Here is a 143,721-nt window from a genome sequence, read left to right on the forward strand (position 1 = left end):
CTTGGTGTCAGCTGATTTGGTGACCCCTCATTCTGGTTGAGACAGATTAATCCGTTTCCAGTATTTCTGTGCCATCTAGACTTTTGTAGGCTTCTTTTCCTTTCCAGGGACTCATTTTCCTTTACCAGTATCTGTAATAGTTGATTCTACTTTTTCTGAGTGCTATTGAACTGATGTTTTTTATGGAGCAGTTATGCAAGGCTGCAATCAACTTCTGGATAATTTCCACAGAAGAAGATTTAGCTAGATGTATAGAGCTTTGATATATAAATATATACATATATATATAAAGCATAAAGGAGGCCATGATTTAAGTCTGCCAGTACAGTTACGTAAAAGCAAAGATCTCGGGTGAAATTGCATCTGTAAAACTGTTCAGCAGTGAGCTGATCTATACTGTAAAATATTCCCTAGTGTGACCTGTTAACACAAGACGGCAAAGTCACAGTGCTCCCTTTTGAATACATCTCTGTATCCGCTAGGGGATGATCAACTCAGACCTTTTTAATTGCAGACAATCACTAAGGGATGCTCAGAAAGGAAAGTAAATCTTTCGCACTGAAGATTCTTATGAGCAATGGAATGGTCCAAAATTACTTTCAAAAGTGAGCAAAAAATACTACTGCATCTCTGCCAGGGAAAAGCTGTGGTTACCTGCACTGTCAAACTGATAAGGAATTCATTGGCTGGCCTAAGTGACTTCCACCTTGAATGCGCCAAGAAGTTGTAACACCTATTTAGGAAGTGCCAAAATCACTATTTAACGTGTGCTATGTGCAAAACTGCCACTTAAGTACGTGTTAAGGACGTAATACAACCTCACTAAATGACACAGGAAACACCTCTGGAAGATGATTGCTGAGGACTGATGGGTACGTCAGAATTTTTGCCTGGGGAGTTTTGAGCTTGTGAGTCTCCCTGAACTCCCTACAGGGCTGTTGATTGTTTTATCTTTAACCAGCCCTTGCTGGGGGGGAATGCAGGGAGAGCAATTTGAGCCGCTGACTCCTTTGAGTGTTTCACTGCGAAAGCTGAAGGGGCAGAGGGTACCAGTCAGTCAACTGCGCTGTCCAGTGTAATGGCCGGAGGAAGAGTTACGTGAAGAAGGAAAATACAGTACAAAAGAAAAGAGCCTACTTAGCCTATTTGCATTTGAAAAGGAAAGTAAGAGGCTAATGAATATAAAGGACAATCTGAGGTGTTGCACAGCAAGGCGTGGCGTATCAGCACCCTGGGATGTCTTGCAGGCTGTGCTCTGCGCGGTGTGGGCACGCCGGTGTTGTGGAACGGAGTTAAATCCATCGACTCTCTCCACCTCCAGTACCAAGGGAAGTGTTGATATGTACCTGCAGCAAGGAGAGCAGCATAACCCACATTCTCCGCGTTCCAGAATCCACAAAACTGGGCGTGGACACGACTCGGAGGTGCCCTCGGGTGCGTGTTAAAGAGAACTCTTTCCAGCTGCTCTTGTGAGGAACAAATGCCTGGGAACCCCTGTCCTCTAAGTCAGCTAAGTTGTCTCCTACAGTAGGAGATAAATACACTTCACAGCTGATAACAGCGTATTGAAGATACCTGTGAAGCCACTTGCTGTTTCAGTGGATTCTTGATTCGGCTTTTTAAGGCGCAGCCTTAAAAAGTAAAGGTAAATTATCTCAGTAAAGTGTAAATGTCGGCGTTATCCCGTCTGCTTACCACCTGCGTCAGCCGAGGGTGTTGTGCTGCCAGGACAGATGTTTTAAGTGATCGCTCAGCATCCTATAAACAAGCGAGTATTTGGAGGGTATTTTGTGATGATCTTCCCTGAGAGGGTGTAAATGATTCTTTAAATGCTTTTACTGCAGGAAATACCCTTCAGCAGAAACCAGGACAGAGCTTCGTCTGCTGCCCAGCAAGGCTTGTTTCAGCCACAGCTCGCTGCGAGGCCTCTCTGTGCCTGCAGCAGCCTGGTGACCGTGGTGCCCGGGGCTGGTTTGCAGGGGGGGCGGCAGCAGGGTGACCCTCTATCCTGCTGCTGAGGGAAGCTCCTGTGGAGAGGCTATCCTCTCACACTTGCTTGGTGGGTTATTTTGCAGGGGCAGTGCAGCTCCTGCTGCTCACATGCGGTCAGAGCGAGTCCTGGCCCTGTCACCACCAGACTCAGCCCCTGCCGCCTTCCCCTTCAGACTGCAGAGCTCCCCTTTGCCCACCTCGGGTGTGAGTGTCCTGTCCCTGTGCCGGCGGAAGGGACGAGCTGCCTGCTTTTCCTGAAAGATACTGGCATTGCTGCTTTCCTCTCGAACGTGAGGCCGTGTGCTCATGGTTACACAACAGGAGAGGAGCTGAGCCACGGGACATGGAGAGGAAGGAATACAGGCCAGGCTGTGGCGGATAATAAAGGTTTTGGGTTTGGTATGTGACACTTTCTAGGTCTGAGGTTCAGCTCGACCTCAGGCCAAATGAATGATGAGTTCCTCCACTGCCAGGGCTGAGGTTATCCTCCCTGCCCAGCAAAGGACTGTTTTGATGATGAGCCTACCAGGTCGTGATGAAGTGTAAGCCACGCTTGTTATCTCCCTCCTCGGGGCACTAAAACCAGAATTGTCCACCTGGGGCTGAAAATCCAGCGGTGCTGACCTAGTGAGGGACAGCCAGCACTAACTGGCCCCTGCAGGAATCTCTCCCGGCCATGAGAGAGTTCGGGGGGCGATGCGGCCTCGTGCGCCGGGTCAGGGATCCAGGGATCCCCGCTGCCTCCCGTGGCCTGGGCCTCTGTTCCGCCGACAGTGCGGAATGCCGGGTGCCAGCCGGGCCCCGGATCCGTTCGGGAGGTGACCCCGTTCAGCGCCAGGGGGCGGGCGGGGCTGCCCGGTGCATTCCCGCGGGAGCGCGCTCGGTTCCCGGCGCTCGCTGTTCCCGGTTCCCGGCACCGCTGCCCACCCGCCTGTGCTGCTGGGTCCCTCTGCCCCGCCGGGAGCCGCGGCCGTGCTGCTCCTTCCCACTGAGCTGCGCAGGATTGAATCCTGGCGTTAAAACACTGGGAAAAGCCGCACGTTATGTTTCTGAATAAGTACCAGAATATTCTCCTAGGCATGTTCCACTCTTTGTTTAAACCGCATTTTTAACAGGAAGATACTTGAAAATGTCGCAAATTTTGGTTTCTTTATTCGAACTCCAAGATTAATGGTATGAATTAATGGCAGAAAATCAGACCTGTGCAGTGGGTGAATCATTATCGAATCCACTCATAGGTGAAGCGTGAGACGTTTTTGTATTTTTCTCTCATTTCCAGCTGACTTGTCTCCATTGATCCACAGACACCTGAGCAGCACGAGAGAGGTGGGAAGAGTCATTCCTGATGAGAATTGGATTTTTTTCCCCCACGCTCATTATTGTAGAGGACTGTCAGTTTCCCTTGGCAGCCTGTACAATGGGCTTGCTCTCTAATAAGTGCAGATAGCATTAAATTAATGTTTCATTCCCACGGTGACAAACAGTGGCATCCAGTTCCAGCGCAGGATAATTCAATCACAATATGGCAGCAGACATGGACCTCACCTGTTATGGGCTAATCAGAGATGCAGTGTTCAAATTGAACTCCAAGCATCCATGTAACGTGGAGTGAGTTTATTAACCTTTATTAGCTGGTGAAAATGAGCTGGGAAGTGGGAAATGAGAGAATATTAATAAAAAAGAAAAAAAAAAAAGAAAAAGATCCAAAATGCATAAGAATAAGCATAAAAGCGTGAATCAAATCTAATAAAAATTTTCCTTCTACTCTTCATCTAAGTGCAGGAGCTGTCAGGGGAGGGGAACTGTATCCACAACTGACTGCAGGTGTGTAAGCATATGTGGAGATGAAGAAAAAGATCCTTGGTTCATATGCTTGGCTGATAAAGCTGGTAGAAGCTATGCTGGCAGCCTGGGAAAGGATGGAGTTTGGCTTTGTCGTTTCTTGGCCAGAGTTTGGGAACCTCAGACAAAGCAAGGCTGGGGAGAAGGAGACCCAGAGATATTTGGAAACTGTTTCACGAAAGAGCTTCAGTAGAGAAGAGCAGATACCCACTGCAGGGAGACTTCAAGGGCCAGTGAAGGGTGAGCAGAGCCCCTCAGCACCCTGCCGTGGTGCTGGGAAGGGAGCTGCTGGCCCTCAGGCAAGACTTCCTCTCTGCTTCTCCTCTGCTGCCTTTGTTCCTTCCTGCTGATGTGCTGATGCATGGCTGGTGGGCCTTCGTTGGACCCGACCGTGAATGCATCTTTCTTTTGGAGTTACAGTACATATGGGAAAACACTCCAGAGGGAAGTGGATACTGAGGTTTTTGAGACAGCTTGCAAAGAAGAAGAGATTTTGCAAGGACAGGAAATTCAGCCTTCACTTTTACAACATGCCCCGGGATTTTGTTCTGCACATCAGCAGTTCTGCAGGAGGGAAAGGACCAGTGGCAGCCTCTGAAAACACAGGGTTCCCCTTTCACTTGTGCTCAGCTTTCTGGGCTGTGTGTTTCTGAAAGGCTATTTTGGTGCATATGTTCTCAGTGAGAGCAATGCTTCAGTTAGTGCTTAGCATAAAATCTTACGGGTGCTAGTTGCTTTTTACTTTTCATCAGATTAGATATTTAAAAGCATCTCATTTGTGTCCCCTAGAATTAGTCTGAAGATTCTCATCACACTTGGTTTTTTATTAATGAAAGCTCTTGGAGACACATCTGGCATATTTTATTGATCATAATCTCATGACTGGAAGCTCATCTTGGTAGCTATAGCAACAGAACTTTTTTTTTTTTTTCAAACGTCAACATAGCTCCACAAAAAGTGGAATAAGGGGGAGTAGAACATTTAAATTACTAGACAGCTAATAACTCCTTCTTCTGTAATAACTCCTTCTTCTGTAACCAGTTCTGAGATTTCTGGTTTGATACAGTAAATAATGGATAGGAACTAAATCTTTTGATGACTACATCTGCTGTGGAAGCTTGTGAAAGCGGAATAGCATGGATGGATGTGGTGTCTAAAGAGTCTTTTTTTGCTGGTTGTCCATTGCTCCCATCCTCTGTTGGGGGGCAGGGATCATGAGCAGGCTGAGGGCACAGACCATGGAGGAGCAGCAGTACAGCGCATGTATTTGCAGCCCTCCCTCTGCTACCCAGTCGGGCAGGGGTCTCAAACACTGCCCACAGCAGCAGGGCTCACTCCTGCTCTCAGGGGAAAGAGGCACTCCCAAAATGTGCCTGGGGGTTAAGATGAAATGATACAGACTGAAATTATAACCTTCTGTAAGTGTGCTCTGATGCCTAAAGACTCCTGCGAGGTTGGCACCACCAAGTTGTTCTATCAGAGATCTTCTCCAGTGTGTCTACTTAGGCACAAGTGGGACCTGCAGGTAACCTGGCCTGCACTGTGGGATGGCTCTTCCCTCTGCTTGCAGCTCCAGTGTTTGGCTCTGAGAGCATTCCTAGCAGTGTTTCTTCATCCTGCCTTACAGCAGCATCCTGCTAGCACTTGAAAATGGTGATGCTGGGACAGCCAAATAAAGCAGTGGGTGGATGCTGTTGCCTCCCTTGCTTTCCCTTAGGGCTTTCCAGTAAGTGCAGAACCACCCTCAGCCTCCAGCCAGAGCAGAAAGTCAGATCCTGCTGTGGCTGCCTGACTTCTTCAGGTCTGCAAGAAGCTACATATGGGTATAACCAGTATTTATAAAAAATTTCTAGACATTCAAACCTCCACATCATCTTTTCAGCAATTGAAAAAAATAGGCCTTTGGAAGTGCTGGAGAGCACAGCCCTGAGAAAATTGCAGAGGGTGAAGGGCAGACTCCTTTCCTGGGGCTGCAAATGCTGCCAGGTAGGGGCTGGAAACTGTTCCCACCAGCTCTGTGGCTGGTGAGCAGGGAAAAACACTTTGGTGTCCTTAACTTGTTTGCCAATTGCTGATTGCATTCCCCAAGTCCCATTCCTGGTGTGGAAATTTTCTGGGCCACACAGCCTCCAGCAGGGCTGAGGGTCTTGGCAGCTCCCTACAGGGTCGAATGATGATGATGGAAATCAAAATCACAGCTGGCAGGCAAGTCATCCAGGGCCTCTGCTGCTCTAAATATGACCTATTTGAATCCCCTTCTGCACAGTCGTCTCCTCAACTCCAGCAGCAACTCAGCATGAGACTGTGCAGACACCCTTTTCACCCAAGAAACTGTATAGATCACCCTCTCCAAACCCAGCGTGGGTTGGGTTTGGGGGGTTTTTTGCATCATCTCTTCTGGGTTATGTTAAACCTCCATGCACCCCAGAGCTGCGGGCGGTGCAGATGTCTGGGGCCAAGGCGGGTGCCACTGCCGCCCCGGCATTTTCCCCGTGCAGCCGATGCAGCCGCTCATGCGTGTGAATCCCAGCGCCAGGTCACTGAGCGGGAACAAGGCGAGGATTGTTCCTCGGGAGCTGGGGAAGAGCAGGAACGCAAGGCACGGGGAGGGGAGAGAAAAGCCGCGCCGCCCCATCGCGGACATGGCAGAGGGTGAGCTGTGTTTCCGTTTTGCCGTGGGGAATGCCAAGGGCTGGTCGCTGCAAGGGATGCTGGAATCGATGCTGAGACCTCGTTGCTGCTGAATGAAAGGGTGACTTGGTGCGGGTTGGCGCTGACTTGGCGAAACACGTTTCCCCTGAGCTGCACCCACGGAGCACCCTGGGAGAGGAGATAACTATCGGGAAAATATGCGGCTACGGTGCTGCCAGGGATTTGACACAGCAAAATACTTGTGCTGTTGTGGGTTTCTGCTGGTTGGAGTGCACCTCCCTGCTGGGACAGGTCCCTCAGTGCTTTAACACTTAGAAATTCGGGGAGGTGATGCCAGGGGGAAGCACCAATCTGCCATGTGGTTAAGTGTCAGGGTTTTGCGTGCTAGCTCAAAGAGAGCCCGGAGGTGTAGCCGCAACCCGACTGCACTACGGCAGCACACACACACACACACACAGAGAGAGAAGCGCAGGCAGACAGGGGTGCGCTCCTCACCCGCGGGAGCCCTCCCTAAACTGGGTGTGAAGGCGCGCAGGCAGAGGCAAAGAAGGGAGAGAGAGGGGACTCTGTGTGAGTTCCACGCAGAAGGTTTATTGAGGTGAAACAATGCTGGGAGGAGACGGAGAGCCAAGGATGTGACAAGGGTCCAGGGATTTTATAGTGGGGATAGGAAAGGCAGGGATAAGGGATACTTGACAGGAGGCAGGGTTGAGGGCAAGGGAACCAATGGAAATAACACAAAGGAGGGATTTAGGGAAGGAACCAATGGGGTGTCGAGTACTACAGAACTTTCTAGAATTAATACATATTAACTTAGGGGAAATGGATATTAACAAACTTATACATAAAACAGGAAGGGGAAAATGTGAAGCTATCACATAAAAATATGTGAACTTTGGAACTGGGGGATTATGGTCTCTCACCCTAACCAGGAGTGAGGCATTAAGCTTCGGTGCCTGACCACCACGGCTTGGTGTCTGTTGGATCTTCAGGGGTCAGGGTGGCTGTGGCCACTTGCATTGCTGCAGTTAAGGGTGGGCCCCGTGAGGTTTTGCTTCCAGTTCAGTCAGTCGTGCACCACTGTGAAGAGTCTGCACTTTTCTATGGTGAGAGCAAATGTGGAAGGATAAGGTATGTCCATAAGAGCAGACAAAACCAGTGTGCCTGAAGAGAATTTCAGAGACAAAATGGCTCATGTGGTTGGGGAAAGTTGAGGGGGCTTCTTCAGAAAATGAGTGTGGTGGTGTACTTCAAAGGAATAAAGGTGTATGGAGTGTTTCTTTCCTCATTTTAATTTCTTCCCCTGCCTTTACATTTCCTGAATGCTATCCTGGGAAAAGTCTTTCACCTTAAGCAAAGGTTTTGTTGCATTAGCATGGCTGAAGGCCTCTGACGGAGCAGAGCTGGAAGAGTTGCCTGGTGCTACTACTAGCAGTGGGTAGCACCACTGACAGGATCATCAACAGAAACCTGAGCATCCACTGGGAAGTTTTGAACTTATACAGACCTCAGATATTTTAGAAGACATTAATGAGGCCACCTTTTGTTTTAATTCCTGTTGTGTCTTTATAGCTGTGCAGATTGCACACCACTCACTCATATCTAAGAGGAGCCTCAGACAAAATCATAACCCAAAATTTAGGTGTATCACAGCAACCTGCCCTGACCCAGTAGGGATCTAGTTCTCTTATCTCCTGCTTTTCCACACTTGCAGGCATCAAAGTCCCTACCTATCTGTCACCTCCCAGGACACCACAGCAGGGGAGAGGGGAGGTGCTGACCCCTCATGCACCCAAATTACGGCTTGGTGGCCGGGAATGTGCTGCAGGCAACATTACAAGTTACAGTACTTGGTATTCAGCATTTTCAGGAGTCAGGATGGGAAAGGACTTTGCAACCTCTGCTGATGAGCTGTGACCTCTAGGCCAGAGACTCACATTTATGGACTCCATGCAAAAGCAGAGAACTTCCACTGGAGGAGCTGAGAGAGCAACAAGAGCTTGCAACTGCCCTTGGGCAGAAGAAGGGCCGGACCAGGGGTTCCCATGCCTTGGTTATTTTAACCACAAAAAAACTACTAAACCAGTGGGCAAATGTAGCAGCAATGAAAACCAAACCCAGAAGCTAAATGAACTGGAACAGAAAGTAATGACTCATGTATGGTCCATGGGTCTACACAGAATTTCCTACACTCACTTCCCATATACCTTCAAAAAGCTGAAAAACCTCCCTTTTGGTTTTGTTTTGTTTTTTTTAAGTTTAGTTTAGAAAGAATATTTGCAAAAAACCTATTGTTTAAGCTCTCATGAGGAGCAGGGCTGGGCTCTACCCTCCTCAGCAGCTATTCCAGCACCTGCCTGGGGCACACTGCACTCCCTGCACTGGCTTTTCATCTTGTGGGTGTTTACCTATCTCCTTTGCATCCCCTGCGTAGTTGGGATATTATGAATGCTAGTCAAAAAGTTAAATATCACAGGGTGGTATTGCAGCTTAAATCATCCCTGTGACTCTGGTCTGTGCTTGCAGCTAGTTGTGTGGTGATTGTTGCAGGATTGTTTTCCAGGCTTGGAGCCTGTAAATGCCAGCTAGAGAAGGAGAGCAGGGAAATAAATTTAGCTGAGGAGTTAGGTTTATCTTCTGTACATGTTACTGATATGATCATTTGTATTTGACTCAGCCAGCATTCATTTAGTACACAGGCATTAACAAACACTCATTAAAGTCAGGCAGAAGCTGACTGCTGCCTAATACACCAAACACCTCAGGCTACTCGTAGCACTCCAAAATGATTGCACTATTTATTCAGGTATATATATATGTATATATATAAACACATATGTATGTACACACAAAGGTGTGTAGATGCATGCATGTGCATGTATGCTTGGATTTCTTATTCCTTGAGACTTATGTTCTGCTGATCCTTCAATACAGAGACATCCCTGTGGATGCTTTCCAGTTGAAATGACCTCACTCAGTTTACACCACGAGTGTGGGGTGAGGCAGGGCTGTTCTCACTGTCAGTGCAGCCCCGGCCCACGCAGCCTGAAGTCAGCAGCAGCCCCACCAGTGCCCGGGTGACCGTGGCTGGAGTTCCTCCCACTCCAGGGAGCAGAGCAGCTGTAGATGAGCATCCCTCTGGAAGGTGGGAAAGGAGCAGCTACTCTGCCCCAGCAGGGCATTAGCTGCATAAACCAACTTGGTGCAGACTGGGCCTGGTACCAAGTGTCAGAAGAGCTCACATTTTATTTAGTGTGTCTGTTTCCAAGGCAGAGCCTGAGCTGGCTGCAGTCCTGCATTGAGAGCTCTTTGCTGCCCACTCCACAGGGCACAGTGAGTGCTCCCCAAGAAGCAAAACTACCCTGAAATTGCAGTGTCTCTCCTAAAACTGTGGTCACACCACCAGTGCTGGCAGCAGCAACCCACCAGCTCCTCCTGCCAGGGCAGACCGAGGGGGCACCTTGCTGTCTGGGACCAGCAATGGCTGCTGTCCTTCTGCACCAGGGCATGGGATAGGCAGCTGCTTTGTGCCACCTCTCTTTCTGCACAAGCACCTCCAGAGGACCAGTAAAGTGGAAGATCTTGTCCAGCACTCTGATTTACTTGGAAAAAGATATGTCACTAACTATTGACTCATTCTGCAATGACACTAATACTTTCCAAACAGCTGCAGGTCTCTCCTACCCTCTGAAATATTCTTGTAGGGAAGTGACGTGGAATATGTTCCCCTCTGAAATGTTATTTTCATTTGATGTGTGTTCTAATGTGTGTGCAATACTGTCAGTGAGATTACCCCAGACTGTCACGTGCTGAAGACTCTGTGCAATTTGTTTCTCTAATGGCACTTTTTACTGCTGAACATTTTAAACTATTTTTTTAAAAGCAGACAAATAAATATTGGGAAAGTATTGCTTGAAACAGAGAAAGCAGCTCCTGTGGGAAAACCGTTTTTATTGGTTTTGGTTTATGGAACACTTCACAGAGGTCAGACTGCTTTTCTGTGTAAAGATTGCACATGGGGGTACAGAATGATTTTTCGAGTCTCACAGTATGTTAGTAGCAGAGGTACAATGTCATTAATTAAGCATTAAATAATTAATGTTAATAACCAAGATGCTGATGGAAGGGATGAGGTGGTAGGGCTGTGTTCAGACTAAAGCTCCTCGCTCCTGGTCTGCCTCTCAAACTGCTCCAAAGCAGATGCACACAACATCTTGCCTCCGCCTGTGCACTTCAGCTGCCCTTTCTGAGCTCCACCCTGACCTTCCCTTGCAAAGAAGAGCAGGCTTTTGCCCACAGGGAAAGGAATGTTAAATGAAAACAAAACAAAACAAAAACAAAGCCAACCCCAAACCTCAGGACAGGGCATTGTGCTTTGAAGGGAAGCAGGTGGCTCAGCCCCTGCCCGGTGACTCACATCCTTGGTGGCTGTGAGGAGCAGCCGTGGCATGACCCGGAACCAGGATGTTGATGGATGCCACGGGCAGGCGCGGACACATTTAGAGGGAAGGGGAAACTGGGGTAGCTCGGCGGTGGCACACATGGCCCTTCCTGTCACAAACAGGCACACCCCAGGCTCGGCACAGGCAGGGGCGCTGCCTGTGCTTTGCAGGCGCTTTTTGGGTGCCTCTGTCTCTTTGCCACAGCATCCAGAGTGTCACCTGTGCTGGAGCCATGGCCTCAATGGCTGATGGCTCAGAAGGTCCAGAGGTGCAGGAGGGGTGGGCGGGAGGTGTCCAGCAGGGAGGCGCAGTGACTCCATGGAGGGTCCTGCAGCTCCCGGGTGCCAAGGAGCTGCCCCAGGCAGGTGTGAGTGCCCCAGCTGCCACAGTCCTGCCTGGAAGGAGCCTCGCTGCTCCTCCTTAAAAATTAGGAAATTAGCTTGTGTGAAGAAGTATTATTTACAGTCATATTTCAGTAGGTACACCTCCAAGGTGGCTGTGATGCCAGGAAAGATGTGAGGTTAACAAGTCAGGGAGTCAAAACCTGCTCTTCCTATTTGATGAAAGAATTTATGAATTTCACCCTCACACTGTGACTTGGGGATGGACCTCCATCTGGCCCTCAGCCTTTTGCTGGCACTACTTGCCTAAGATTCATTGCAACTTTATACTTCTTGAATGACTGGCTTGGGTAGAGCAAATCTCTGGTATGTTCCTACCAACCCTGAGTGTGTGAACCAGACGAAGTACAGAAGCACTCTCCAGGACAACAGTAATTAGGTGCAACTTCTGAACCAAAATGCATAATTAATGCTGTGTCACATACTGAGTATCAGTCATGCAATGAGAGGGTTGTGATGGCAATTAGAAATTCCTGAGTTTTAGGGCCAGTGCTGTGTCAAAAATCCTGCTCAACTTGTACGAATTGTCTGGGCGGTATCAAGCCTTTGTGCAGCATCAGGCTGAGGGACTGCTTGCACCTCAGAGGAACCCTGTTGCAACTCTGTCTCCAAAGAAATGGCAGTTCCTCTGTCCTGAAGCACATTTCTGGGTGATAGAGTAACCCTGAGCCCAGGTGAGAGCCAGCTCTCTCCCTGCAAAAAGGGAATATTGAAGGCCCTCCTGCTTACTTTTCCTTTTTTGAAGTCTCCTCCTACACAACCACAAAGAGCTCCCTCTCTCTCCTAGGAGCTTCTCCCATTCCATGGAGCGTGGGGAATGGTCATGCCACGGCCCAGGGCTTCAATCTGATGTGTGAACAAAACTGCTCTGTGCCTGCCCCAGTGCCCATGGCATGGCAGTGCTGGGCTCTGAAACCACCAGGTGCTGCAGCTTGTCCATGGGTGTCCTACCTCCAGTGTTGCACATCCAAAATGCCTGTCCAGGGTCTGAGGCACCTTTGCAATGACTCAGCTCACGTGTTGCCTGTCAAAAACATTTGCTGTTGCAAAAGACATCCTGGGCTGATGCCACCCTGTTTTGTCCTCTGGTCCTGTCAAATGTTTCCAGCATCACAGAGGCACTGTCAGATGTGTTTGGTTTGTGGACCCAGACTAGTATTTACCAGTATTTGGGTTTTCTCAATGGTGGTTAATGTTGGGGCATTTTCCTGGTCACATCTGAACACAGGGAAAGGATGGACTGCCTGCCAGCAGGGGGACAAAGAAGTGATGTCCCCACTGAGGCTGAAATTTAAAATCACACTGCTTGTAATACCCTAAGGCAATTACTAAAAGAGGGAGGTTGGTGCATGTGCAGACAGCACAGTGTCCCATGCCTGCCAGAGGGAGGAGAGGAATGGTGATCTCCCCAGCTTCCCCATTAGCACCACTCCCACTCTTTCTTAGTGATTTTTAGGAAGAAAACTTCGTTTTGCATCAAATGCCTCTGCCTCTATATCCCACACACTTCATGGCCTGCTACTGTTCTTCCTGCAGCATTTTGAACTAAATGCTGCTTTCAAACATGTCCCCAAGCTCTCCTGGTACTGCTGGATCATCTTTTTCAGCCATCCACCCCTTAATGGTCCTCTTACAATATTAATAGTTCACACTTCTAATAATATGAGATTAATCTAACTCTGCATTTTTTTACATAGTAATTGTTATTGAATGTCTGAATCCTGATGATCAAGGGCCTTCTGCCAGCTGCTACAGTTGTAAGGCCAGACCTACAGACCACTGATTTCTTTTGTTTTGTGGAAGCCGTACAGGACTGAAGAAGAACCACATATTATTTTTACTGTAGACTTTCCACAGGTCACTAAACTGACACCTACACTAATCAGACCACCATTATTATTCCGAACAGGGAGGCAGCCCCATCCCAGCATTATGAACTGGTTTGAGAAAATTACTGATTTTTTTTCAGTTCAGCAGCTGAACCAAAATGTTAATAAAAGAAACAAAGAAGCAATTACCAGAGTGAGCAGTATGTAAAATTTGCAGGTGTTTCTTTTAGCTAAAAAAAGCCTTGTCCACAAAAACCATTCCATCTGACCCACATTAAAACATTTTATTTCCTTTCATTTATTAAAAAAAAAAAAAAAAAGAAGAAGAAATAAAGGAGAGGCTCCATGCACAGATCTGTTCCTACACATTCAAGGTGCCAGCCAGCACCATGCTGAGAAAACCTCCCTCAGAAAGCAGCTGTGCCTCCACTGTCCTGGCTGAATGACAAGGATCTCACACTGACCCAAAATGCTGCTGCTATGTCCAACTGACCAACAAAAAAGGTCTTGTGATCTCCTGAATAGCCAGGCAATCGCTGTTCCTTGGCTAAATGCTCCCTAATTAGGTGGGGATTCGTTTGGAGCAGATGTGAGTCTCTGATGCTTTGTGGGTGAGGGTTTTTCAGTGCAAACTGAAACGGCCTCCAAAGGAGTGGGGCCAGGAGCATCCTGCAGTATCCTCTCTCTGTAGTGGGAGTCACCCACAATTAATCATGTTTTTGTTTGCTTGTTTGTTATTTTTCCCCACAAATTTGGGTCAAATTTATGAACGGTTTTGGGATAACTGAATTACTTTTTAGGGAGAATTTGTAGTTTCCTTCTAAGAAACTGCTGGGATCTACCTCAGCAGATTATTACTATTAGCAGCTCTGAGGATCCTTTGGGCAGCTGGAGACCATGTAGAAGAGACAGAAGTGAGACTAAACATTTTCCAAGCAAAGATATAATTAGGGATTAGAGAGACTGATCCTACTGCATAGTGTAATTAGGAGATTATGGTGTGGCATTGGCTGGGATTAGATTTGACAGAAAAATCTGTGCCCTGCTATATAAAATCTTCCAGGTTTTGAAATGGAAACCTAGTAACAAAAAATCTTCACTGTCTTATACCCGTGTTCTGCAGCAGCCTGGCTGCATGTTGAGGAGTGAAGGGAAACTTGTGTGATCTCCTGGGCAGAAGTCAAGAAACCCCTGACAGGAGGTGACCACAGCTCTGCCTGCTGCTTCCCCTTCCCTGCACAGAAACTGGTCCCAGCTGAGCCTCCTCTGGTGTCCGCAGCACCCCCTCAGCTGAGTCTTTCTTTGGGCACCTCCTGGGCGGCAGCACCATGGGGCAGTGACTTGAGGAGCCCCTGCTTCTCCTCTGGCTTCTGGGCAGGTTCCTGCTGGCATCTCCCCTAGGGTTTGGGAAGAGGCTTGAAGTGCACCTGCAGAACTCAGTAAGTGGGGCCAGTGAAGGCACCCTGTGGGCTAGTGGGCAGGGAGAGAGGGAGAAACTCACCTGAGCACAGCCCTGGTGTTGCAGTGCTCTGCGTCAGCCAAGCCAGCCCCTAAATCAAATGAGCAAAAAGAAAGTTGTGAGAACCAGCTACACGGATCATATTCCCTTATCTCCTACCCTAAAGCAGTTCTAAAATCAATAACTCGAAAAAATCCCTAAATTATACCTCTAAATGAACCACCAGCAGGATAGGCTTGGTGTGCTCTCAGTAAATTAATTCTTGCTAGAAGTCAATAAAACAGCCCAGTGAAGCATCCCCCAACACCAGCAGTAAGACCAATTCAGCCATTCTGCTGTGGTATCTTTTATGCTGCCCAGAGATGTAGATTCCCTGGGGAGAAAAGGGAAATTGGGAACCATAGTGCCCCCCTGCAGCTCCAAGCACTGTGCCATGGGTTTCTTTGTCACACACTACAGCTGCAGCACCAGGGCTGTCCAGTTCCCACAGCATCTTCTATCTTTTATGTAGTATTAATTCTTCAGCACAGGAGCCACCTTTTTAATGTGTTATATCTATTACTAGCTTTTCCTGGCAGTGTGGATTGTAAATGTGAACAACTCTGAGTACTCCACTTCCCTCATTATATTCTCCAGCACAGGAGTTGGATAATAAAATAATAACTTCATTCTATGGTCAATTAAGAGGATGGGGGATGAAATCTGGGGATGAAATACATGTGACAAATCCCCAGTGTGAGAAGGCCCTGCAGCCTCTGCAGATCGATTTTTTTGTTTATCAAAAATCAATGTATTGTAAAGTTTCAATAGCATTCACAAGAAGATCTTGACCAAATCAAAGGCTTTTCTTACTTTGAGGAGCATTGATTTTAGCAAGGTCAGTTGCCTTTCTCTTGCTTTGCAATCACAGAATGAAAAATTGCAGAATTTACAGAACACGGAGAGTCATCAGCACATCATCTTGTCAGAGTATGATTCGTCTGGAGACAAGTGACTGTCAGATTTCCTCAGCCTAGGAAGTTAATCTGAACACTATCTGTCATCTAGTAATTGTGCTAAAATTCACAGCACTCACATCAAGCCAAATATTCAGCATACTAAAATGAAGATTAAACATGTGATTTTAAGTAAAAATTATTCCAGAGCAAGTGCTTGTATTTTCAAGTATTTTAAATTACTATTTTGAATTGGTTTGCAATTTTATCTCTCTTATGAACTAAATCTTTTTGATACACCATAGGCTTGTGTAGTAAATACAGTTGTTTCTCCTCTACATTGTATTTTCCTTGGTCAGGATTATTACCCATTGGAGTACCTTGCTTAGCCTTTTTGCCATCTGACAAGCTAATTGAAAAGTTACTTGATGTTGCAAATAAAGAAGTAAAAGATTTAGAACTATAAAAAGTAATCTGTATGCTTCTATAAAAGCATCTCTCTGGGGAATACAAAATGACTGCAACATACAGTCAGGAATAAATGGTAACACAGCAAATCAGAGCTGCAATTTCATCTCCCATTTAGAGATTAATTAATTTTCCTTTGACAGTGATTGCAGCTGAGCTTCAGCATAGCTGAAGTTGAGCTTCACATCTGAAGGACGGGATGTCATCCAGAGGGACCTGGACAGGCTCAAGAAGTGGGGCCATGGGAACCTCATGAGGTTTAGTAAGAACCAAGCTGGGTTGGGGCAGCCCCAGGTCTCCTGTACAGGCTGGGGGATGGACAGATCGAGAGCAACCCTGCTGAGAGGAGCTTGGGGTGAATGAGAGTCTGGACATGCCCCAGCCATATGCCCTTGGAGCCCAGAAAGCCAACAGTGTCCTGGGCTGCATCCAGAGCACCATGGGCAGCAGGGGAGGGAGGGGATTCTGTCCCTCTGCTCTGTTCTGCTGAGACCTGTCTGGAGTGCTGGATCAGCTCTGGGTTTCCAGCACAGGAAGGACATCGACCTGTTGGAGCAAGTCCAGAGGAGGCCATCAAGATGATTACAGGGATGGAGCACCTTTCATATGACGAAAGGCTGGGAGAATTTGATTTGTTCAGTCTGGAAAAGAGAAGGTTTTGGGGTGACCTAATTTCAGCCTTCCAGTACCTGAAGGGAATGCATGAGAAAGAGGGAGAGGGACTTTTTACAAGAGCATGTAGTGACAGGATAAGGGGGAATGGATTCAAACTGAAATTTAGATTAGATACTAGGAAGAAATTCTTTACCGTGAGGGTTATAAGGCACTGGAGCACGTTTCCCAGAAAAGTTGTGGATGTCCCATCCCTGGAAGTGTTCCAGGCCAGGCTAGATGGAGCTCTGAGCAACCTGGTCCAGTGGAAAGTATTCCTGCCCGTGGCAGGGGGTTGGAACTGGATGATCTTTAAGGTCCCTTATAAGGACATGTAATATAAAAGCATGAAAGCTTGTTCTAAAAGTGTTTGTTGACAGTCATCTGTACAAAGTACAGTAGACTTTCCCCCCCACATTTGGCCCAGCAGGACCATTAGGTCATTTGCCAGAAGCTGCAGAAATGGTCAGGAGCCCCTGAAATGGGAATTTCATTCCTCTTTCTGGAGTAGGGCTTTTTGTCTTTTGTAAGATGTTGAAGATCTTACTGTTCCTAAAATACTTGCTTGCTTAGGGGAATTTTAAATGTGAACCTTCTCACTTGTGTTTATTTATTGAACCATTGGGAGAAAGAAGTCTTCTTTTATATCTAACAAAATGCCCTAAAAAGATCTGTGTTTAAACCAGGCCTACTCACCTGCCTGACAGCCCAGTTCTGTGGAATAATCTTGTTGCTTGGGGTCCACCCAGAGCCCCGGGGGTAACTTGTTCCCCCAACACCCCACAGATGTCACTTGTACTGCAGTGAACCCCAGGTCATCCCCCCAATTTAAGGGGCCTGACCAAACTTCCGGGGACTGGGATGAGTTCCCTGGCAGTGCCCCCTGGCTTTCCAGCAGATGGCAATAACCCATAATGGGTGAGTGGGACGAGCGAGGTCTGTGCAGGGCCGGCGCAGGAGTCCCCCCAGCAACCCTGCAAATCCCTGCGGTGTGGAGAGAGGGAAAAGCAGGGAAGAGAGAGCAAGGCAATGAATAATAGATTACTAAAATCCAGCCAGCGAGAAAGTGCATACACAGGAGAGGGAAAGAGTGCATAATTCATCTATAATTGCTTGGGGGGGGGGGGGGGGGGGGGGCGGATTTTAAATAAAGAAGAGAGCTGGGTTGTACATCCCCTTTGTTTCTCTTTTGAATTTTCCAGCAGTGTAAATGTGTTTTTATTCACCTGCCTTGGCCTTAGGGCTCAAAGGTGACCCAGCTACCATCCTGCCATCTGTCAGGTAATGGGGCTGGTCACACATGAGATACCAAGGTGTGACTGAAGCATGACCTAAAAATGACTGTAGCCTGTAATACTGCAGGCCTAAAGTAGTGAGCGTTAAGGATACACCTTTAAAAGGGCCGGGACAAAATACTGATACCATCTTGTCAATGGCTATTTCACAGCTCCTGAAAATACCCTGAAGGAATTTCTATCTTGTGATTCATGGTTAATCATCCTGCTCACTTTTCAAGCCATAAAATTTAGTGAGGTTGACTTTTGTCACAGCAAATGAAAACCTGTTTAACTTTCTGCAGAATGAACAATGGAGCACAGGTTGGCTAACTTGGAGTCTGTAAAGGATGTTTCCTTGGGAATTGAGTATGTTTGTGTCTCAAAGTGATGATACTATGTGATAACTTACACCCTGCATTTGTCAAGATTAAACACCACAAAATTCTTATTCGTGTTACAGAAAGTTACATAAATATAGGCCCATGGTCTCAACTCAGAGTTCTGTTTGTGCCAATATCCTGCCTCTGAAAGTCAAAAAAATTAAGCTCTTCTGGAGGAATAGCAAATGAGACAACATGCCCTGGTTTCCTAATCACTGGGGGAAGGGATAAAAGGCTGGTCTCTGCACAAATGCCTGAGCATTTGTGACTGCTGCTGTTCCAGGGCTACCTGCCTAAAGTGCCTTTTGTTTTCTCATCTTGCTACACTCTTGGCTTCGGTGAAAGACTTTGGCAATAAGTTCCATGTTCTAGCTTGTGTGAAAACCTTTCTCAGTTTCTGCTTTGTAGCATTTCAGTATCACTGGATGTTCCCTTCTTTTTTCTTTTCTTTTTGTGAAAAAATGCACTTAGAAACTTTTGATCTGAGTTGTCCTTTCCATGATGATATATTTTATTTCAGAGTTTCCTGGTACTGATCTCTTCCAAAGATGAATGTCTTCAATGTGATAAAAAAAAGGGCACAATAAAGTGGGAAGAAAGGGTATTCCTACTCAGAAAACATGCAGGAAAATACAGAGCTACTCATAGAAGAGAAGGCAACACTTCAGTTTTTATGTCTCCCCTGTCCTCTTTCAAGAAGCAAATGCAAAGGACTGAGGAAAGTAATTGTTTTGAGTGGGTATCTGATTGCAGGAGCAATAGCTGAAGACCTATAACTGTTGGAAATTAGTACCTGTTTTCTCCACTGCTGTATCAGCAGGCCTGTTTTAACTTCTGCTGTTGTGGCAGCCTCTCAGCCTCCAAAACAATAACCTGTTCCACACTTATTGCTGAATTATGGTGTGTCCAGCACCTAACAAAACACTCAATTTGTGGCATGAACAGAGTACCTGGTCCAGATTACCAGCTCTGCGTTTCTGTTACTATCCTGCTAAGATGGAGCTGATACAGTGAGTGCCAGAGATCACTTAGTGCCAGATGGACTGGCACAGAAAACTGCACTTCGAGAGACTTGCTCAGAAGTAATTGTCCTGCCCTTTATTTTCTGACCAAGAGATGACTGTAGATACTGTGGTTCTTTTAAGGATAACTTGTGATTATTAATGCCCAAAACAATTTCCATTAAACAGAAGTGGAAATGGGTGATATATTTCCCAGTGAATAGTAAATTAACAACAAATTTGGCTTCAGTCATTCAAAAAATTCAGATTTGATCTGAATTCATTTGAACGATGCTGCCTAGGGAGAGCAAAGGAAAAGCGGTGTCATTTATTCCCATCACAGAGCTGGGGGAGGGGGATGCTTCTCTTTGAACCTTCACACTTGCCATGAAAAACACGGGTTCAGTATCTGCTTGAGGGGATTTAAGCCCCCTCTACCACCTCTTTCTCAGTCCTTCATCACCAATAGCCGCGCCATTTAGTATTCTGGGGTGCCTGCAATCCTGTTGCTGCTGTTCCACTTAGCATTAATAATTAAATCTTCACTGCAGAGGGACTGAGCTTCAGATATCTTCCATCCTCGAGGAGTGCTCCAGGTTGAGAAGCATTCACGCCCTTTGTTTAAATGACTGCTCATATATTTTCCATACACCAAAACAGTGGCAGTCAGAGGGACCAAAGGTGGCCCATTTAGAGTGACTCTTGTGGTTAGGAGGCTAATCTGCAAGAGATTATAAACATTATTTTAAACCCAGTTTCTGCTTCATTTGAACTAAACTACAAGGTCTTTGTTTTGCTATAAAAACTTTCACATTTAAATTTGTTTTGACCCTGGTCAGGGCCTGGATTTAATTTTGTTCTCCCTCCCCCCCACCTTGCTTTTTTTGTCTTGGCAGGAAGCCCGAGAACTCTCCCTCCCTTTTCATTAATTGCAAACATAATGCTAACAAAACTCTGAGCCAGTGAACACCTCTCACTTGGCTTTGGAGTTTATTCATCCCTAAGGTAGAGCTATTATTGCATAATTGGAAGCACCTTCTAGGGACTCTTTTATCAGTAGTTTAATAGATACTTACAGCTCTGCCACTACTTCCCTGTGCTTCTGCCTTGGTGTTAACAGCTTTTATCTTGGCTCAGCTGTTTGCACTTGCTCTGGGGCTCCTCCCTTCCAGGACATAGTTTCATCCTGACCGAAACCAGGCCAGCATCCTACACAGCATCACTGTCACTGGGGCAGACAGGTGCTCACCATATTTCTTCCCACTCTGCAGGAAGAGATCATGACCTCAGTTATGTAAAACAGCGGATGGAGTGAACATATTATGTACTGGTAAAGTCATGACCTAGTATGCACAAGGCTTCTAGACTTTCTAATTAGGGACTGAGCTAATTAGAATTGGCTAAAATGCCCATATAGTGCACAGGTTTTTATTTCATGGGGTTCAAAAGAGATATAAGCCTCTAAAAGGTTTAGCATTTATTAAACTGTAACCTGACTTTTCAAATGAAGTCTGTGATTACAGGAATCAGCAATTTTTATGAGAGTTTGGGGGTTGCCTTAATGACTTTGATAAGGGTAAGATATTTTCATGAACATTTTAGGGCGTGCCAGCTCAGTGGATGTCTAAGGCTGGGGGAAAAGGCATTAGACCATAGCTGTGGCAGAGAGGTACAATGCAGTGTCACAGCCAACACAGCCTTTGATTTCTCCCTTTCTTTATCACAGAGCAACTGTAATGGTTAAACCATGATCTACCTGAAATATTGCAGGGGATCCTTCACACCAGCTTGGGATGTAAAACTACTCTAGCTGAGCCAAAATACAAAAAAATTCCATTCTTTCTAATGAAACTTCTATTTTACTATTTGAAAACCACATGAGAACAACAAAGACCCAGCCAATCCCCTTTTATCACTTTCTCCCATGGTTTCCTCTCTAGTGAAAAGCTGGAATGACTCATTTCTGGCTAGAAGCAGGTGAGACAGCAGAACTAACAGCAGCGTTGACTGTGACTGTGTCACCTATGGCATTATTGCTAGGCCAGCCTTTGAGCAATGAAATACTTTATAAGGGTTTCTGTTCACATTTCGATGGAAAGAGGAAGGAAAACCAGCAGGGAAACTTGCAGGAAAGCAAACATAAGAGAAAAAGTGGACTTGGATTCCTTAAGATATTTCTATTTGAAGGAGTGACGGGATTGGAAAGGGTTTGGGCCCTGAACTCCAGTGACTCCTTGGGAATGGCTATGGTATACTGAAATTACTAAGAACTCTGAGCCAGCACATAGTTTCCTTCATACCAACCCACTCAGGGACTTGAAATAACTTTTTTTTTGTCAGAAACAAAATACAGAAATGAAAGATAGAAACACAGCTTGTCATGGAAATGTTGTGACCTTCTACCTGACTCTTTCTGCAGTAGCTATTGGCACAGGAGGATGGTTTTTTCTTTTATGAAGCAGAATGCAATACAGAAGAGTTGGTGCAGGGGCTACGATGGAACAGAAGAACTGGAGAAGGAAGAATAAAAGGTGGCATATGTGCTAGTCAATTTAACATAGTCACAGGTGTTGGAACTTGATCATCCATACTGTGAAATTGTGAAAGCAGTCCTCCCCATGGCTTTGGTGAAAGGCTAGCTTGCCATCTCCCATTGCAATGGGACCATTCCCAGCCAAGCTTTAGACTGTGATTTGCAAGAATGTTTACTCAGTTGAATACCACAGTTACCAGATTAAGTATTTTTCTGAGTCACTGGGATCCATAGAGTGAAACCTCTTCCACCAGGATTGCTCTCTAGTTCAGTTTTCTTCAAGACCACCCCCATGGTGACCAGGCAATACCTTTATGAGAAAAGATCATGCTTACATAACAAAATAATTCAGAGAAAATCTGAAATAAAACATGTGTGTCTATTTTTTGTATGACTGATTTCAGGCAGCTGAAAATTAAAATCTAGGTCACTCATTTTTTTCTCATGAATTTGTCGAATTCTTTATGAACATGAAAACTTTTGGCATTCACCATTTCCAGGATCAGTGATTTCCACTAAGTACACGAACAGACTCTAGAGGGCAATTGATCTGATCACATATGGGCACCTGCTTTACGATGAGATGCATTAATTTCCAGACTCCTTTGATTGCAATAAATAGACATCTATCTTTGATGTAGATACACACTAATAGACACCCCAAAAAAACTTGGGTAGGATGAACCTCTCCCCTGACTTTTAGCTATGCTTGTTAAGCAGAGATGAAACCCATCCAGTCTATCAGTTTCTACTGTTCCTCAGAAAAAACACCCAGTATTAACCAGACAACCTCACATAACTTCACTTCGGCCGTCCACTGGGAACTGTGCTGGACCTTGAGGAGCCTTTGTGGTTGCATGAGACTAGCAATGGGCAGTTTGAGTTGGAGCTTCCAGTTTCAGAACACCCACCAGTGACTGGGTTGTTTACCAAGTCACGCCAGGCCCTTGCACTGAAGTAAATTCTGAACTTGTGTGGTTTGAGGAACCAGAAACTCCCTTGAGAATCTTTCCTAAGCCTGAATTTGATGCAATATAATAAAATGAACTTCCACATAAGTAAAACATTTAACACACTAAGTTTTATTTAATTCTTTTTGCAAAGCTATGTAGTATCTTTATTTCAATACTGTTTATCAGTGGTTGATAAACAACCCTTCCTTTTCATTAGGCAACACATAAGGTACTTAGAAATTAAAGACACTGATGAAGTGCTATCCTTAATTCTCCAAGGTATAAGTGGACATTTACATTGTGCCTTTGAATATGAGCATTTTTCATTATAGATTCATAAAAACATGTATTACTATTTAAAGGATCAATTGCCTGTTAGCTCAAACCATGGTGAGATCAAGACATGACTAGCTGTGCAGAGATGACTAAGATTTGCTTAGGCAAAGTTCTTCGGTCAAGGTAGCACAAAGAAATGTCCGCCTTCACCCACTGTAAGCTTTAGCTATTCAGTCAGAAAATTATTCATTATTTTTCTCCACTTTTAATTCTGTGCTGTGACTCAGAGGTATATTTTCGTGCTGCAAACAGAAGTGATACAGTTTGGAATACTGTGCTCGAGAAGAGAAAAGCGATAAACAGTTTAACTTCACAGGTAAGTGGGAGCCGGGTCTTGGCAAGAGCAGAATCAAAGGATCAGTTTGACCAAAACAAATCTCACTTTGTTCTTTAGTAAGGCTGACAATTATAGTTGCAAAAAAATGTCCTTTACTTGCAGACTGAGACTGCAAATACAACTGTAAATACAAACAATAGTATGTTTGAATTTTTGTTACAGCTTCCACTGGTTGCTCTGAGAGAGATGTGAATACTGAAGATAACAAGGATGATGTGGCTAACAAACAGAGCAAAGTAAAAAAGCATGTGTTGGCCACTGTCCACTCTGCCTAATACGATTTGCAAAAATAATCTGCTGGCAAAATGGAAAAACTTTACAAATTCCTTGCTGATTTTTCACAGTAAATCAAATAATCTTCTCTGAACTGTGGATAAAAGTTCCTCCTTAAGGCAGAAAATTCCTTTGTAGTGTCATGGTGAAAAAAGTTCTTTACTGAACTCGTGAGAAATCTGGGTTCCTTTTTCTATATTCTTTACTTTAGTTGTTCCCTTTTAAATTGATTTTACTTATAACGCGCAGTTATATAAATAAAAATGGTTCATCTATTAGTTGAGTCAGGAGATGGGGAATAAATTGACAAGTCCGTGCAAAAAGCCCACAGCATCTGCACTTTGTGAAAAAGTGCTTTTGTAGTACAGAGAAAGAACAGACAGAAGGAATTGATTCTATGTCTATGTGTAGGTGGTAAGAGTATTTTTAGATAGAGGTGAGAGGCTGGAAGCTGTCAAAAACCTAAGAGTAGGAGCAGAGTACACAGAAGATGCCCCAGGTAATGTGTTCTATATCAGGCAAGTTGAACCATTTTATAAAATACATTTTTAAGTAGTATTAGAAGTAAAATAAAAATATATTCTATTTATATAAAAATTATTTGCTGAAATAAGTGCATTTGTCTAAATTCAGAACAGTTTCTCTAGAGCATATCACTGCTGAGGTTATAAGACCAAAAACAGAAAAGGTCTCTAAAAAGGAGTGAAAACTCGAGGAAAGAGCAAAATGAGCAAGGTGGATGTTTGCAGTATCTGCCTGTTAGATGTGACAAAGCTTTTTGTATTTGCCTTCTTGGTCATTTCCGAAAGAAAGAATCAACACAGTTCATAATGAGATTATGTTTGGTAAGGAGGGGTGGCAAACAATGAATAAACAACCCAGATTTAATACCAATCACGTTTTCAGCAGCACATTTCTGCTGGTTACCTAACACCAGTTCTGGCACTATGAGTAACAGGATGGCAGCAGCCACTCTCAGATACGCATTTATAATTAATTAAAACATGACACATATCTAGAATTACTGTGACTGAGGCATAAAATAATGGACAGCTGAACTTGCAGAGATTTGAAATAGACTCAGAAGAAAAAAAATAGAAAAGAAGTAAAATGGGAATTTGTCCTTCAAAATTAATAGGCTCTGCTTTCTATACATACAATGCTAGTACTTGAGACCTTTGAATCTGAGGAGAGAAAGCAACATTTCTATGTCTAATTCAAACACCCAAAATGGATTTTTCCAAGACTGGATTTTCAGAACTATGAAGCTTGTTTCCTATGGATTTGTGTTTTATCACGGATAGTAACTATCTTTTCTCCACAATTGCAGCATTTATAATGTCACTTTCTTATGTGGATGTTTCTCCACCTCTACATGGCTGACTGCTTCCACAGACCTTGTGGGAGGTTAACTACCTTTAGGGAACTCCCTTTTGGCAAACACAGTTAAATTTGGACAAAGGTTTTGAAGGTTTGGCGTAATAGTTCAAACACTGACGTTTCATAAGGAATCAGTTTACAAAGAGAGAGATTGATGTCATGTGCAAGGAATGATACAGAACAGTCAGAACACAATAGGTACATTAATTGAATCCTGTACTTTCTACCATAGCTTGCATGTACTACATAAAGCGATTGTAGTTGGCAGTTCTTTCAATCTGAGATTTGTGAGGTCAGTACATGGACTGGATGTTGCCAAATAATATATACATGTAGTCCCATCTGAGGTATGAGTATGGCAGCATTCCTACATCTCTGGGAAAAGCAAGTCACGGTGACTAAAGGTTGTGAACTTCAGCTCGTTCTGTTCCAGTGAAATGACAGAGAAATCCTTCATAGGCAGAATATGCAACAGATACTAAAATTGGAACTTGGGCTGGACAGTTTATTTGTAATGTGGAATCTTTCACGACTGCACTTGGGCAGGGACTCCAAATTACATATCTTCTGGCACCTTCAGCTCTATTATGCCTGTTGATCTTATGTGGGACCATTGGTTCAACACTGACTCAGAGGGAAGAGTGCCTCAGACTGAATCACTAATGCCATATCCTGCAGCACTCTAGTGAAGCCTTGGCAGTAAGGAAGGATAATTACAATGTGGTTACTATGACTGATTTTTAAGATGCTTTTATATATACCTCAGGCATGTCAGCAGGTAAAATGCAGTCAGCTTGTTCAGAAATACCCTAGTGTCCCAAGTATATTATTTTTTACCACAAAACTGGGCATACAGATAGAATCCTTCTAGACACAAACATACAAGAATTATTCTATATCTTTTTCATGAATGTGTAATTTACAAAAGAGTAAGTGTGAATAAAAAACTACTGTCCTTTCACACATTTCTTTTGCCTTTTAATGATAAATAATGGACGTCTATACATAACATGTTATTTCCCTTACAATAGAAATGCTGGTGTCTAGTCTGTTTTTCCAGACTCTCTGAATAACTGCTGAACGAGTGGGTGTGACAGTGTTATCAGCCTTACAACACCAACAGAATTTTAATAATTATTTTTTGTGAACAGACAGCCCAAAGTCAAATGGTCCTTGGTGTCAAGGGGACATTCTCACAAGTATTCGGGCAAGAGAAGAAAAATCTTTAAGGTATATGCAGTGTTTTCTCCTTGTCTTGCATGTTTGTTGCATAACACATATGAGATTTCAAGGAAATATCAATATTGGAAGTTCAAGATGGATTGCAATTCCATATGAAAATATGTCCCCATGTTCAATTATGCCTATTGATGTTGTTCTTATCTTTTCCTCAGTTAAAGTCTGTTTCCCTCTCTCTCTTGCTGGCACTTCTCAGGTCTTTTCCCATTGCTTTTCCTTCCCTCAGTTAACCTGTTCTTTCCACCTTTTGATGGTTTTACTGTCTCCTTCCTTCTTCCATGTGTTAAAATAGTGAAAGAAGAAGTTAGACCAGCATTACCCTTCATTAGATTAATAGAGTGCAGACAGTTTACACATCTCCGTGCCATTGTTTCAGGTTTGCAGATTCATTCAGATACTGCTCTATCAGTTACAGTCGGTTCATGCTTTCAAGGTTATCTTTGCAACCAAGAGAACTAGATACCAGTTTTTCAAAGAGAACGATAAGATTACTTACAATTTGAAAACGTTATGAAGGCCACCTAAATATTTTCAAACAATGTTTGAAAACTTTTTTTAATATAGTAAGAGATACCAAGCAATTTAACTCGAAATAAATGTCAAGGACTAATTCTTATTATTTCTCTTTGGGTAACTATTTAAAAAACGTGGTTTCTTCAGGTATCATCTATTAAACGGTCAGACGGATCCCTGTTTGCAGCGAGGAGGGTGTGTGGTTTTTGTTTTCCCTCTGTTCGTTTCATCAGGGGCAGAAAGGTCTGGGTATTTCACACGACCACGTCAGTTAGAAGTTGATGGGATCGCTCCAGCAGCCGCAGCGGAGCACTGTAGCAGCCCACGGTGAGACGGACAGCAGCACGGACGGACCGGCCGGTGCGATCACCAATTCCTCACCGGGGGCCGGGCGGTCCCGGGCACCGCCCCCGCCCCGCCCCCGCCCGGGCCCGCCCCGGCACGTGACCCGCGGTGACGCCGCCGTGCCCCGGAGCCGACACTCGCCGGGGCCGCGGCGGGAGCGGAGCGGGAGCCGCCGCAGCCGGAGCGGGGCCCGGGCGGCAGGTGGGTGGCCGCGCCGCGCCCCTCGGCCCGCCGGAGAGAGGAGGGCGCGGGCGGGGAGGAGCGCGGCGCTGCCGCCGGGACAATCGGGCAGGGCTGGGTGGCCCTGTGGGGGCACGTCCGCGCCCGGACTGGCGCACGGGGCCGCAGCCCCCCGGCGCCGCCCTCCCTCCTCCCGCTCCCCGGGCGCCTCACGGAGCGCTCCCCGCGCCCGCTGGGGGCCCGGGCGGCGCCGCCCCGCGCTGCCCCCGGCGGTGGCGGTGGCTCCGTTCCGCGGGCGGCGCCGGGAGCGCCGAGTTGGCGGCGCCGGGAGGCAGCTCCGCACCTGGGCGCTGCCGCGGGCCTCGCTGCCGGGGGCGGTGGGGCAGGGCCGCCCGCGCTGCCGTGTGCGAGCGGCGCCCGCTCACCTGCGGGAAACAAAGGGAGGCAGCGGCGGCCCCGCCGCCCTTCCCGGGCGCCCCCGCCGGGCCGGCGGGGTCTGGCGCCCTTGTGTGAACTTGAGCGCGGCAACTCGGGGTGGCTGGGTCGGGTGGGTCGGGGTGGCCGTGCCGCGCTATTTATAGGCGGCCCTCGCAGTCAACAGCTCAACAAAAGCCCGCGCCGAGGAGCGAGCGGGGCTGGGAGCTCGCTCGCCGAGGTGCGGGGCGGGGGGGGGCTGCAGCGCCGCTGAAAAGTTGTCCTGACACTTGTTTAAAATGCATCGCTTATTCAGTGCACTGAGTCATGGGCAATTATTAAATGGTTGCTTATTATGCCTCTAGCGTTTAAAGGTGTTTGAGCTCCGGGTAGGTAGTTTACTTGAAAGTAGTGCTCGATTTCTAACTGTGTTAGTAATCTTTGAGGAAAGAGTGAAGGGCTAAGCTTGTTTTCATACAGGTTCTGAGTTGTCTGTGTTTCGGTTATATATGTTATTTCTATTTGCCTCTATCTGTATGCAACTTTTGCGTGCTCTAGATGCAGACTTTGCAGAGGGTGGCTCTTACAGGCGTCGGTGAGGACTGGTCTGCAGGAAAATACTGGCTGCAGAGTCAGGTGTGCTGGACAAGCAGTGGTGCCCCTTGGGAAGAAAGGTATGAATAGGGTTGAAGTCTTACAAGGGACCAGTCTCCCAGGCAGTGGTCATGCACATACAGCCTGAACTTCTAAGAAAACTGCCCAGGGAGAAGCAGAATCATGGAATCTATTGAGGTGTAGCCAGGCTATCTCATCTGGCCTGAACTGTTAAGAATTTATCTTAATTTAGCCTTCATAATTGAGTTTATTTCTGTATCAGCACTGCAGAAGGGCTCGTTTCAGTAGTAGGTGAAGTTTGATGCTGAAAATGGAAAAAGATTACACAAGTCAGCTCCTGCTGCTTTGTAGGACACTGTGAACAAGGTGACACAAAGAAATTTAAGGCAATCCATTAATACTCAGTGGCATTTTTAACAACTTATCATCTGCTTGTATTAGAAAGTAAGTAACAATCCCCTATCCCCAGTAAGGGTTTTTTCTTTTTTCCTAGAGGAAAATAAACAGCAAAAAGTGTTTTAGGTGATTTCCCAAGTCTCAGTTACCTGGTTCTGGAAGATGAGAAGTAAATGGTCTGTGCCTGATAATTTCAAAAGAGAAGATGGGAGGGGATCTTGACTTCTAGGATAATGCTGAAGGGAGGGGTGATCATATCTCATACAATACATGAGCATACTGTATGTGTATCATATATGATCATATTTATGATTCTGTGTCTTAGGACCATGCATCTCAAGCATTTGCATGTGCTTGAGAATGAATCGAGAGAGCATCATTCTGTAGTTAAGACTGGATGCTGTAAGGAGGTGAGGGTGCAGCTGCAGGGTTTAGGTTGCTGTAGGAAAGGCTTAGCTCTGAGCAGACCTACAGCTCTCCGATCCCTGCCTGTCTGAGGGTGACTGGAGCTGTCACATCGGGTCTAGATAAAAACCGTCTCGTTTTGTGGGGACGCACATAAAATCTAGCTAGAGGCAAGTGTTGGCATGCCGAACCCCTGGTGCTGCGTGTGCATCCGCTTGTGGCGAGAGCTCCCCGGAGCGCTGGGTACGGAGCGGGCGGTGCCGGCGCGGTGCCGGGAGGAGCCGAGCGGGCAGTGCCGGCTCGGGCAGGGGCGCGCCCGCGGGCGGAGGGGTGGGGGAAGGGAGGAGCTGACCTCTGCGAACACCCAGGATTGCCAGCCTTACTCAGCTGGCTGAGTAAGAGATGGGAACGGCTCTATCGGCAGCCGGAGTCCGGAGGGATCTCTCTGCCCGGGCGTCGAGTGAAAGCCCTGCTCGCCTGTCTCCCACCGGCTACTGCACCCGGCGCCGTGCCTGGCATCGCCAGGCTCTGCTCCCGTGGGACAGCGTGACTGCTCCGTGAAGTGGTGGTTTGTGTGTCCACGTGGGGATGTGACCCACCTTAGATGAATTGCCCAGTAGCAATTGGGGTTTTCTTCACCAGGAGGAAAGTGAGGCCTGAGTCTGTTTTTTGGTGTTCATGAATAAGTTTTCTTAGTAAGGCCATTTGCTATTAATCTCTTCATCAGATACTGAGACTTTATTTAAGGTATGAAAGCTTACAGATGTTCTCTGTGGAAGTAAATGATTTTTCGTACTTCTCATCCTCTAATTAGGTTAATTCAACCTTCTTTACCAATGTGGGTGCCATCCAACATGAGAGGTAAATGGTAAGGAGTAAAAAATACCATGAGGTTACAAGGACTGACCAGCCATATCACTTCAGTTGTTGACTAGTAGCACAATAAAGTCAGTAGTCCAAGTGTCAATATTGTGCATTCACGCCTGCATTGTTGTAGGCCCCTCACAGCAGAGGTTTGACCAAGGCTCCCTTGGCTCTTTAAACTGTATTATATGAGACAGCTTCATGAAAGGACATTACAATTAGCTGTGCCCTGGGCTACACAGAGAGTACAGGCAGTCTACCTTTTGTGACACAAGAGCTGCATTACAAAAATTCAAGCAAAATAAAAATTATTGCATTTGAATCTGTGGAATCAAGGTCATGGTAGTTGTTTGCTGACCTACAGGGTTAATTTCCCACCTATACAATACATATTTCTTACCTTTTTGAGTTGAGGAGGAGAATTAGAGCCTTGCTCCATCCTGATGATGTGATCTGTTTGTAAAACTGTTTTAGTGTTCTGGCTGAACACAGCCTGTCTCTCTTTTATCATATGTTCAGCATTACCAAATGTTTGCTATTGACTTGATAGTTTTGCAGCTTGGATGAAAGACCAAAAATTTTGCTGCTTATTTTTGTTGTTTCTTTTTTGTTGTTGTTTTTTGGAGAGGGATTAGGCTGCAAAACTGACTTCAAAAGTGGATAGAGCTATTTTTGTATCAGTTCTGTTTTATTTGAGTTGTACTCAAAATTTTGGGGTTTTTTTAAACATAACATACAACCTGTTGAACCTTTCTGTCTTGAAAAAATGTTAAGCATGCATTCTCAATAAATAGTCATATGGAACCATCAAGAGAGGAATGAATAAATCCAAGCTTTTAAACACTTGTTAGCTCTGTGGGAAACCAGAGGCTTATGTTCTCTCTTTGGTTTCTGTGTGGGAGAAAGAGACTCTGAATGGATCCTTGTCTTATGTTTCAGCTTTTTGAGGTAACAGAGCTTTGGGATAGACTGCAGCTTGGTAAGACTTGCAGTTTCTGGTGTCTGACCTGGAAGCCATGAAAGGGGTTGGTAGCAGCTTTGAAGAAGTGTTGGAAGGAGTCAGGTTTGCTAAGAAGAAAAAAATAGCGTTTGCATGGCAGAGCTTCCAAAACTAGGAAGAGAGTGAGAATGGCTGCAATTTGTTCATGTTTACCTTCTGCTGCTGTTGCTAAACAACTGCAGAGCTGCACTTAAAAACACCTATTTATGTAGAGTAGCAGGTAAGCAAGTTGTTTTGTACAGAGGCTGTAAATAGACTGTGCATGTCACTGCACTGCTTTATGGTAGAGAGTAAACACCAGAATCCTGGCATTCTTTTCTACTGCTTTGTGTTCCTGTTGTCAGCTTTGTTGAATGTGGTACCATCATTCCTTCTGCCAAGTCTGATAAAATTGTCAATCTGACTTTGTGATTCTATTTGGAGCCTTGAAAATGGTGGTGGCTTCCTGGGAAATGCTTCTTCGAAGTAAAAGAACATGGGCTGTGGGAGAGAGACACAGGTTAAAGATGGGCACTTCTGTCTTGGTGTAATACTTTAGCTTTTTACTTTCTATTTTATCTCTGAGTTATGTGGCAAATGTATTTTTTTCAAGGCTCAAATCAAATACCAGAAATGGCAAAAGAAAACGGAACAATTCGTGGTGGTTTCTGCTTTTGATCTCCCCAGAAGTTCTCTTCTGTTGTTATTTCTGTCCTTAGTCCCATTTAGCAGCTGAGTTCACTCTGCACGTGTGTGCCTGCATGGAATTGCATTAGTTCCACTCTGTGGCAGGGTAAAGGCTACAAATCTCATCACAAAGTCTTAACTTGCAGAGCTGCAAGTTTCTACATAAATTTTCTCATTTGTGAAACATGCATTTAAAAATAAAAAGATGTGCTTGTTAATCTTTATAAGACTAAATATGGCAGCATTTTACTTGAATTCTCCCACGTTCTGTGTGAATGATGGAGATCTTGCCCTTTACTTAAATGCTTTAATTTTCAAGATTTAAAATCCTACCTTTCATGTTAGTTTACTATATTGTGTTCAGTGCAGGTTGGCAAGACTGATGTTTACCCACCCATGAATTTGGACATTCATGCTGCATGATTAAATAGAGAGAATTTGTAGTTTGTGGGTGTGGATGCAGTGGCAGTTGTCTGGTTTATAAAGATGCTGAAAAGTACTTTTCAGAATTTTCATGTATTAGTAATTCCTTCATTATCCATTTTGGTTCATAGTCCTGTTTTGTTACTGTTGAGATTTTTGGTTGCATTTTCAGTTCTAGCCCTTAAACATTTGGTTAGATCAGGTTTTCTGTGAGGTAAATAAGTCTTCTTTGGATTATTTTGATTAAAACTAGTGTAGTAACAGAGTTTCACAAAGAAATTAAGCCTATGTGTAAGCAAGAGATTGACTCAGATCAGCCCCCCCACCAAATCCCCAATGATTAATCAATGTTATTCAGTAATAGAAACAATAACTAATTGATTAATTAAGCTAATGAACTACTTGATAGCAGGAGGCTTGTGTGAATAGGACAGTTAAGTCGGTGACCTAAGTTGTTTTACTGATTTTCTGTTTCAGCACTGAGAAAGATATCTGAAAATACTGCATTTTCCCATCAATTAATCTAAGGTTGACATAAATTGAATTGGCAGGATTTTTTAAAAAATATTTTTCTCCAGAGTGCTCTTAAACAGCCACTTTATTACATACACTTTTTTTATTTTCTTACAGCTCTGAATATTAACAGGAAAATAACACCGAAACAGAATGTCGCTTACCTTTTGTCTGAAAAGGTGAAATCTTTCCAGATAGAAATGGCTGATAAGGGTGGGAAGATGCTTCCAGGACAATTTTACATTCAAGTGGAGTATGACTATGAGTATGAGGCCAAGGACAAGAAAATTGTGATCAAGCAAGGGGAAAAATACATCTTAGTGAAAAAGACTAATGATGATTGGTGGCAAGTCAAAAGAGACGAAAATTCCAAACCCTTTTATGTGCCAGCACAGTATGTGAAGGAAATACCCCGGAAAGCACTGATGCCACCTGTGAAGCAGGCAAGCATGCTGCCAAATAACACCTTGAAGTTGACACATGGATTACAGAGATCCACAGAAAATGTGAATAAGTCACCAGAGCTTTCTAGTTTTGGGAAATCTTCTCCAGTTCAAGTGTCTTGCTTAGTTCGAGATGCCAATCAAAATCTGGGACCGAACAATAGCCCCTGTCAAACTTTTGGTTTGAGTCTGGACCTTACCCAAAACAGTGGAAAACTTAACAATGAGTTGCAATCTCCCAAGGTTTCCAATCAGTTTAGAACCATTTCCATGGGTCATTTCCCATGCCCAGAGTTCTTGGAAATAGAGAAGACTAGCTTTTTGCATGAACAATCTTGTGATTCAGCAGGAGAAGGCTCAGAAAAAATTCACCAAGATTCTGAGTCTGGAGATGAACTCAGTAGTAGTTCCACAGAACAAGTGCAGGTAAGCTAAAAAATGGCCCCCATGTCTGGTTTGTTTTGTTATTGCCGTAATTGTCTGCTACTGTTTTGAGATTTATTCCCCAAAAAATTCTGATTGTTTAAGTAAAAATGTCTTCTCTCAGCATGAAATTGTTACTGAAATCGAAACAGTTGATGTGTCTAGTCCTTGCAGAATTACTGTCCTGTGGGAATTAATTCCAGGTACATTAGCCTGTGGTTTAAAGTTAAAGAAAGAATAGTAGTGTTTCTGTATTAAGATTGGTTTAATATGACACTGATTTTGGGTTATATTTTCTTTCAGAGGAAGGGAGCCTGCTGATGTAACTCCTCGCTACTTGGCTTATTGAAATAATAGTGCTAGTTACTGTCAGTTTTCCGTGTGTATAGATAGCATAAGAACTGTAAATTAATGTCTTAGTGGGTTTAATTACACTTAAGATTTACATGGAGTTTAATTTCTGGCTTGATCATTTTATTTGTAGACTGTTTTAATGAGTCAGCCCTGCCAATTCCGCTTCTCACAACTTTACTCTGGATTAAAACTCAAAACATGTGAGTTTGTTAATTAGTATGGAAGAATCTCAGGAATGATGTACTCCCACTTCAGGCTAAAACTGAGCATTGACGGCCTTTGTCCTTAATAAAGCAGTTTCTCTCACTTTTTAATTTTTTTTTAAACAGGCATCCCCCACCCCCATCAAAAGATTAGAACTCTGACTTAATCAGGTCACTTCTGGTACGGGTAACCAAGTTAATTAGTCTGTTGTAATCCAGGTTTGCTCTTAAACCGGTGATGTATGTGTGCTTACACATATATTTATAAATGTGTGTATATGTAGATAATTCCCCCACCTCACACTTGCCTCCCCCGTCTTTCCGTAGGGACATGTTAAATTATTTTAAATTCTGTTAAAAGCTCCCTACTCTTGAACTTAATCTGTAGTGTGAAAGTGTTTTTGCTTGGATAAAAACTGATTGTTATGGTAAATCCCACTTGCCAGCACGTGTTCAGAGTACCAGAGGATCTCAAATCAAACTTGATGCTAACTTTAGACATGAAAAGTCTTAGCACTGAGAGCTGTGAATCGGTACTTTGCTAATAAGAAACAATGAAGACAAAGCTGCTTAGGAATGAGTCAGTGTGGGAAGATCTTAAAGATACAAGATTGATTAGGTGAATTACAGAGTCTTGAACTGTATGTATATATATTTATTGAAATACTCTGAATCAGTAGCTTTTCCGTATCCTACTGTATTCTTGGCCTCATTCTTGATATTCAGAGTTTCTCTAGTTATGGGACATCATGTCTCTAATATTTGTATGTTTTATGTTAGTTTTAACTTCATCAGCCCTCCCCCAAATAATAATAGGATTACTGAATTTAATTTCTTCAGTGATGTCTTGCTTATGCAGTGTGAGAATCCATGAGCCTTGTTGCACTTTCTTTACAGCACTGCCCTAGCTCAGCGCAGTTGATATGAACAGCTTAGAACTTGGCACGATAAAATGATTATTAGATATTTATTTTAGAAGCATGTGTTGGCCTGTTGACTGCCATATTAATCAATTGCCAAACAAATTATGAAAATAATAAGGAATGTTTAGATAGTATATCACGCTGTAAAGAGCTTACCACATTAAAAATTATGTTACATGTTAGGACAGTTCCTTCTTCTGTGTTGACTATAATTTGATGCATTTCCTTCTGTAAAGCAGATGGAATTAATATTACATGGGTGTCTTTTGTCAATAATAAATATATGGCCTGCAGCTCAGTTTCCACCGGACTTTGTGCCTCTTGATGCAGTGACACTTAATCTTTTCACCATTCTCCCCTCTCCCAATCCACCCCACTATACTTTATTCAGTGCTACAGCCAATTTATAAATTTGTATTTGAGCGGGGCAGCAATGCATGTATTGCAGACCCTGTGTTATGGGAGGTCTGAAGGGGGGAGTTTTCACAGTGTTTAAAAATAACAAATGCTAAAAATGCCACATTTTGACTGTGGAAAATGCTTCTCAGTTTCTGACTGATGTTACTGAAGAACTTGCCAGTATCAGAATTCTTGGGCAACAAGAGTGTGGGTGTTCACTGTGCCTTGCAGTTTGCCTTATTTTGTAACTTAATCTCATCACGTGTAATCGCAAACTCTTTAAATACAATGAAAATGTTTGACATTTAGTAGCCGTGGGGATTAAAGCAGTGGTAGAACTGATGTCACCGTTAGCTCAGTGTAGATGTTCAGAGTGCCAGTCTTCTCACTGGAACAGCCTGCAGTTTTTTTAGAATTCTTTCAATAATGAGCATTGTTTAGTAGAAATCAGCTGTGCAGAAATTAATGGCTCAGAAAGCTGTTTTTATTGCTCTTAGTCTGTAGTGAGAACATCAAGTTCCTGGCTTTCACGCACAAACAGGATTTCACTTCACAAGACTGACTGCTTCTCCCTCCTCTGCCTGCTGTGGAGTTCAGTTTTATGCAGTCTGCATTATAATAAACTCTAAACTACAGGTATTTTCTCTTAAATTTGTAAGATTAGAAGCTAGAATTACCTTAAAAATACCATCATGTAAGTAACTTTTTGGTGGTGTTGAGGTGATGGTATTCAGTTTTAGCCTGACCTTCAGTGTGTTTTTACTGTCCTTGAGTACAAGTATATGAGATACAGAGGAATGCTTCTCTTGTGAGATCCTTCTAAGAAGTGGTTACATTATACCCTGAAGATTATCCTCCTCATCCTTTCTGGTAATGAAGTGCAGGTTCTGCAACTGTACAGTCTTGAAGTCATAGGCTTGCTGGCTGTGGAAATACTGGAAGATCCAGGGCCTCCAAAGTAGTGCATAAAGAAGGGATTTTTTAGCAGATGAAATATGTGAAGTAAAGGACAGAGACGTGGCAGTGTGACCAGAAATATTTGCTGATGATGATGTAGTGAAGGGTCTGGTCAAGAGAAATGTCAGGACTGGATTATGAGTATTCCTGGCATTTTATGCAAAGAAATTGAAACTATTGGTTGCCACTCTGGTGGATAAGGCATTGTACAAACCATATGTCAGTTTATAGACTTGAACTGTAGGAAGGCTAGAGGTAATTAGAGGAAGTAGGGCTTGAGAGGAAACAAGCTTCAATTTAACCAGATTTAAATCTCTGGTGTAGACAGTAACTGCAGGTAGAATTGGAACTGGATGAAATGGTTTGAGTGAATGCACAGCTGGGCGCATTCACACTGAGAATATGGTGGCACTAAAAGCTCTGACAATCAATGAAGTTCAATGAAATTTTATGAAAATGGTGTCAGGTGTGATGCCGTGGTCCCAGGGAAAGGGCAAGGATATGGAAAGTTCTGAAAGAGTCATTCTTTAGCAGATATGGACAGTACTTGAAAGAAGCAGATGGGATGTCTGAGCAGTATGCAGCAGAAACAAGAGACCTGAGTAATTTTTCTGAAGTATAAAAAAAAAAAAGAAACAGGAATTTCATGTTCAGGCATGCCTAAACAGGCAAGAAAAGCTGAAGCAGAAGAAGACGATATTAAAAGTGGTCTTCAAAAAGCACCTTGGGCAATGTTTGCTGGTAAAATCTACTAACAAGTTTTGAGACAGAAGGTATGCAGACAGGGAGAGAGAGAGTTGGGTAAGTTCAGAGATCGTGTCAAGAATGTTTAGGTGTTATCTTTGAGGATGATACTTTGGAATAAAATCATTACAGACTGAAATTAAAATCTGCTTTTGCCAATGCTAATTCACGACCTATGAGAAGTAACTTTGTTTCTGATGCATGTTACCTCCTCTTTTGTCATAGGAGACATAGAATGTATTTAAGAGTAAATACATGGCGCTGTCTTAATGTTACTTTTTATGCTTATTAAAAGTTACTTTTAGCAGCAAGCTGGTTTTAATCATTATAAATATAGACAGTGACCTATTTGCAAAGATTGTTCTGTCTTTCATCCTCTTTAGTAATTGACTATTGCATAAACTGTGAAGCACTAAAGGGGATTATCACTAGGATGGCTGTTTTGCTTTGATTAATTCTGAGTAGTAAAGATCTTGAAGAGCTCTTTCTGTCTTGCCTTTGCAATTTCTGTGGGATTGCAGTAACTTTTTAATCAGGAAAACAATATTTTGTGTTTCTGTAGATGTCAGATCGCATCTTCTGGAGATCTGGGCATTCTTGGCTCTGTCACTGGTGGCAAATCATTGGTGTTAGACTGCCTTGCTGGTCAAACATTAAACCTCTGAAATAAATGGCTATCACTGTTTTGTGGGGCACAGAATTAGTTTGCTTCTACGAAAAGAAATTTCATGCTGTTTATTTTATTTCATTCATTTGTCCAAGAGATGAGTAATTCGACAGTATGAAGGAAGCATGCAAGATTTTTTTCTTAATAAAACTGAACATGTTCATTATGATATGTATAATGTAATAGTTTGAATTATGTTTTAAGTACCATCCTTTAATCTCTTAACTTCTTAAAAACAGCATTTGTTATTCTAATGATGTTAAATGCTGAAATGCGCCCATTATAATGAGGCGAAGAATAGCTTTCAATGACAAGGGACTAAAAGCTTTATAATTTAAGGAGTTTTATAAAACATTAATTTAATTTTTTTTTTTTTGTAATTTCAGTAGCTGCTGCTGGAACTTCGTAAACAGCTTGAAATGTTTGCTAAATTACACTAAAAACTCAAAGGTTCTGGACAGATAATATTAGGGAATACTTTCCCTGGCTGGTTTTGTATATGTGGGGGTGGGGGGGGTTTCCTACACAGCGTCAACAGGTCTGGGTGGTTTCACTTTACAGTGGTGCTGTTTGTGACCAGCTTGGTCTCTGTAGTTTTAGTATGTAAGTCAGGTAGCAGATAGTTCTCCTTCTTGGTCCAGGTGACTGATTCTGGATTTAGGTACCCTAAAATGAGAAGCCCCTGTGTGTCACTAATACTGCCTATAGCCGATATCCCATTTGTTCCTCTGAACATCCCTGCTGCAAATCAGATTGACCTTCCTTAAAAAAATAAACAGCAAGCACAAGTGTTATCTCTATGAGGCAGTTGTCAGAAAATCATGACCTATGAGACAAGTTGGTTTTAGTTGACTGGCTTGTTCTAATACTGGTGTTTGAATGCTCAGCTGACTAAGCTACAGATCTCCTTGGTACATGCAGTTTCATGTTCTGCTTTCAGAATTGAAACGAACATCTAGTGCACTGTTAAAATTCTGCAAGTGCCAACACAGTCTTTTGACTCTTGCACCCGTATTTACCTTAATATCATGCAGAAAACGATGAAATGGAACTTCCAGTGCACTGACTTACATGAATAAACCTGTGCCTTTAATCCTGGTGGAATTACTTACTAGCTCAAACAAAGCTCAAGCTGCACTACTTAAGGAATAACAGTCATAATATGGAATTGATTTTTCTGTTTTTATCTAGAAAAGTGTAATTTCTAGTGTGTAATGTGAGTTTTGGTGCATGCCGTCCCACCTGCCTTTTCTTTTGAATTAGTGCCAAGTGCCAGCCTCAGCAGGGTGATGACAGAACCTTTAGGGATGATGGAGTAAATGCTTAAATAGGAAAGCAGCCGTAGGAAAAGGAATGGGTGTTTTGTCTCACTGCTGCCGAAGTTGAAAGCAGCTGGAGATACTGGGACTTGCTTTTTCTCTTTGGCAGTGCTTCTGTCATTTGAAGTAGGGACATAGAAAAGACTGTAATAGGTAAAACTCTGCTTGAGACTGTTTTGAGAATAGTTGATCATATCTTGTTCTCTCACATAACTCTGGGTACAAACAATTGCTTTTGCTATGTCTTTACCTGGTTACAATTTAGGTAGTTGTTTGATATTGCAGTGCTTGCCTATAGAACAAAGGTGCTGTTATTCTGTAGAATCCTAAAGAAAGTATCATTTGTTTCACAGCAGTATGACAAAATGGCAGGGAACGTATGACTCTGTAGAATAAAATGCAAAACACTTTTTCCCTTTTTTTTAGGCAGCTCTCTGGAATAGTAGACATTTGTGCTTAAAAAAAAGAAAGCAAAATCTGTGCATATCTAGCACCCAAGCAGCTGATATGTCTCTGACATGCCTTGCTAGGTATGTTTGATTTAAAAACGATAGAGAGAAGTAGGTTTTGCCTTTATGTGGAGTTTGTTATAAAGCTAAGGACAATAATTTTGGACAAACCAGTCTTTCAGGATGATAAGAACTGAGGATTTTCAAATGACTTCTGTGATTGTGAGTAACTGGACAATGTACTGTTAGATTACGTGTATCAATTTTGAATTTAGCCTGTCGTAATAGGACTTCTGACCTAGTTCTTGGGAAAGACAGTAGATTTCTAATAGATTATGGTTCTGTTCTGGTAGATGTGAAAGTGCTAGGTTAGTGCAGAGAGGCATTCAAACAAGCATAGAGAGTGTCCGTAGTAGGAAATGGTGCAAAACAAAAATGCAGAATGCAAATTTGATGGTGTTTCTGTGTTCTAAATAACAGGCAGTTGCCGACCTCTCTCTCGTTGAAAAGGAAGTGTAATAGTGCTGAAAACAGTGTAGAAGAGCACAAGCAGAGACATGGAACAGTTCCATGAAGGCTTTGCAGAAATCTTACATGAGAGTGGGTGCACTTAGTGTTGCATGCACAGGACTCCTGACTTCAAGGTTGTTTGTTGCTGAAATGTCTGAGGGATTGTTGAGAAGTAAAGCAGCCTTAATTTTGGTATATTCCCCCTCCCCCCCATCTTTTGATAGTTTGTATCTGCTTGTCCTGTCTTTGTAAACTCTTTTGGCAGAGATTTGGAGCTTGTGTACAATGATGCTGTGAAGACTGTCATGGGTGTTTGGAGTCTATATTTTAATTCATTCCAGTAAGTTTTGTGAATGAAAGCTAGAAGTTGAGGAGCTGTCTGAATGAATTTAGGTTATTACTTATGTTGAGTTTTGATGTTACATTATCTGGCTTCAACTTCTGCTTGTAATCAAAATCATGATTAGAAACTTAGACTCCTATTTTAAATCTAGAATTACATGTTACATTTTGAATTTCAATATGAACCTTTTAAAATGGTTCGCCTAAGGCTTCTGGATGATCTTCAGATCATCTAGTTAAATGAAATAACTTCCCTCTATTTTGTTTAAATGCAGTGCTGAGGAGCAGAGTTTTATGTGTGTTTTCTGGTAGTGTGTAGTGTACACAGTTGCCATCTTTTGCTTTTGTGGGTTATTGTTCAGCTGAATCACTTTGCTCTAGTCACCACCTGGCTCTGCAAATATTTATTTCCAGTGCTGCAGGGAGGTGGTGGTGCTGGCCTAAGCAGTGTTGTGACGAGTGTGTCAATAGCCTGTAACTAACTCCTTTATGGCAACCTGAATAGTCACAGTCTAGTGCAAAGTCAGCAGGTCTGATGGACTCGAGGACACATTTGTATTTTTAGTGTCACTGATGTGATGGGACTCATGGAACAAGTGTCCTTATGTAATACTGTAATAAAATGTTATGTCTGATAGAAACAAAAATACAATTAACAAACTTTCTGGACTCTCAACTGGTTGGTTGATGTGTCTAGTAATATTGCATGGACGTTTGTTTTCTAGAGAGCTTGAAAGATCACTGGGATATTGTTTAGAAATGATTAATGATACAACAGAAATGTTACAGTGTTGCACATAACTATTGTTTGTCTTTTAAGTATTTAGAAGAAGGTTTATCCTGCAGTAAAGTGTTGTAACAGTAAATGAGGTTCTTGAGTGACTTTGCTTTTCCTGCTGAAATTGAATACAGGTGCTCCCTCCTCCCCCCAACCTCACCACTGAACTTCTATCAATGTGCTTGGCACTATCCATATCAGTTCTTGGTTATCTGCATCCAGTTGGAAAAGCTAATAGATGTTTGTCATGCATAACTGTATTGTGCTTTAGGCACAGGGGACTATGTATGTGTGTGGATATGTAAGTATATAGTTTTATTCTCTGTATATATGGGATATAAAAAAAAACCAGGGGCAACTGTTCTGTTTCTTGATCTTGATTTGCATCTCATACAGTGTGACTACCAACTTTAAGCTTCCTCACAAAAACTTCATGAGATGTACTCATCAGTACTGTCTTTTTTCTGTCATCCAGATAAGTCCATTTGTCCTGGCTGTGACTTTGTACTGATCATCCCTCCTGGGTGCTGCAATCTAACTTGTAATGGCATTTTCATCCTTCCCTGAGGCTTTGTGCTTTTCCTGCTGTAGTATGTGTTAGCTCATGGGCACGAGCACCACAGAGTATGCCAGAGGACTGCAGCGCTTCCTCCCGGAGGGCTTTTCACAGCCAGGCTCTGTGGCTGCCTTGCTTTAGGCAGGGAGCTGGAGCTTGAGAAGAGGCAGCGTGGCCCTGTCAGTGGCCCAGTGGTCACACAGCGCTGTCCCTCTGACCCTCTGCTCATCGCTCATCCACTCGCTGAGCTCATCTGCTCTCTTGTGCCTATGGCAGCTCCTCATCAGTCACCCACTGCAGCCTCCTCAGTAAAAGCTACAGCCTTCAGCTTCACTTGCTTTCCTTCCTCTTGCCTTTGCCAGCCTGAAGGGTTATGCTTATGTGACTGCCTGAGGAGACATACAGAGTGAGGGAAGTTAAACTTGAGATAGTTTTTCTTTTTATTCTTCCATGCCTCAGTCTCAAGGAGATGCCTGTCTTGGTGTTTCACAAGGTTGGGAGCACTTGTTCCTATAGCAGGAACATGGAACATGCCAACCCACAGGTTGGCATCCCTAAAGGTTCTGTTGTCACCCTGCTGAGGCTGGCACTTGGCACTAATTCAAAAGAAAAGGCAGGTGGGACAGCATGCACCAAAACTCACATTACACACTAGAAATTACACTTTTCTAGATAAAATCAGCAGGTTGTGGGTTGTGATGCACCAAGGTGTAAATTTTACTTTCAAGTTTTGTTTACTTTTCAGTTAATTATATATGTAAAAACTGTATTGCATCCCTTTTTGCTGCTGTCACAGTCAGTTGATCAAAACTTAGATACATACTTGGGCTTGTGGTTTTGTTTGTTTGTTTTTATGGAAAAACAGAAAAATCCAAATCCCAAGTGCTGTGCTAAAAATCTAGCTCTAAACTCTCTTATTCTTCTTTTCTTGTTTTGTAAATCTTTAAAGCCTCAGCAGATTGTGTCCAAACTTAAGGTGTGATGATACCCTGTACAGCATTTGGGAAGGCTGTAAAAGAGCTCTTTCCAGCTGCTGCAGGTCTTTGGTGTGCTGTTTATTAAAACAATTGAAGTGAACGTTGTGGTAGGATGATACTACACTGAAAAATTCTTTCTCTGCAGTCAATTTTCTGAGGAAAGTAGCTGGAAGAGCTGTATTTAAATTCTGTGTCCATAGATGGTCTCAGGAATTCTGTGTGCTTATCCTTCTCTCGCATCATCGCTGTCTGTCCATAAACTGCTGGTTTGCTTCTCAGAGAATTTTATGTTAAATGGTGATTTGAGCCCTGAGCCAACCTTTTATGTTGTCTTTGGTATGGTTGGATCTGCTTGAGTGCAGCCTCAGAATTACAAAGTAAATAAAATTCCACAAATACTGAATCTTTTTATATCTTCTTAACTGCCATCTGAAACAAAAATTGCTGGTTTAATATCTAATTTCATTGAAGTAAAGTGGTAGTTGCAGATTAATGTTTTAATGCTGAAACACAAAATTCAATGACAAAGGTATACTTCATTTTCTGGATACTGATTTGCAGAAATAGCTGTTATTGAAAATGAAAGACATTCTTGCTAGTGTAAGGAAAATAAAGGGGAAGAAAAACTGCAGAAATGCATGGCTGAGTGTTTCATGCTTTCTGTCCTTACACTGAGTGCCAACAAACTGTCTGCAAGTAGAGAGAAACAGACGAAGAAATACAGTCAAAGAACAAATACTTCTATTTTCAGTAGTTGTAGGGAGGAAAAAAGATGCAACCTGGTTGAGATTCCCGTGAGAATTTTATTGCTTTGCTTAATTCTGCTGTAAGCAGCTGACTATTTCTGCGATTTTGAGAAAAGTCTTTAACTATACAATTGTGTACTTGCCTTTAGCATTTTAAAAAGCCCTCAAAAGTGATCTTAAAAAAATCTCTAACTTCTTTTAAGTTAGGCACAGTGGGTTGAATATACTTCTAAAAATATTTATCCTGCTATTCAGTATACTTTTGCAGAACAGTGTTAAAACTCGAGTGAACATAGCCTGTTCTAGCTCAGTTCAAAGTTGAAAATTGAAAATATCTTAGCAGCACCATGGCATAATTATGTACAGGCTTCTTTTTGTGTGGTCTTAAACTGAGGGAAATATTCGTTCTCTGCTCAAAATTTGAAACACCTCATACTAATATATAAATATGCTAACTGATAACACTTATTTTATTCATCCTATTACATCTTTTAAGGCAAAATTTTAAACTGAAGTCTTGACCTAATCTTCTCTCTATGTCTCCTCTGGCATGAGACTTGGCTTTCTAGTTTATCCTTCATTACCAGAAAAAATGTTACACATGATGTAATAGGAGGTGTTCTTTGTCCTAAGTCATTAAAATACATGAGATTGAGGGGGTTCAAGCAGCACTAACAAAGTAAAGAGTTTTGCTTGCGTGCTGTAGCATGTATATTGTCTTGAGAATAGAGGCAGTGTCTTGGGAATTTAGAAGGACTTGTGGCATTTTGTCTTAATTCTTTATATCTCTCTCCCCTCCAATATAAATGAAGGATGCTGATAAATGTGGGATTTTTATTGTTTATTTAGAAACTTCAACATGCAAACTAAACAGCTGAGTAATTATGCATACTAGAGGTGACAATACATAAAGAGCCTGTTAAGAGCCCAACTGACAATGGGAATTTAATTTTAAAGCACTTCTCTAGTGGAGTTGTGAACTTTATTTCCATAAGTGCCAAAATCTGAAGTATTTTTCCTGGTCAGAGGAGTTTAAAACACAAAATACATATAAAGTATTGGAAAAACAAGAAATATATTCGTTTTAATGTCAAGCATTTTCTCCATCTATTGCTTTTTACCTTAAGGCTTGTTTGCTTCAGGCAGGCCAGTGAATGTCCTGCTCCAATATAGTGGGGGACGGAGGATTCCAAAGTAATGCAGTGTCCTAAAATACCAAAGACTCCTTTGAAAATGAAATTGTAATCTCTTCTCTGAGTTGTTATACAGTGACTTTGTCTTGCACCTCGTAAAAAAAGTCTTGCTGTCTGTCATAGAACCCACTAATTATATTCAGCGTTACACAGTAAACATGTGAGAGGATACTCGATCTGAATACAGATTTAAGAAAAGATAATCTAATACAGAGACTAGTGGGTTTTAAAGATAGGAAAGTCTAATGTGTTGACTGTTGCTTGAAATCTGCCAGGTGAAAATGAATTTTGATTTTTAAAATAATGAAATTTTAGATTATTTATTTTAATAATAAGATAAATGAGTAAGTGGGAACATGATGTCTTAATTTTAATTTAACAATTTAAAAGATTATTTGTTAGCTGAAATTGTTTAAATATGTTAAAAATTATGAATAGTGTGGGGAAAATGGCTTTTGTATCATCTCTAAGCTTCAGTCTTTCTTGAGGGAGGCTTATGTGGAGAAAGAAGCCTATGGAAACAAGCAATCAAAAAGCATATCAAACAGCTTCTTGGTCGGAATATTCTTCATATTGAAGGATCTTCTCATATTTATGCATTATGCTAAGAATCTCAATAAAGGGATGATTTACAAGTGATTTTTTTTTTTAAAAATTGATACTTTTAACTTCTTGAAGCTACTAGATGCATTTTGTCATGGTATGCCAACCATTACAAGCTCTATACTGCTGTGGCAAAAGGGGGCATAAAACTTCAGTTTCTGCTCAAAATAGATGAATCTATATGCTAAAATGAAAAGTATGTGTTCTTAGCAGAGTTTAGCAGTTTAACATCTCCCTGCATTCCTCTGAGGGGATTTATGGCTGCAAGGCTCGTCTTGAAGCTTGAGGCTTCACTGGAGGTTTTGTTATGATTGCTGTACTGTTGCTGTGCCAGATTGTTTGCCCATCCTCTAATCCCCCATTTCAAGGGCAATCTGAAATACACAGCTATAACACTTCCAGTAAGTGTTATTTAGAAGATACAGCTAATCACTCTCCACACTCAATTACTGCTCTTGTGGAGACAAAAGCATTTGCAGCAATGTTAGCCTAAAGCCTATTCAGGCTTTATTTATATCGACTTCAATTTCCCAACAAGGTTTATATCTTTAATATACCTGTTGTACTATGTAACTGGTGTGACTGAACAGCAGAATCATAACATTCATCGAGCAGAATAAGCTGTACTGACAGCAGTGTTGCAGAAGGCTCTCTGGGCAGTGGACTGATCCATTTTCAGCACTGTTACTCTACAGATCCTCGTGGGACCTGGAACCTGGAGCTCCTACAATGCCTGCAGTTGCATAATTCACCTTTGTATAGGAGCTGAATGGAAATCTCCGTGGAAAACAACGTAGAAATCAATGGCAAAGTATTCTTGTATCCAGTAATTCTAAATACGTTAATTTTTCTGGCTGTTTTATTAATGGAAAAATTATTGTTTTTCCAGAAATAGCAATGCTTTAAATGTCACTTGTTTGTGATATTCTGCTTTATCTAAATCATCAAATAAATGCAACAGGCATCTGAAGGTGTGCCATTTACTCATGACCATTGTAGAAAAATAACATGCCCTTTATCCTAGTGTATATTTCTCTTGGATGCTCCCAGCAAGTTCAGCTTCCATTCCACCTCTGTTTTCTGCAGATGAACACCTGCTTTCTGTCAGCTTGCAAGAACAGCTTCATGTGCTGAGCATTACTATATACTCTAGCGTACGTATACGTCCTTTAAAGCATTTTTTTTTTCCTGACAGCTTGGCAGATAGTGCTGCCATACTTTATTATACTTGTAGTTTCAATGAGAATGTTCTCTAAAGGCTGGTGGCTCCAGCTGATCCGCTGAATGCTGAGCACGGAATTATAATTCAGCAGCATGGGGGAGGGCTGTGCTTGCTGTGGCGGGCACAGGGCACCGCTTACTGCCTGTTGCTTAATCAGCATGAAACTATTAGCAAATTCTTGCCATCTCAGCCATAATGTACTGCTAATAGGTTTGCTTTATTGCATAGGACACTCAAAAAAGCCTGGAATGTTTTAGTAATATTGAGTAAGCATAACATTCTTCTTAATGAAGTTTGACAGTGTTTCCAGAACTCCCTCACACTGTATGTCAAGAGTACCATAATGCATTCCTGTGTACAAAGCGCTGGTAATTTATTGTGTCTTTCTTAATGCAAGTCTTCTTACATGAAAGCTTTTAACATAATTTTAAATTCTAGTGTGTTTTACAAAATAGATTCCTGGCAACAAAAGCATCTGTATATAATTAGTCCATTTAAACATACTCTCTACATTTAGTCACAGTTTTACATTTGTCAGAAGACTTTGTAAATGCTACTTCAGTGAAAAAAAAAAAAATCACAGAAATTATTTGGGGTTTTTAAAATTAATTTAGATTACATCTCACCCCCCAGTATTTTGGAACGTGCTTTGTAATCTGGAGCATGCAGTGCACAGGGGAATGTGTGTGCTAGTGTAGCCTCTTTCACTTGGATCATCAGGAGTAAGTTTCAGAGTGGGTTAGTGCCAGATATCTGAATCTGACTTCCTTTTTCCTTCCTGTCTTTTGTTTAGGGGCAGTATTTTCTTTTTAGGGCAGTTTAATAAGTCCTTCATTTTATTGATGAATTGGAATGAATCTCTGATATCTAGGGCTTGAGGTGATTTTCAGTTTTTCTTGTCAGCAGTGAAAAACGGTGTTGCATGGCAGAAAGAACTCAATTACATCAGTTCATTGTACTTTTAGTGAGTCTTACAATCATGGGAGAAGTGAGAAGGATGACTGTGTTTTCCCGCTCCCCGGTGTGGTACCAGTCAGCCCAGGCGGTCTGCATGATGGGCAGGGATGTGACAAAGAACTCTGCTTCCTATTTTTATTGCAGGCTCTGGTTCACTTACAGCTGCTCTCACTCATTTCTCTTACTTCTGAGAGTCTTATCTCATTCCTGGAGCCCAGAATGCCAAAAAGGTTTTATGGTGTTAATCCAGCAGTGCTGCTCGTAGTCAGAATGACTCCACTTTGAAGGCAGTGCCGTCCCTGGGAAGACCAGATGCAATCTTTATGATCAGTGCATCTTTAGCAGACCCTGTCTGGATTGATATAAGTGTGGCAGCAGGCCTTGGGAGATGGAGTCTACTTCAAATATCAGTATATTTGACCCCCTTCCCACACACCACCACCTCATTTCTGGCAGGCTGTTACCTCCTTGTTTCTGCTCTTCATAAGGGGTCTTTCATCCTCAAACTTTGAGAAGGACCTGCCAACAAGCAGGGGCATTTCTGTTAAACATTTAATTACAGTAGATGTTCATGCTTGTCTGAGTGAAGGAAGTCCACACAGAAAGCTGGGGTAAGACTTTTTGTGTGTATGTGGGTGTCCTGTTACTTACACAGTTGGCATCTACAGCAAACACAGCATTTTATGTTGAATAGATAGTACCAAGCTTTTTAATTGTTCTGCAGTCCATGTAGGACATAAGGGACTTTTGGAACATGTTCTGACACCCGTTTTGTAACACATAGCAATGGACATAATGCAATAATTTTCTGTGTGAAACCTGTAACTGGGTTATGTTTAAGGAATATTGTTGGAAGAGGAGAGATACTCAGATTTAGTTTTGGCTTTTGAGGGTGGATAGCTGTGCTGAGCTTCTGGGGGAATTGGTGATGTGCCCATTCATTATTGTTCTTTGAATATTGTGGCATACGCTCTTTCTCTCCCCTTTTTTTGAGTAAGTTTCTAGACCATGTGACATGCTGCCTTAGTCCCTTCACCAGTTCTTTCATTTAAGATAGAATAGACATGCTATAGGCAGCATGCATAGATGCTATTATTTGGTTCTTTCTCGGTTACTGTGGTATACAATCCACAGAATTTTCTTTATCCTAATGGCAACGTAGAAGTTATATTTGAACTGTGAAAATTACAATTAACTGCTTCTCAACAGATGAATACTGGATTTTAGATTGCTGGATTGCACTGCATTTCTCAGAAGCATAAAGAAGTTAAGCAAAAGCCCCAAAGCTCAGTTCATTTAGTTTGCAAGACCTCTATTTTGTATTACAAAATGCAGCTTGTTTCATCATTTGCTTATTTGCAACTTCTCAGGGAAGAAAAATGACTTGAAGTTTCCTGTCAGTGCTGCAGCTGTGAAATCGAACTGGGGGAAATGGCCACAGGTCATAACTACTCTTAATTAAACATGTGTGGTTTGCCAGCTCATAACATTTTGGGGTTGTTTTTGCAAATTGTACGTGGGAATTGAATTAACAGCTGCAATTCTGAGGATAATGAAGTTGATAATTCACAGTCAGGGGAGAAGCACAGTTGAAGCACAAGCATTCCCACTTGTTGGCACATTTCAGTATATTGCTTTGGGTGACTTAAATTCTGTGCTGGAAAGTTTTTTAGTATAGAGATGATTTTACTGCCTTTTTGATCATCTCTGAATGTGGAAGTGGGTTTTTTTCCATTGTTGAACTTGCTTGCTCTGAAAAAATATGTATTAATCCCACAAAGTATAGCACTGTGTATATTTTCTTGTCTGATTTGTTTTGCATCTTATTAATTTTTTGGGATTAACCTCAGTGAACAGGACAGGATCACTATAAGGTTGACATGACTGAAAATGGGGGTGTGTCCCTATTTTTTTTCTGAAATCGGAGAAGTTTGATTGTCTGTAACTCATCCCTCAGATTTGTGGGAATGTCTGAAATTGGAAGGATGACTAGACCCAGTGGCAGCTTCTTGTTTTATCCATGCCAGTTTTGCTACAGGTTGAAGAAAATTGTCCTTAAATTTTTCTTTTGGGGGGGAGGGGAGAGAAAATTTCCTCTTTCCTTACTGGTATGATTTTATAACACTTCTGGGCTTTAACTTATTTTGAGTATTGAGATACCCTAGTGGTTTGCAGAGGAGAGGAGAATATGGCACCTTTCCCTGCTTAAATTGATTTAAGATATTCCCACCATTCCTGACCCAGGTTTTTCTACTAAAAATTAATACTAGCAATATTTTTTAATTTTTCAAGAAGCTGTGAGGAAAATGTTTTATTTTATGCTCCATAGGTAAAGTATTCCACATGTTAGATTTCATGTTAAAACAGTTTTTCTCAAAATGCTGACAAAAACATGTTCTTCAGAATTCAGTGTTTGCATTCCGAGTGCGGGACTTAAGCTAGTAAACAAAATATCCTTCTCTTTTCACTCTTATCTTTCATCCTACTGCTGTATTCTGTACTCTGAGGTGACAGGAAGAGCTATCCTTAGTCATCTCAAAAATATTTGTTATTCTCTGCCTGAGCTACTTGGGGTACTTATTTCCTTCTTTGACAGCATGAAGCCTCTTCTACTTCAGTTTTTTAATGCTCCAATCACCATGGTACTGTATTGTTCTTTCTTATAGGCTGCTGATTTTCCTTAAGAAAAAACAAGGACTAAAACCCAACATTTCAGTTGTGCATACTCGTACAATAAATCAGCTTCTTACTGTATACTTTAAATAGCTTCTCCATTTGTTTCAAACTTCAGATGTGAATGTGCTGCTTTTCAGGATGAGGGTTACAGATTTGTAATGCAACCTTGTTTACAAAGCCTTGTGAGAAAGGAAAATGGAGAACAACTGCATTATGGTTCTTTCTCACTGCATAGGGACAGAAGCAGGAATACCATAAGTGCTATTGAAGGTTGTGGGCTGAACTGCACTTAAACTTTCAAGGAAAGTTCCCTGTTTTCCTGACCAGGGTGTTGCAAAATTTAATTCTTTGTTCCATACATAAGTAACTCCCCCCCCCCCCCGTTCATTCTAGCCATTTTTTTTTTCCTGTCCCTGCGAGAAATAGACACTTCTTTGCTTATTATTGTTTCTATAACTGATTCTGGTTTAGTTACTTGAAGATAATTCCTTCTCTCAGCCACCTTTGGAATTTAATTAGGCAGCTAAACCTCCTTAAGAACTAACAGAGAGGTTCTGAAAGAGAAGGTTCTGCTCTCCTGCTGCCTTAGTCAGACACTTCAGAGGTGTCTCTGGCTGACCTTGCAGTGACCTGCAAACACCTAAGGAGTCTAAATATGGGAGGGATTTTTGTTTGTGGGGTTTTGTTTGTTTTGTTTTTAAAGTCTCAATGGGGTTAATTTATTGCCATTCCTGTTTCTTTCCATCCCTTTCCTGCAGAGTCACATCAGCATCAGGGGTGCAAATGGCAAGGGAGATGGGATTGCTCCTTTTGGTAGCCAGTGGCCAGTAGGCCAGCATAGCTAGGTCTTAAAAATGTATCATCAATCTTTTATTTTCTGAAACAGATAAATTTGTGTTTTTTCTTGTTTTCTGAACTGTAAGTTTAGAATGGCTGAGTCCATTGAACTATGTGCTTTATTAATTTGGTTACATGAACCGAATTAGCAAAGGCATTTGCTTAACTCCTGGTATAAGCAGAAGTGTCAGTGTTGCTTCTGCATTCTGCACAAAGGAAATTCTTTGCTTGTGTGCATGGGTAGTTAGGGTAACTAACACATTTAAAATGGCAAGTTACTTTTCTCTTGGCTTCCCTTTCTGCTAAGATGAGCAAACCAGTTTTTTCAAAAGGAAAAAGTGAAAAAACGCTCTTTGTTTTTTCTAATAGTAGATATTCTGATGTGTTAAAAAGGATAGCTCATGAAAAACATTGCCTGAAGTTAGAAACATGGACTTTGTTTGTACAGACTTAAGAACATCCTGAGATTCTTATTTCCCTAATCCAAGTTTTTTATACCAGTGTGTGAATACATTACTTAATGAACAGATTTTATCATGATTTTTCTAGACTTTGGGGTGTATTATTTGTGTTTTGGATTGTAAAGGTATAGAGTTAGCATTACAGTATGTCAAGTGTGGTTCTTCAAATCATGTATTTTGAAATTGTTCAGCCAGTCAGGATCCCTGGAACATGCTTTTTCAGGTGTTGCTGTTGATAAATTGAGAAGTCTTGAAGCTTGTTTCCCAAGATTTAATACGATGTTTATGGAAGTTAATGTGAATAGCTACAGCTACATTGGCTCTTTCTGAAGTTTATTCCCAAGTGGGACAGTGTAATCAAGGAAATTGCCCTCTGGAGTTTTGGGGTACATGAGAGGTATAGTAGCTTGTGGATGGTAGTTGCATGTAATAAGCTCAGGGAATGCTTGGAGAGGCAAATGTGGAGGGTAGCAGGGTATAAAGTGACTGGAGCCTACCAGTTGCACAACAGAAAGTATTACTATTAATATATTAGTAAGGCAAATCAACAGATGCCATTCTAGTATCTGATTTGATACTTTGCTTCCTAGGCCAGATAACTGTGTTCTTCACTGGGGTTTGCTACCTTAATTAATCCCCTAAGATATTTCCAGTATCCCAGTAAGTGTGCTCATACATCAGCTTTGCTCATACTGTTTGAATACTGGTGATGTTCTGCAGCTGCATATGTTACTAAAAACTTCTAAGTGTTGCAGATCATAAGCTCAGGAAGGTATTTTGAAATTATTCTAACACCTAACAAAGAACTACTACTGTAACAAACGCTTGCAGAATTTGCTGCCACGAACAACATTTGGTGAAGCAGAGTTTCACACAAGTGAAATCTGCTTTTGCAGCAGAGTAAAAGGACAGCAGCTGTAAACTGTGTGGGAGTTGTGCATTTTCTTTTCAAGTGTTTGGAATTAAATACCCTTTCTAACAGAACACAGATTTGATGACTGCTCTGTTTTAGAACTGTCTCTTGCAAATTGTTATTTTCTCTATTTTTTCAAGAATCCCCAACTATCTACTGCGAAAGTGAACCATTATAATACACATATAGAGGTTAAAAATTCTTAATTGTTCTGGGGTTTTCCTCCTATTTCTAATAGTAGACTATTACAGTTTTTGCTCTACTGAATGATGGGGATTTGGTAACTTGTGTGGTAGTATTTAGACTTCATTCTGTTTATTCAAGTGGTTCTCAAACTATCTTTTAGGGATTTGAGCTTGCTCAGTACTACAACTTCAGTAACTTGGGGAATTTTATCAGAGGTGGTGTTTACTTTCCCATCTACACTTTTCATGGGTTCCTGGCTTTACACTACTTTGTGTAAGCACTGGACCCTCAAAAGTACACTTAAAGGCTATGGGATCTGTACTTTTGAAAATGTAAAGTGTAGAAAAAATTGCTATGCAGTTTGAAGTTACTATAATGGAAACTTTTGCATGACCTTTAGTCTATTACGAGTTCAATTAATATCATTCTACACTATTCCTACAGTAATATTTCATAGGAGCTAACTTCTTAGATGTGCTGTTTCTGTAATGGATACAGCATAGAAGTGTTCCATGAAGATCTTAATAATCTGTCCTTAAGAATACTTTCACCTTTCTGAGGCAAATGAGATGCACAGCTATACGTTAAACCAGTTAAAATAGTAAATGGTTTGATGAGTGAGGAATCTCCCCTATTTCTGAAACTTTGATTATTCTGCTGTAACAGTTCTAAAACAACTGAACAGCTTGTTGTGCTCTTGGGATGCTTCCTATCTGAAAAGCAGTACCTGTTGGCCTATTGCAGGATAATTTTACACTGGAGAGAGCAAGCTAGGCTTTTCTTGTGTTTTCTTAGTGTATTATCTTGGTTTTTATAGAATATGTCCTTGAGAGACATCACAAATTATTCCCAACAGCTTTATTATTCTCATGTCTGCATTCAGACATGTACTGTGGTCTCCACAGAGCTCAGGAATTGACAGCAGTTAAATAAAATGCAGAAGCAACTTGAAATTAACTTCCATAAAAGTGGAGAAAAAAATAAACATGTAAATCTCCTTCTGTATGGCATATCCAGGTTGTTCAAGATATGGACTAAATTTCTGAATTAGGTTACAGATAACTATATTATGTGTGTTGAAAGTATCAGTATTTGATCTGGTGAAGTGAACAGGGGGGAACAGGAGTGGAGGAAAGTTACTGTCTGACTTTCCAACATTGTCAAATTTGGCCACTCTTTCCTAGCTGGGGTCAGCCTGCTGTGTAAGCATGTATAACATAAAAGTGTTTCATATGGTATTGAAATTTTCTGCTATAGGAAAAGCGGCCCTGACTATGTCCTTGGACAAAAGCTTTTTTATGGAAGGGAGAAGCTAGATTGTGCAAGTGGCAAAGTACGAGTATGGTAAACACTGTCATCTTTGTGCATGTTTTACAAAGGATCCCGTTGTAAGATCTTATTTCCATTTTTTAAAATATTTGACATCACTGTTGCAGTCCTTCAGTATACTTTTTTTATTGCTATAAACTTCCTACATTCGTATGTAATAGTTTGCTCATGCAGTGAGCAACTGCAGAAATTTGAATGGGAAATTTGCAGAGCATGCAGGGGAAAAAAGGGTTTTCCATCAATTTTCTTTGATCAGTCATTTATGATGGATGATCTGGGAGTGGTGTCTGGTACTCCAAGACCCAGCCAAGTGCTCCCTCCTGTCACAGGCTGTGTCCTGCTGCTGCAGCCAGTTTCCATTCAAGTTCCCAAGTGTTGTGAATGTGGTGGAAGCAGCCACCTTTAGCTTTCTGTGCTGCAGGATTTTGCAATACAATTAAATAAATCATTATCTTGATGAGTATGAAAATAATTTAAGTCATTTCTTTTGCCCTGAAAGGGAAGGGAATGTATTTAGTTTGAGGGGCTTTTTGTTATGCACCTAGATATTGGTAGATTGCAGTAGCACTAGATAAAGATTTATATTTTCACCAACTATAGGAATTTTTTTTTGTGTTATGAGAGAGCTAAAACAGAAGGGAACCTACATAGCTGAAATAACACAAGTACATTCTGGGAACCCTGATGTCCTATGTACTAAGACTCTGTTTCATAATATGGTTTCATTAAACAAAATATTAATAGAAATAGATATCATAAAATTAATTGTATGCAACTATCTCCAGTAATAGAAGGAAGTAATATTTCAGCCTGTAATTCAGTGTAAGTAACATACAAAATTTCCTGAAAGATAAAATTAGCAAAGGTGAATCATACTTAACTGTTTCCAGCCTAATGAAAAGTTACTGACTAGCCATTAAAAAATTATTTTGAATCTATCTGCTTAATTTTTAAATGGGACACTTTAAACATTTAACCATTGAATGGCCTTTATTAGGCAGATATTTTGAATGATTTGTATGGGATGATTTTAATTCTGTATTGCTTTTCAATGTCCTATGTTTTTCTTACACTTTATAACAGCAAATCAACTGAGCACAAGAATTTCAGTGCAGTTAAATAACACTTGCCTTACTATAGCTTGTCTGAAATTTATTATCGGCTGTTAACAGGCTTATAATATTTACTCTCATTGTTTTATATGTTCCTTAGACTTACAGTGTGAATTATCCAGCCTGTGTTGGAGAAGGATAGAGCACAAAAAATTGTTTCAGTTCCCCTTTCAATTTGGCTCGTTAAATTAGTTTGCTCTATTCACCTCTGAGGTAGTAGAAGACTCACTGAAAAATCTCCCTCGTGGGTTTTTGGGTATAAATTGTAAATATAACTGTATCTGTTAGAAAGAAAATAGAGTCCAGAACATGTTTGTAAAAATATAAACCAAAAGCAGAAAGAGGAAGGAAAAGATAAGCTAATTATTCCAGTCGAAGCTGTCACTTTATGAAAATGAAACTGTAGAGTTCTTGAGATTTCTTTTGTGTCATTCCTGTTGAATAAAGCTGGTATTGAAGTCCCTGGCCTTCCTAAAAGGACAATGGCAATTCCTTGGCAAGAAGCTCAGTTGTTGAGGGAACTGGGATGCTTCTTTCCCAGTCTCAGGATGCTGTGGGATTTGCCTGTTCTCCTTTCTTCAGCTTGCTGTTGCAGAGACAGTATTCCCTTACTTTCTTCAGTATAATGTTGCTCTTTTGCATGAGTATGGACAATCTGCTGCTTCTAACTTCATAAAGGGTATTGAGATTTGCCTTTACTTTTTTTTTTTTTGAGGTTCTTAATTTTTAGCAGTTATTTACAGCAATCTGAATGCTGCTGCTGGAATGAAAGCTTTTGCATTCAGGTTTATAACATTAGGAGAAGCTGCAAATAGAGGCATGACAGCGAAAGCAATTCGATGTGTGCTAGGTCGTGTTTTGCAGGCTAGCATTGCAGTCATTCTTTAGGCAGTTGTTATGTTCTAGAAGCTTTTGTCTTGAATTTATGTTCTACAAAAGGAAAAAGGTAATTACCAGTTACAAGCAAACTTTGTTTTCTGGCTTTTTGTTGCTGGCATACTATGCTCCTTCACAAGGTACTTTTCATTACCAGAATGTGTACATTTGCTTTCCATTGCACTGAGTTCAGGTTTCCAGAGGCCTGATAGCATATCTGTGGCCTTTGTTAAAATGTTGACTGTTCATTCATGAATGATTAACAGGTTGTTTTTTTTAAAGGCCCATATCTGCTTCCTACTGTGCCAGTATAAAAACTGTGTTCTGAAAATGCTGTGTGTGCAGTCTCTGTTTGAAGAATGCTGTGTGTTGATCCTGGAAACTTTGTCCTGCCTGCATGAAACTCTTCCTTATCAATTAGCAAGGATTTAGTGCTAGCAGACTTTTCTGAGAGACTGGGGTTAAATGTGGCAGATTTCTACAGTATTATACAGAGCATTACTGAGCTCTGGGAGAGGTCCTTATGTTGTTGAAGTTGCCAGAGTGCTTAATGGCTGCACAATTTTCATTCAGGTTGTAGTGTCATAGAAGTATTTTTGCTTTCTAATTTTCCTACATCACTTTTCTAGCAAGAGTCCTTCACTGTTCTTAGGAGGAGAAAGCAACATGAAAATGTCTGAAATCCATATCAAATAGCAAATGAATGTTGAAATGTTTGGAGTATAAGGCATTTTGTGTGTGCATGCATGGGCATGTTGAAGGACGTGTTCTTGCAATTCTGATAATGTGAAGGCACGGAGTCTCTTTGTGAACATTTAATTCCATGTTTATGAGCATTCAGAGTTTGATAGAGCAGAAAAAGCCCTCAGGGAGGGAAGTTCTTGCTGGAAGTCCTGTTTAGCATTTAGTATGTATTTAAATCTCGCTTAACTGTGTATGTCTGGTTTTGGGCATACACCCATGGAAGTGATCAGAAACTCTTTTAATCTAGGTAATGCTTTGTCTGTTCTTATTAATATGGTCAGTGAGTAATGATTTTGATAAATGAAAGTTAAATTAATGTGCTTTTTGGTTTGAAACTATTCAAGTTCTTTGCAGTACTCAGTTGTGAACTCACGATATGTTCATCTGAAAGGAAAGGGGGAGGTGGTGCAGTGCCCGGGAGCTTCACAGGGACATCCACTCTGACCTGCCTGTGGAACTCCCCTTCCCAGCTTGAGGGTTCGGGGCAAGGGGGGATTGACCTTCCTGCCATCACTGGCGTAGAATGTACACTAATGATGATTTCAGGAAACTCTGAACTTCTAAAAAACTGTTTCTGTTATCAGTAAATAAGAAACTCTTGACAAAATCAGCCTTGGTAAGGTTGGGTGCTGTTGAACTGAGCACAATCACAGACACAACATACCTCCTTGCATAGCTTGGGGTATGAGGAAGTTTCGTTGTGTGCTACAAGGTTATTTAAAATAGTTCCTGATAACAAAGTCGTATTCCTCAAAGATGTACTTATGATCTAAGCTGTGTGTTTTAGTCAGATTGGTGGCTTTGCATTTTCTTAATGCTTCACTGAAAGCAGTAACTTCTAGGTACCTTTTTAAAATCATGCAGTTCTCCCTGAAACATCTGTCAGAAGAGAAAACAACAGGGAATAAAAGTAGCTGGAGGGTTGTCCAGGCAGGACAGCTAGCTGTCTTGTTTGTTGCTCAGGACAAAATTGTCTTTTCCTTGAAAATCAGGAATTGGCATATTGAGTTTGGAAGCACTAAGCATTCAGAAGAAAATCCCTCATTACACTTCCATATCTTGTTACTGTTTTAAACATAACTATGCTGCCCAAGTTATGTGGCAGTACTTCAGCTGCGAGCTCCCAGTATTGGCTGAGCACATCTGTGTCCTGCAGTTTCATCTGGAGTTGTGCTGGTTATAATGCTGAAATGGTTGAAAACTTCAGTGTGAGGCCTCTGAGCCATACTCCTACGTGTTGCTTGAGAAAATGTTTGAAAAACTATACCAAGCATTCTGTGTCACAGGCTTTCTATTTGGAAAACACTTCTATTAATACACAGAACTGTTCTTTTAATGATGGTACTTAACTGTCTTAATTAAAACAAAAAAGCAGCTGTTAAATGCGGGCCAGACAGGAAAGCTGCCTTACTGCGTTGTGTAGAAGAGGAGGAGGTGAGGGTTGTGCAAGCCACCAGCGCCCCACGGCAGCAGCCAGGGTGCTTGGTGGTGCCACTTTTGCCACTTCCTTAAAACAGAGGAAGGAGCTGGAGGTTTGTGCGTTCTGTGGAGTCATTTCAATGACAAACCCCGTGGTTTCATGGCAGGGTGGTTCGTGTGGGAGATGCAGCTCTGCAGGCTCTTAGGACACCAAGAGAGAAACGGTGCTCTTGAACGAGGAGGCATCAAGATTACTGCCCCAGCATCCCAGTGAATTGGTTCATCCCTGAAGATGGTAGTGGTGCTTTGTTCACAGTAGTGTTGTTTATGCTCTTAGTGCTCTCAAGATCAACTCTACCAAAGGCAGCTGTTCCAACCTCCTCACAAAAAAAAAAAAAAAACAAAAAAAAAAAAAGAAAAAAAAAGAAAAAAAAATAAAGGCAGGTGTGACTTGGATGGTAGAAAAATAGCCTTTTATTTTAATCAAGTTTTGTTACAGATTTTTCCTAGTTGGTTTTGGCTCTCTGATTTTGCCAGGACTGCAGGTTTTTTTTTTCAGGACTTGTGGTTTGCCTTAGATGTACTGTACTTGCTATAGTTAGTAAGCTGTGTTGTCTCTTTTAAAGGCACGCAAAACAAGCCCATGCCCGTTATAATCTCATTAAGTTCCTCTCTAGATGTTTCCCCCTTTGGTTGTGGATATTGCCCATATTTGGTTCTACCTATGGTGCAATCAGTTTATATCTGATTGTGTGGTATGATATTCTGTCTTGCCTGAGCAAACCCAGATAATTTATGATTAGATGTGGCCTAGATTAGCATCTTATGATTTTAATGTTTAAAAGTACATTATAAAAGATCTTTTATGTAATGCAATAGCAACAGGAGGCACAAGGACTTGCCTACAGCAAAACTGCTCATTTAAAACCAAGGGGATGGTATAAATTGTATACATCTTTCCTTTAGAGTGCTTAAAAATTGTACCCCAAAATATAGAAATGGCAGTGCATTACCAGGAAACTCTTTAATTTGATTTAATAACTAGCTGCTTTCCCAATCTTATAATCACAGCTCTCACGAAAACACATGCTCTTACATTCTGCATGGTGTGTTTGTATTAGACTTTAAAAATTGAATGTCTGAAGCTTTATTTCTCTTCTAAGCACCATAGTGGCTCATTTGGAAGTACTTGTGGTTTCAGTAAGTTCTGTGGTGTTTTAACTGTAATTTCTGCTGGCTGTCATGTTAGCAAACTGCTTATTTGTAAGAAATTGTCATTAGTGTTTTGTTTTCTTGTAGGTGTTTGTTTTACTTTTGTGCATGTATGTGAAAAAAATCAGGTGGATAAGAATATCCACTTAATTTCTACAAGAAGAGAGGGGTAATTGAAACACTTGGTGATGTTGCCCAAAATATTTTTAAGTAAGCATGTTTGAAAAGGCATACAGGTAAACCATCCAGGTGTTTTTCAGAGTTTCTTAGTCACAACATTGTGCTCGTCTTTCTGACTGAGCTGCCTCTTTAGACCTTGCTGAGAATACAAAAGTGCTGCTTTACATTCACCATCGCTCTATTAACAGTGAGGTGGAAAGGTTGGGGAGCAATCTTGGCCTAACAAGTGGCATCTCAGAAATGCTGTGTATTGTCTTGAACAAGATCACATTTCTTACAGTTTCTGAGCAATACTTGAACTGTAAAGCTGAAGTTTTTCTGCAAGACATGACAAGCATATAATTTTTTGATGACAATTCCAGTATATTTCAAATCCACTGTAAGACATAATTATCAGCTGTCATCTGCAGAAATGCTGAAAAATTGGTTCAGTATTAAATAAATACAGTTTGTGATATCTACCTTAGAATTAAGAATCTAATGTTCTTTCACCCCAGCATTTTGTGGCTGTCCTTTTTGCTTTTGTACTTAACCAAAAAAAAGGAGTTTGTTGGTTTGTTTTACTACTGTATTCTGATTTGTAAGGGAGCACTCGAAAATTCATTTGCTCGTTAACAGTGCATTTCTTCTCTCAATAGCCAACTACTCCACCAAGCCAAGGGAGGCCTGATTCACCAGTTTATGCTAATTTACAAGAACTGAAAATATCTCAGTCTGCACTTCCACCACTACCTACAAGTGCTCCAGTCCAAATAAATGGGGAATGGGAAACCCATAAAGATACAACAGGACGCTGTTATTACTACAACAGAGGATCACAGGAACGAACCTGGAAACCTCCACGGTGGGCCCGAGATGCAAGCATTAATAAAGGGGATTCCCAGAGCCATGCAGATCATGAGGTAGTTCCTTCTGAGATCAAAAGCAATGAGATTGTAATGCATATGAATGGTCTTTTGCTGTGGAATTTGGTACCTCTGAGTGTCAAGGAGTGTCTTCCTTTGTCTTTTTGGTTATATGTCCTGGTATGAAGCAGCCAACAGTTTCACTTGAGTTGCTTTTGTGTACAAGAATGTGTACATAAACTGTGTGCAAGAGTAGTAACTTGTAAAAATGCCTGTAAAGACAGCCCCATAGCAGATATTGCTGCTTTTGACTAGATTATGTTCAGGCCATTAACATATTCTTTAGATATATCAATGGATTTTTTTTTCATTATGTAAAAGTTTTGCTTTTGCAAAGCCTTTTGGCAAAGCTTTGCTACTGATCTTGCTTGAGACAGTTGAAGCTCACCAAGAAGTTATTTATGTTAAAAGATGATTTGGACTAATATTTGAGGTGCCAATTTATTCTGTGCAGCCAGTTGCTAGGGAAAGCCTGATGGTGGGTTGTGTTTATCTGAACTGCAGTGGTTCAGATAAAGCAAAGGAGTAATTGGAAGATGGATACTTCTATTTAGATATGCTTAAAGTAGTGCTCTTGTGTCCAAACAGTATTGAGGTTAACCAGTTTCCTGATGGAGAGAAAAAGCAAATATTTATCAAGAACTCTTCTACATATTTCACTTCTATATACCCTTTTCAAATATATATACAGTTTTGGTGAATTTTCTCCTGCGCCAGCTGTATATAGTCTCTCTATATATCCAATATATATATAAAAACTTCAAACCCAGAGTTTAGTTTTAAAATTTAATTGTGGACTGCTCAAAAATTTTCGATTGCTGCAGGCCTGTCACAAAAGTCTACCTCTGGAAAGGTAGGAACAGGAACAGGAGAGGAAAGGGAAAAGGAAACCTTTCATTTCTTTTGGCAATGGCCTTCACAGCAGCCATGACATCCACAAGCATTTAAATAGCTAAATTTTCTTGCCACAGGAGAATGGCAGCAACAGGCAAACAGATGTAATATTTATGCCTGTCCCTTTGTTATCTCTGGCGATGGTCTCTTAATTTATCACTGACTGTTCTTTTGCTGGATAAGACTGGTTTTAGTCTGGATAAGGTGCTTGCTTTTTTGAGTAGTAATTCTCCTTGTCGTAAGTGTAACTGGTTTTCTCGTTGTAGTTCTTCCTTCTTTTCATGGAAGGACTTGCAAGAATTATTCCTCCCTCCCCATCTGCAAGCAGTCCCTCTGACTCTTGCTCATACATCTGTACCATCACTTCACCACATGGTTGCATCTTCAGAACACTTGATTTTTTAATTTATTTTTTAAAATTGCCCGTAACTTCTTTCATCTCAGTTCTTCTGTTTGTTTGTGATGCGTCAGGTATCACAAGTTGGCCATCGGACAGTTATGTCTATCAGGTTTTCAGTCTTTGTGAAACTGATGGATGATACATGTTTTGATTTTCAACTAGACACTAAGTCTGTATTTCCAGTAGCATAAGCTCCTTAGGTAATTTGTGTCTGGACTGGGTTATCAGGATATGAGTCTGGGGAGAGATACATGTTGCACGGTCATGTCAATCCACTTACCAGCAGTCATGTGTTGATTTTGAAGCTGTCTTTCCCCCACCACTCTCCCTTCTTTCCTTTCGTGTTCTGCATTTGGGAACATACTTCGCACCCCACCGTTCGTGTTCCCTTTTGGAACCTCTGGGTACTTAATCCAATACAGTGTGTAAAGGCTGAGATCCAAGCCTAAGCTACCGTAAAATGTAGGGCATCCCAAATTTTGTCTGATTAGGAAAAACTCGAGCTCACATGTCTTAATTATTATAAGTTAACTTTTATACTAGTCTGAGTTACACTCTTTAAATAAAAAAGGAGTATGTGCAGAAGGATTAAATCCTAGTTTCTACTGATTGTCCTCAGAGGAGCTTGTGTTGTATTAGGTAGCAAAATGAAAAGTGATGTAAAAATGAGAACTGAGTGATCACATATGCTAATATCTGAGTAATATATGAAACGTGACATAGTTTATAGTTGGTCTTCGAATTTTGTGATTCGGAAATTGAATTTTATTGGATAATTAGAAAGGAGCAGAATTGTACCTTATTTGCCAAAGTAGGTGGTCACAGACATGGCACAAAGAAAATAGTTGTAGGTCATGACAGTTAAATGGATGTTACATGTTACATGGATGGGATGTGGGGAAGCAGTGAAGTCCTATCAACAGGGCCTGTAAGAAAGTGTATAAGATTTTGGAATTACAGATAAAATGTATTAGAGGCAGTGACCTGTTAATGTATTTGAGGAAGGAGTGCTTAACAGTAACTAGGAGAAATGAGTCAAGTGAAGTGATTCACTTAAGTTGAACTGTGAAAGGAATGAGACGTCACAATATCAGAGAAGGCAAACCCCTAATACCTAGATAGGAGATCATAATATGAAGTAGACATCCACAAATTACCCAACAGCTGTTGAAAAGAAAATGGGATTTAACTGAATATCAAACCTAGAATTTAAATCATGTGATCAGAATGAGATTTCATTCCATGTTTTTTTGTTTCAAAATAAACAAACAGTAATAAAGGGATGGTAGCTTCCTTAATTAGTATTCTTCCTGATTACTTTCACTTTCACAAGTAGTAGTAACATTAAAAGCTAGACTGGTTAAGTGATAGAAGGAAGACAGATAGCTGTTCCTATTAATTGCATGGGGATGAACTGGTCTCTGCCCCCGGGAATTTTTTATGTAAATGGAAAAAAGCCAAGAATGACAATAGAAGCAATGATGTGGGGGACTTTTTCTATAATTCCCTTTAATGTCACAGCAAAGTTCTTATAAGGTGTGAGGGGCAGCTGTCTGCTTAAGATGGCTTTATTTGTGGTGTAGTATAACTGAGGATGAGACAAGATAAAGCACGGACAATATGAAAAAAACATGTAGGCAGTTAATGCTGAAAAAGTGTTGAAAGTGAAATTGACAGCTGAGGGACAAGGAATACCTTAGCTTGGTAAAATTTGTAACAACTCAGGAATTTTGTTGAAGTTTAGGTCTGCAAATGTACAGGATATGAGTTAAGCTTTGCAGCATCTAAACTATTATTATATGGATGCCATGCAGATAGACACATTAACAGTCATTCCTACTATACAACAGTGGTTTTTCTAGGAGAATTTTCATTTTTACGTCCAGTGTTTACTTTTACCTGTGTAGGGTGTTTCTTCAGTATCAGGAGTGGCTTGGAAGAGGCAAATACCAATATATTATATTATTAGGTCATATCTCTGTAGATAGTAATGATAAAAAATGTCCAAAGTCTTCTACACTGATTGGCCATATGTCAGTTAAATTAATATTTAACCATTAAAACCATGTAAATTTAAATACGTGTATGCAGTATAGTTATCCCATGAAACTGTAGTTCAAATGGGGCCAGTAGCACCCTTGGCAACTCTTCAGTCTTAATTCTGCAAGTGTAAAAATGGGACTGAAGACACCCTCCCACCCTGCTCCCTCCCCTTCCCACAGTGGTTAGGACTTGGCACATGAGAATTTCACATTGCCCCATGTGCAAGAGAGGTAGCATTGGCTAATCCATAATTTACATGCTTACATGTTCTGTAAGCTGTAGAGGACATGTACATTTTTTCATGTTCCTTAATTAATGGCCTAAAAATTTCCTGTGGGTTTTGCTGTGCTTGGTAAGTTGGCTCAGGTCAGTTGAAGGAGTTTGTGCCACACAAGTGGTGAGGTACTCAGAAAAGTAACACCAAAAACCTAGGTAGAAATCACTTGGATATGTCACTAAGCATGCAGTCTTCAAACCCACTGACTTTGTAAAAACTGGGAATTTCTGATAATTGAATATTTTTTGTAAGACTTAATTTTTTTGGGAGAGGTTGTTTCCTATTTAAAATTGAAATTGTGTCTCTCTCCTGCCTTACAGTTTTACTCAAGACCCTTATGCCAGTGTTATTGACCCCATAGTATTTTACTCCTGTAGTTTCTGAGTAGCAGGATGTCTTAAATGTTATGCCTCCTGCTAGCTGAGGGTCCAAGACACTGATAGAGGAAATCTGCATAGAATTCCTCAGGAGACCATGGTGTAGAGATGTTGTGGGAGATGAAAGCAGAGAGATTTTTTTTTTTTGATGCATGCAATGGATGCTTGTGTTAGCAAGGGGATGAAAAAGGTTTATGGGGGAACAGAAATTGTTTGATGTGTGTATAAGATCTTTTCTCTGTGTTACACACCAAGCCTGTTCCTAACATCATAATTTACTTCTACCTTCAGAAAGCAATTTTTCACCTCAGCTAGCTGTGCCTGGTGGAAAGCCTTGCTTTTGCAATGCTCTTTGTCATATGTATCAGAGTTGGAAGGAGGACAGAGGAAATTTATAATATTTTTAAGATGCATTGGGCAAATACTGTAAAATGCTGGGACCTAAGAAGGTGGAACTGGAGTTTCAAGTTGTCCTCAATCACTATTGTGTTTCCAGATGTATTTGAGAAAAGGAGAAGGATTTAGGTGTGAAATTTGGGATGTTGGTAGAAAACCAAGGCAGCAGGGCTCCCAGGTTTTTTTAAGGCAATGCAGATTACTAAAGCTAACTTTCTTCATCATTCAGTAATGTAAATTTGTAGGAATGAAATTTAGATAGGCAAAACCCCTGGAGTTTAAATTTGACTAGCTGAAACATGGTATAGTGGAAATAAAAAGAAATGTATCAGTATGAGCTAGTTGTTCTGAAAATACTTTGACTTGTTGGTTCTGTAAAAATGCTTCTCATTCTCTCATATAACGTATAAAAATGTGAACTCCCTGATTTCATTACTATTCTCTTTCTAGTCAAATAATCTTTGATCTTTCAGATTTTAAAGCACTTTCATTCTCAAAACTGCCTTATATGTTTCTGACTACTTGTAGCATCTTTCATCAGAAGAAAACGACCACAGTTCTTGTTACAGCCAGTCAGATAGTCAGTATGGTTCTCCTCCAAAGGGTTGGTCAGAAGAGTTGGATGAACATGGTCAAACCTTATATACCAATGACTATACTAATGAAAAGGTACTTTTTCCTTCTTCTCATCATGTGTTCTAAATCTTTTCCACTAATTCACTTCTAAAAATGAAACCTGCATTTCCAAAAGTGAAGAGCATACCTCAGTAGTATCTCCTTTTGGTTTTTTTTAAACTATGCATGAAGCTTTAGCAAATGTACTGACTTTTTTAATGTATGTTTTTTGTTATTTAAGTTTAAATTATTAGAAGTTTTATTTCCAGTTGCATATCAGATTATATTAAATGAACATACCATGTATATTTTTTTTTTAGTTCTTGTCCTCCCCCATCCTCTTGGTTATGCTTCAGGAATGAACTTCATACCAATAAGTTTTTCTTACTGTCTTTTAAGAGCTGTTCTTGTCTACATAGACCTTCCAGTTAAGATGTTTTTAAACAGAATAGTGCTACTTTATCACTTCCATAATTTCCTTTATTAGAGATTTTCACTACAGCTTTCAGATGTAGACAAACTTCTTAATTAAACTACAGCCATATCAGCAGATTTATGCCCAGCTCTTATTATCTAGTTGCTACTGACAACTTACTGTGATTCTGGGCATGCTGTAAAAATTTCTCCCACACAGGATAAATTACAGTATTTGTTTATGTTTGTAAAGCAGTCCATTTTTTAAAGTTGTTCACTGAAGTTGCATTTTGAGTTTTTTAAACTTCTGAAGTGTTCAGTGAAACAGTACTTTGTTTATCATATTACAGCACCACCTGTTCTCCAGTTAAGTATGCAAGTTTTATTTGCAAGAAGTTTCTAAATAATTGGATTTATGTCAATTGTAGAATTTTTCTCTTTAATCTGTTTCTGACAAACATCTGTAAAGCACATTCCTATGTTTTAGCAAAAATGCAGCCTTCTTTTTTAAGTGCACTGGGATTGACAAAAAACAGCATTTCCTACCACAAACAGTTATAGGAAGGCAATCTTGTGAAACCTGCTTGAGCCAAGAGCCTTGCTGTGAGTGTTTCTGTATTTTTCTGCAATCATCTTGTTGATTTTTGCTCATTAAAATTCTTTCTTTCTGCATGACCAATCCCAGTTGTCATAGGTTTACCTCTTTGTGGGAGGTGCTTGTAGAGATTAGAGAAATTATATTATCTTCTTCAGGATTTCTCTAGGGGCTGCATCTCATATTTCCATTGACGTTTTTAAAAGTTGTTCAACAAGTGCATATATCTCTCAAACTACCAGCAGTTGCTGATTGAACTTCTTGTAATTTTATGTATAAGATCCTGGTGCAGATCTGATGGAAAGATTGTGCCTCCCTAAACTGACAATGTAATGTTGATAAGAATGAGATATGGCAAAAAAAAATCTGTTTATCACAATCTCTTGTGTGATATTGCAGGACTTTTTTTCTGAGGAGTTACAGAAGGAAAAACCAGGATATTGGAAACTCTTGCTCTCATTGCAATCTAACCCTGGTTAGTTAATGGAGGCTGTGCATTAGACACTGCTGAAGTGGATGGCACTTAATTAAAAATTAACTTTAAATCTCAGGTCTCAGAGATGTACTGTTATGATTGTCACTCTGATTATGTTTTCTATCATCACATTTCTTTCTGCAGTGGATAAAACATGCAGATGAACAAGGTAGACCATACTACTACAGTGCTGATGGTTCCCGATCAGAATGGGAGTTACCTAAGGTGAGTGACCTAAAAAAGAAACTTTAACAACTTGGGGCTTTCCCCTCTTCCTGAATACGTGTTCTGTCGGGCCTTTAATGTGAGGTATTAACCTCACAAGGACTCAGATATTGCTCTTTGTTATTTATTGCATTTTTGTGGAATTTCTGATTGTGAAGAGAAAAAAAAATATGCTCAAGGACATGAAAATGGGTGTATCTTCGGATGTTGAAGGAGATCTGGTGTTTTTGCTGAACTGAGCAAAGGTTTTATGCAGGGCTGCAGATAATATCTGTGATTTTTGCTGTGATAAAGAAAACCTGTATAGGAAAAAGAGAAATCTTCACTGAGAAACTGTAGTCTGTTTTTAGTACCCTCCAAAGTGCTTATACAGGCAAGTGTTGAAAAGCAAAAGTTACAGCAGAGTTTTGTGGTGTCTTTGAGGATGACACAGTTTCACCAGAAATGTGTTCTGGTATTTATTAATTTTGTAGTGAAAATAAAAATTTGTAGGGAAGTGACAGACCTAGGGACACTTGGTAGTCTGAGGATGTATCTAATACTATTCAATTCTCATATTCACTTTGAAAAACTGTAGGGCATTTGTCATATGGATGTTGTTATATATGTCTTCCCTGCTATTTTTTTGTCCAATACTACCTAATAAGGTGTGACCATTAAAAAAAAATTGTTTCACACAAAACTGTGTCCATAAATACACAAAAAAGCATGTTTCTCCATTATTGTTTTATCAATACAAAAATCAGTGTCTCAAGTCACTTCCACTTAGAAAGGAGCAACCTTAATAGGTAGTGCTTTCATAATATTTGTGATAAAATATTTACATTGAAATTTATGAATGACGTTATATACTAAGCTGGTTTTTTATGTCAGTAAAAGAATTTGCATCTGAGTCACTGAAGAGTTGAGTTGGCTTTGAGAATTCTCCTATGTTAGTCTGATGCATTAGATAACTTAGATTTTGTAACATGCAGAAATGTTACAATGAGAGTTCAATGTAACAATATAATCTGTACCTATCAGTTTTAAAAGCTATTTAGCTTTTGATTAGTTACTGGATTTATTAGAAGTCTGAAAATCTGATAGACCAGATTTTACCAGAAGGAATTATTATTTCAGTATGTATAATTGAAATTAATTTTGGGGAATAATGTCATGGGTACTTCATTCTACAACTTCTGCTGTGTTGAAAGTTTTAACTTGGAAGAAATTGTGTTTCACAAAAATAGATTGAGTTTGGATTTGAATTAAATAGCAAATTGCCTTTAATCACATTAGAATAAAAGTCACAAAGGTAACCCAGAACCGCTACCGGAGGCATAAAGGAGTGGTTCCAATATTTGTTTAATAGTGCATGTTATTCTAGTGATTCTAAACAAAATCTGAGTTCTGTTGTATTAGTAGTCACCTCCAAAATGAAACATAGCCTTTGGTGTGTAATTTGTGATCTGATATGTTTTAGTTCTTGTTTATTTAAAAGTGATCACATATTGCTGTTAGAAATTTTCCTTAAAAATTATTTCTAATGATCCATTTGGGCAGAATGTACTTTTTAATTCTTTCTTGAAACTAGTCAATCTTGGCTGGCAGCAATTACAAGGTTCACAGAAGAAAATGAGCAATTGACTCTTAGATTCATGATCCAAGAGTCTCTGTATTTCCAGAAATCCTTGGCTTTTAACTTAAAATTCTGTGGAATAGATTAAATATTTCAACAAAAGATTTAGGTAGTTTATGTAGCTATATATTTGAAGATGTTATGCTTGTGAGTAGTTAAGCATGATTGAGGATTAGTCTCTCAAAGATCTTGATGAAGCTAGCTTTAAAAGTACTTAAACAAATTAGAAAGACCACTCAGACCACAAAACTTCTTTGAAAAAGAAAATCTATACTGAAAACTCTCTTGAGTAGTGAGAGAAAACCATAGAAGGATCTCAGCATTGTAACACTTGCTTAAATGAAAAGTAAGTTACTAGGAAAAATCCTACTCTTGCTTAGTTTTTTTTTTTTTCCAGTGTATTTAGCAAAATATTGGGTTCCAAATCTTGTGACATAAAGTGATGGAATAGCATGGTCATGTAATGCTATTAAACCAGAAAAAGAAGAGAATCCTTTTGTTAGATAGTTCTTAATAATCTGGATTTCATTAGAACTAAAAATGGTTCAGAGGTTTCTGGAAATAGCACACTAGCTGAGCTAATACTATGACATTAAAAATCTTCTGAGTAATGGAATTAACTATAAATGTTCACATGCTTGGGAATAACACACTGTTCTTGTATATGTGTTAAAAATTGTGAGGGTATATGTTGGGAAGGGAGGGCAGTTACAAAACAAATTACTTTAGACAGTCTCACAGAAACCCCTCCAGTCATGTGAATTTAAATAACATCTAGGAATAGCTGGATGCCTCTGGCTAAAAATGATGTTTCAGTTGGAGTAGCTTTGACAACTGCTGAAAAGTCTATTAAGGCTCATGATGAGTGTGACCCAGCTTTCTGCAGTGGAAGAGAAGCACATACTGAATTAATCTTTAAAATGGATAATAATATTTTGATCATAGTTTCTACTAGATCTTGCAGAAGACTGAGATTTCTGATCTGCAGCATTCTACTGTATTCAGGTTTTGGTTCTTGCCAATTATTAAAAAAAAAAAAAAACCCAACAAAACAATCAAACAACAAAAAACCCCAACAAACCAGCAATTAAAAGTTAGATCACTATAATGAAATACGTTTATTTCCTCTGTAGGTTAAGGAGGGCTACAACCCTACTCCAGAAACCTAGTTTTCTAATAGGAGTTTTATGGCTTAAGCAAATGAGAAATCTGTATTAAGGGTGAAGGGAATTAAATTCATCTCAGGAGTGATAACTCTATAATTTCTGAAGTTTTAAAAAAAGTTAACCTATCAAAATGACCAAAAAAAAGGGTGGGAAAGCTATCTAATAAATATTGAAATAAATAGATTAGAGGGGAGTTAAAAAGGACAACCTAATAAAAAGTAGAAATTAAAAATCTCTCTGATTTTCAAAATGCATCCTAGTCCAATACCTGGCATAAGAGCATGATGCTTGGCCTTCCTCTGAGCGAGCTCACTCATTGAAGAGTAGCCTTTAGAAGAAAATGTGTGTACTATAACCCTCTGGAGTGAACTCAGTTTTAGTGTTAATATTTACAGACTGTGATATTGCAATTGCGTGTGTTCTTCTCATAAGTTCCTGCAGCATAAACTCTCCTTGCTGTATCCACAGAGGAAGCAGTAGCTGGAGGACCTTCATTTTTGGCAGTGTTACTGGACCAGCAGTCTGTTAATTCACTCTGTGCACTGCCAGCATGGGGGCCTCAGTTCTGATACTTGGTGAATGGTTTTCCTGCTGGAGACCTGAAAACTGTCAGACAGAGCATGATAGCTGAAAAAATGACAGTAAAACAGGGTGCAGGTAATGTCAGGAATATATCATGCAATCAAATAGTGAAAGAAAATAAATAGGAGAACACGTAAATAAAGCTTGGTTGTCTTATGATAAATTTGTCTTGTTCTGAGCTGTGCTGCTGGATTTGAGGTTACCCTGTGTGTTGGCATTTGAGTCTACTGCAAGTCAATGCACTAGGCAGTTTCGTTAGCAATAGTGAACCAGCTTCACATTCTTGTCCTAAAATTTGGGATTGGCTGGCGAAAGTTGAGACAGCCTCAGGTGGTGCAAGGATCCAGGTGGTTTTTACTAACAAAAGTGATACAACACACCCGAGTTAAGTATGAGAAGGCAGTCAGATTTTTTCCCCTTTCTCTTTGTGTATTTCTACTCACAAAGCCTGGTCTCATCTTCCTCATTTGTCCTGGGGTTTAGTGGCTCCCACTTCCCCCCAGCTTTTGCTTGGGCATACAACAGGACCTGTGGCAATCAGCAAGAACTTAGGGCCGCTCATCAAAGATGAGCGGTCTTGGTGACCCTGAGGATTAAAAGGAGAAGCAGTGGATGTCCAAGACAGCAAAATGAACAAAATATGCTATCCAGAGGTGTCTTTCAGTAACTGGTACATTTGAGCTAGAGCGGCTTGTGCCAATGGTCTCCTCATTCTGCCTGGGTTCTGTTCCTTCAGTGAGGCTGATGCCTCCAACTTCTGCCACCCTGACATTCTGTGGCAGAGGAATCATCATTCCCTGGGGAAAGGAAGGGAATGAAGTCCCTTAAAAGGACAAAAATAATCCTTATTTATTTATTTATGGAGGTTTAAGAAAAATGCGTTACTGATTTAGTTGATAAGAAAAACAAAAGCTGTAACATAGGTGTTACATCTGTCACAACCTCAAAAAAGTTTATTCAAAACCGAGGACAGGTGGAACACTGGAAAGTCGTTTTGTTCTGAGGCAGCTTTAATTTTTTAAAAGAAGATTATTCTATTTCAGACAGTCTATTGGGACAACTGCAAATAACATATATGAGGTGCTAAAGGGTACTAGGATAGCACAGTGTTTTTTAAATGCTGCTGTTTTGATCTTTGATTGCAGTAAGGTAAAATGCTTCACTTCAGGTCTTCACCAACTTTCAGTTGGCTGCTTCCCAGTCATTTCTCCCTTTCGCCCCCCCCAGTTCCTTCATCTGGCTGAGGATGTTGCTAACACAAACCAAGAAGAATCTTTTTTCTGTTTCTTAAAGCTGACAGATCTGTGTCATCTCTGTAAGAATGGGGACAACTGCTACAAATAACTTGGAGGTGTTGCATTTGTTTCAGCCACAATTAGGCTAGGACAGAGCCTTGAGCCATGCCATGTATCAGCTTAAAATTAAATAGAAATCACTCAGCCAGTTGAGAAAGTTAGAAAATTTTATACTGAGACAAAGAAAGCCTTTAAGTAGCTGGAGAAGGTATTGAACAAATTCAGCAATGAAAAGAATACTGTGTGACCTAAATTTACACCACTGGTGTCCTCAACCTACAGGAAGAGCTGTTACAAAAGAATCCCTGCTTTGCTTGGTGTGTGCAGTCAGAGAATGAACAATTTGCTCATGTGCCCCCTGTGTGATAGGAGATGCTCCCAATGAAATGGGGAACAAGCTGAGGTGATGTGCCAGAGGGGTTGATGTAATGGGACAAATTTGAATTTGTGGAGGATTTTCAAGGAGCAGTAGTGTGTAAATTTGGAGTTGTGTGCTACATTTTAAAATGCTTTAGAGTTAGAAAAATAACATAGCACCCTAAGAAGATGCTGTCAAGGCACATGGTGTAGCAGGGGTTGTCCCACCAAGGCAGTGTGTCATCTTGAATGAGTCAGATTTATTGCAGTGGACAGCCCTTGCCTGATCTCTGTCTTCAAGATTACACCAAGTCTTAGGCATAGAAAGCCTGCTTATGGTTATGTGAAAACAAGATTTTGTGTGAGGGAAGGCAAGCCCAACCTAGTTTCTGGTAAACAATGGTAAATACTGCAAATGCAGGAGGAGGGACAGCAGCTCCTCCGCAGGCAGGAGTCCTGTAGAGTGTCAGAAAGAGAATCGGACCTGAAGCTGTTCTGCAAGGCTTTTTGACCTAAGATTGGGTGGGGGCAGAGCAAAGAGTTGCAGGGTGGTGTCATCCAACCAGGTAAGGCTTCCATCTCTGGCCACCTCTCCCTAGCCAGTGGACTTTACCTGGCCTAGAGGGTGGTGAGTTCTACTGGACAATGTGCAGTCTGGAGCAGTGTCTCTGTCTTCCTCTGTTTCTCTTTGGAGATCACAGACCAATTCATTTATTTTAAAAGTGGAGACTTGTCTTGAGCCCAGAAGCACGAAACTTTTAATTTCCTCATCACCCTTCTCCCCGGTGTGTTTTACTGTTTACAATGAATAAAACAAACAAACAAACAACCTCACAGACATCTGAGAAAAAAAAGATTTACTTGAAGTTTCTATTGTGAGAAAATGGGGCAAAAATGTCAAATGTTCCCTTTAAAGACTTGTCAGTTTATTAGCACTGTTTGTATCACCAATGCAAATTATTTAAGCTGGTAAGATGCATGGAGCTCAGTGTTCCTGAGTTGTTAGCAGAGCTTTGCTGATGAGCTCCATATAATGTTGCTTTGTTTTCTTGTTAAATGTTTACTAAAACTGGAATTTCATGTTGTAGTTCCTTACTCCTTCAAGGTGGGGCTATCTGTTAGAGAAGTTAACTCCTGTTGGCTTGTGATAGTACCAAAGGCACCGTTTAAATATAGATAACCTGTGCCCATATCCTAACTTCTAAAATGTACTTAAATTCAAGATAAATTACTATAAAATACATACTTGTTTATTCAATTCCTTGAGTTACTCAAATGGAAAGTGCATGGAAGATTACCATAAATAATGTATACCAGTGTCAGTGATGTGTAAATCTGTTTCTGAAACAAACAGTTCTGTTTCATAGCAAGAACCGTGTTTGAATCGCCCACTTAAATGGGTTAGAGCTGCTGCAAGGAATGCTGTTTGTTGCAGCCTTTGTGATTTAGACATAGTTTCACTGAAAACTGTTTAGATTTTAGTTGTAATACTGCAGGCAATTTTGTTGCGTGTTGCTCAGCTTTCTGCCGTGATTTGGGTTGGAGTAGCACAGTCAGAGTGGATATTTCCGTAACAAGAAAGCAAGCCAGTACTAGGGTCCTTTCAGCATGTATCATGGCTCAGCTTTTGATTTAACAAGGAGACAAACTGAGAGGTGCTTAAACCTCACTGCTGTAAGGAAGCAGTTGTCATGTGAGTGGAAATGTGCTGAAGCCAGTACAAAAGCAGTGCGGGCTCGGAAGTGACTTTCTGCAGTGACAGCTGATATGCTTCTGTCTGTATGTGAACTACCAAATTTTATTCTTGCACTGCAAGATCCATTCACTTGGGAGTGTTTTACTAGTTTTGTGCATATTAAAATAATGTATCAGAATGCTAGTTATTTAGCTTTTAAGCATCTGTTATCTTATTGGAGCATTAACTCTGTTCACAGTAAAATACAAAGCTACCTCAAGCATCATGAGTGCCATGGCAGTAGCAAGGCCGGTTCCTTATTTGGGCAATAAATATAACTGTATTACGCAATTTTGGTTAGATTTGGCATTTATGTTGTCTAGGTTAAACCTTGCTATGCTTTGTTGGTATGTGCAGGTATATGTTATTCTGTCTTTGAACACCTGAGGCTCTTAGGTTACAGCAAGAATCAGTAGCAAAACTGTAGAACTTGGTGTCCTTGCAGAGATTATTGCTTTAGCCTTCTCAGGTAAAGGGGGCACTTCACTTTTCTTTGTTATTTCCTACCTAGTGGATTCTAGTGCTTTACATGACTCCACAAATGCTGCCTTAAGTTTCTTTCTATGTGCAGATTTTAGTCTTTTGATACTGACTAGAAAGAATGAGATTTTTAAAAATTACTTAAAACCCCCATACATTGATGTTGTCTTTTCTTGTTTGTATTTTCAGTATTAAACTTGGTTTGAAATATTTTTAGAGTTTTTTATAACATATTGATTGTGATGCTGTAAAATGGCAGCACTATTAATGTAAAGTATGCTGCAATTCTGAGATCTAGTTAAATGCCATGTCCTTCTCATGACCCTCACATTTTCTCAGCGAGTTTGCATGCTCTTGAGTTACTAGAAAACCTGTGTTATGATAAATATGGTCTCTCCTTGGTTGTTACAGCTCTGCTAAGTCTTAAAATTATTTCCTGCTAAATATTTATCTCCCATGCTTGTGGTGTGTACATTCCACACCAAAAAATTATTTTATTAGCAATTTGATGTGTTTATTCTGAAAAAGCAAGTTCTCACCCTTGTGTCTCCTCTCCTAGACATCCCAAATCTTTGGGTTAAAGGCAATTAAAAGCCTTACTGCAGGATAATTGGGTTTTCTTTTTCTTACGCAAGAGCTAGACAGGTGCTGTAGTACTGTCAGTGCCATATGAAGAGTGAATGTTTGAATCCTGTATTTACTGTAATTCCTTGGTGGTTCTCAGTACCCTGTTGGGTTGCAAAATCAGCAGTATCTGTTGCAGAAGAAAACAAACATCTCTCTGCCAATTGAGAGTATTATCCCAGCACACCAGTCTGAGTTACTGCTTCACAGAGGACTACAGGAGAAAGGACAATTCTGAAGACTAAATGCAAAATAAAACCAAGGCTGTTTTCACACCCCTGGGTGGTGACATCAGGAGTCTGAAAGTTTGCACTGTTTAGGCATATGAGTGGTATATCCAAGTCTTGTTTGCGTGAATTAGATTCTACTTAAAATTTTATTTTTCTTTTCTTTAGTATAATGCTTCACCACAGCAGCAGAGAGATATAATAAAGAGTAGGAGTCTGGACAGGAGGCTACAGGAACCAATAGTTCTAACAAAATGGAGGCACAGCACGATTGTGCTGGACACCAACGACAAGGTAGGAGCAAGTTATCAGCATGCTGAAATGCCACTTGTTTCTGACGTGTGACATATTTAATGTCCCAGAAATGACTATGCCTGAATTTCTGAAACTTCTTTTTTTTTTACTGTCTCTTATATCATTGTGTATAACATGCAGCAAAACCAAGGGCTGTTCAATAACTTCACTACTGTTACTTTGTGAATAGTAGCTCTTTTCTTGTCCTTGAAGTATTTAAACTAGTGTTAGTTCAGGGGAAAAGCTGTATGTGGTTACAACAGGGTTGTAATATTGTTATTGAAGGGCAGAGGACAGTACTGAAAGTGCTGAAGCACTTGGCTTTGATCCTCTCCAGAGCTGAGCTGGTGTTTAATCTGAAAAATGCTGCGAGTCAGTAACAATAAAAGCTGTTTTCTGCCCACTCTTAGGGCATGTTCATGTTAGTCTCTTTGGGCTGTACGGTAACAAATGCTGCATACGCCAGCAAGGAGACAGGGCCTCTCCCTTGCTCTCCCTCTGCTTTGACCTTTTTCCTGCCATTTCTGCTTTGTGCTGGGCCATTCTGGCTGTGGGTGAGGAGAGCTGACGTGAGCTGAGCAGGGAGGAACTGAATTGGGTGGTGTAAGGTGATGACATGCTGGTTTCTGTAGCTTCTCTGCAGTCTGTCCCAAGATTCATAGAAAATGAAATACTTGGTAGTGCTGAAGTCTTAGCACAAACTTCTCAGAATGAAATACCAGGAAATGGCATTGTAAGCTCCCTTTTCCTAAAATTCCAAGAAAAAAGAATGCAGATTTGAAAGTACTAAGGAAAAGCCTGTGAGTGGCCATGTGACATCACAGATGTCAAAACCAAACTTGAATGGACCAAACACAGTAGTTGGAATGACAATGGATCTGCTGCCCGGGACATTACTTGCTTGACCTGTTGTTTCCATTTTAATGGACTTGCTGTTCATGAGTTGACTTAGCTCTTCAGAACAGGATTTATTGGATTTGATCTTGAGCTTTTGAGTTGTCAGTTTAGGATATATCATGTGTGGTGTTGAGGAGGCATTGGGCCGTGCTTGGCTGGAGACTTTGCACCTCTCGGCATTAATTCAGCTCGAGCGATTCTGAGATCCCCCTGCTGCTCCTTTCCCCTCACTCCTCCTCTTCCTCTGCCTCACACATCCTTCTGTACTCAGTGTGTTGTGGCACCACATGAGACAAAGTGTAGATGGAGCCCTGATAAATGAAAGCTGAGTGGACACTTCTAGCCTCATGTGCAGTTTATGCTTCATAGGTATGAATGATTTTGTTGGAGATAGCTTGAAGTTCTGGCTTCGCTTTTAAAGGAAGACTTAATTTTTTTTTTTTTTGGCATAAGAGTTACTGCTGTTTTGGAAAGAACTTTATGCAGTGCTGTACTGAATGAAGAAGCTTTTGTAGAACATTGAGTAAGTGGAGCTGTTTACATTTCTTCAGGGCTCAGTGTTCATATATCAAGAACTTAAACCTAATGAAGCAAACATGGAAGTGCACAAATGCTATGGGTAATAACCAAAAGGAACTCTATTTGAACTGCATTTGTGAAGTCTTAAGTCAGCAGCCTAAAGTTCCTTTAACAGCTTCCAAGCATGTAGAGAGCATGTGTTTTTTATTGGTAAGGAGAAAATAGTTTATATGAAGCACAGCATTAATGCCTTGAGAAAATTAAAAACATGTAGTGGTGCAGTAAACTAATGTTTTGTGGAAAGACAAATAATTTTTAATGCATTAATGCAGCTGTTTTATTACCACTAGCAGGCACACTGTTAATATATTCTGCTTTATATTACTATGTGGAAAGGGAATGGTTCATTACCACAAATACTGGATTTATTGTTCCAGCGTTGCTTTTACTGTATGAAAGCTATCTCAAATTCAGAATGAAGCAGAAAGGAAAACAACTGGTATTTGTCTGGATGGGCACATGAACCCCAAGCTTTCTTTTTAGCTGTCTCCTAGGAAAGTTGTTTTCTTTTTATTTTCTTTATTTGTTTTTTTTCCTGGAAAAACAATGCAACTCAATTGCATGAAAAACAGCCAGTCAGAAGAGTACTTGAAATGTGTCAGGGTGAAAGTATGGGTTGCCATGGCTCATGACAACTTGATGATACCAAACATACTGGTTAACAGTTTATTGTTTGTGGCAAATATCTGGATATAGCCATCAGCTAAAAAAATTCATATGCATAGGAAAAAATAACTTCCCGGGAAGGACAGTTGATTTTCTTAATTTGAACAATTTTTTTTTTCTTTGCATACATCTGAAAATATGGAACATTTAGGCTGTTCTACTTATGAGTGCTGAAGTTCTCTGTTATTATGCTACTAAAAGAACTAGTGGGCCACTTCTCTAGGTAGATTTGCAAGTGATTTTAAAGCACAAGTGTGCAGAGTGCTATGTAATGCTGCAAAAGCAAACTGGGTTTAGGAGAGCTATCAAGAGATTTAAAAAGAGAGAGGGAGAGAAATGTGTTAACAGTAACAGAGAACAAGTGATGTTTTTCTTCCATTTGGAATTCTTCACCAGATTTTCAGGCAATGTGTTTGTGCAAAGCAATCATTACTGCAGAGGAAATGCACATGCCTTTTTTTTTTCGTCCAGATGGGCAATTTTTCTAGTTTTCAAAGATTTAGTATTTTATTTTGGTCTGTAGTTAACAGTTCAAAACAAAATCCCAAATCTCTAGAAATTTTCAGTGTTTCATTTTAAGGAAATTAATGATCATGCCTCACAAAAATTAATAGAGTTGGTGTATCTTTTTCTATATATATTACTTTATTTAATGCTAATCTTGTATTTACTAACCACATAGAAACATATTGTTTAAAATCTTAGTATTTATTATATGGTACCTTGTAATAAACTATTATTTTAAATATACTTCATAATTTGATAGCAATGTCATACAAAAAATCTGCCCCTTAATAAGGATGAAGGCTTTGCTTGGAGCTGATGCAGCATGTATTAACATCTTTTTTTCAAATGCTTGTGTACTAATTAACCCAGTTTGAGTGTTGTCTGTAAATCTTGTAAGAGCACTGTTTAGTAAGCAAGTTCAGAATATAGCTGTCTGAGAATATTATGAATTCTTAAAATAAGTACTTTTCTAATGTATGAGTGTGTATAAAGAAAGAGAGAAAGCGTCTTTACATTAAAAAAAAAAAGTATGAAAGATGATAATATTATCTGTTGACATTGACTATTTGAATTTTATAGGAATCATCAACTGCTTCTAAGGCCAGTTTTCCTGAAAATGAATCATCTCCTTCTTCACCAAAGCATCAAGCCACAGTCAGTATGCAAAGTGTTTAAATAGATAAGTAGATGTTGTAGAAACTGGGCTATTCATGATTAGAGAATTGAGGGTAAGCCTTCTTGTTGGGAAAAATAATAGGATAAAACTGTTTGAAGGCTTTGCATTTTAAAAGGAATGTATTACATCCAACTCTGGTTTCAGGAAAAAATTCTGAATGTCTTTGGCTTAAATGGAATTTACTGGATTAAGTTAAAAATTCACTGTGGCTAAATTGTGCCAAATTATGTAGAACTCAGTTTGCTTCCTCCAACAGTCACATTTTCTCACGTAGCATCTTGAAAGGTAAAAACAGGAACAAATTGCCCACCTTCACAGAATCCCTCACTGCTAGTAGCCAGTAATAGTTTGTAGCATTTGATATTTCTAATTCTGGCTTGTGTTTCAGTCTTCTTAAAGAGACATAGGGGGACCTGGAATAAATAAACTGTCCTTTTGATTTAGTAGAACAACTACTGTGAGAAAAACCTAAGCCTGCTAAATGACTTTTTAAATTTCAGTTTGTATTTTAAATGTGATAATTTCTTTTTTAACAGTGGGAAATGGATTAAAAAAAATTTTTAATTTTTTTTTTTTTTTTTTTTAATATTTTGGAACTGTACTTCAGTAGCAGTGAAATAAGTAACTTGGTCAATTTTACCAGCCCCTTGGTAGGTACATCAGGGCATTAAAGGCACAACTTGTCCTGTTCCTTTCTTACTCTGTGTGCAGGGAAATAATTCTCTGGCTTAGTCGTGATAATCCATTCTTACAACACTTCAAACAGTTTTTCACAATAAAATAAGTATTTTTTATTAAGCAAGCATAGCTGATAGCCTTACACTAAAGCAATTACTGCTGCATGTGATTTAATTTCTTTAAATAGATCTCAAATTTTTGAAATCGTGTTTTGCAGAAGAGCTCACTCCTGATTTAGATAATAGAAAAAACATCTGTATTTTCTTTAGCTGTCCCCTGGAATTTAAATATTCCAAAGAATGCTGGTAAATTTTTGGCAATTTTGATCCTTAAACTGCTTCCCTTTTCTTTTTCCTGATTCCATTAATTTTCCCGTTAGTACCCCCTAGTGTTGCTGCTAAGTAGGGCAGTATGATACTTTCTCTGAATAATTCTCTGGAGCATCCCCTCTGGTTCCACTGTGAGTAATTGATTAAAACCATGATTTGTTTCAAGAAGTGAGCACAGGTTGCTCAGTCACTGTGAAAGTTGGTGACAGTCTTGTTCTCGTTGTTAAAGCCAAAGGTGGGTTAGAAGGGTGCAGTTAGAATGGTTGGTCCATGGTCTGCGTGCATCGCAAATAAAACAGTCTAAAGAATGGGATAATTCATTTGGCTTTTTGGAGAGTGGATGAGGAAAGGGACTCATTTCTTCTATTGAAAATACCAGTTTTGGAAAATAATGCATCTGTCACTGACTTGGGAAAGCATTCCAGCCCAGTGAAGATATTAGACAGTTACCATTGGACTGAAGTAATGTCTGAGCCACCAGATAAACACCTTTGTCCTTGATAATGTGTCTTTTCTGTATTTTTTGTGCTGGGCTTGAAACATGTAGGTAAAATTTTTAAGGTCCATGAACAACAGATCTATGTCTCTGATAAGAGTGTTGTCTATGGCATTCCAGCAAAAAAAAATTCCTTCAAAATTCTATTGTGCAGTTATGGTCCATTTAAATTTGAGATTCAGAGGAAAATTCTGAAGAGGATTTATATTCTATTTTCATTGGATCTAGAATTGAGGTCATTTTTTAAATGATAAAACTAATTTGGATTCATTCCCTAGTTGATTGTTTCAACTAATAGCTTATTTCATAAATTAGGAGCTGTTAGAAGCTGTTACTGAAAAGGAATTGAAAAAAAAATAGTTTAGTGTTCTTTTAGCACCGCTGACTGGTAGGACAAGGCTGGGGTGACAGGAGAAAATGGTAGAATTTGATACCTCATCTTAAGATGATGGTTTAAGTGAATCTTCTTATCCTAGAATGCTTTGTCAAACATTCCTGTAGTTTATTATTTTTATACAGAAAGTAGAAATATCCACTCCAAGTATTTGAAACTTGCAAACAGCCTTCTTGTTCAGCAGTGTTCCCACCAATCACTGACTGGTCTCCAAAATTTTTTGTAGGCATACTAATATAGATGGTTTTCATCAGCAAGACATAACTAAGTAGTTTAAAATTCTACTATTTTCTGTGGGGATAGGAAAAAAAAGAGGACATCAAAGAAATGCTTCACTCCTCTGTTTTTAACATGAATATGTTAATATTTTTATGCACTTCAACCATGTTTTATTTAAAATATGAAATTATGTTAAAATTGCTTGGAAGAATTTGTATGGAAATTTAGGCTGGTTTTTTGTCAGTCGCCTCCTTTTTTACTAAAGGACTACTGTGCTATTACACAAATCATTATAAATTCACGTTCGTAATTTTCACTGTCTACTGTCACAAATTATTTAGTTTGGCTTGTCCAAAGAACCTTGGTCTTGATGAAGGAAAGCTTTTTACCCTCTGAATGGTCATAAGTACTTTCCCAGAGGAATTTTGATTTTGCTGATCTCTGAATATTTAAATATGCTTAAAGACAGTTTATTGAAGTTATAACATGAGCAAAGATGGCTCTTTGCCAGAAATGGATTATTTGGGGGATTGAATTCTGTGATGTGATATTAATAGAAGCAGATTTTCTTTTATATTTCTTATGTCTTACTCTTATCTTACAGGGTCAAGAAAAGTATGGGTTATTAAATGTGACAAAAATTACAGAAAATGGGAAGAAAGTTCGGTAAGTCTTGGACTTGAAAAGTGCATGTGCTTAGGGTTTATAAAAGGTCTTTTTTATTAGGACAGGGGTTTGCAACTTCTTACTTTTTGTCTGAATTTGCCTTAGAGGTTTTCCTATATGACACAGCTTAACCGTAGCCCATGTGTTTGTCCCAGTGAGCTAAAGATAATGGGCTGCAGAGAGGCAGAGGCTCATGTATCAGGGATTCACAAAGGGCAGCGATTTCATGAAGGTGTATTGATGAGAGACAGCTTTTTGAAATGGGATTAATTAATTGATTGAAGAACAAATCTGTATAGGTTATAGTGTGTCTTGTTCCTTGGATAAAATCGGTGTAAGAGGAGCTTCAGACTTTCACTTGCTGTCCTTTAACTTCCAAGGAGTGAGTGTACATCCATGTGCTTCCTAATTCTTCCTTCATTGTGCTTGTGAAGGCTTTGGAGCAGTGTATTGCCCAACATCAGTCTCCTGTAGGGGACGAGTGATGACCTCATTTCTAACTTTTCTCCGCATCCCAGGCAGCAATTTGCGCTGTAAATCATAAGGTGTAATCAGGTGGTGCTGTCTAAATGCATTTCTGGTGTTTTGCAAAGAATCAATGGCAAATGCTGCAGAGGTGTGGCACATCCTCAGAGTTAATTTAGGTTTGATTCTTGGGTTTTTTTTCCTTTTTTCATTTATTCCCTTTTTAAAATTTGTTTTTCAGTTTATTTAATCTTTTAGATCTAATAGTGTGTTATATCTAGTTCAGTGTCTCCCAGACTTGTGATACATGAAGCATGCTTGTCCTGAGTGTCGCAGCGGGGATTACTGCAACAAGTATATTTCAAACCAGGAGTCCCGTGGAAACGAAGTATATATGGACAGATTCGTGGTAGATGTTTCAGAGATGTTTATTTCTCCAGCCGCATGGCCGGGGCTCAGCTCAGGAACTCTGCAGTCACGGGACCCGAGGGTCCTTGGCGTTATCAGGGAACCCAAATCAACCAATGGGGAACAAAGGTGACCAGGGGCAGGGAAACCCCGTGTCTCCCCCTCAGGGCCCCTCTCCCAGGACCACATGGCAGGGGAGGGACCCCAACACCGAGGATTAAATAGCCAGCACCCAGCTGTTACTGTAGAGCCACCCTGACCTAGTCCAGTGCAGCTGGGCAGCACATCAGACCTCCAGTTTGGTTCCTCAGAGCTGCTTCTAAGAGTTTGGTAGAACTGGGTGGACAGTGGCTTGTGTAAGCTGCTGCTGGTACAATGTGCTGTCATCATTTACGTTGCATCTGTTGGAATCGTTGATCTGGATTGTTGCACTGCTGAACAGAAAGATGCAACGTGGCTGTCCTGTCACTTTGTGAGAGCTGTTAAGTAATAATTCATGTTGGGCAATGGGAATTCAGAGCTTGTCAAGATTTTATTTTCTTTATAACCTCAGGAGGACAGGTCCGCTGGCATAAAATCAAATAGTCAGACAACTGAAACAACTCATCCTGTCTCTTAATTTTTTAGATGTGTAGAAAATACTTTATTGCCAATGTAAATGAGCTTATTACATAAACATGGGACACTTGCATCTCAGGTCAATGAATTTCAGAATTATGCAGTACTTTGGCATGATCTGTTAAGTACACAGTGGGCTGAGTGTTCCAGATTAGCCCCTTTGAAATTATAATTGCATGGTGTTTCTCTTGGTGAACTGCTTCTACTACTAATTAGCTTTGTTTGATTTAGACTTTGATGGTCAGGCTGGGATTGTTACCATATGTTCCCTTCTACAAATATGATAGCAATTAAGACTTACTGATGCCACTAATGACTGTATATGTGCTTAAGTATATTAACATACAGGTCAGCTGAGCAACAATGATCAATGGTTTAAATATCTGTTTTCAGAATTATTTATTTTATGTTTGTTTACGATTATTTACAGAAAGAATTGGATGTCATCATGGGCAGTGTTACAAGGGTCATCACTGCTGTTCACTAAAACCCAAGGAAGTGGAACTGGCTGGGTAAGCCCAGGAACAACCCCCACCCTCACGGAAGTGTTAGTCATGTAAAGCACAATAAACTAAAACCCTCTTATTTGCAGGGCCCAAAAACCTATCTGTATATACCTAATTTAGAAAAAACTGTGTATAAGTTGGCAAGAAAATAGTTTAATATAACAATTATGGTGTAGCATAAGAAGAAAACCAGTTGTATGTATGTATGTTTGACAAGCAAGAAACTAATAACATTCAGGTGCCCCATAGGCTTGAAGTTTTTTCTCCAGGCCAAATATTTTATGTTCCTTACTAATGTGTTTGTCTAAACAGTTTGTTTGTTTTACCATTCTTGGATATTTTTTCATAAACTCCAGGTAATTTTGAATGTGATACATGTAATAAAGAAAATAATCTGACACTTGGCTTCTTGCATTTGCCTATTTGAGCAAGGCAGTGTTGTTGTCTTATGATTTAGTCTTTGCCTTGCTGGATTCCTTATTTTGTTCTGGATCTTCATAGTGCATGACAAGTACTTGTACTTATTTTGTTGTCTGATGAAGACCAAAAGAGAAACATCACACTGAAGATGATGATTATTCAATTTTTTTATCACCTCTAGTGTAATAGCACTATAATTAAATTTGCTATATTTATCTGGCTGCATTCCTACATTAATAGGTATCAAAATAGCTCTTTATCTGTGACTTACTTAGCCTCTTTTGGAGGTCTGACATTAAAACTGTGTGGATCTCCTGTAATAACTAAAGACAGGCCAGAGTCAGTGTTCGTTATTTCCATGTATTATCATGCAAATTCCAGCAAAATTGCCTCTTACAGATCTATGCTATCTTGCTGTGCTTTACTGATCTTTCTCCATTGCTCACTTTCTCCTGCTGTGCTTCATTATGGGTAGTGAGTTGAAATTGACAACTCTCTTCTATAGTATTGAGTTTTTTCAGACCTGTAAATATAATTTTTCCCCCTTCTGTAAAAGAGTTGATTGGAAAAAAATAGGTGAGGATGGATAGTTTAGAGTAAAGAGAATGAAAAAGGTAAAGTTGGGCAAGGTGGTCAAGCAGAGGGAAAAGAAAGGAAGGAAAAACAATAAAAACAAAAAGGCATTAGAGAAGGTAAATTGCACTGTATGGCAGGAAGTGGATTTTGGTGACTTCTATGGTTGACTTCTACAGCCAAGGATCCAAGAAGTATTTTAGTTTTACAGATATTAATATGCATGTTTGGAAAGTAAAACTTTTGCCTGGGCAACAAGTCAAGTTCCAAAATCTCAATTACAGCTACTAATACTCTTAATTCAAGTGTGGCTGTAAATCAAAAGAACTGTCTTTTTCACCTGTGTTGATATCATTAAAACACACAATGCTAAACTGTTCATGAATATATGATAATGTTACAAATGATGTGTGCCCAAATTATTTATCCATAAAAGATAAGCAGTAAGCAGAGTTGCATTATTTATGGGCACTAGTGTAAGTTGTGTTATGCCATCCAGATAGAATAATTAAAAATAATTAGAAATCTAATAAATAAATTTTAAAATAAAAATATGTAAATTCTTTTGATAATTTAAGTGGAGCAGAAGTCCCATAGTCACAATATTTCTGTGAGACACTCAGTTGTGTGTACTGTCAAGCACTAGAGTAGGGTCAGCAAAATAAATAACAACAGTATAAACAGAATAAAATGAAGCTGGCAATATTAAGCAAGAATCTCTTTCAAGGACTTAGTATTTTACACCTGCATAATCACAGCTGACTTTCTAGATATGTAATTAAGTATTCAGCACACACCCTTCTTGGTCTCTGCAGGAATTTTTTATGTTTTTAGGTATTCAAAATTTCACTTCACCTCTCAAACTTTGTTCTGTGTCCATATTTTAATAAGGTGAAGTCAGTCTAACAGTTTGACATATGATAAGAATTACATTTCTTCTTCATCTGATGAGAAGAATATTTAGCATTTGTCTAGTGATTGATATAACCATATCTTCTTTTTTTGTGCATTGTTTTGTGACTTCATCACTTTTCTTCCTTTTTCTCATCAAGTCATTTTGCCAAGGGGGCTCAATTCCTGAGCTCTTGCTCTCGCTGCTTTCTTCTTGGAAAAATGCTCTCAGTCGTCGACCTGCTGTCACCTATGTAAACTCTGCCCAAGTTTCAGCTATCACTGTATGTGTTCTTGTTGCATGCCTCTTGTCACTGTAAGGCTATTTGCCACTAATCCTGAAAGTAAACTTGAATTTTTCCAAGATTGTTTTGACACTTCATATAACACCTCATATATCTTGTTTGTTGTTTTTGAAAGTCATCCAAGGTGCAAATTAACACAAGTTTATTGCAATAATCCTGTAATTGTTCCACTGGAATAAAGTAGAAAGTGTATCTTTTTCATTGGTGCCAGAATTATAATCCCAAATTTGCCTACTATTTGAACCACTAGTGCCTTGACTAATAAGCAGCATGATATGCTGAGTTTTTTAACAGATATTTTGTCTGATTCTTTCTAACACAACTAATTTAGAATCTTTGTATGATGCCTATGATACCTTTGGTGGTACAATGGTGTACATGTTGTTTGATAATTCTAGCTGTAATTGGAATACCCAAAAATGTAAATGAAAAAAAAATGTGAAAGGAAAAGAGCACAAGGATGTTCTAGCTATATTCCACATACAGAAAGCTGATGTAAATTTGTAGGACTCTTTGTATGTAATTTAAGCATCTGTAGTTATGTTTTGAAAATGCCAAGCACAGAAGAGCTGCCTATCAAAAATGCATAAATTACCTTGTGTTAAAAATGATGCGGCTGTCTTTTTCTTGTTTGTCAAATTAATTGCTCTGTATGTGGAAGCCTGGAACAGATCATTTGTGAACAGTTTGATAACCTTGTGAAAGGCTACTTTTTGTAAGGAAATCTGGATTTTTTTAAAGGTTTTTTCACTCAGTTTTTGGTGTGAATGAGCTGTATTAGCTATTGTCAAATTCTAGTGACAGAAAATAAAGCATAAAGCACAGTAAATGGTAACTGCTTAGAAGGAAAGGATTCATCTGTCAGCTTTCTGTGATAAGCACGTCCTCACTGACAAGTACAGTGGTGGCAAACCAAGCCTGTAAACTTCCCAAACATCAAGGAAATAGATGCTCTTCAAGATACGTCTGAGCAAACTCTTTTTTGTGTTTTACCACTGTGATTTTAGCCAAGGATGTAATGTGTACATTACTACAGTTCATCAGTACTGCACTGCTGATTATACAGGAGCTCCGATGCTCACAGTGAAAACTTTTTGGCATGCAAATGCTCCTATCAGTCTGGTTTAAAAAAATCCATCGTTTTGCTGTGACAATAAAGAATATATTTTTCTTCTTTTTTTTCACTTTTTTTTTTTTTTTGTTTAAGCTGTAAGTTTTGAAGCTCCCCTGCCAGCCGAAAAGGTGCATCTGTTTCCACAGCTTTCTTTCCACAGTCCGTCCATGGATGAGGAGGACTTGGAATTAAAACATCCTACCCAGCTCTAATTAAAAACAGAATTACAAGAATGCCAGGTGTCATTTATATATCCAAAGTCTTCCCATAAATAACTTCCAGTTCTGTTTCCAAAGAATGCTAGCATGTGTCATAGTACAGACTGTGTGATTTGTCCCTGTGCAGGCTTCCAGGACTTGGAGAAAATCCTGAAAAGATTGAAAAGGCCTTCTATTTATTGACATCAGTACACATCTTTAAGGCTGTCTTAAGCTGCACAGCATCTATTCTATCTAAAGCAAAGCAAACACCCTATTCTTTCCAAAAAGTTACCTTTCCCATACAACCACCATAAGCACATCCCATGACTATGTTTTTTTGTCTAAAAAAAGCTGTCAGAAGTGACTGTAGGACAGCTTCATATCTAGGACAGCTGACAGCAACGTGTATAGACCACTCCCTCTTTCTGTCTTACATTGCTGCCCTTTCCAAAATTCGCAGACAGCTCAAAAGAGAAATCCAGGAAGAGTAAAGGGTCTGCTCAGTAAGAGCTGGATTTCTCCTGACTGGTGCTGACTAGGTAGCACACCCTGTTTTGAGGAAGCAGACTTAGTGTCTGTGTGGCAGCAGATGCAAAAGGAAAGGCTTGCTTTTTACCTCTGTCAGCAGAACCTGCTGGCTTCAGAAGGGTTCGATTGCCTTCAGCTAACCTTTGTGTGCTGGGCATCTCACCAGCCCTGTGCAGCACTTGCTCCTGAAAGCTTTAAGGAGGGGAATGACTGCTGGCATCTCATTTTCGTAGACCCAGGAGCAGAAAAGAACCTTGACAGGAAAGCTCAAAGGAGAGCCTGCATGGTAAACTTAAAAGATTATGATGAGTATGTAATGTTTTGGTGTATAAGAAGAGCTTTGCAGGGTAGCTGAATTATTTGCCTGGGTTTCCCCATCCTTGGATCTCACACAGCAGTTTGGCCACCATTTGAGTGAATGAGTGGTGAAAGACTTCTTTTTTTGGCCTTATTTAGCTTTAATCTTTGCTTGCTTCTGTTCTCTGAAATGCTGAAGGGAGTCAGGTCAAAAACATGGGTAGAGTGTAAAGATGTAGGAGGTAGTGCTGTAATTTGTCAGGTATGGATTCAGCAAGCTAGTGTATTGGAGGGCTTTTCTTTTGGTCAGAACAGCACTGACAGTTCACATTTTTTTCTTGTTGTGTATTATTATCACCTGTAGCAAGTCCTCTCCTGTGATTCTCAGCATCATCTGGGCCATGGTTTTAACTAATCACCCCTCTGCCCCCAGTCCTGCAGAGGACTTTGGCACTAGTTTCCTGTTCTCTCCAGTGCCAAGCTCTATAAATTGATTTAATTTTTTTTCCAATACGCAGCAAGATTGATCGAGACTGCCAGGAAGTGCGTGTCTGGGACACTTTGGATGTGTGTGCAGCAGTTACGTGATTTTCTCTTGAACAGGCAGCTGCTGCAAGAGCCAAAATGGCCCAGAGATTGTTCCTGTGGACTTTGCTGCTGAGCTGGGCCTCCCTCAAAAGCTCTACTATAATTAATAAGAAATGTTCTTGGATGAGGTATCTGAGAATTAAGTTAGAAAGTGGAAGGTGGTAGGGATTTTTTTCCCAAGTACTAATTGGCATAGGGTAAATTAGAAATACAGCCCTATTCTGGTATTTCATGGGTAAAATAAAGAAGTTAAGATGCTACTTTCCATTCAACACTTCATTGCCCTTAGGACTCTAGGCATTGCGATTTTCCAGTGGTAAACAACTTTTCTGAAACACAATTAGCATTAATTAACATCCATGCTGGGAGTTTAATCAGAAGCAGCAGATTAGTCCTGTTTTCTGTACCATTTTTTCTCCCCTTGGATATGGCTGTTCTTGTACAGGCTTAGGGGCTTAGGTCCCTCAGAGCTGTCACAGAAACAGCATTCGCAGATCAAAGACTTCATAAAGAAATAAGAGAAGAGCCTTTCTGAGGGAGCAGATGCTGCAAGCTTTCCCTGGAACTACAGCATGAAATTTCTGTGCTATGACTGAGTGACTTAGAGCTTTCCCTGTTCCATATTTTACTCATGTCACTCACAATTGGAGCTTTTTGTTTGTGTGGGCCACTGAATTGGTTTCCTTGAGGAATTACATTTCAGAGCTATGTGGTATATGTTGAAATGATAGTAAAAGTACTTTATTTTAAAAAATTCTGATACCTAGTATAAATGTGAAAGTGGGAGGTAAAAATAACTCTGTGATGTTTTCTTCCAAATTGTTTGAAGGGTTACTTGTGGGTTAAATGATTAGGGGTTTTTTTTCATTCATGTTTTGTTTATTTGCTATTTGTTTAGTAGACAGACAGTGAGTTCTGTTTACTTGGTAGGACATGCTCCAGTATTGCAGTAGAAGCACTACAGAAAAGTATAAAAGTGTTGGGGGGGTGAATGTTTATAAAACCTATAAATAGATAAAAATATATAGATAAATGTACAAACTGAGGTTGCTCTTTCAGTGTGGAGGGATGTGATTACTCTCTAGGAAACCTGCTGTTTCTGGTTTGATTTTTGGTTGTACGTACAACCACTGGTTAAGTGGCAGAATTGGTCTTTTTTTTGTACAGTGACTTATTAGCTGGTTTTGTTTAAAGCTTGGGACTATCTTGACTAAAATCAAGCTACAATCAAATATTGTATGGACTTCTACCATTTGTGATAGGAAAAAAGCTCAGCTGGAATCTGATTGGCATATAAATTTATGGAAGTCTGAGGGCTTTAAGCTGAGCAGCTTGTAATAGACATGCTTAAAGATTATTCTGTGGAAGGTTTTTTGTTTTCCTGGTGTCATGCCTGTTGATTTGTGGTGAAGTACTGTATGTGGTTTTAAGTTGTATAGACTGTAAATAATACCTGTTATATTTAAAAGATTGCAAGACTGTAAGGAATTTCTTTGGGTTTAATTTTATCATCATTGTTCCTATTTTTTTCCAGAAGTTTGGTGTCAATCAGTCTAAGCCAGAATTTACAGTGGATCTCAAAGGGGCATTGATTGACTGGGCCTCGAAGGACAAATCCAGCAAAAAGAATGTTATTGAGGTAAATTATTTTATTTAAATGCAGAATTATATGCACTTCAATTACTGATGTAAGAAATTTTCTCTAAACTTAAAATCAAGAACTCATAAAACTAGGTTTTATCCACTTCTACCTGCTTAAATGTAGATGTTATCTTAGTACTTGAAAGAAATGTACATTTTTAATATGTCTGTATGGGATATGCTTTTCAATTTTAGGCAGACTGTTAATGGCTATTTTCACTGGTAAATGTTCTTGAGTGGCTGTGTATCAGCTAACAGTTCTGGCAGCGAGAAGTTTAATTTGATTTAGGTAATTTTGCTTTTGAACTGTAGTGTGTTTATCAGTTCTGATGATATCTGGTTTTATTTCTTCAAAGCTAAAAACCCGCCAAGGAACTGAGCTGTTAATTCAATCAGATAATGACAGCTTTATTAATGAATGGTATAAAGTTCTTAACTACACCATCAATAATCAGGTATGTATTTAAATCATGAAGGTTCTACTTTCATGGTAATATTATTAGTAAACTGATATAACAACTTCTAATGCTTCATGTGCATCTTCATTTACTGATTTTCTTGAGAGCAGGCAGGAGTTTGAGGATATGGCAGTTCCAGGCAGTGGTGAGTGAAATATAATAGTGGCAAAGGAAGATGGTCCACTGGATTAAGATGCCGGAGGCGTGGTCTGACGTCCCATTTCAGAAATGAATTTACTTCTGTGGCCGAATAGTTGTTCTGTCTTAGTGACCTGGAAGGTTCTGACAGAGAAGGAATGAAAGGGGGAGGATGGCCAGGGGATGACTTCATGGCATATATTTATTAGCATTTGATACTGCTCTTCACTTACTATGGCTGCACTGAAGTGCAAATTAAAAGCCCTGCCAAAATACTGTTATTACCTCTTTTTATCTGACAACATAATGCCATGTATTTAATTATCAGAGAAGTGCTTGAGCATTTGCTTTTGATTTTGCCAAGCAAGATTAATCATTTTTTAACTCAGAAGTTAGAGGAGATCTTGGAGAAAATGTTGCTCCCATATCAAGTTTACTTCTTCATAGTTCCAGGCTTGGCTGCTGTCCATAAGCTCCATTTTTCTTGCTTTCAGTGCCAGTCAGTGGCCTTCATTTCTCCTAGCTCTCCTAGTGTTTTTCACATATGGGTGTTTTCCACCAAAACACAGCAGGCTAATGTGAATGGTTCCATTTCTTTCTGAGTGCTCATGGTTTAGGTTTCTAATCTTCTGCTCTCTCCTCATGTGGAAATGTCATGGCCCTTAATAACCAGGCAAGGCAGTGTCACCCAGTCACTCAGTGACACCCTTCTCCTGTCTGCCCTGTGTAACACGACTGAGGGCACTTCTTCCCTTCTGAAAAATGAGCGATGATGGAAAGGCTGAGATACGCTGAGATGCGAGCGATGTATTGCATGTTAGGTTGAGGAAGTGAATGGTGGAATAAGGAGTTTGTCAGCATTCTGGATGTATACTGCTGGGAGCTGGTAGCCAAGAGACCCAAGATTACAAGGCATGAGTCAAAAAAGTGCATTAGACTACTTGATAATTTGAAGCACTGAAAAGTTGGGTACAAAAAGCCATCAGATCTAAAGTCAACTTTAAATTTTGGAAAGTTTGTGGTAATAGTAGCTGTGAATCTCTTTCCCATGGCCGAGGCACTAGTTCTAGCATGACAAGATCTTCCTCAAAAGAAAGGGCAGATGAGATTCTGTTCTCTTTGCTCCTTCAGGCTGCTGTTGTGGCAATATCCTGTACAAGAGGAACAGCTACCTGCAAAGTATGTGGCTGTTCTCTTTCAAATACAGAAATTTCCAAGCTATTACTTTAGACTTTTTGCATAGTATAAACTATACTGCAGGTGATTTTTTTATAAAGCGGTGAATAGTTTTAAAATGTGCCAATCCTAAAAAGCTTTGAGGCCTCTTGAAGAGTGGCAGAGGATCCTTAATGGGGACATTAATTGGGCAGTTGAATATATTGATCTTTGGTGTGTAAAAAGGCTATCCAAAGCTTTTGAAAATGAATAGGAATGAAGGTTTTAAAGCTAACACTGCTCTGCAGGTTAAAGCGCAGCTTAGTCCCTGAAGTCACGCTGTTGCTCACTCAGTGCTCTGGAGTGCACAACCATGTCTCATTTTTAAAGTTTCCTTCCTTGTAGCAGCAGGCACTCTGCAGTTAGATTTTGGCAACTGCGTAGCCCTTCAGTTGAAGGGAAGTAAGACAAACACAGTTTGGGAAGGGAATGTGTTGTACTGAAACTGAGGAAGTTTCTTTTCCCATTTCCTGGTATGTCTGCAGTCATGCACGTAGCATGGGTACGAGACTGCAGGTAGGATCAGCAGACTCTGGTATCTGCCTCCACACTTCAACATGATCCATGTTTTTACTTGACAATAGTTAATGAGAGTATGCTGAGATAGCAGGAACACAGGGCGAGAATTTTAGGCACTGGTACACTTACTGTTTCAGAGTGAGTTCGGTGTATAAATATACAGTAGTGAGATGTTCCAAATGATAGTTCTGTTTTCTATTAAAATTTTATTTATAGAGATAACAAATTGGGTAAATGATCTAGAAATTTTTTTTTTTTTACTGTATCAGTCAGGTATTTCTGTGGCAGACCATTAAATAGTTGATGTTTATCTATTGGATTTGTAAAATAAGCCCAGCCAAAAGTCATTTGTGTTGTTTATTGATTGATATAATGAAGTGTTATCATGAAAGGCTGGTTGTACTTTGTTCAATACCCAGCAACATTTTCTTTTTTGAGTCTAATTGTGAAATAGTCTTTCTCAAAGTTATGCACTCTGCCAGTGAGAATGGTGTTGTCTCTGAAGATGTTTAATATCTAGAGTTCAGGAAAGAACCAACTGATTGTCATTATAGGGGGGGAAAATTGTGTCTTGTAGAACTGTCTGCAGGAAATGTGTGTGTTAATGGTGTATTCTCTGAACTGGCAAACTGAGCACTGCATATCTTCTTGAATTCAACAGGTAGTAGAGTCTGATGAAGCATTAGACGATGAGGTACCAGATTCCCCTGGAGTGGAAAAACAAGACAAAGAGAAAGAGAAAGAAAATAAAGACTCTAAGAAACTTCGTTGTGAGTTGAAAATTTTCCATTAAATGATTCTAGCAATGCCAGTTTTCATTTTCTGCATCTTCAGTATTATGTGTAAATAGGGAAGAATTCAAAAGGACAGCTAAAAATGAAACTAGTGAAGTTTGGAAACAGGCTTAATATAGTTCATTCTACATATTGATGCCACTTGGTAATTTTTCTTCCATGTTTTATTAATCATACTTTAAAAAAGGAAGAAGAAGAAAAGAAGTGTGAAATGTCTCGCTCCTGCTGTATGACGTATTTAAAACAGGGGAAAATAAGTGGTGTAATGAATTATTTTCAAGGTGTTGTCAAATGCACAGAAATAGTATCTGACTTTTATAAATAGTTTTAAATAAGAATCTTTTGTCATTTTACTGATTGGGTTTTTTTTTTATCTGTGGCACAGCGTCTGTAAATATTTGCTTTCAACTTGAGCTGCAATTTTGCTAAGTTGCTGCTAATGTACTGGCTGTTTAGAGAAACAAAACATTTTTAATTACACCTTCAGAATTTTGGAGCTAAATGTCTTTTAGATGCAGAAATTAACTTCCTGTGCACAGAAATATATTAATCAGGCAGACAGTTTTCTGTCTTTTCCTTCCAGGCCCTATATGTAATTTTCAAGAAAGTATTTATTTCTTTGAAAATAGTTAACCTAATGAGAGGCAGAACTGGTTTTGAAACATAGCTAGGTTTTTAGATTTCCACAGCAATCCCATACATAAGCTACTGTTTAGTTGATTTTGCTAGTTTTTAGTGACAGGGTTGTCTCTTGGGAGTTTGAAAAATGGATGCTATTTACAAGGAGTTCCAGAAAGTTAAGGAAAAAATTAGGGATGCATTGCAAATTTGAATAGATTTTTTGTGTGTGTTTTGGAGCGTAATTGTTTTTTTCTTTTAATGTTGGTTCCTTGGCTGATAAATGCAGTGTTGGTCCTGTGGGTAGTAATGATAAATGTGTTTCTCTTTTCAGCAGTGAAAGCACCCAGCAATATAGATTCCACAGATCAGAAAAAGACAAAAACGAAGCTCAAGAAGTTTCTTACACGGCGCCCTACATTACAAGCTGTCCGTGAAAAAGGCTACATTAAGGGTAAATGAACCTTTTTAACAAAGGACATAATTTGAAAAGCCGAACTTACTAGTTCATATGTAAAATGGGGTTTAAATGGTCTAGTTTCAGAGTAAAATATGTGTGTATAGTTGGTTTAACAAAAGTCTTGGATGTATAGTGGAACTGGTGATTGATTGCTGTACTTCTGAGTGCTGTTACTAGCCATTAAACTGCTTGGAGGATGCCCTCTCCTTCAGTTCGTTGCTGACCAAACTGCAGTGAAAACTGAGGGCCCAGGAGCCCATTTGGACTTGGACTCTCTAGCTAAGAAGCACTGCATTCTACCTTTCTGAGCTGGAAATCCAGATATCTGACCCTCATTTGTGCAAGCAAGGGAAAGAACAGCCCTTTGGGTAAAAGGCTGAGTGCGTGGGCTCACCCATTTCACAAGGGTGTTTTAGTCCATGTGGAACCAGACAATCATGTGCCATATCATAAGAAATGAAATATTTAGGAAAACCAGGATGAGGTTACAGGAGTGTTAATTTAAACCTCTTTTTCCCATAACCTTTTTTGAATGTACACATTGTTTTAATTGTTTCACAAAGAGTGTTGCAGATACTCTTGAATCAAAGTTATGAAAGATTTCCTTTTGTCACACTTGTAGAAATTTGAGGGAACAGTATTTGCACAGGTTTAAGTTAATGTGTTTGTGTAAACTATTGACTTGGTACTCATTGTAAAACTTCATTTATTTATTTATTTGTATGCTTTAGCAGGACTTGTAGGTGGTGCTCTACTAGGGTCAAAATAGCATATGGGTAGGCAAATACCAGACCAAATCCTACTGTGATTTGCCTCACTACATACTTTAACAGGTGTGCTTCTGTTGCATGTGGCGTTTGATATATTTGTGTATCTGCAAATATAATTTACTTGTAAATGATGGAAATTTTGTTTGGGATAAGGAGGCATTATTCCCAGACTTTGATGGTTTGCTCTGCTTTACGGCTTAGTATTCATGTCATGGCTCAGTGACATAACTTCTGACATTGGCAACAGTGAACACTAAGCCAAGTTTAATTTGTACATGTGCGTGCTAATGATTGGATTTTTAATAAAGGCGTTAAGGAATGAAGAGTTTGGTTTTTATTTAAAAGCATGGTGTAAGTTTTAAAAGTTGGATGTGCACTGTATAGTTTTACGTTTAAAAGTATGAATGAAGAATACAGAAGTCTTCACTTAAAAGCCCAGTGTACTTTTGTGGCTGCTACAGAACAAGCTTAGTAAATGGAAAGCTTGGCAAATCCAGTATGAGCAGATAAAATAGTGAAAAGTTCTAGGAGAAAAAATCCACTTGAAACAGCATGCACTAAGTGGAGAAGGAGCTGTGCTAAAGTTTTCTTACATGGAAAATCAAAAGTACAGAAGTTACTTTTAAGATGAGAAAATAGTACTCCTGTGTATCTTGAAATTATTAAAGTCAAAGGCAATTGTAGCAAATTACTTTGTTATGTGCTACTATTTTCTTCTGCTACCTAATCTGCACTGCTTTACCTGCCACAGCTGCATGCTAGCCTGGCTTTCTGCTGCGTGGGCTTTTTGCTACTTTGCTCCTTTGCTACTGATTCTGCTTATAAAGCTCGCTGCGTGAGTAGCTGCCACAGCACTGAGGTGGTGTGGACCACTGGCCTCATCGTATCCAGCTAATAATGCCATAAAATGCCCATTTTCATACTGTAAAATTGGTTTGGTGTGCTGTTTGGGGTTCCCAAAGGACTAGTCAAGATGCAAGAGTTGTTAATCTACTGAAATGACGGAACACGAAAAATGGGCTAGATGCTGTGCATGATGCAAATGCAAGAGCAGTCTCTCTTTTGCAGAAGCTCTGAAGTAAGACACACTAGATTCTGGGAAGATGGCCACTTTTGTACCTATGTTAACAGAGTAAACAAACCAACAAACACCCCTTCTCTTTAAGAGTGCAGTCTTTGCTTCTCTGTCTCAAGACCCCATGTCACCCTCATGCATGTGAACAGAAGAGGCCATCTATTATTTGGGCATCTCTGATGAAGGCCACAGAAATGGATCTGTCAAAGACTTTGGTGATACAATATCTGAGCAAGAGGAATTAACATGTTGCTCAAATTCACTGAGATGTTGCAGGCTTCTCATCTCTATGCAAGCTGATTTTCATTTTTGCTCCACTTTATGATAGAAAATACTCCTCCTGGATTGTGTAGTTTTAAAAATAAGACTCAGATTTACCTTTGCCCATAAATATCTGTATTTAGATTCCAGCCTTGCAGCCAGGTTGCCTAGACATGGTCAGACTTGCATCCATTCAGAGCTCTGAGGTAAAGGTCTGTCATTTACAAGTTTGTGTCAGAACTTAAAAATGTCAGAAGACTCTACATTAAAGTAAATGAATACATAGTGCTGTGTTAAACAGTAGGTGCCGTGGAAGATGACATTTTGCACATTTTTTTCCCAAGCAGTGCCAAAAGCTTTCACTCTGGTTAAAGTTCGTCATCTCTGTTCGAATTTTTAACAAAGATTGCAATAAATGCATGTTGAACTTGGGACAGGAATGGAGTGTAACAGGACACATTTGAATCCATTAAATTTCTTATTGCAGTATTGACCAAATTACTCTTAAAAGTATCACCTGATGGATTAAAATTATTTCAGTAGCAAAACTTCCTTCCTTGGAGGCTCGTGTTTGTGTAGCTGCTGACCCTCTTTCTTACTGGGAGCTTTTTCTTGCTGGGAGCTGCTGAGAACTCTTTTCAAAACTTTCCTATTTCCTCTCCAATACTGCGACAATTGTATCCAGTAGACTTTGCCCTTTTTAGAGGTTTGTTTTAACCTGAACTAGTTCTGTCACTTGAGTCCTGTTCCACTGTAAATCAGTCTCTTTACTTGGTTCCAGATCAAGTTTTTGGTTCAAATCTCACCAGCTTGTGTCAAAGAGAAAACAGCACGGTGCCAAAGTTCGTGAAGCTGTGCATTGAGCATGTTGAGGAACATGGTATGGTTGAAGTTTTTTGTTTACAAATCTCTTTTGCTCACACTCCTAATGTTGAACATTTTAATCTTAAAATGCTGTTGGTTTATTTGAGGAAAATAATCTGAAAGTCATATCTGGAGTTATCATTGCGTTTTTAAGAGTGAGGACATAGGTGGGATTCAAAGTGGGGAGAGGGGAGGAAATCTTATATCTGAGAAACTGATCTGCTCCAGTATATTCTAAGCTGAGGGGAAGGCAGGACAGCCTCCTGGCAGCAAGGCTCTAAGGGAAAAGGATTACCAGAAGTAGTAGAAGAGCTCAGCTCATCAAGTTATTTTTGCAGATTAAAAGTGAGACTATCAAAATGCAACCATTCATTTTTGGAAGGTTTAAGCATGCTAACAATCACTTCTATTAAAACTTCCTTGAAACAAACTTCTGGGAAACAGTTGTGTTCCTGCTCTGTGTATGCACTGACTACCAGAAGACCAGTCTGTTGGTTTGATGCCCTTCAGCCAGTTACACCAATTGCTAAATTTTATGCAATTTTGGAGATTATCAGTGTCCACATATTGACTCAGTTTTTGTTTGCTTTCATTGAAAATATGTATTTCCTACCTAGTAACTGAGGACACTTTGTTTGAAAGCTGCATGTGACATTCTGGGTTGTCTGCTGTAAAGCACATCTTCACATTTTTGTTGAAAATATGTTGGTTGGGACTCCTGACTTGGCTGTAGTCTCTGCTGGTGTTCTTGCCTGTTTCTTGCTGTTGTCTTTGCCCTATCTGTTGGAAAAGATGACCGAGAGGGGATTATGGCATCTCCATAATCATCATTCAAATACTTACCAGTCCGTTAATCTGAGAACATTCTCTTGAGAATGAGGGTAAGTGTTACAGGGGAATACATGTGAATTCTAAGGCATCTTCCATGGGAACTTCATTTAGGTTTTTGTTGCAGCCTGTAGTCCTCTTTGTCAATGCTTCTATCTTACGGCCTGGGAGGGGAAAAAAACTGCTTCCATTGCATTACTCCAGTTTGACAAACTGCCACCTTGATTGTGGCAGCAGGCTTTATTCCATTTGTGATCTAAAGATTGTGAGGAAGGGGTTATTTTGCTTTGTTCCTTTTTTTTTTCTTTATTTGTTTTTTATTTTAAAGACAGGACTGCAGTGAAGATAGTGAAGTTTTCCTTTTTTAAATACCTGAGGGGAAGCTGACAGAAATGAACAGCTATTTTTTCCTACCTCTCCAACTCTTCTTCCTTCTGCCTATATACTTCAAATCAGTTCTTTCTGTAAAGGAATGACTAGTGGATTATGGGGAAAGGGATATATCAGATGGTGCTGGTAACAGTGCTGTGTTGCATCAGACAACTCCTTGAGGAGCTACAGGGACTTGCAGGTATTCTGGCAACACTCACCCTCTCAGTGGCACTGACTCACCTGCTGCATCCAACTGGCTTTTCAGATAAATTCTTTATCTCCTAATCACTGCTGAGTAACTGCAGTAGCAACCACAGAGACACAGTTTTCTTCTTTTCTGGTCAAGTGTGCAATCCTGTAAGGCAAGGGCTGCCCATTTTAGTTCTGTGGGCTGTTGGGTAGCTCTGAGCGTGCATGTGTATCGTTCCTTCTCCATGTAAACCTGGTCACTTGACAACTTAGAGATGCTCTCTCTGCATGACTTGATTGGGTTTTTCTTAACCATACATTAAAAATTGAACATTGTATCCACCAAATATTTGATTATTGCATGTTGGACTCCCATATATTCCCTGCCCACCCACCAAGAGCATCTTAAACAAGACATCTGATCTCATTGGGGAAACTTGGAGCTGTTGCCTCATTACTGCTTGAATAGGAAGTTTTAGAGATTACTTTGAGCTCGATGCTGCCAGACTTGTGTCAGCAAATTAAACCTCCTCTGTCTTATATGCCCTGCTTATCAAAAAAATCTAGTTTTAGGGTTTTTTTCTTTGTTACAAGGTGGGTTCCCTTTGCTGTTAATTTTGCTGAGTAGACCTAAACATATGTAAGATATTAAAATGGATTTATCCCTTTGTTTCAGGGTTGGATGTTGACGGCTTATACAGAGTTAGTGGCAATCTTGCAGTGATACAGAAGCTGAGATTTGCAGTCAATCATGGTAAGCTTCCTCCAGCTGTATTGCAATGGCATATATGTTCAGATTGGTGAAGTTCATAGAAAGCTCAGGAAAAGGATTTATCTGTAGCTGCAGTGTATCATGAGAAATGATTATCATCTTTGAAGTACAGTTACTTCAGAATTGTGAACTGATTGTACAATGTACGTCACTTGAAAAACCTGATGTACTGGAGGTTTGGTCTTGTGTGGACTACAGAGGCATTACTAGAACAGAATTCTAAAGGAAGGTGGTAATAGAATTTGAGGAGGGGGGATTATTTCAAACAAAATAACTCACTACCTCATGGAAAAACAGCAAGATGTTAAGCTTCCACTAGCATTAAAATTGTAAGCTACTGGTTTTTTAGTGAGATTTGCTACTGACTTTTAGTAGGGGGACGGCATAGCTCCTCTTCACTGTACTCTGTACATAAAACTCTTTCTTTTGGCAATCTCTTAGTGTTTTGTTCAGTGAAACCAGGAGGAGAACAGTAGCCCATCCACAATCTGATCTCTCCTTTCCTGATTGACAGGATCTAACCGTAAATTTAGCATTATGTCAGCAGCTTCTGTTCCCTTCTGGAAAATGCCCTAGGAGTAGGGGAACTGTATGTAGTGCATTAGGCAGAGTTTGGCCATCTCCGTCTGCTGCTGAATGGGATACAGGATGGGGTGGAGCAAGTCTTCACTACTTTGAAAGCAATAAGTACAGAAGAGTAGTTGAGTTAATTTAAAAAAAAAAAAGAGCTATTATCATTAATTATTTATTTTTGTCTCTCAGATGAGAAGCTGGACTTGAATGACAGTAAATGGGAAGATATACATGTCATCACAGGAGCTCTAAAAATGTTCTTCAGAGAATTGCCAGAGCCTCTGTTCACTTACAACCACTTCAATGACTTTGTCAATGCAATTAGTAAGTCTGGAGAACTTGCATATGGTGTTTGGAGAAGTCCTGCACAATTTTTAAAATTTTTTTGGACATGAAAAGAACGTTTTGGTTATGAAGGGGGGTGACTTGTCAGGAATTGCCTGTCCGTAATGCCGGGGCCGGCCGGGAGGTGGCAGTGTCCTATCTCGGATTAGCACTGCAAACCGTGGCTTTCATTCCCAGCCTCTTAAATTTTATATTAAAGTTTTAAACAAAAATACTGAATTTTTGTTTCTCAACCTCACCCTTTTGCAGAGCAAGAACCAAGGCAGCGTGTCTCTGCTGTTAAAGATTTAATCAAACAGTTACCAAAACCAAATCAGGACACGATGCAGGTACTCTTTAGACACCTGAAAAGGTAAGTAACAGATAGAAGGAAAGGCTTTGTGTTGCTGACCCTTCCTTAAGGATAAAGAATCCAATTAAAAGTACCAAGTGACTGTTCTCACTGCATTTTTTTCCCTGTATTGGACTTCATAAAAGCAATGTATCCATCTGTTTGGATATGAGGTTGCAGAGCACCAGACTTGAGACAGTATGTTTCATAGTTGTGATGTTTACTGCCAAGTCCTTTTGAGGGACTGTGAGAGGACCAAGAATGACATTTCAAAACAAAACTTTTTTCATAGAGAGAGGAATTACAGCAGCTGTATGTCCTAATAGCAAGACTACTCATTAAATAAATACTCTGAATAGCCATTTGCTTTGAACTGTGTCTTTTTCTGTCATCCTGTTGCTCTAACATCGATAAGTCTCTTTTTGTGTATGTTTTTTCTCTTTCAGAGTTGTAGAAAATGGAGAAAAGAACCGAATGACCTATCAAAGTATAGCAATAGTTTTTGGTCCAACCTTGTTAAAACCAGAGAAAGAGACTGGTAACATAGCAGTCCACACAGTATACCAGAATCAGATCGTAGAGTTAATTCTACTGGAATTGAATTCCATCTTTGGACGCTGACATTTTTCTTGGAGAAGAAACTGGAAGTGATGGGTTGGCAGTAGTACTCCACCAGAAGGAAAACCTCTTTCTGTATACGATGTTTTATGTTTGTGGACCAAGCAGCAACTTGTTTTTTGCACTTTTGGGGGAGGAGAGAAACAGGAGAAATGTTTGACCACTTCAATGCAAATTAAAGACAACACTTCAGATTTCTTTGAAAAGTTCAATGTAAAAAGTGAATTAAAAAGTTTATAGTTTGCCTTTTTAAAGTATCATTGGAAAAATGTAATATAGGTTCATACACTGGATTTCTTTGAGAGTAAAACTAACAATCTCAAACTGGATAATCTGGAATTTAATCTCAAAATTCTTCCATTTGATGGGGAAAATTTCTACCATTTTTCTTGGTATGGAAAAATTCAGTGAAGTTACATGTTAAGCTTGTTTATTGCAGCCTACTCAGATCTGTATGACACTTTTCCAAGGGGTTTCTGCATGCAGTGACTGTCTTAGACTTACACTAACAGTTTGGTTTAATTATTCAAATCTAATTCTTCGCTTGCTATCTGCTGCCCTTTTTTCCTCTTTTTCTCCTGTTTTTCTGTTGTTGGTTCTATTTTTTTTTTTTTACTTCTTTCTTTCTTTTTTTTCCCCAGCAACCTCTCTGGAAGCTCTTTGCTGCTTCATAGAGCAGCACACTTATTACACTATTTCAAACACTGAACTTGTAAGAATATCCAGCAATGGATATGTCTTGTGGCATAATAGAAGTAATATTTAATAAACATGTTCATTTTTTCAGGGTATGTCCTGAGCTAAGTTTTGTGTTATACTGATCTAAAGCTAAAGTCCTAAGTAAATACCGACTGTAACACTGTATTGAGTTGTTGGTGTAATGCTGAAGTAGTGGAAGTTCATTCTTGATGTAAATACAGGCTGTCCTTTTGATTCCTGTATATAATTCAGTTCCTGTATAGTGTAAGAACACTTTAGTCACACATTTCTAATCATGGGTAGATTAGCTACAGTAGCATAATGTTTCCAGTGGATGTCTGGGTTTCAGCAGGGAAACAGGTTATGGGGGGGGGAGGGAGGGAGATCTGTGTGCACTTTTAGATGTTAATTACATTTGCGGGCAAATAACTGTAATGCAAATGGTACTGGACAAATACCGAGTGTGCTTGCTAAATTGTTAATGCACTACAAGAAGAGCCTTTTAGGTTATTTAATATGTACAGGAAACATTAGAAAAATGTATTATGAATTCTAACATCTACAAATAGTGAAAGTGATGTTTTGATAGATGGATGTTTGATCGAATCCACAATTTACCAAGCTAAATTTAAGATTTTCTTTTTACATTAATGTAGAATAATTTGTAAAATTGGTTTTGAAAGATTTTGTTACAGGGAGCATGGTCTGCTGAAGATTTTTTTAAATGTATTTTTCTAGACTAACTGCTGTATCTGACATATTTGTTATGTCTAACCTGAATAAAGAAAACCAGAAAACCAGTAGTTCTTTTAGAGTATACCATACCCGCTTCACAAACCCCCTTTAAACAAGACCAATGTCTCTTACCCCTTAGCATGGATGGATACCACTTGTGACAAAGAGTTGTCACACTTGATTGAAATATGAATGCCTGCTTTATAACCTGACAATTTTAGGAACTTCCCAGCCCCCTTCTTTAATAACTTGAATTCTAACATAAGGTTCAGAGAGGGCAGAAGTAATTTATGGGTAGAAATTTGCAGTCTTTAAAACACATCCCAGCTTGGACCCCACTGTACAGGAAACAGTTACGCTGAGGAAGGGACTGTGTGTCAGTATCCTTAGATCTGCTGTGTCCCCCTCACACACAGCCCTGGCTCACAGCAGAGGGGATGTGTGGTGACACACTGAGCTGTAACCAGATTGATGGTATGAGAATTTCACGAACACAGGGCTTGCATGAAAAGTTTTTGGAGATAAGAGAGAAGTTTAGTAACCTTGTGGCTTTCTCAGTGTCTTCTTGTGGTAATGGTGAAGTCTTGTGGTTTGTTGCAAAGCGACCTGGGTGAGAACTGCGAAAGCCCCGTGTCGGCGGTGTCGTCAGCCTCCCTCTGGGCTGTCATGCCAAGCAGTGCTGAGCCTGTGCCCTCACCTACTAGAAAATATCACCAAAGTTGGAATCTGTGGCTGTACATTATTCAGAACCTGCCTTTGGCTGTAAAATAAGAAAGAATTCCTGCTGCTACATGAGAGGGCTTGTTCACCAGTCACCTTTTGTTGCGAGTGTTACCTTTTTCAAAGGAAGAATGCCTTTTTAAAGCAATTTGATAATGAGGATGTCACGCTTTTCCTTGTATTCCCCAAAAATAAAGCATTTTGTTATGACAGTATCTAGTATGGTTTTGTGCAGTGAAGTTGTCTTAATCTAATTTTTAGTTTGGGGAGGGGAGGGTATTCTTTTTAATTGAAAGAGGTGCAGGCAAACACTTGAGACATTCAGGAAGAGGAGGAAGTACAAGCTGATGGTACATTTGTTGTGACCAACTTGAAACTGTATATGTCACCACGCTGGGTTTCTTCACTGCTTGAAAGATCTTGTCTTGTTCCAGCAGGTAGCTTTCTTTTAAATAATCAAAATGAGAGATTTGCACAAACACACCAGGGGAAAGCTATGTGTATTAGATGAAACATAGTTAATTTTATATATTCCTCAGTTTATGCTCTATCTCAGATTTGGTTCTAGTTTAAAGTCAATTTCAAGCTTGAATATAAATTTTTTGGGGCCATAACCACTTGAAAGATACTGGAGGTCCAACATTATGTATTGGTGCCAGCTGAATTTTTTGTTCCAGCACTAGAGCTGTGTTCAGGTCTGTAGTTCAGCTGCACAGTGGTACAGTACCAAGCAACTTTCAGCCATGCTTGATCTGTACCAGTGATGGGTTTCTTCAGTTTGAAGCTGGAGAGAGAAGTGAACACAAAAAAGACAAGACAAATATGCACAATCATTTCATGTAAATTTTAAAAATTAAATTTTTAATTTTTAAAGTCAGAGTTGCATGCAGGAAGTTTTATTTACTTGCAAGTGGATAGGTCATGCTTACTGCCCAGGTTCAGGCTTTCCTCCCCATCTTCACAAAAATCCATGATAAATTCCCTTTGTACTCAGCACATTGTACCCTGGCAAGAGAATCCTTGCCTTGCAGCATGAGAGAGAAGGGAGTTTATAGGTAATACAGTATCAGTTTATTCTTAGGCCGAGCCCTGACTTTTTTCCCCTTAAAGGGAACAGCTTTATTTAGCCCTGAAGTAGTGATATTTCAGAATCAATTGGTTAATTCATAAGCCATAATGTAACCCAGGCACAGAAGGGCATTCTGCTGGGCCCAGGGGGAGGGACAGCATGTCTGATGAGGCCGCCTGCAGCCGCTGGGGAGAGGAGAGCTCCTCTGAAGAATCTTAATTAGCCTCCACAATTGTGAAGTTTTGTGGGCAAGCAGCTGGTAGGACGGGATCAGGCCTTTACAAAAGTAGCCCTATGTGAATGTGGGACTTAAATGAACATCCCCCCCCCCGCTCCAGCTCCCCCAGCATTCTTGTAAACAGAGCACTTGTAAAACAAGCTCACACTGTGTAACAAACCAACATGAAAGACATTCAGGGGCAACTTGGCCTCTCAGTCCTTTTTATTGCCTTGAGAATTAAATGGCAGCTCCAATATTAGTTTCTTACAACTTCCCCAAACAGATTTGCGTTTAAGGTATTCAGCTGCTACTTTAAAAAAATAAAATCTGTGTTGCATTCAGCAAACTTAGAACTGCAAAGTGGAAAAAGCAGATATAGCATCGGGTTTTTTTCTCATAGAATCTGACAGCTTATTACACTAAAATGTAGTTGGCTGGGGAAGGGAATAAGTAAATGCAAAAGACTGAAGGCAGCAGACAAAGCAGGTGTGATGGACAAGCAGGATAGCAAAGAAACATTCACTTGGAACTGCAGGAATCCAGGCCAGAGACCTGAGAGAGAGCCATGCTGCCAAGAGTGTGGGTTGGAGTTGCTTTTTTTTTTCTCTTTTTCTTCCTTTGCATGTCTTACAATACAGATGAAGGCCCGGCTGTGTTTTTTAGGGGTAATTTGCTCTGCAAACAGGTGGAGTTAAGTAACATTGCAAAAGAGCAGTACCCACCTTTCTACATCTTTTCTGGAGTGGCTTCTATGTGTCAGCTCCTCAGGGATGCACTTGTGTCTAACTTCCCTGGACACAAACACCTGAGGGCTAATGAGAGTCAAAAACTATGTCCCTTCAACCAGCATCTGTACAGTACAAAAATAAACTTCTTCTCAGTTTGGCAGTGTTATTCTGGTGGCACTGAGGGCCCCATCCAAGATCCAACCCTTGTGGCACCAGATCCTGAGAAGCACAGGTGGTCCTGTCTGTTACAACCTCAGCACACCAGAAGAAACAAATAAATGAAGTTCGAAAGTGGGAGTATGCAAAGAAAAAAAAAAAGCTCCAAGCTAAACTATCTTCACAATTACTTTAGATCTGCATGCACAGTACAAATCTGTTCAGAATAGCATGTTAATTCATAATGTGAAAGAAACAGCTGTCCTCTAAAAAGTTAATACTGTATTTAAAAGCTGTCATTTCTTGTATCAGGCATTGGTCAGCCAGTCTAGTTCATCAAGTGCTGCAGCCAAATAACTGGAATCAATCCACTGGCAGAGTTTCCTGGCTGCCTATTGTGCCAGTGCTCTCTGCCTTTAAGAGGGTGATGCTGAGCTGGTGGTGGCTTGGTGGCTTCCTGCATGTAGGAGTCCTGACTAGTTAGTTGTTCCAATAAAGGAGGTAACTAACCTAGAAAGAGAACTGAAAAATCACCTCTTTCCAAGAAAAACTCTCCTATCAGCCTGGGCTGGGCAGTGCTTGGGCTGCAGGCACTTGACCTGCACAGTGCTGACACCAAGCTCATCTATCTGCTGCAGGGATGTTCTCCCCCAGCACTGAGTGACCAGGTGCCTCTTCTGTGGGTGCTGGCCTTGACAAGGCCTCTGCCAACACACACGTGTGACCTGCTCAACTTCACTGCCTTCTATGAAGAAAAACTGAGACATGGTTGTGCAAAAGGCAATGCCTCTCCTCTGGCAGGGTGAAGGGTGCCACTGTATTTCCCGCTATGAAAAAGCTGTTTCAGAGCTGAAGTGCTGTTCTCACTGCTATACTAGTCCTGCTCTAATCCAGCTTGGACATTTTGCTTCCTTATTTGTACAACAGTCTGGATCCCGGGGGCTGGAATGTTCTGTGCTCTGTCCAGAGCACTGCTTCCCTGGCAGAGGCTGAGGCATGGGCCACTCAGCCATAGACACTTCATCACAAAGCAGTCATCAGTGTAAAAGCATGGACTAGAGAATTAAAAAAATGTTCCTTTCCAGGTAATAGGTAAAGCAGGCTGTGTGCTGCTCCATGCTGGAGAGTGCCTGTTCTTCTCCTGTACTGCAGAAATGTACGTAAGCTAAGCAATTAGGTATTACATTTGGCACAGCACTGAAGCAAAGCAATGTGTTTCCATGCAACCTTTGAATCCCCATCTGCATCACTTGTGCAGGCTGAGCTGTGAGCCAGCTGCCAAGAGGACTGCACAGTCTTCAGGTTTGCATTAAAACACTGCAGCTGTAGGCCAGGATCATGCTTGTCGTTTTCGTTTGCCCGAGCTTCCCAGCCTGTCCCATTCAAATGCATGAAAACTAATAACTTTCTGTCCACCTTTCCTATTGATGGAGTACAGCAGCTCTGTGCAGCAAGCTAAGTGCTCAGGGCCCTTGGGTACAGCTTCTTACCCTGTATATACACAATTTAGTTAAGAGTGGGAGAAGACAGTTTATTATAAACATTGAACAGTAGGCGGCATCATTAGCTTTTAAAAATCATAACTAACTCCCCAGGTGGTTGTCCTAATGCGTTCTGGGCTTTCTTTGCATCCCTGAGATGAAAAGAAAGCCTGAGCATGTGAGGGCAGGATGCAGTACCACGAAATGTTGAGTGCTGCTGGTGGTGGCGCGGCAAATTCCCCTCTGCCAGCACCAGCCCCAGATAGCAGAAGCACTGCCCATGCTGTACAAGGCAGGGGCTAGGGGACTGGAGCTTTTCCTTCCTTCCTGCTGCCTTTCTCATTCACTAGGTCACGATCTAAGACTCATGGCATGTTGCAGGCCAGACATCATCATTGCAGTGGTCCTCTTGGGTTTTATAGAATCTGTGAATGGAATTGGCAGTAGCCTCCTGTTCAGCCATCAACTTCCTTTTTCCTACCTGGCTGTTCAATGTCTACATCAAATGAAAGCACTTCTTCTGGCCAAAGGCTTCCTTCCCGTTTTTGTCCTAAAGGAACACTGCTCAGCTGAGCAAACCTGTCTCGTCACCCATGGCAGCACTCACAGACCTGCTGATGTGCAAATCACTCTGACATCTGTAGGGACATGTCCTTGGGAGGAGCAAAAGCTCACATTAACAGCTGATATATCAAAGTGCTCCAAAATTTACACATCTACTCAGAAGTGTTGGCAAAGAGAACTGGCATTAATTATCAGGGAGGAAAGTGAAAACCATCATGGGCAGCTGTACTGAGTCTGGGCAGAGGAGCTGTTTACTCTGACTCCTTTCCAGAACAACAAGTTTAGGTGATGTCAACACTCAGGTAACTGCAGCTCTTGTTATCTTTGGGAACAAAAGCTTTTCTGAAGCACCAGAGACCAGAGCACTGGTAGAAAGTGCTGCTCCATGGGCTGGACCATGGGAAAGGGTGATGGAGCCTGAAGCAGCACCAGCAAACTACCTCCCTCACTGTCACCAGGGCATTGCAAAGGGACCACACTGACCCCCAAAAAACAGACTTTGGAGAGGGATGAAGAAGAATGGCTTTCAGGAGCTGCCACCAAAGCAGCAGCCCTGGCACAACCTGTTGTTGTCTCCCTAGAACGTGTCACAAAGCCTCGCAAACATCCTGGACAGGGCCATGGCCACAAAATGGGGAAGACCCTGGGGTTCCCCTTCCTTCCTCCTGTCAGCACCCTTCCCTCTGTGTCTCCCACCGTGGTAACCATGACGGCTGCCACATTGTCCTGCCCTGCCCTGTAGCTTCTATGATTCAGGTCGTGTGGGTGAGAGCTGCCCCACCAGCTGTGCACTGGACAGACAAGGAGAAGCTGTAATTACCTTTCTGCTCATGGCATGAAAGCCAGCATTGAAGGATTGTGCTGTTAGCTGCCTTGTGGCAGCTGGAAGAGGTTTTGGACACAGAAACACCAAACACATTAAGCTCGATTATTATTTTGGAGACAAAGCTTGTTGTGACAATGAACTACTTAATTTTGTAGAGGGTCTCAGCATCTTACAATTATGTACAAAAAATTAAAGCTCTGAACATTCAGAACCAAGATTAAAATAAAAATAAGGTACTAGCACATTTGGCTTAGTCTAGTGGATTTGGCTGACAAATTAAAAGAAGGTACAGAGGTGCTATTTATTACTATTTTATGTGAGCTGGTGATCAGCACTACACCTGCACCACCAGGAAGAACATGGCACAGCTGAACTTCCTGTCATTTATACTAACCCATGAAAAGCCTTCAATTTAAACCCTGTAAAGCCATTCAGTGGTAGTTTGTGGTCTAGTAATGATTTCCCCACAGTGCATTGCTGTGTGGACGATATGGCCCAATCCCCTTCCTGACAGGAAGTTCAAGGTCTGCGAAGCAAAGCTTCCATTTCCCTAAAAAGGAAAGTTGGGCCCAAACAAGTCACAAAATCCTGGGTGAAGTTGGAAGAGCTGGAAATTATAACCCAGGGCAGAGCAGATGGTGCAGTCACAGTGACTGAGTTACTGCTCCTTTGATCCCACCATCTGGGCCCCCTCCACCTGCCCTGCAAACAAACCCTGGGCAAAGTCATTGCCCCCCTCAAAGCTGTGCTCTCCACCAAGCTGACCAGCAGCATCTCACAGTCTTCCACAAATACATTTTATAGTTAAAGCACTGAAAAGAGAGGGAAGACACAATTAGGAGGACTCTAGTCCTCTTTTTACAACCTTAACCCTGCTCCTGTTCAATCTGGCAGAACAGCACTGTCACCTTTCCCCAGGATAATGAACTCGGCTCTGTCAGACCCTTTCCTACGGAGGTGAAATATCTAACAAATTCTGGCCCCTGTTACCCATTAAGCACAAATCGCTTCAGAATTGCCTTGACCTGATCACATCGGTCGTCCTTGGTCCTGGTCATTGTCCTCATTACCTCTCCTCTGCAGAGCACACTCATGAATGCCACCAGGCTGCAAAAATCCCCTCCTCTCCTCCTGCTCCTTGAGTCGGACACTGGCTGCAACTCCCCATGGGCAGGAGGGCCCCAGATCCAGGCACAACAACCAGGGCAAAGTTCTGGGTCGGCTCTCACCACAATGGGCATGAGCAGGAGCCACAGCTGGGCCAGGGTGGGCTGGATTCTCTGACTGAGGAGTGCCCTGGGGAGGACAGGGAATGCTTACAAGCACAGGGGCAAGTGGGTATTCCAAGAAAATTTCCAGGCCAAGTTGTTTGCTTGCCTGAGACCTCACACTCCTTTTCTGTTTCACTGTCCAGTGGTTGGCTACTGGCAGAATGAAGGTCACAGTTCAGTTTGTTAAAAACACCCATCCAATTATCTGTTGGATCATATTTATCCTTTATTTTCCTGGTTGTAAGTTGTCCTGGAAGGACCACTCACCTCAATGAAGGCAGCCAATCTGGGAATATGGTGGTTTTATCCTCACCTGCTTTCTCCCAAAAAGTGCCGTGTGAGGGCTCTGATCCCCCTTTGAAAGGGGTCTCACAGTCTTCCCTTTGAGAGCACCGCAAGGTCTCTGGCACGGAGCAATCTGTTCACAGCATAATTATTCTCCGCTAAGGCCTCAGAGACCATGAGGCTCCTGACATTTTTCACTGCCTGGAGAGGGGTAATTTTTCATTGCTTTCCTGAGGACTCTTGTACTTTACAACAGTAATGGAGCATCTAGCTACACCGAGCTGCAGCCTACAGTTTATTTTTATCTCTTGATGGGCATAAGCTGAAGGACTTCCAGCTAAGATCGAGAAAACGGGGAGATATAAACAAAGCTAGTAAGTAAATAGAAGAAGTGCCTAGCAAACCACAGATTCTACAATGGTGTATGCAACATGTTTTTGAAATTATATAATAACAAGCTATGCTTTACTAAGCAAAAAGTAACAGGAGAGACTGGATCTTGAGTTACATTAAAATAAACTGAAATACAATCAGCAGTATCATACATGCTTCTAACTTCATCTGTCTTCAGCTACGTATCTAGAGGATGGATCCTGCTGCAGCTGGTATGGGATTGTGTCAGCTGAGCTGCTGGCTGGGAAAGGCATCACTTCATCTCTGGGATACACTCTAAGGAAAACAGAGCCCAGAAACTGTACTTTGGCAGGATCTGCACATCTCCAGCTAGATATTGCATTTTTTCACATAGCCTGTTTAAAAGAAAGTAATTGTAACAGAAACTACTCTTGCAAGCAGCTGGTAAAAAAAAACAAAGCAGAAAAGGATTGAAATTATAGCTCCTATTTGAAGGGCCATTGCATGAAAGAAGTGTTTTCAAATACTTCTGAAATCTAACATCTAATTTAATTAACCAAAACAGGTAAGCAGCAATCTAGAAGCCTGAAAAATAAAAACATCTGAGTTCTGCTAAACTTTTCCAGTTATTTGTGAAAGAATAAGTATTTTAATTTCAAGCTCTACAAAGGGAATTAGTTCTGAGAATGAAAATGTAAAGCAAAAAACAAACTCTCTTTTCATTTATTTTTTTGGTAGCATTCCCAGTGCTGCTGCTGAAGGGCAGGCAGGCTGGGCTGGGTGCTCACCCTTACAAAGAGTGTGGGGAGAGGGGGGAGGTACAAACGGGGCTGAGGACACTGCCCTGGGCAGGGCAAAACCCTGCTCCTGAGACTACTGAATGCCTTCATGCCCTGCAATTACTTCTCTCTTGTATTAGACAATCTGCAGTTAGGTGACAGAGTAAAAGTCAGTTGAATTTCTTTGGCACCAGTCTAGGGCAAAAATTAGGTTGATGCTGCTTTGCTCCAGACAGGGTGGGTTTTTTTCTTTTCTTTTCTTTTCTGTTTAAACCCAACCCTAAAATTCAAATTAGGCTCCAGCTCAGAGCCTTTACCACCGGGGCATGAATGCTAAATAGCCTGTTCCCACTCCAATCTGTTCGCTGCTTGGCTAATGATTATTCTCCATAGAAACCTCACCAGAGTCAGTTATTATTCTCTCCTCATGCACTTGTATCTCTCTTGTATTTATATAAGATTAAGTAGCCCTGTTAAGTTTTTACCTTTCTGATTGGAGCTTATTTTAACCTCAATTAAGCCATCAGCCCGGGTTTCTGAAGGCAGAGCAATAGCATAGCCATTATCATTCTCTCCACCTTTTGTATGAAAATGATGTTGAGGAGTGGTTGCTTTGGGGATTGCTCTGTGGCAGGTAACCAACGCTGAGAGTCGAGGAGGATAAATGGTGCCAGACTCCCAGAGGTGCCGTGGCACTGTGTAATTATTGTTCCAGACAGCTGAAAGCAGCAGGGTTTCTGGTTCCCCTGCTTAGTTTCAGTCTGCCATGATTGCTGGCACAGAAAGATGCTGATTGTAAGTAAACATTAATTATGCCCTGCTACCCCACTGCTAGCATCTCTGGGCTTGCAAGAAACAGAAGCATAGTGCTGTGCTTGGCTCCTACCACCAAAAAAACATCTATACGGATTTCAACTTCCAGGTTTTTGTCTTGCTTGGTCAAGGGACATTGCTCCTAAATTTCATCCTCATGAATAATGAGAGTTATAGTGCTCTTTGTACCACTGCTTATGCACTGTACTTCAATCCCGTTGCTAATATAATGACTAAAGTACTCATTCTTTGAAGAAGGCATGCTCAGGGGATGCAGCAAGCAATCCTGTTATCTGCTCTGGAGCAGAGGAATCATTTTAGAGTCTTTAAAAGAAAAAAAGAAAAGCAGCCAACCAACAAGGTAAATATAACTTATCAATCATCCTATATGTCAAGGTAATTTTTTTCAGATGACGTGTTTTTTTAAATGTCAGCCTATTCCTTACCCTTTTTTTATGTGGCTTTGGGATTTCTTTTTTTCTCTGCTAAAGGAGGCTTAAAAATGCAGAGCCCACACTGTGGCAGATGACAAGCCCTGCTCCTCGGGTTGTGTGGACAGTTACAAAACGATTTCCGTGGCACTCGAAATGCAGCCCCCAACGCTGATGGAATTTCACTGTGCTGTGATTGCACCGCACTGCAGTGAAATAGGTTCGATTTGATTATCTGGCTATTCCATTTCACCTATATTTACAACCTGCCTGACCTCTGGGGGAAGGGAGGACAGGCAGCCAGTCATGCTGGAGACATTTCAAAAGGTCAAAGCAATACAGCGTTTACCACTATAATTCACAGGCTCTACAATTCGGAGATAGTACTTTCACGACAAAAATTGGCAGGAGAACATAGTTAATGTGAAATATTAATCTATTCCCAGAGCAAACACAGAAAGTAGAGAATGTTTTAAAAATTCTCCCCTTTCTCCTTTTGGCACATGATGATGTGTAAGTGCATAAGAGCAGTGTGCAGACAACACCTTCTTTTTTAGAAGTTGCCCTCGGCTAGTGCCAAAAGGTTTGTGTTGGACAGGCTACCTTGTCCACAGCCTTAGTGCTGATGTTAACACATTTACAGGTCCATGGGGATGATTTTGAGTGTGTTGTTGCTGCTGATGCTGCTCCCAGATGGGTGCTACCCTCTGTATCTCCACCGTCTGTGCTCAGCAGCAAGGCCTTGACCTCCCTCCAATGTTGTACCAGCAGCTTGGGGGGGTGGGAGCAGAAAGTCCTCTGCAAACCTTAATTAAACTTCACATGCACTCCTCCTGTCTTGAGGTACCGATTCATTAAGGTCTTAAACAACCACCACTCATCCCAGCTGGTTAGCTAATAAAAAGGTGTGTTGGCTCCAAAGCACTATTTTAAAACTCTCGTGTACTTTATAGGCCTCAAAAGTCAGAAAGTAAGACAAGCATCTTCATGCTCATGAAGTCTATGTAGCTACCCATTTCTGAAATTTCTATCCCTCCCAAGCCTGGATCCCAGGTCCAGGTGGCCATGCAGTCTGGATCTACATTTTGCACCTCTAACCTCTTTGTATTCAAATACATTCTATTTGGTCTTAAATATGCCCCAAAGTTAGGTCTTTTGGTACTGGGGACAGAGGTGCTGTGCGTTATGACGGTTTCATTTTGAAAACTGGATGGGTTTTTGTTTGTTTTAAAATGAACCCTTTGTATGACATCTCCTGAGAACTCCTGTCTATCATTTTACATGTTATTGAATTAATATAAGAGGGAGTGGAGCCTGAGAAGTAGCTATAAGACCTACTTCTTAGCATCTTTCATCTTTGCAGGAAAGATATTTGAAAGGCAGCCTAAGAGAGCAGAGCAGCTTGAAATAAGGTTCAGTGTCAGCTCTGTGAGTCAGCACAGACCAGCACTATGAAGTGGTTCGCACAGGCAAGTATCTCAGTTAGATGCTGCATCCCATTCCAAAAGGATCGCTTGAGGCTCATGCTGCCTCTCCCTGCAGCTTCCACGAGCTCCTGGTCCTCTTCTTAACCCGTAACAGAGATCTCTGGTGACACCCAGACCCTGCACAGAGCCAAGCAGAGGAGTTTTCAGTGTGGGATGGGGACAAGCACTGGCTTGACTAGTGCTAGTCACACTCTTTCAGGCAGAAAGTATTTTTTTTGTGTAGCTCCCTCTGCTCCAGTCAGCACTTGCACCACCATCTTCCACCAGTCCTCACATGGGTATTTGATGACACACCAAAATGATAACAGCTGGCAGGGAGGGGAAGAAGAGGAAATGAGAACCTGTGTGCTGCTGGATATGACAAACCAAGTGAGCAAGGAAGAAAAAAAGAGTGCGCCAGAGGCACAGACAATGCTTGTGAAGCGTGTTCAAGTCTCACCCACAGAGCATCTTCTCTGCAACCCAGCTCTACCTCACAGAGGAAGAATTCAGCTTGGACCAAAGAGCAGCTCTCTAGTTAGAAGGTGGTTGAAAGCAGCTTCTGCCTGCACACAGGACTTTAAAAAAGCTTTGCACCAGAGGAAGTAAATGCTGCTTTAAGCATTTTAGCACTAGCTGTGAGTTTCCATGACCTTGGAGCAGGACATGATTAGGCAAGGTGCATAAAAGCAGTGTGCTTTTATCCCATTTTCATCGCAGTTCAACCACTGGCACACATTTGGGGTTTTCTCCTACACTGTAAAGGCTACAACTTGCCTTTAGATTCTTCTAATAATTCTCTCTTTTCTCTATCTCCTTCCATGTCTTTCTCCTCACCTTGTATTTTATGTTTCCCATCATTCAGCAAGAATCACTCACCTCCCTCTACCCCTTTCCCAAGGCATTTCAGCATTTATAGTTACCAACACTTTAGGCATCCAAAGTTCTTTAATACAAGACCATTTTTCTAGTGGATTATAAACCCCTTAAAAGCAAAAAAGTTTGACAAGGTTTGCTATGTGGGATTTCTACTTTGGTTTGTAATCTTTGAGAGGCACTGTCACAAAACCTGCTCAGAGAAACCTCAGAAGGAGCTCAGGGGAAGATCCTGAGGTGACAGTGCTTCACTGGGGAGCTTTAGCACATCTATTGTTCAAGGCAGAAATTTAGACACTTGCTGAGAGGTCTCATGTTAGTTATGGGATTTTGTAATTTCCATGCAGCTTGACCAAATTTGGCCAATTTTTGAGTCTGTGAAAACTTTCAGACTGCACATGGGCAATAAATTCCAGCTGGAGTTTGCCAGCTAAAATATCTTTGCACTGAACATACTCCCGCTGAGAGGCCATGAGATGCCAGCTGAGCTTTCCACACTTCCCCTTGCAGGGCACAAACGCTGGGGGGCAAAGGACCAAATTAAAGTTATTTTAGCAACCTTAATTTTAGAGGTCCCTTTAATTCATTTCTTGGCTCAATGACCCTACCTGAAGCTGTGCAGAGAAACAAGATGAAGATTCCAACTCTAATGGTACCATTGGAGAAATTAATATTTGCTGTATTTAAAGTATGCAAAATAAAGCTTTTACAAGAAACATGTTCATATAACCAAACATGTCAAAGGTACGTTGTTATTGTTTGTCAAAAGAATTGTTTAATTATTTATTACTCTGCACTGCATTGCCAAGATTTACACACTAGTTCAAATAACAGAGTGGCTTAAAAGAGCAAGATGATGTCTTTATAGAAAAAGCTTGTGTAATTGGCATGAGCTCATCTTGGCTGGGCTCTGTCATGGATTGTCTATAATATTATATTACCAGGACACAGGGTAAAAAGGAGATAAGCCCATTAGGCTAAAGCTTGGGGTGGGGAATGCTGAGAGGGGTGAGAGACAGCATCTGCAGGAGTTTCTCTCCTTGAGCTGTCTGGAAATCAGGCTCAGCAAAAGCGTCTGTAAAAGTAAAGCAAGGAGTAAAAATAACAAGGCAATAAAAAAAAATGAAAACAAGACAAAAATACCCACACCAAGAAACAAATTTATCTCCAAGGCAGGATGAGAGAGCAACTCAGAATTTTTCTGCAGATACGACAACTTGGTAAAAAATCCCCGGACTCTCCCCCCTGCAACTCATGCATTTGTGATGGGAGAATGGAGGATTGCATGGACTGTGAGTGCAGCTGCAGCTCACCCATGTGAGGGAGGACACTGCTGCTCTTAGAGCTTACTGAGACCATGGCTGTTGCAGAAATTGGTGTCCAACAAGAGGTCAGAAGGTACAAAATTCTGCCAAAGCGACTATCTGAACTGTCGGGCACACGCACGCTGACCAGAGCTGGTGGAAGGTGGATGGTGGGGCCACAGTCTCCAGGTGCAAGGTGGCCAGAGGGAAACATCCGGGCCAGCTGAAGGAATGCCCGTGAGCCACATGAAGAAATGTCATACAACTAACAAAAAGGTGCTTATAGAAAGTCTACAAAGGAAAAAATATCCTGTAGTGATTCTTGTTAATAAGGTTCCTTTCCTATTTTTCTCTATTAATTCCAGCAGTTTGCAGAAGGAAAAGCTTTAAGAAGGAGCAGGGCAAACCTCTAACCCAGCACAGATTTCTCCAGGCCATTAACAGCTCTCCAAACAACTACAGCTACACAGCCTTGACATTCCTGATCTTTTACAACAAACTTGGCATTGAAACAAGATTTTCCATGTTTGCTTCTTCACATTACGAAAATTAGAAAGGAACAAAAAACTACAGGCTGCACCAAAACATGCAGACCCAGAGGGACATTCCTGAGCGTCCGCCCTGTGTCTGACCCGGGGCTGGCACATGTAACTCCAGCTGCTCTGGAAATGCCAGCCATGTCAGTGGCCATCATGAGTTTTCCTGCCAGGGCTGTAACTCCAGCAGCAGGTTGCTCAAGAGCCACAGAAACACTACAGGAGCCTTGTGGTACAAACGGGCAGTCAGTGCCACCACTCCTGTTATCCATGGCTGTAGGGTCTCTGGAACTCTGCCCTGATGGAAACAGTCAGAACCACAGAATCACTGTAGAGATAAGGTTGGAGGGGACTTCTGGAGGTCAGCCAGGGACACCTAGAGGAGGCTGCCCAGGACCGTGTCCAGAGGGCTTTTGAATATCTCCAGTGACAGAGACTCCACCACATCCCTGGGCACCCTGTGCCAGTGCTTGGTCACCTTCAGTGTTTCCTGATGTTCAGAGGAAGCCTTGCACTACCTAGAATGTTTTGATCACTTAGGCTTTATGTTCTTGTGAAGAAGTAGGAGCAGAGGGCAATAAAATCCGTTCTGCAACTGCTTCTTTGGTGGCTGGCAGGCAACGAGTCTCCAGCCTCCTCCCTCCCTATCACAAGTTTATTGACTACTGAAATAGTGGCTGTACCTACTGACAAAGCAAAATGAACATTCATGCCCAAATTGCTAACAGATGTTGGGAACATCTCAGAAAACACATGAAGCCCTGTATTGGTCTTTCACTGAGATTAATATTAAAATGTCATCCCAGCATGGTGCAGCTCACAGCAATCTGCCCAGCCAAAGAAAGCCATTAACAAAGTTAAGACTATGCTGTAAGTCCAAATTAGGGAAGAGGAAAGTGGAAGTTTACCCTAAGCTATCCTTAGCTCACCTTACTGTGTCTAGATGTGGCAGGTTGTCAGAGAACTCTCCCAGAGCCTTGGGAGAAGGCATGCAGCAGATCAAGTTTGTCAGCTCCCAGCCGGCCAAGACGTCACTGCAGCTTGCAGACTGGAGCTCACTGGGAACCTCAGCAATGCCTGGCTGGATTTTAAGCCTGTGTTTTTCAGTGTCCTGACGTATTTAGGCATGGGGTGAATTTGCCTAAACCCCAACACTACAAGTTTTATACAGAGAGCCATGGGGCTTTTGTTAGTCTCTTGCTGCCTCTTCCAGGTGTTTCGGAAGAGTCTGAAGAATGGCTCGCCAAAGAGAACTCCACCAAGCATCCTACCACCTGCTAGCTGATTTACGAAAGAAAGACAGTTAAGTGTCAGCTTAAGGGTAATAAAAAAACCATGAAAATTTGCATTGACTATGATTTGACACCACAAGCTGCCTACTACACATGCACAAACCCCACACTTGGGAAGGAATATTGCATTGGGCAAGAGTGAGAATGTGTGTAATAGGGTGGTGGATTCAACGACTTCAAAAGAAAATGAACGTGTCCAAAAGGGCTGTTCAAAGAACAGTTTAGTCTTCTCCTACATGTTGGTGCTTTTTGAAACTCTCTTCATGCAAAAGAATTCTCTTCAGGCACAGGTTTTTAAAGAAAGGCTTTGAGATATTTTGCCTTAGAAATTAGTACCTATGATGCAGCAATAGAAGGAGATCACAGTGGGCAAGAGTTGGTTACAAAGAAGGAAAAGGCAGAAGCCAAAGGGAGCTGGGAAAGGTCAACAAGCACGAGTAGAGCACAAAGCAGACTACAGCAGTTACAGCATCATTCTGCTCTTATGCCAGCACTGTACTTTGTTGAAAATTGCTTTTCTGTTCCTTGCAGCATAACCCACAGACTCGCAGGTTTGCTGTGCTAAAAACCTGCAAGTTAACTTGCTGTCTATTTATACAATTAAAGAAATAAGAGGCCACTTCATTCATGGTATTTAAGCCAATATATTCAAGACGTAAACATATTTTGAGTGACAAGGCTTATTAGTTATTCCATAGTTACCTGCTATGAAATTTTTCCAAAGCTTCTGACTGAGTGTTGCTACAGGTACATACAGGCACAGCCAGAATACTCACTACAGCAAATCTGTGCTCCTGCAAGTCTCCATATTTGCTCACATCCCTACACTCCCCCCATCCCTCTGAAATCAAAGATACCACCACGTCCTGGTTCCCAGAACAGCAGGAGCTGAAACTGGAAGTGACACATTTAGAGAGTGGCCCTTTAGCGCTAGCACAGGCTTCATGAGTTTCCACTCGCCTTGATATTAAACAGGTGTTAAACAGTAGGCAATTTTATAAGTTTCTTTTAACTGGAAAGTGTCTGGAAAGCAATGAAAACCTCACAGAGAAGTTTTTGTGAAATGCCAGAGGGAAACATCTGTTATTTGAAAACCTAATAGGAGAGAAGCAGTGCAGTAAGAACTTTCTCTTTTGCGCGTTTTTCCCATGCTGGGAAGTGCTCCACTGGGACTCTCACTCTCTCCTGCCTGCAACGCTGCTGCTTGAAGGTTTGCCTGCAAGAGTTGTAGGATCTAGAGCTGCCAGAGATTCAGGTAGGATGTGAGCCACCAGAGAGCAGATGGGTTGAGGCAGCTCAGCATCGCACACCCTTCCTAGGAACACAAGGCCACACAACAACTTAGCAACCTTTTGCCTTTAATTTGTTGCACTTCCATCAAAACTTGACTTATAAGCACCATTGCTGTTCATTAAACTGTGTCACCTGGCAGAAAAAATAGGTTATTTCAGGCTCTGTCACTTAACTGAAGTTTATTGAGGGCATCAAGGAAGATTCCAAATACAGAGAATAACACGTAGGAATGGATAAGGAGCACTTACAGTACAGACAGATCCACCCTATTCCTCCTCTCAGCATTACTGGTACTGGTATTACTGGCCACCACCAGGTCAATGGGCAATTCAGACATAGCTTATGCTAAGGGACAAATCTGAGATGGCTCCTGAAAAGCTGTTTCTTGTGTTACAGGTGCAGCCCTGGCTGCTTCACTGGGGCTCAGAGAAGGAAAATGACACTATCAGAGCATCATGCAGCTGCTGTTTTGGCCTCCCCCGACATCCTCTGCTGCCCCAACCCAGGCACAAAGATGCTGTGGGTCCCCAGTTTGTCACAGAAACTCTTGACAAGAGCAGTTTGACTGGTGATGCAATGGATCCTAGGAGAGAGAAAAGGGATTGCTTTTCTATCTAGACCTAAGGCTTGAGCTATATCCTGAGTCTAGTGTATACCTCAATATTATTTATATACAAACCCAAGAGATCTGAATTAGATCAAGACCAGACAAGCAAGACAAGTCATACTCAGTCAGATTCTTGTTTCTCCAGTCATTTCTTTATTTTTCAACTCAGTCTGAGGGCAACAAGGGATGGTATCCTCCCACATCAGGGGAGAGAGGTTAGCAGGAGGAACTGCAAAGTTTTTCTCTCTATCAGGTGATGACAAAGCAGAAAACAAACCCAGTCTTGGAGGGCTTCTGTGAGCTCTGTTCAGTTTAGAGCAAACTCTCAAAGAAACGAGTTGTTTACTGTTTTGCTGTCGGCTTTAACCTGCTTGGTGTGACTGTTTTGGGTAGAATAAACAGCTTTTGTTTCATTCCTCTGCTGTACTTGGCTCCTGCATGTACTGGTTTATTGGATTAAAACATACAGATTAAGGGGATAAGCTAATCAACAAACAGGCATGGAGCTCCACTAGGCTGGAGCAGATGGTGCAGTGCAGGCTGCCAGCATAGCACCCACGCCTGGGAGCATCGCTCCTCCCCAGGCATCACACCCATGGGCAACACCAGAGCACCCACCTGGGACAGAACTCACATCCAGGTCTCCTGGACTCCTCTAGGATTGTGTGGGCCCATTTGTTCTGTGTTTGCACCTGCCTAGAGATGTCCTAGCACAATTTTAGAGCCTCACCAAGTACTTGCAATGTCTGTCCTGGAAAAAGCCTCAGGTGAACTCAGTCCAGGGCTCACGACACAAAACCCCATATATAGGACATACAGGCATTTGTTAGTCACACATTTTCATGGGGTCCTATTTAGCCAAAACCAGGCAATTGGCACAGGATGGAGTTAATGTAGGAGGCAAACCTTTACCAGACACCCCTGCACTGATGTTCATGGGCACAAAGGCCACGTGCTGGTGTGCAGGCTGCTGGCAGCAGTGAGACACCAGCTGACACCGATTTTTGTAACTCTCCAATCTTTAAACAACAAGAACAACAAAAAAATCCAAGAAAAAAGCCTCCTTGGTTTTGGGGGGAAGAGGAAAGGTGGCACGTGCACATATAGGCACTTTCTTGCTCAGGCATGGGCTCAGCCAGACATGCTGCTTTTCCTCTGAGTAATCTCCAGAGACATCACGCTTGAGTTGTGCCAGCTCTTTGCACAGGCTGTTTACTGCTGTGTTATATCCCCATGGTATTTGCCATAAGCCAGGCTCCTAAAAGGCTTAGCACGAAGTCCCTTATAGGAAAGCTGTTTGACATTCCTCTGCTGCTCAGTTCCAAGGAAGGTTACCTCAGACAGGCTGCAAAATCATGATGTAAATACATATAGCTTTACATTACAGAGCTAACTCAGCTCAGCCCACCTCAGAGCCTGCAGGAGAAAGGCAGCAAGTGCCTCCACAACCCTCCTGCAATGTGCGCTGTCCTCCCTGGCAGGAGAAAGGCAGCAAGTGCCTCCACAACCCTCCTGCAAAGTGCTCTGTCCTCCCTGGCAGCAGTAAGGCTGCTGTGTTCACGGAATCACAGAATATTCTGAGTTGGAAGGGATCACCAAGTCCAACTCTCAAGCAAATAGCCCCTACTGGGATTGAACTTGTGATATACAGACATCAGCTCACAAGGTAGGCAGTGTCCTTGAGCACAGAGGATTAACTTCATGAGTGACAAATTAAGAATAACCATCCCATCTTCATTATTATTCTAAAAAATGCAGAATGTAGCAGGAAATCTGACCTCTGTAATTGCCTTTTTCTCCAAGGCAGAAATCATACGAAATAAAAAGGCCCCAGCTTCTCACCCAAGGCACACTTTTAACCTCCTGCAATTACATGAAGATGATGCAAAATGCCCACATTTTATCTGCAAATGTTATATTGGGCTAACAGCACAGGCTGAAACAGATGGGCATAGGTTCTAAAAGCAAATAATGTGTCCTGAAACACTATTTCAACATGTGTTCCTTTTAGAAATATGGCCAAAAGAGAAATTCTAGGTGCACCGATAGGCAACTGCTTCACCTCTAAGAGAAGTCAAGCCTGCATTTTCCAGAGCCACAGCCACTGCTGCACAAACTAAAAAGCCCAACACATTCCTACCTGTGCTGTGCAAGCCACTTTCTCCAGCCTCTGCCCCTTTTGTCTCCTTTCAGTTGCTTTGATTTTGTGGACTGAAGAGTATGGACACTTACTGTAGGAGCCTTTTCCCTTACAGAAACCCCAAGGCTTGAGTGAGGTCATGAGCTTTGTATGAATGGCTTAGCCTTCACTAATTAGGAGCCGTTTTTAAAAGTATATATTTTTTAGGCTATACTGACATCTGCAGGTGCACCATAATGGATTTTGGAAATTAGACATGCTATCGTTGAAAAATCAGCCTCCAGGTTCGCAGTGAAAAAGATGATTGCAACACTCTGAGTGAAGGGGGCGGACGAGCAGGGCCAGCTCCCACGAGAGGGTGCTACGCACTGCAGCGGCCAGGCTCTGCCACCAAACCCTCCCTGGTGCTCAGAGCAGACTTACTTCTTGTTCATGGAATTCTTTTCAGGCCAGTAGATCACAGCAGGCCAACACAGTAAAGAACCTGACAGGTGCACCTGCTCAGAATTAGCAGAGAGTTGTATTTAGTGATATTTTGGCTGGTATTCAAACCTACGTTGACCAATGTTGGCCCTACTTTAAACAATAGCCACAAAAACCTACATATCGAAAAATGCAGGAGATTGTAGATGAGAATGAGGTCAAATTAACCTAGGTCATTGTTACTTGAACTTATAAATACACATTGAAATTGTATCCAGCCACAGCACAATGCGCTTTGCAAATGTTCTCAATTTTCTACAGTTCTGATCTTATAGTGAACAAGTAAACATCTCTGATGCTGGAGATGTCACTGCAGCAAGATGTCACACGTTCTTCAAAATCAAGAGGGATTCAGAGTGCCTTGCCTTTAATGAAGCTGTAAACAAAAGATCCATGAGAGATGCCACTTGAAATAGTTGAACAACAGGTGCCAAGACAGGTGGGAATTTCTGCCACCTAATGCTTGCGTGGAAGTTTCAGAACTGAAAGAAATTGGCTGAAGCTCAACTACCCATAACAGTGGTACATCATAACAGTTCTGTAAAGGTGAGTTTTTCTTAGATATGTTCTTCATGAAGTAAACAAACACACAGAATTATCCTCATTTACCTTCCAAACATTTTTCTGGCTTCTAAAAATATTCTATTACCAATACAAGACTTTCTGCAGTATCTCATCCTGAAAGTATTTCAAGGCATGAGGATTTGGACAGCCATTGTGTTGCTTCTAGGTATTCTTAGACTATGAATAAAGAATAAATAAATGATCAGGACACATTCCTTTTTGTTTAAACAGAGAAGCTTCCAGTATCTAAGTTGTGACTTGCTTGTCTCACATCAAATTAAAATTTAGGCTGTTTGCCCACTGTTCAGAATACCTCACCGGACCTGCCTGACCACAGGGAGCCCCGAAGCAGGGCCCTGCAGGGACACAATCCCCACTTTATCCCTGCAAACTGTGCTCGTGCAGTCTCAGGACCTGTGCCTCTGACACCTGGTCACTCATGTGAGGGGCAGCAGGGACTGATCCTGGAAGCTGGTACTTTTGAAAATGAGATTGGCATGGTTTGGTACCAGGAATTAGGTGTCATACAAATGAACACAGTAAAGAAGGAGAAAGACTGGGATGAAGAAACTACAGTCTCTCATTTCAAAAGTCAGCCTCTGCTCACTTTGGCATTCCAGGTAGTCCTGCTGAAGGTAAAGCAGCTAAAGAGAAGGAAGTTGGATTGCGAGTATGCTTATGTTAGGAAGTCTTTCCCCCTCCCCAACCAAGTCTGAGTGCTGCTTCAGTGCTCCTGCAGGTGCAGAGCTGCATTTGTACCGTTTCCGGGAGCTGATCGAGCTGCTGGGTGCCTGGAGAAGGAGGTGAGGTGTCATTTCCCCTGTGAGCTGGACAGGAAGGGGTTCAGGCACCTCCTCTTCTGCTGAGGACTAAGTGCCCCAAGCACAGCACACAAGAGGAGGCAAGTCAGCTAACACAGCTGCACCGTGCCTGGGAGCCACGTCACAGAGTCAGATTGAAGCCTTTGAACAACTCTCAAAAAATTGCTGCAGGGCTTAAAAATGACGCCAGCGTGTGTTGGTGCAGCGTGCCAGCCAGCTACGGGACAGGGGCATGTGAGCATGAGAAGTGACCCTCTACTGACACCGCGCTCTCAGTACCCATCTCTGAGGGCAAGAAACACAAAAAGGGTTTTAAGACCTTATCTGCCAGCTAGAAGCCATCACCCTGAGTCACGCCCCTAAGCCCTCTGCACACTGTGTTATTACTGAGTCCCCTACGGCTCTGTGGCTCACACGTGTGAACGCACAGACGAAGGGATGGCTCCAGTAATATTAAGCCGATGGCAAGGAGTTGAGAAGGGTCCTTGCTTAAGAGTTCCACAGAAAGAAGATTTCCAGAGGCAAATGACCCCGAGCACGTGACAGCTCAGGCTTAGGTACAGGGCTGTGGCTAACACAGGAGCCAGGCGGGGAAGCTGAACTGGGGTACATTACCACAGCCGAACAAGGCACCTGGGAGAGGCTCCTTTCCCTCACCATAACCGACAAGTCTTTGGCACCAGAGACTGTCTTACCGAGAACTCTCTCTGTCTCTTGTACCACAGGTCAATCAGCCACCACACTGTATGACTGCAGGGAGTCAAGCACCTCTGGAGTGATGAAAACCAAGCTGCAGGGAAAGGAATAACCCTGCACAGCAACTAGGAAACACTCAGATCTGTCTTGTGAACCGGCCCGTGTACCCAGGAAACATAGAAGTCCTGAACCAAGAGCAGTGGCTTATCTCCATCTGAGATTCACACCTTTGGAGCTACAGAGCCTATATCCCTCAGGCAGAGCTGTCTGAAGCCTTTTATAAATCCGGCAATGGCACATTGCCTGGTGAGGTAGGAGGCAGAGGTACAGCTCTCCCTGGCTGTGGTGGCTTCAGGCATTCCCCTGCCAGCCCCAGCTGCTCTTGCAGTAAGGGTCTGAGCTAAGGGCAAGGTGGCTGTTCCAGTCCCTGTAGCAGAAGCCACTTCTTTTGCATCACAATACAAGACAGGGCTGGAGAGTTGGAGTCAAAGGGGATCAAAGAGACAGAAAACTCACTCAGCAAGTCAAGTACGGCAGCTCTGAGGCAGATTGTACTGAGTGTGAGCTTCTCTCTTCAGTCCATTTAACCATCACAATGAAGTGCCTCAAATGGGGAAAAGCTGGTCCTTCTGACTTGGCTGCACTGGGGAGAGAGGCCTTCAAACATTCTATAGAGAGAATAAAGGCTAAAGCCACTTGAATATCAGCAAATCTTTACTGCCTTCGCCCAGTTTACATTGGGCATCTGGACGGAGATCCTGCCCTACACGCGAGCTGTGGAGCAGTTCAACAGCCCACCAGACACGTCCCAGGTTGCTTGGCAGCACAGAATCTCCCAGGAGTTCATCACTGAACCATGTGGTTGTTCACATCCTTGTGCTCAAATTCAACAGTGCGACAAGCACACCATCGAACCAAGCAAAGTGGCCATGGACCCACCATTTCCATCACAGCTTTATACATCTGATGAGAAAACAAACCTCCTGTCTCTTGGGTTCCGCAAGAAAAGCTCTGGGGCAGGTAAACTCTATAGTACACATGTCATACATTGTGTGCAGCACGGCTGACCTCCACGAACATAAGGCAACCAAGAAACAGAGGAGGAGAGGATGGGTGCTGTTCTCATACTGACATCCCAGCAGTGGTGAAACCTTGGAAAGCAGTCCCCAGGAGGACACAAGTGCCAACTTCTCGCTTCTCAGTGCCAAAAGGGTTGTAGTACAAATCACCTAACAGACAGATGCATAAAAGCTATGGCCCTAAAGGCCAGGGCAAACCTTCTTCTGTTATGAAGATTAGACATTTAATAAAACCAGGAAAATTGATTACATGCAAGACCTGTTGAAGGCCCTGGGCAGAGGACCTGGCTCACTTGCTGACATGACACAGATTTAGATCAGCAAAGAGAAACATCAGAGCAGAAAAAATCCTAATCCAAACCCTACATGATGAAAGTGATGGGGAGAAAAGAAAGAAAAAAACCTGAGTTAGGAGACAGAATGTATATTTAGGTTTGTGTTTTGTGATGGTCTAAACCTGAAGTCTGATCTGAAAACATCTGAAATGCAAGGAATTCCAATTCAGGTCCAGACTTCATATTTGGATCCATTCCAAGCAAAACAAAAAAGGAATAAGCTGCCTGTCTGAAGATTAAACACCTTTTTCCTGCCAAACTGTCTATTACCAAGCACAAATTTAGCACAATTAAAAAATATATTTTCAAAAGGGGGGTGGGGGAGGGAGTGGAATACATTTACTTGAGTTTTAAGCAGATATTAAGTAGTCTAGATATGAAGGTGCCACCTTTGAAGACATAAGACACTAGCCTAGCTCTGAAACTGGGAGTTTTCCAAGCATTTAAAAAACATTTTACATATTGTCAAAACAAACTACAGATAAACAAGCATACAACAGGTGAAAAATGTGGCTGCAAGGGCTGTGATGACAGTTCTGTTTGCACAATACATTCATTTCAAGGTACTTGAGCATCTGTTATATATTTAGCTCCTTCCTGTTAAAGACAATAAAGCAGGTGAGCATCACTTACACCAAAGAGACCATATGTTTGTGAGATGCTGGGTGGTTCACTCAGCAGAGAAAGAAATGCATTCCCTTCGGGGGAGAGCAAAGCAGACCAAATTTCTTCTTTGCACTTCATTATAATGACAGTATTAATGCAAGTGATATAAAATAATGCACACAGAACACAGCATCTGGGCTAAATGCTTCCTCTTCCTTGCAGCCAAGACATCAAAAAAGAGTCTTGCTTTGGGTTTTGTGGACAAATAAAGTATAGAAGTGAAAGTTAAGAGCAACTGATTTCCCTACCCTTTGTAATGAATCCTCTTCTGAATTATCAGAAGGAGACATTGGCCATGAAAAGGTGGCTTCCAAGCAGGTTTCTCCTACTGAAGAGAAGCTCCCAGATGCTTAGCTTAAAGCCTCAGCTGAAGACAGGAAAAGAAGAAGTTGCTTTGATTTGAAAATTCTTGTTTATGATGACCCCATCAGCAAGTGAGCCAGGACCCCAGAAACACAGCAACGGAGCTTTTGCTCCCACTATTTGAGGCATTTTCATGTTGTGAGGAAAGCAGTGATTAAGCTTTATTCAGAATTATGTACAGTGGGAGTACCATGTCCACTTTTGGACTGCCCAGAACAAGGCAGACCTTAATATACTGAATTATGTCCAGTGCAGGCTGCCAAGAGGGTTGGAGGCTGGTGCACACGGATGGGGAGAGGCTGAGAGAGGCCTGCCCAGCTTAGTGAGGGATGGCTGTCAAGGCTCTTGCTGCTGTCTACAGCTACTCAGGGGCAGGGAAGAAGGAAGAGGGAGACAGAGTCTTTTCAGATGTGCACAGCAAAAGGCAATGAACACAATCTGGAACCTGGAAAACTCCAGTTAGCTACTAAGTTGGATGTTGTCTGCTATGAGTGGGTTTGGGTGAGATCTCCCAAGGTCACTTCTAAATTGCATCATTCTGCAATACTAAAACTGGAGGAACAATCCACTTTCTTCACACCTCAGTTGTGATGGGAAATGCAAAATCAAGGGAGAGAAACCATATAAGAATGAAGATGCATTTTTATTTGACTATATGGTATCCAGGATAATTCAGCCAGGAGGGCCCAAGTAAAGAAATTCTCCAATTTCTAACAAAGTTCATCCAATTCAGAAAACCAGGTGAATGTGTCCCTTCTTCATTGACTGCAGCTCTGCTGAGACAGCCAGGTGTCTCAGCCTGGAGACAGTTTATAAATTTAGAAATTAAATTTAGGTGTGTGCACTAGTTGGCCAAATTAGTTGGTTTGTGTAGGTACAAAAGCAGAACTCCTGAGGAGTTTCATTGCAGCTGGAGAGGCTGGTCAAGTCATAACAGGAAAATATTGCTGGCTGTGGAGATACCCAGGTTACTTGCTGAAGGGGTTTTGAAGTGTTTGGGTAACAAATGAGATTATACTCTTCTTTTCCAAGTCTACGAAATTCAGGTCTACACTACAAATTGTAGTTATACTACAAAGACAGGAAAATTATGTCTGAAAGAGATAATTCGGAGAGGACTGTGCTTCTATGTGTACTGAAGTACAGAAGTGCAAGTGCTGTGATGTGACCTTTCACTACAAGTATGTGTAATGGTAACAAAGGGGAAATTTTGTATGAGAAAAGCCAATGGATTTACTGCTTGAATGGGTTTTGTTTAAAACTAAAGCACTGGCATTCTAAATAATACTTACTGTGGGTTTTAAAAAATTTTATTAAATGTTTGTTTAGCAAGGAACTGAATGGTATTTCCTCATTGATGCTAACGGGGACTCCTGACACCTTCAGTCAATAAGTGAGATCTGTGTATGGCTTTCTGGAAGGACAGAATTGAAGCTGACATTTCAGGAAAGGGTTAAACAGAGATCCCCAGTAAAGGAGAGCTGGATGGACTGGCAGTGAAATGGGATTACACGGGTGTGCAGATGGGAGGACAATTCCAATAGCTGAGCATTATCTCACTGCCTCTGCTTCCCTCTTACCAAATCAGGACAACATTACCCACGATAAGACAGCTCCTTACTGGGCAGGAGGTCTCCAGGCCACCAGATAAAGACCCTGTAAGCTGTAGCAGTCAGGCAGGACAGAAATGCTTCCCTGGGGAGCCAGCTGGCACAGAAGAAGTGGGAACCACTTCATGAGAGCCAGTCTCATGTCTCATTCCATGAGAAGTGATAGTGTAAACAGATCTGCCCCATAAACACTCCTCTTTCTCTGTGGTCATTACCAGCTGGGGGGGTTCCCACTGACAGAAAGGGCAGAGGAAAAATCTCTGGGAGCTGTGCAAACCGGCCAGCTTTGTAGAGCTGGCAATGCAGGGATGCATCCTTAGCCTTCCCAGGCCCCTGGGGACAAGGGGCAGGCAGGCCTGAAAGGCATTTTACTGCACCAAGGGGGTGGTGCCTGGGGCTCCTGCTGTCCCCCACACCAGTGCTCCCAGCAAGACAGTGGTGGCAGAGGGGAAGCAGACCTGGGGGGAAGCATGGCTGCTGGGCTGCTCTCCTCAGGCAGGCTCCTGGCACTCCTGGACTAAAACACTTCGTCATCCTGGAGCGCTTAGTGGGGAAAAACTGAGCTGTACAGACTCCCCAGAGGAAAGCCAGAGCTGACCTTCATCATGCCCTCTTGCTCACCTGCCACCTCCTCCTCCAGGCCTCCAGCAGCCCAGAGCCCACCGAGCTCTCTGCCTGCTACTTATTTATTTATCTTGTAAAGGTGAGCCTGGAATGTTTCGTGTTTCAACCCTTTGTGCCCTTGAGGGAGGAGATAATGGAAGACCTGGCAGGAGATGCACACACTCATCATCCTGGGAGTCCCCCACACCGCTTTTGGAGGGATTCCTGGGAGGGCACCACACTGGTATCAATAAACATTCATCAGCACTGCATCATTAATCCATATGCTTTTTAAAATAAAGGACATGAATATAAATAAAGCTGGACTAAAGCATATATATAAAATTCGCAGGAAACACTGGAGACTTGGAGAAGCATCTTTCCTGTACTGGTGGGTTTCCTTCTGCATAAACACAACAATAAATAAGAGGTACTTCAACTAACAGCTATAAATAGCATCCTGTGTGCACACTCAGATGATTTACATGCCTGTCTTGGAGTGATTGGGCTGGAATGAGTTGCAGCCTGTTCCTCTTCCTACATGGCAGGAGTTCTCCCATTACCTAAGCTTCATTGTTTTTGCACTTTTATTCCAGGGTTTCACGCATGGCTTGTTTGCTGCTCAGTTCCTTCCCGTGTCCAGCTTCCCTCCTTGCCAGCATTTCCAGCCATGGAGATGACACCTGATGGTGAGCTGATCTATGGCTGGTTTCCTTCCTCTGAACTCACCCTGTCCCACACTCACCACAGCCCATCGGCTTCGCAGATGTTCCCACTTATTTTCATGGGATATTTGAAAACATTTCAAATCCGCCAGTGACTGAATGAAAATAATTCATGCCTGAAATAAATGTGCTGATTTAATTGTATGCATCCTGTTGTAGAGAGGGATACACACGCATATATTTTACACACTCTTTTCAGACGTGCATGTCTGAAACGTTTTCTCATACAAATAACACATTTCTTCTATTGGTTTCTCTTGGTATGAAACAATATCTTTAGAGACAGGAAAAATTGCATAGAGCCGACAAGAAGTTTGTACTATTTGAATTGTTATGGCAAAGGCACTAATGGAAATTTCCCTTGGGAAAATACATGGCATCTGAGTTTTCTCCCTACATTAATGAACATGTATAAATGAGTCTTGATTGTATGAATTGCTAATTGAGAAGATACAATGTAACTCTCCTTGCTATCATACCTGTAGAATTGCATTTACCTTCTTTAAAACTTTCACGCCACCTCAAGTAAGCAAAGGCCAGAGAAAGGGAACTACCTCAGTAAAATACACCGTTGTCCCAGAGCAGGAATTCACAGGCTTTTTAATCTGGTGTGCCAACTCTCAGCCTTTCCAACTGCAGCTTCACAGACGAGTGCCATCCTCTCTGCAACCCACATGTTGCTGGAGGTGGTTCAAAGACATATGGGGAGTGAGAGCCTGTTACAAGCAGCAGACAGCACAGCTTCTGCTGAAGGCCAGACACAAGCCAGCTGAGAGCTTGTGATGTGCAGATGAAATCAAGGCTGTGCCTGCTTGGCCCAGTGCTCTGTCAGCCTCGGCAACTCCCACAGGCAAGCTCAGAGTCACAGCCATCGACTGGGAGCTGTTGGCCAAGGAGAAGTCATCCATTGCTTTATTATTTCTTGTAGGGACATACGGAGACAGACCTCCCAGTTTATCCCTGTGGAGCCCTGTGAAGATTCCTGTTCCTAAAGCAGCAATAACAATTGCAAGAGGATGTGCTTGTGCTGAGGCTCCACACAGCTGCAGGGTGCTGCAGAAGGGCTGGAGGCACTCCTACTCACAGTGGTTGTTTGCCTGCAGCTGGATTATGCACATGGTTGCTTCCAATGTCCACAAAAGGTTGAAGAATGCAGAGAAAACAGCTCAAACAATTGTTTACTTGTTTTCAAAAAAAGAAAAGAAAGAGACTGTCTCGGTGGAGAATGTCAACTCATAGCCAAGTACCCATCTTTGGGGCTAGAATAAATGGTGTCTCCACCAAAGGAGAAGAATGCTGGTATCTCCTGCCAGGCTGGGCCATGACACCACCTCTTGCTTCTGCCTCACCACAAGTGGCAGAACCGCCATTCCCCGAGTGGAGCGCAGCAGAATTAGGATCTCAACTTCTTTGTGCATCTGTCAGTAGAGGGCAATGTAGTTACAAACAACCGACCTGCTCCAGGTCCCCACCCAGCGGAAGGCATAGACCTTACCTAGTATTTTATATTGCCATGTGTGACCTAATAGTGTATCCTGCTGTTATGTGCCGTGTTTAACATACCAGCAACACTATGTCATGCAGCTGATACTAGAATTAAGGTCTAGGGTATTTGTTTATGAAGGCAGGTTCCCTTGTGATCACTGCTATTTGTGGCAGGGGGAAAGGAGGGGACACAGTGCTGGAATGGGTTTCCAGTGGGCGTTTGTTTACTGTACTTTCGATGCAGTGGTTTATCAGCCCAGGGAATAAGTTATAGCTTCCCAGCCTGCCTGTCTGGTTACAAATTCCAGTCTGTTCCTCCAGGCTGAATATAGAGAGCAGCTGGCTGAAGCTAAATGAATAATACTGCCTCACAAAACAATAGTGCTGGGCTCAACATGTCGCACAGACATCTATTTTGAGTTTGGATATTTAAAGACTAAGGAGGCATGACAGGCACATTTATGGGGCAGCAATTACCAGCAGCCTGCAGACTGTGTCTTGGATGTGAACAGATTAACACCTTCTTCTCTGTGTGTGTCAAATACTCTGGTAAAGAGTTCACCTTTACAAAGAAAGTGTCTCTGAAGAGCTGACAAGTCCTTCCACTTCTTGTACGTCCAGCATGTGCCTGTTGGATAACCTTAAGCAGAAAGCTTCTGTGCTACAATCAATCATATCTAAAATAAAGGGGTAAAATGTGATGCTATTATCTTACTCCATTCTGTAATTTTATTGGTGGGAAATGGCAGGAAGATCTTGCAGGTCTTTCTGGTCCTTAATTTTCAAATTTCATTCTGGATTAATGAAAACTCTAAGAACCTCCTTAGAACATAAGGTGCCTCAATACTCAGAAGCAAGCATTGCTGTTTGAAAGCCAGTGGAAAAGGGAGGTAATTTTCTACTTTTCAAGACAATCAGAGCTAGGACATAATCAGATACATAAGTTGCTTTTGGAGATACTTCACCTCTTTCAGTTTCATCATCTCACTACAGCTATGTCTGCACATACCAATAATCCAGAATGATGCTGGATTCCCATTTTCGGGTACAACCTTCTAAGCTCTATTCATTTCAGACCAAGCTGCATGTGTGCAGAAGAGGGATTTGTATGGCTTTGTGGCCTGAGCTTGCAAGTATATACTGAAAAGCGCAGCTCTCAGGACATGGTCATGACAGACTAAAACATTGTCATGCATGGCAGTGCAAGGATGAGGCTTTAAAACATATTTGTTTTACAGTTCCATGCCATAAAATCATATAAAAGCAGTCATAGGAACTTGCCAGAGGTTTTATAAGCTCATAGTAGCTTCAGGTACTTGGTAGTTCTAAACTTTGACTACTGTCTTCAGCACTAAGGAAACCTAGTCTCAATTAAATGGTGCTTAAGAGAAAAATTTAGTCTTTCTTAAGAAGTTCACTGGCCAGTGACTCTGGGGTTAGAGAAAGCTCTAGATCATAGTGGGAGGTCACTCTACAACCCAGGTTTAGGGGCTGAAATATGAACATAGGATAAGAATGCTCCTGGCCTAATCTCCAGCTAAATCAGCAGTGTGGACTGGCCTGCAGACAGCTTATGCACTGAAGCATCAGTAGTTTCATGGCAAGTAACTAAAACTACCTAGTAGAAGATACTGAGATATTTTGATAAAAGAATGCTAGGAAATCCTAAACTGCTATTCATGCCAGAATTTGCTGGTTTTTTCTGCAGTTTTGAAACCAGCACTTTTCTCACATCTCATCATGTAGCTCTGCATGCAGCAAATGACTGGGATAGTGAAAACAAGCAGCGGACAGAAAACCCAGTGAAAAACATAGCATGTCACACTTCTGACTTTAGTCTGAAGATGGCATGTGATACAAGTGCTTTGGTCTCACCACTAGTGTCTGTAATCATTAAGCTGGGCATGTGTTTAAATGCTTTGCAATACTAATTTAGCTGAGGTTTTTGGAAAGCTGAATAAATAAGTATATAATAATTTTTTAAGAAACAAAAATATGCATAAATCAGGTTGTGATTTCCCGAAAAAGATGGATCTAGAAATTGCAGTAGAATTAAGCATTCACACCTGTTTTTGTGCCATGAGGCTGATGCCATGAAGATTTTTTGCCTTTTCTTTTATACCCCTGTTACACCTTTTTTACAACTTCTGTATTCTTAGTGCTTTTTGCCTACATTCTTGGACTTGTTTGTCAAGCTAAGAGACTAAACATTTTAGAAGCTTCGTAGTTAGGGATCAGTGTGCCCCAGACCCCAAGGTCCTCTCCAGAACACATTCTGTAAACTAAGATAGAACCATCCAGGGGAAGGTTCCTTGGGGAGGGGGGCTCACTTGAGCCTCTCATTGGGGAATCTTTGATAGATATGCTAATTAGTAAGACCTATAATGTGATACCAGATCTTTTGGGGGTGTGCCTTGTGGTGGGCACTGAGGTGCATTTGACCTGGATGCATGCACCTAAGGATCCTTAAAATAAATACCAAGCTAAAACCCCTTTTCCCCTTTTAACCGTGTTTGACTCTTGATTTTAAGACCAGGAAAAGGCATCAAGGCTTTCAGATAATTAAGGAGCACATTCCCACAATCCAATATTGCACACTTATTTACCTGTACAATCTCTCTCTAAAGTCTCAATAAAGAGTAAAAGGCTTCTTTAGTGGTCAGTTCAAAGAAGCTAACCTGGAACTGTGCTCTGGATCACCTGCTTGAAGAGACCAACTCACCAGTTACCCTAGAAAGTACCTTAGACCCACAGACTAATTTAGGTTGGAAGGGATCTCTGAAGATCATCTTGTCACCCTGCTGCTCGGAAGGGTCAACTACAGCACGTTGTGCAGGGGTTTGCCCAGCTAGGTTTTGAACATCTACAAGGATGGAGACTCTATAGCCTCCCTGGGAAAGTCGTTGCAGGGTCAGGACCTTCTTTGGTCCTGCTGATGAATCAGATTTTCCCACTACCTAACCTGAATTTCCCATGTTCCAGCTGGTGTCTGTTGTCCATCACTGTACCACTGAAGAGTCTGACTCTATCTGCCCTTTTTGGACCCCCTTCCTGAAGCTCCCCCTTCTCCATGCTGAACAAACCCAGTTCTCAACCTCTCCCCATACATCACCTCTTCCAAGCCCCTCACCATCTCGGTGGCCTCCTGTGGACTCAATCCAGTGTGTTGATGTACTATAGAGTGTTGGGGTCCCTCCCCTGCCATGGAGCCCTGGGAGAGGGGCCCTGAGGGCACAGACACGGGGCTTCCCTGCCCCTGCTCAGCCTCGTTCCCATGGGTTGGTTTGTGTTCCCTGCGCGGGCAGAAGGACCCTTGGTCCGTGACTGGAACAGTTCCTCGGCAGAGCTCTGGCCATGCGGCTGGAGAAATAAACATCTCTGAAACAGCTAGCAAGAATCTGTCTGTCCATATATATTTCCTTTCCACGGGACTCCTGGTTTGATATATGCGTGTTGCAGTATCCCCACTGCAACAAATGGTGGGGAATTGTGAGCAGAACGATCCCCGATCCCTAAGCGACTGATCTGTGTGAGTAAACCCTGGAAACTTTGGATTCCTCTTCTTGGTTTTGCTTTGCTATTCCATATCTAAATTATGGAGGAACGGTGGGAAGACTCTTGGCTCTCAGAGCCGCATATGGACATTTATCTTAAACTTAAAATGATTCTTGAACAACGATTTGTAAATTTTAGCTTGATTCAAGCTCAGAAAGAACTGAAACACTTCCTGGCATGGTTGTTTAAGAACTTTTTCTATGTTTCTTGGGATTTAATTATTACGAAGGGCTTTTGGAAAACCGTTTGGACACAGTTAATACTGGAGTCAAAATATATGCCGATGGAAGAATATTTTCGTGAATATTATTTAGTTACCGAGACTGTTGAGCAATGTCAGCTGTGTCCTGGCGAAGGGAAGCCTGGCGCAGGGACCGTGCGGCCCAGGCCACGTGCACCGAGCGCTCTGCGAGCAGCAGCGAGGCAGTTCCCGCGTGCGGGCGGAGCCACGCGAGCCGCAGTGTCGGTGGCGGAGCGAGGCGCGGCAGGAGCAGCAGGACCCGGCGGTGCCTGCCTGGCCCCGCACAGCGCGTGGTGGAGCGAGCCCCGTGAACGCCCGACCGAGAGGGGCGGCGCACGGGCGGCGGCTGGTGGCAGTGGAACGGAGCCGCACCCAGCCGAGACGCGCGCTGGAGCAGGGCGCGGGGGGGTCATCGCTCGGGGGCCCGGCCGAGACGTGGATGCAGCGCCTGGCAGCGGCAGCGAAGCTGCGACCAGAGGAGGCGACGCGCGGAGAACTGAGCGGCGCGGCCCGGCCCGGCCCGCGCAGCCCCGAACGCGACCCCGGGAAGAGCGCGCAGGCACGAGCAGCCCCGACAATTCCAACACGGGAGCGACCGAAGGAGAGAGCAAAGACGCAGCGAGACAGAAAACAGCAGCCACTCGGAAAAAGGAAAAGATCGTAGTACCTAAGATCTTAGGGATAGTAAAATGGTATAATGTTAAGCAAAATTATGGTTTTATAACAAGGTCTGACAACCAGCAAGACATATTCGTGCATAGAACTGCTATTAAAAAGAATAACCCTGAAAAATGCATCCCAAGCTTGGGAGATGGAGAGGTGGTAGAATTCAAAATTATACGAGGTAGAAAAGGGTTACAAGCATCGCAGGTCACTGGGCCTGATGGTGTTCCTGTAAAAGGCAGTATATATGCAAAAAATTGTAGTCATGTTAGACAGTATCTCTATTGTAAGTCCCCCCTACAGTCTCCCTTTCCTAATCCCACCTTTCCCTTTTACCCTATGTCCTATTACCCCCAGTGTATTCCCAATCCGTTTTTTCATCCATGGTTTCCCTCACAAAACCATGCTTTTGCCAATTGTTTCCCCAAAAATCCCTTTCCAATGCCGAGTGGGGGATGAAAAGGGGGAGGGAAGAAGTTAAACCCTCTCCTGCCTCAGTTTCCCCACAAAGCTTGCTCAGAGAGTCCTGTCTCCCTTCTGTCAGCCCTAAGATGTTCCACAGAATCTGACTGTACATTTAAAGACTCAGGAGGGTGGCTTGTTTTGTTTTGAAACTGTTCTTGTTATGTTTATCCAGTTGTTTTCATTCTCCTTTTATTAAAATAAAACGGGTGAGGTGTTGGGGTCTCTCCCCCGCCGTGTAGCCCTGGGAGAGGGGCCCTGAGGGCACAGACACGGGGTTTCCCTGCCCCTGCTCAGCCTCGTTCCCATGGGTTGGTTTGTGTTCCCTGCGCGGGCAGAAGGACCCTTGGTCCCGTGACTGGAACAGTTCCTGGGCAGAGCCCCGGCCATGCGGCTGGAGAAATAAACATCTCTGAAACAGCTAGCAAGAATCTGTCTGTCCATATATATTTCCTTTCTACGGGACTCCTGGTTTGATATATGCGTGTTGCAGTATCCCCACTGCAACAATAGAGTCCAAAAGTGGACACAGTGCTCAGATACACTCTCATACCCCTCAGCCTGCTGCCTCTGCTTCATGCTGCCGCAGCTCAGCATGGATCTGGCTGCCTTTGCTGCAAGGGCACACTGCTGCCTCACGTCCCACATTTGGTCCACAAGGACTCCCAGATCCCTTTCTGCCAAACCACTGCCTATTTGCTTCACCCCTACCCTGTCCTGCTGTGTGGGGTTGTTTCATCCTAGGTACAGGACTTTGTGTTTGTCCTTTTTGAGTTTCATGAGATTCTTCTCAGTTTATTCTCCAGGTTGTTCAGTTAAGCCCTGAAGAGCAGCAACTCTGCCCTCCAGCATTCAAATTATTTGCCTTCCCCCTTTTCAGTACTGCCTGAAAACTGCAGGGAATAAAAAAAAGAAGCAGTTAGTGGGACAAAGTGCATCCAAAACCCCAGACAAGCCATCTTTGAGGTCTTCTCTGCATAACACACTGTAGCAGCAGCCATGCACAGACCTCCTGGGAGTCAGCAGTGGGTACAGTCACAGCACCTGGCAGTGCTGGGACAGCCAGGACAAACTTCCTGCCACTAGCAGACGGCCTTTCTGAGTGCCTGTCATGTTTCAGACAGACAGAAGTGTAGGACTGCCATGACTGAATGTCTAGGGAATGTATCCTGCTCCATCTGAAGGATTTATTGTTGCAATAATATAATGTTAGGACAGGAAGCAGGAGAAAAAATGACATGATATTTTTTATCAATCCCTTTGCCATCAGACTGCATTGTGAAATTTTTAACAACCAAGGGTGATGGGAAATAAAAATCACTAACTGAGCTGACAGTTTCGCCTGATTTCAGTCATTCCCTATAGTACTTTTTATCCAGATTTTGAGGGTTTTTGCTGGGACCAACTCTGTCCCCTACTGAAAAAGTTGCAGCTGGTCCAAATCTGATGGGTTAAATGCCCTGTTCCTATCTCTGACAAGGTTTTACTGCTCTGGAACCTTTTTTAGGGCCGTGTGTGCAATAAAATTCAGTATCTAGATAGTGAAGCAAACTGTGTGCAGAACACACCGAGCCTGACCTCTACTCACTAGCCCCGCTGGTGCTGTGCAGCTCCTGGCCACAGACTCCTGCCACGATGGTTGGGAATGGCTCTTTGTGTCCAGAGGAAGATACCAAACATCTCCTGTACCAGGGAGAGCCCTAAAGCAAGAACAAACCACTTGTCCTCACTTCATGCAAATGTTACTCAGCACAAAAGGTTGCGTGGTTTCTCAGGGATGTGATTACAAAGCCAAGGGGATGCACATGCTCTGCCTGTTAATCACCACTCGGTTGGTTAGACAACGTAAATCTCCTCTCTATATGCTGTGTTTTGGCAGTGCCAGCCACAGAGAGCTCCAGCTTCATCCTGCAGTGTGCACAGCGCTCCCTGACTCCACACTAAATAGGCTCCCACCTGCTGCAAGACCTGAGGAATCACTTGAAATTGCTTGCTTATAGATAGCATACACCTAATCCCAGATCCAAATGAAACTAGACTTAAAATATTCACACAGTCTACACCTGGTTTCCTGCTAATGGCAGCTAATGGCTGCATTAGTAAATGTTCTTTTTCTCTACCAAAGCCGTCCCCTCCAAAGCGGATCTTGCAGAACTCTTTGCTCCGTCCGAGCAAGCATGGCTGGGATAAGGGATGTGCCCTGCCTCTGCACCTCATTTGTGCCAAGTCTGCCACCCAACTGGGCCACCCCTGAAGCCTGCTGCCTTTTATTTCCCCCCCCCAAAAGTGATATCTTAAGATTGGTGTTTTTCGCATCATGCATAAAGTACCAGCTTCTTTTAATTTTAAATATATATATATATATATGGGAAAAAAAAGACAAAAAAAAGACACCATCTGCATTTTCAGAGATGCTGGCAGAGTGTGTACTTGGCACTTCTGAAAACACAAAATGGTATTTATTCAAAGTGTCTAATAGGTCTGTACCTAAAGTCTTCCATTTTCTCAGTGGCACACTGAATACAGAGATTGATGACATGACATTATGTTTTAAGGATTGCTGTATAATTGTTTCCATATAATAATATGATAAAAGGTGCTGCTTTTTTAGCACCTAACTTTGACCTAAAAGGCAATTTGCTCTGCTAGACTTACAAGGAACTCCTGCAGGAGAAAACAGACACTGTTATAAAAGTGGTTCAATAAGCAGAGCCTTTATCTGAGCAGTGTTGTTGAGCCCAGGCTGCAGCAGCTGCTTTTGCCAAGCTGGATGGTCCAGGAATTTGCAGGACAGTCAAATCTGTTAGTAAATGTGAACAGTGAACTACCTGGGCTGGACCCCAACAGGCTGCCCAAAACCAGGAAGGAAACTTTGAAACATCTAGATAAGTCATTTATGTATTTAAAAAAATCAACATTTTTTATTTAACCTTGAATTATGCTTATAATAATGGTAAGGGCAGGTAATTCAGAAAAAAACCCAAAAACCCCACCTTTATCTCTGGCCTGAGGAAAGTCTTTTGTAACAGTTTTGGCTGCCAGATTGAAAAAAAACATTATTCATACAGCTCTTTTCAGAATCTCTCAGCCTACATGTCCCATATGGCAAGGTTTAGGCTTTGAGATGTAGTAAATATCAAATATTTATGCCATTTTGGGGTGGGGGGGGGAAGATAGAAAGACTAAGCAACTGTTTATAATTCAGGTTCAGTTTAATCCATGCTAAAAAATAGACTTTGATAACCACTGTCGAGGCAGTATTTAATCATGTGTTTAAGTTAGAACTATATCTCCTGGCAAGTTGGAACTGAGTAAGAGGCACTAAAACCAGACTTCACAAGCTCTATAAAGCCCTTGCACAGTTCCTTTCTGCTGGTAGTTATGAGCCTTGTTCTTTATGGTGTGGATGATGTGCCAAAAAGCTGTATCCATGTAAACAGGACTTCTGATTTCATCACTTTGGAAATGATAAAATAGCAGTTACACTCAGGACACCTGAGGAAATGACAGGCAAAGTTTGGAGTAACAGGTATAAAATATTAATTGTTTGCAAATTGCCTATTATTTGCTGAGCACTGTGTAAAAATAGAGAGGTTGCCTATTCTGACAAGGATATGGGCTTTGTTTTTTTAGCCAAAAAAAAGTAGCATGAAGCCAGACTGCTGTGGCTAAAGGGGAACCACTGCTTTCATCTGCACTTCTCATTGCAGACCTACACATTAAAAGCTGCTGCCTAAACAGCCGAGCCACCCAGTAGGAAAGATGAAAGGGAAACCAGGATTTTGAGAACAGTCTTTCTATTCCTTTCTTTACCTCAGAGACTGTGGGCAAGCCAAAGGCTCATGTTCCCCATCTTTTAAAGACTGGTGACAGCACTTTGCTGCCCTGCAAGGATGATGAAGATATGTGCATTTAATACTCTGAGACTCCCTGGCACTAAAAAGAGAGAAGCATCCTGAACGGATACGGAGTAGACAGGCTGCCCTGGAAAGGAATGACTATGGAATGTGGCTTAGTATTTGCAAATTATAGTTGACACTTTTTTTAGGACTTAGTATTTTCTGGCAATGATAATGCTCTCAAAGGAACAGACCTACAGTCTCTTGCAAATCATGCACTACAGCAGATGTCATATTTCTGATACTTTGTTCCATTACATTTATTTTTGGAACTCTAAAAATTCCTAAATCCTCCAAATCTAGACTGAACGCCCTATCTGTGTTGTAGCATAAATATGCATAGCTGAAGCCCTGGTTATGACTGTCAATACTAACTAGAGGGCCCTAATGTGCTTAAATTTAAGCCTACTTAATTTGCAGAAAGCTATTCAGATGCTGTCAGTCAAGCTGGGAATTTGAAGAATATTTAAGTTGTTGATTAAGTACTTAACACTACAGGTCAATGCAAAATCATCTGTCCTACTTTTCTTGTGGTTATGTGGTGACCTGTATAAATACTGGAGTTCTGTCTCACTCCTTCCAGCACAATCAGATCCACGTCACCCCAAATTAACCAGGACTAGAGGAGGTACAAATGTGCATTCCCATGTCAGGCTGCTCACTAATGTGCTGCCCATTTGCTCTCACTGATGAGATGCATATGCACTAGTCAAGCATGTGAGGCCCAAATAAGGCAGGAGGAAGAGGAAGAAGGTCCTCAGAGCTGTTCCTCTTTCCATACCTTCAGTGAGGTCTTGCATGGGCAGGGAGAAGGTCAGTGCCAGCAAAGGCATGCATGGGAACAGGCACACTCTTCTGAGAGCCTGGGTTTTATTAGAGCTCCAAAGTGCTATGAGTCAAGGTGAAACTGGCAACACTAGATCCCTCTCTGCCCAAGACAGCTTCCATCTGAGAAAATCCTGACCCTGTCATCATTTTGCACATGAAAGAGGGAAGGTGAAACCCTCTCCCCTCCAGAGACTGGGGATTTGCGTGCAGGACACCAGGTCAACATCACAGAGCAGAACAGAGCATTTGTGCCGCCAGCACCAGAGCTTTCATGGTGAGGCTTTGATTTCTTTATTCTTGAAGCCATGGGCTCTGCAACAAGGGTTTACAGGATGTTTTTAGCATAAAACAAACTAAAATATATACAAAACTCCCCACCAACTTTCTAACCCTTCTTCTTACAGAGAAATGCCAGAAAAGATGAGCAAATGCCACGTAACAGACTTAAAATAGAAAAGTCTTCCATCCTTGTTGTGGGCTATTGTAAATTCTTGTAAATTTTAAGCAGATGGACAGACTGAATGTTGAGGCTGCCAGCACTACTTTGTTGAACACCACACAAGCCAGGGTAGCTCTGTACTTCTGGAGTTCTCTCCAGCCACTGTGTGTTGGGGTTTTAGGAGCTCTCCTGGTTTTTTTTTTTTTTTTCTGTTAAAGGAATTTTGACCATACGTGTTGCTAGGGGGACAAATGGCTGGGTATTTAAGAAAAACAAAAGAGCTGGACACTCTTTTGTTTCACCTGGGTGTGTGGGGCAGTTGGTCTCCGGGTTCGGACAGAGAGGGAGGCAGCTTTCTTCGGCTGCTTTTCCTTCTGCCGGAGAAGCCCCGGGATGCCAAGCCTGCCTTCCCTGCCCTGCTGGGAGCCGGGCTGTGGCCGCCCTGCCCTGCCCTGCCCCGCCGCTGCTTTGAGCCTTCGCTGCGTTGTAGTCCTGCTCGCCCTGCCTGCCCAGACCTCCGGGGGGTTCCCCGTTTGGATACACCTCGTCTGCCACCCGGGATTTGTGCTCGTCCCTGCTGTTCCAGCCTGCCGTTCCAGCCTGCTGTTCCCGAGGGTCCGGCCGGACACCGGGACCGGCTGCCCAGGGGTTTGTGAAGCCTTTGTCCCATCCCTTCCCGGGATCCCAGGGCACCGGTGCCGCGTGCTCCCCGAGCTCGCTCCGGAGCGCCCCCTGCAGCCGCGGGGGAACCATCGCACCTGCCCTGCTCACCGGGAGCCGCCAGCGCCCCTGCCGGCTGCGAGTGGAACTGCACCCGAGGGGAAAGGGCCCGACAGCCGAGAGGGCTGGGGCTGGGTTTGTGATTGTTTGCTGTTACTGCCAGAGTTATTGCTGTTTGTTTGACTGGTTATACACATATAGATATATAATAGTAAAGAAATGTTATTCCTATTTTCCACATCTTTGCCTAAAGGCCCCTTGATTTCAAAATTATAATAACTTGGAGGGAAGGGGGGTTGCATCTGCCATTCCAAGGGGGGCTCCTGCCTTCCTTAGCAGACACCTGTCTTTCAAACCAAGACACTGTGTTAGCAGAGCTGTGCTACAAAGCTCCTCTGCAGGTGTGTTTCTTGCGAGCTTCATGTAAGGAAGAAGACCTTAGGTGCCCTCTGTTGTCACAGGCTTCACTTGAGGTGTTTGGGGCCAGGAAGAGTTCACATTTACTTACCTTTGATGCTGTTTCAAGAGATGAAAAAATACAATGTGGTGGTTGAAATTCATCAACTGGTTGGAGCAGTGACAACATCCTCCACAATTCATATGGTAAGAGGAACCCACCTCATCTTCTTCGTCTACTGACGTGCCATTCCCATAGTTGCTGCAATTGCCTGCTCTTCCATGTGACACCAGGGAAGAGTATCATTGATTTCTTGCCTGTTTTACTGGAGCTCAGCAATTAGAAGAGAGATAGAACAAATATTGCATCATCAACCAGTTCTCACAGATAAGCACCAACTGATCCTCAAACTGTAACTGGGAAAGCAGTTGATAAAGATGAGAGACACAGACATATCCATGGACTCAATATGATGGAGGAGTTCCTGGTACTCATCAGGGATTACAATTGTTGGGGTTAGCTGCACAAACCCTGTGTCTTTACTGAGTTACCTTCTCTGCAATTAAGGAAATCAGATTACCACCTGCCTATCTGACTCCTGTACTGTAAGGATGCAGTGGGTTGTTAAAATAATATATTCTTTAAACATGATCCACATGCTTATAAATGGCCTAAAAATCCAGGTCTAGTAACAATGACACATGGAGTATGTGCCTTTGTGTTAGTTTAGTCTTAAATGTACATGGGAATTGAACCAAATGTTCACTCCAGTGTTAAAGAAAAAAGCTCATGGCTTATCTGTAAGTGTTTATTCTAGTGTGCGTTCACTTCCCTGGCAGTTAGTTTTTTAACCATACTCCCAGGGTAGTCAGGATGTTGGTAAATATTCATTGGCAAAAACATCCCCACATGACTGGAATTCACTCCCAGCAGGCATTAAATTGGAACAGAAGAACAAAGGATATGCCAGACTTGATCAGACCACTGGTCTGTCAAGCCTGGTACCCTGCCTCTGGCAGTGGCCCATTCTTTATGCTTCAGACAAAAGCAAAAAAACCAAAAAACAAAAAAAACCCAAAAACAAACAAAAAAATTTTATAAAACAATGCACCTGTCTGGAAATGCATCCCAAATACTTACTATCTCATCTTTAAGTCACTGGG

The 143,721-nt window shown here is 41.6% G+C and overlaps 1 protein-coding gene across 6 annotated transcripts; it reads left to right on the forward strand.

The window, feature by feature from the left end:
- The first annotated feature begins 27,341 nt into the window (after positions 1–27,341).
- Positions 27,342–103,648, forward strand: ARHGAP12 (Rho GTPase activating protein 12). Of its 6 annotated transcripts, XM_032100409.1 has the most exons (20): positions 27,357–27,439; positions 28,391–28,506; positions 32,832–33,583; positions 60,063–60,326; positions 65,245–65,385; positions 66,960–67,040; positions 75,293–75,418; positions 78,647–78,721; positions 81,464–81,525; positions 83,447–83,528; positions 85,568–85,690; positions 89,973–90,077; positions 90,436–90,534; positions 93,071–93,179; positions 94,156–94,275; positions 97,169–97,267; positions 99,317–99,394; positions 100,175–100,309; positions 100,580–100,682; positions 101,108–103,648. In XM_032100409.1, exons 3-20 carry the CDS (start codon positions 32,915–32,917, stop codon positions 101,280–101,282), a joined length of 2,646 nt encoding a protein of 881 aa, XP_031956300.1. In that variant the 5' UTR covers positions 27,357–27,439; positions 28,391–28,506; positions 32,832–32,914; the 3' UTR covers positions 101,283–103,648. The 6 variants fall into 6 exon arrangements, with proteins under 6 accessions (XP_031956265.1, XP_031956274.1, XP_031956284.1 ...); XM_032100374.1 differs by lacking the exon at positions 28,391–28,506 and having other exon boundaries at positions 27,342–27,439; XM_032100417.1 differs by lacking the exon at positions 85,568–85,690 and having other exon boundaries at positions 89,976–90,077.
- The last annotated feature ends 40,073 nt before the right edge of the window (positions 103,649–143,721 follow it).

The sequence above is a fragment of the Corvus moneduloides genome, chromosome 1, assembly GCF_009650955.1.
Source record: "Corvus moneduloides isolate bCorMon1 chromosome 1, bCorMon1.pri, whole genome shotgun sequence".
NCBI lineage: Eukaryota > Metazoa > Chordata > Aves > Passeriformes > Corvidae > Corvus > Corvus moneduloides.

Excerpts from the sequence above, each read along its gene's own strand:
- ARHGAP12 (XM_032100374.1), top strand. The coding sequence starts at position 32,915 with ATGGCTGATAAGGGTGGGAAGATGCTTCCAGGACAATTTTACATTCAA. Across the intron at positions 83,529-85,567 it reads AAGGAAGTGGAACTGGCTGG|TCATTTTGCCAAGGGGGCTC; the intron begins GTAAGCCCAGGA and ends TTTCTCATCAAG. Across the intron at positions 97,268-99,316 it reads TGAGCATGTTGAGGAACATG|GGTTGGATGTTGACGGCTTA; the intron begins GTATGGTTGAAG and ends CCTTTGTTTCAG.